This window comes from Peromyscus eremicus, chromosome X, assembly GCF_949786415.1.
Source record: "Peromyscus eremicus chromosome X, PerEre_H2_v1, whole genome shotgun sequence".
Lineage (NCBI taxonomy): Eukaryota > Metazoa > Chordata > Mammalia > Rodentia > Cricetidae > Peromyscus > Peromyscus eremicus.
The window spans coordinates 87,873,616-88,000,354 of NC_081439.1; the positions used below are offsets into that span (position 1 = coordinate 87,873,616).

Genomic DNA, 126,739 nt, shown 5'->3' on the forward strand with positions numbered 1-126,739 from the left:
GCCCCAGCCACCTAAAATAGTTTGGACTTGTAATTGGCACATAATATGGAACGCAGTGTGATGTTTTGATACATATGTACAGTGTGTAGATGCAGTAGATACTTTTTCTAGCTATGACCTTGAAGCACCACCCCTAGGGATGTAGCAGGTAACTGTCCTGCCAACCTGTGACATTGAAGTACCTGCCACTGGAGCATAATGACTCAGGGCTACCCCTAAGACCTCAGACACACGTATACCACTCTCTTCTCTCCCTTGTGGGCTTGGATGCTGAGACAGACCCAGGCAGGAGAACAGCATTGGACTGTACCTCAAACTTCCAGTACCCTAAGATAAATCTTCCATGCTGTAGTGAGTCTTCCTCCCTAATAAATTCATTTACCCTTTAAGCAGACTCCGTAGATTTCTCAAGTTATGTAATGATTACATCAGGATAACTGATGCAACACTAACTCCAGAGAAGTCTTTAAAATTCCTTTGTATTTTATTATTTCATGTGTATGGATGTATTTCTGTGCACATGTGTATAGTGCCCTCAGAGGCTGGAAGGAGGCATTGGATCCCCTGTTACTGGAGTTACAGATGGTTGTAAGCAGCCATGTGTATGCTGGGAATCAAACCGAGGTCCTGTGGAAGAGCAGTCAGTGCTTTTAACAGCCAAGACACCTCCCCTGCCCCAGCTCAAATAATACTTATTTCCTTGTATGGGAAGCATTCACGATCCTCTTCACTAGCTATTTTGAAACATTAAACATTAATTGTTGTCAACCATAAGTAACCTATGATGACATGGCACATTAGAAGCTCTCTGCCCTATACAATTGCACCAATGTGCCCATTAACCATTGACTCCCCATTGCCCTCGTTCCATGTCCTTCTGAGGCTCTGGTAATCATTATTCTACTCTCTACTTTTATGAAACACCAATCCTTATTGTCTGACAGAGGAGAAAGAGCCAAGGAAAAAGGAGTTCAAGAAGTAGAGTGAGAAACCATAGGAGCTCTGTGTCAGCAGCCAAGAGGGGTCTCTCACGGGGCACTTATGGAGGGTATAGAAAGCTGTATGGAAAGGACAGAAGCTAAGGTCTCAAAAGTAGCCATTGGACTTGGTGGCATGGGGCCAATGGTGACAAGTATGTCTTGGTCTGGTGGAATGGTCAGGTAGCAATCTCCTGAATCTCTCCCCTGCCCCACACCCCCAACTCTTCCCAGAGTCCTTTCCTCCTTATTTTTGTCTCAAGTTGCTGTTGTTTCTCCTTCTAGACAACTTTTGTTTCCTTCTTGTTGTTCTGTTCATTATTATTATTTGAGACATAATCCCATTTTGTAGTTCAGGTTAGCTTGAAACTCACCATGTACCTTAGGTTAGTCCTGAACCCATGGCAATTCTGCTTCAGCCTCTGGTTGTATAAGCATATAGGCATAAACCATTGGCCAGCTTTGTGCCATGCTGCATAGACCCCCAGGCTTCCTGCATGTTGGGCAAACATTCTACCTGGTTTTGTTTTGTTTTGTTTTGTTTTTTGAGACAGGGTTTCTCTGTGTAGTTTTGGTGCCTATCCTGAATCTTGCTCTGTAGACCAGGCTGGACTTGAACTCACAGAGATCCACCTGCCTCTGCCTTCCGAGTGCTGGGATTAAAGGCATGCGCCACTGCCGCCTGGCTAACATTCTGCCTCTTAAGCTATATCCTCAACTCCAGACTTCTCTTTTCATCACATGGTCTCTTCTCTCTCCTTCAAGACCTTGCTTTATCTACATGACTTACATTCTCTTCCTCAGACTGCTCTCTCCTCTCTTCCACTCTCTTCTCCTCATCACTTTTCAGACCTTTAGTTTCCTCCTTTGTTCTCACACTACACACTCTTCTCCTTAACCAGATACTCCTCTCCCCAAACGGCTGCTCTCCTCTTTTCCTTTGCATTCTACTCCATCCTCTACCTCGGTAGGTTCGCTGGATCTCAGCTGGGGGTCTCAGCAGAACGATTACTAAGATCCCTCCCAACCTCGAAACCCAGGGCTTATACACTTTGGCGTGGGGCCACCAGGATCTGTCAGTGCCGACCTGTATGAAGCATTGTTAGAACCTAGTCCTTGAATGCTTGCCAACGCAGTAACCACATCCTTCGAACACAGTGCCCTCATCCGCCCTGGCACCTGTCCCTAAGATTCTGCCTTTCCCTAGTTGCACAGTATCACTGAGAGCTGATAAGCTGCCCCACCACCACAAAGTCAAACACCTTGCCTTCAATCAGCGTTTTCTAAGTGTCAAAACACTTTCAGATTCATTAGTTCAGGCTTGAAGAGTCAGCTGTGGGGAGCCTGGAAAAAAGAGGATGGAAAGATTTGCTCAAGGTCACAGAGCTGGTTAGAGGATTAGCATGTTATCCTTCTTGCCCCTACAGCCTTGCCTGCTTTCATGCTGAGTCCCCAGGCCTGACTTCAGGCCTCACTGACCTTAGCTTGTCCCAGCCTGCCAAGGGGGACAATCCTGAAGAGCCTCTTGTGCAGGACTACTGTTAGGGGGATCAGTGACCAGTTCATACCTGCTAGGCAGGGATGGGCCATCTTAGGAAGGAGGATGAATTCTGATTTGCTTCGCTGAATTCTCCCTAGGCAACAAATCTGTTTGCTTTGATATTACTTTAAAAAAAAAACACACACACCTAAAGTACACTGATTAAGAGTCCAAGTCCAGAGTGGGCCAGGGTTAGTACTCAGGAGTGCTTTTGCTCTGTATTAGCTCAGTGAGAGATGCGTGGGAAAAGCCCCCCCGCCACACACACACAAAGTACTAGCACAGGGCCTAGTACCACCAACTGCATAGTGGCCCCTGACCCGACCCGGCCCATTTCTATACAGGACTCCCTAGGGGTCACAGTGTGTTCACCTGAAAGTTGACTCAACTAGACACCTAGATACCAGGTCCAACCCACCTTGAGTTGCTGGGTAGTTTGTTCTCTCACCTCATGGGGCTTAAGTTTCTTCATTGGAAACAGCAGCAGGCATCTTAGTTTTGTAACACAGTGTATTAGCCTTTAAAAGTAAATCGTCTCTAATCAAGCAATTATAGGCCCAGGAATTTGTTAGGAAAGATGTGGAAAGATGAGATTTTGTACTAACAAAAGTGGTATATGACAAAATATCTGTTTATGATTAAAGACATCATTTTACATGATGGAATGCAATGTAGGTATTGGAGATTTAAAAAGCTCTGGTTTTTAATTGATATGGGAACAGCTCCATGATACAGTCTTTAGAAATGATAGGTTACAGAATCATAGATATAGTGGGATTCTGTTTTGCAAAATGTATTTCCATTAATGGTTTCAAAATGTTAGCAGTGATTCTCACTGGCCAGTGGCATTATGGGAACATTTCAGTCTCTGAATTCTTTTCAACAGCATCAGACATGATGATTCATGTGTGTAAATCCCAGTACTTAGGAGATAAAAGGATTGCTACAAGTTCTAGGCCAGGGGGTACATAGTGAATATGAGGCTAGCCTGGGCTACATAGACAGCCTATCACAATTAGAAAAAAAAAAGGAAAATTTTTGTTCCACTTGGTGAGGAACCCTAATCATACAGAACTTTTGAGGGGGCTCCAATGGCAATTTAGTATTTCTGTGTTTGGTGGGGGGGGGGAGAGGCCTATTATTATGGTAGCTTCATCAGGCTCACTGTGCAGGACCTGCTCTGAACCCACAGAGACTGCATCTGTAATCTCTCTTGGTAGGAGAAAAGAGATTCTTTTTCTGGGAGAGATAGAGGAAGGAAGAGAAGAAGGAAAAAGGGCGAGAGAGAGGGAGACTACACTCATACATTCAGCTTAATTGTTTTAGGTCAGGTCTCACATAGCTCAACTGGTCTCAAACTTACCTTGAACTTCTGAACTTCCTGCCTCCACCTCCCATCCCAGGTTACGGGCCTGGGCTCCATGCCCAGTTTTATGGGTGCTGAGAATCAAACCAAGCTCTCTACCAGGCTGACCTAAATTCCCTAGCCCAGAGAGAATATGTTTGAAAAAGAGATGCCTATGTCTCTTCCTTTGACTATCAGACCATTGAAAAAATCAAGCAGAAAGAACAAAAATTTCCCCAGGGGTCTCATGCTGGAGGAAGGGCAAAATTGAAATCTGATGGGAGATGGCAAGGCTGAGGCCTGATGGGGAAGAAGCCTTTGCTAGGCAAAGGAGGAACTTGTTACCCAGGAAGAGATTTCACAGGGGTTATCAGACCACCTTGCAGGACAGAGAGGAGCTAGAGACCACAGACAATCAATGATGGATAGGACTGCCCCATGCCCGGGATTGCTCAATCATGCACACGTTTCTTCTACAGAAACCTAATCCTCATGTCAACACCCTGAAGATGGACTTGCAGGATCCCTGAGCTCCCTTATTTCTTCTTCTTCCCAGAGTTACCCTACTGAATAAATCTCCTTTCTCTGCCTTTTGCTCCAACTTGTGTCTTTAATTGGTGTAGTAGAGACAGTGGCCAAACCTAGTTTGTGGGGCCTGCGAGAGCCCAGGTTTTCACCGGAAAAATTCAGATCTATGGCACACATGCTTTCTCTTGGGAAGTTGGCTTTGGAGGGGGAGTAGGGCTGGGGACCTTACCAAAGAACCCCAGTGAGCTAAAGAGTTCCTGGAGGCCTGGCAGCACAGCACTGCAGTTCCAGGCCACACCGCTTACTTCCTGCTGAGCCTTGGGGCTGCAAGCCAGGGACACCTACTGGGCATAACAGAACACCCTTCTCTCCCCTCCCCCCAAAGCAGGAATGTTCTAAATTCCTCCTTGGCCCAAATCCCCCTCCCCACAGAGGTCCACCACACAAAAGCCCAGCTGGAGTTTTTGACAGGGTAAACATAAAACCCACCAAACATTTCTTCAAGAGTACCTCAATCTGTTCCGGCCTCCAGGGGTTTAATTCCCATCTGTAAGAAGGCTCAGATTGACAGGTGGATTTTTGAAAAGCTGTGGCTAACAATTAGAAATCCCTTATCACCGCAGCCTGTGGCCCCTTGGAAGCAAGCGGCTTGCCTTTCTCAGGACCCAGTCCTCTGTCCCCAGGAGCATCTCTTCAGCAGGAGCTCTTCCAAAGAACAGCGGCTCTGTAAGTATCCTGATGCAGTTGCCATCCTTCAGGCTCGCTTAGGTGGGTGGTTTCAAACCTAGCTGCAGTCACCAGAGCCCATGACATGACGGAGTCAGGGTGGGCTCCCTTGGGATGCTGAGAGAAGGCTATGGAAGTGGGCACATGGGTTGGGACTATGTGTTTTCTTCAAGTTGTAACAAGGTTTGCCGTCTTTTAAGGTGAAGGGCCAGAAGATCCGTTCTTCAGATGAGAAATGAAGGAACTCGGGAGAATACGAGAGGAGGAGGGCTGGAGCTTTCCCTTTTGCTGGACCACAGGGGGCTAAGCAGGATGGGAAGCTCCAATGTCCTCCTGGGCATGAGAGCTTATGGGGCAGCAGAAAGTGGGGTCCCCGTGACTCTCCTTTCAAACTCCTCAGCTGCTCTCCATGAATGCCCCCATCTCAGGCACTGTTCTTTTCAAGTGCTCTTCAAAAATGGAGTTGGAGCCAAAACACTCATAGCACTGATAGGTAGGGAGACAGTGGCAGGTTTTTGCCCCACAAATCCTTCCTTTCTGTGTTTCCCAGTGCTTCAAAGTATGCTCACTTTGACTTTGGTGATCTGGACAAAAAGAAACTTCTTTTTAAAGACAATTATGAAATCCCTCACTTTGGGTGCAATCCCCGTAGCTGTCATCCATCCACTGGTGCAGAGAGGTGGACTGCAAAGAGATGGCTTCCACACCCACTCGAGCCCTTAGGATGTGGCAGTGGGGGACAGGGGAGGGTTCGACAGTCTCGGATTCCTCCGAGTGTTTCTAAACTCAAGGGATGGGAACATGAGGATGACCGGCAAACAGGATCTGATGGCTTCCGTTCTTAACAGAAGGCTACACCAGGTCCTTCCTTGAGCCAGAGACTCTTTATGGTCCTGTCACACTCTTGTTTTTAAGAGCATCTTCCATAGAGACATACCAGGCATCACAGATGGGGAAACTATCAGGAGACTGCCCTGGTGAGAAGGAGTTAAGTCAGACTTGACCCTCTTAATCCTCCCCTGCACTTCCAATCCCTCCCCTAAGGAAGATTAGGTAAGGGTCCAGAGGGAAGCTTTCTTGGCCAGCTTTTGGCCATGGAGGATGCTGGCTTCACTCCCAGGAGACGAATTCAACTAGCAAGGCCTGGAGTCTCTGGCACCCGGCTTTCAGGAGGACCCCTGAAAGAAAGGTTTCTTGTAAAGCCCTCTGCTTCAAATAGCAGCTTTCTAGTCCTCTGCATTTGTAAAAAAAAAAAAAAAAAAAAAAAAAAAAAAGACCTCCTCTCTCCACTATCTAATTCGAGGCAAAGAAAACCTTACTGATGAACAAAGTCAGGCATAAAGAACTCGGGACTTCTTCAACAAGTTGTAGGTACAACTGAGACAAGAAACAAGAGCTTTGGCCACTCAGGCAAGACCGTTTATCTTCACAGTGTCTGCCCTCAGTGCTCACCAAAGATGAATCCGGCCTAGCCCACCCCATCACCCAGTCACTGGCTAGTTTATCAACCTTGTCTTCCTGACCCTACGGGAGAATTAACTCCCAGGGAGCCACTTTTCCCATTTGAGTAAACTCTAGTAGTGCCCCTTCCTGCTGCTCAGCTATGGCACCTCCCTTTCTGAAGATTCCAGCCACCAGGTAAGGTCTTTTCTTGACTGCACTCACAGATACTTTCCTCTCACAACTACTAAGTCAGGCCTCTCAGGAGAGGTTTTCCCCTTGGAGAACCTTTGATTTTCTTGGGGAAACTGAGGGTTGCTGGCTTGGTTTTGTTGTTGTTGTTGAAGACAGAGTTTCTCTGTGTTGTTTTGGTGACTGTCCTGGATCTCACTCTGTAGGGCAGGCTGGCCTCGAACTCACAGAGATCCGCCTGGCTCTGCCTCCTGAGTGCTGGGATTAAAGGCATGTGCCACCACTGCCCGTCTGCTGTTTTGGTTTTGCTTGCTTGTTTTTGAGACAGAGTCTTGCTATGGTAACTGACACTGACCTAGAACTCCCTGTGTAGCCCAAGTGGGCCTCTAACTCACCACACTTCTTTCTCTACCTCCTGAGTGCTGGAATGACAGGTATGTGCTACCAAGCTGCTTCTCTGAGAGCCAGGAGTCCTTTCCTATCTTTAAGGTAGTTCTCCACCCTTCTGCGTGTTTGAAGGGAAGGTATTCAACTCAGCCTGGACAAGAAATGGAGGAGGGTCCAAGAACAGTTCTCAAAACTGGATGATTATAACACTAAAGGACGACCAGCAAGTCTGCGGGCAAATGGCGGATGGCAAGGCTTGAATACAAAGGCAGATGGAGAGAACTGCAGCTGCTCAGATACAGCTGAAATGGTGTGCATGTGTGTGACCATGCATGGGGGGAGGTTAGTCTAAAGGCATACGGCATGAAATGGGAGGTTAATGGTTAGAGATGAAGCTCAGAAGAAAAGTATGAGGTCAGACAACAGAAAACGTTCCCTGGTTTCCTAGGAGAGCAAACCTTATCTTGAAAGGAATCAAAAGTCTTTTAAGCACGGCAAGGGGTAGCATGACAGTTATGACTGGATTTACACTTTAGAAAGATCCTTTGTGACTAGCCTGATGATAGATTGCAGGGGCAGAGCTGAAGTGGAATTAGCGAGACCAATCTGAGGGGCCTACGTGATTTCCTGTAGACAAGAGATGTTGGCTGTGTGGTCTAAACTAAGGGTTGGGCAGTGCAGAGGGAGAGAAACAGATACATTTGTGTTTTATTTTGAAGGTATATCTGGCATGACTTCATTATGATTATATGTCAAGGAATGTGAAGAAGTCAACTGTGGGGTGGCACATTCTTATAACCCCAGAATTCAGAGACTGAAGTGGAAGGGTTGCCACAAGTTCAAGGTCAGCCTGGGCTATATAGCAAGACCTTATCTCAAAATAAAAACCCCAGAAAACTGAAGAATCAAGGCTCACTGGCTTGGGTTCCTGGATGGCTGATGACACTAGAGATAGGACATACTGCATGAGAAGCAGTCTGAGGATGGGAAAAGACGAGCGAGCAGGGAGTCTTCAGCTTTGTATGTGTTAAGTTTGAGGTGCCATTAATACACTAATACATTCATAGATGGTCATTCCAAATGCAGTGGACTACGCAAACCTTGAGTTCCAAAGAGAGATCTACGGAAGAGGTACGGAATTAACAGCCATTGTCAAACTAAGGCAAGAGGATTTGCTAGGAGTGAGTACCACACCAGCCACAGCGACATTTGGAAGTCCTGTCTTCCAAAAGAGAGAAAGAGGAATGACAACATGGGAAGCACTAGAGAAAACAATGGAGAAGTCAGCTTTCTGAAGACGAGGGGCAAAGCAAGGTGGCAGATATATGAGTATTAGACGTTAGAATGAGGAAATGGCTGACTTTGACCAGAGCATTCTGAGTGAGGGCAAAAGCGGAAGAAGCAAGGCCCCAGCAGAGAAGTGTGTGCGAAAGAGAAGTGGAGATAGCAGTATTGAAAGGGTTAAGAAGGTTGGCTGAAAAGAGAAAGGTCCAGACTGACAGGAATAGCTGCATAATGAGGTGGGAGGAGGGGAAGGGCCCTAAAATGTATTGGAAATGTGAACTATTCACCAGGACAGTGTCCGTAACGGAGAAGCAGGGTTGCCGAAGGCCTTGCTGAGATGTGCATCTGAGACCTGGATAGGCACAGTTGTGACCAGAATAGCAGAAGAAAACCGGTGCCAGGAAAGAACTTGCCGCTTGTCATAGCTGTTAATGGCCGAGTTTGCTAAATGTGCACTGGGATCTGCCTTGCTTTGCATAGATACTGCTATCACAGCAGTGCAGACGAACAGGGCTAACCATGTGTCCTAGGCTGTGAGCGCAAGACACAAGTTTAGCATGCTTTTCACCTTCAACTACACAGGCAACATAGTCAGTAAATGGAGAGAGAGAGAGAGAGAGAGAGAGAGAGAGAGAGAGAGAGAGAGAGAGAGAAAAGAGTGTAACTATTTCTTCATCTTGTGCTCCTTTTCTTCTGATCCCCTTCATTCTCTGCACGGGTAACACTTTGGTAATCCTTTCTCAGCAATGTTCACTGACTCATTATAGTCTCCTGGGGGCCCTTCACACCTGTTCAGTGCTTTTAGTCTTTCGTTAAGATGATGTGTTCGAAGCTAGGGGAGTTGGTGCCTGCTTGTAGTCCCAGCATTTAGGAGATAGAGGTAGGAGTTCAAGGGCAGGCTGGATTACATAGCAAGTACCAGACCAGCCAGGGCTACATAGAAAGACCCCACCTCCATTTTTTTTTAAGCAAAAGGTATGTTTAAAGAGTTATTTGGGGGGTAGGGCATTGTGTAAGGCACATAAAATACAGACATAAAAGACATCATTGATGCCATCAAGTAGCCTCCATACCAGCAGAGAGGAATGAGTTTAGATAGGAACTTACAATATAACACAAGTATGTCACGACCTTAGTTTTCTCACCTATTATACAGCAGAGAGTATTGGTATATCTATCATGAAATAGTTGATAATTACATGAATTAACACATATAAAGTACTTACAAGAGTCTCACGAGAAACACTATATATCTGGGCACAATGGTGCATGCCTGTATTCCTAGCACTTGCATGACTGAGGAAGGAAGATCACAAGTTTGAGGCTGGTTCGGGCTACACAGTGGGTTCCAGGCAGGCCTGCCCTACATAGTGAAATGCTTTCTCGAAAGAAACAAAACAGAAAACGACAGAAAGCACGCACCAGGCAGTATGTGTGTTGCTCTTATTATTGTTACTATGGTGATGATGGAAGTGCATGAACATAAGGCACTATAAGAATAGAGAAGAGTGTCCCGGAGAGATGGCTCAGTGGTTAACAGCACTGAAAGCTCTTCCAGAGGACCCAGGTTCAAATCTCTGCACCTACACATTGGCTCATAAACATCTATAACTCCAGTTCCAGGATATCCAATGCCTTCTTTTGGTACCCAAGAGCCCTGTACATATGGGCACACAGACATCCACACAGGCAAAACATTTACACACATAAAAATAGATAAATCTTGCTGGGTGGTGGTGGTGCACACCTTTAATCCAAGCACTTGGAAGGCAGAGCCAGGCAGATCTCTGTGAGTTCAAACCCAGCCTGGTCTACAGAGTGAGATCCAGGACAGGCACCAAAACTACACAGAGAAACCCTGTCTCGAAAAACCAAAAATAAATAAATAAATGAAATGAAATGAAATGAAAATAAATAAATAAATAAATCTTCAGGAAAAAAAATACAGAGGAGGGGCACTGGACCATGTCTAGAACGGAAGATATCCAAGCTAAGTCCTCCAGATGTTCCTTTCAGTACAGCCTGTACTCAGACGTGGGAGCAAAACATCGCATGACATGATTGAAGAGCTGAGAATAACTTAGTTCAGCCACAATATGGAGTATGAGCAGGTGGATAGCAAGAGGTGACTCTTGGGAGGTCATGGAGTTTAAACAAATCTGCATTTTATCCTTTGAATTCTATCCTTTGGTCAACAGTGGCCCATCGGAATGTCTTAAGAGTAGTGACTTATTGTGAAAGCATGACAACTTGAGTTCAGATCCCAAGAAGAATGTAAAAAAATAAATCCGGGTGTGGAGATTTGTACACTCAGAATAGGTGAGGAGGAGGCTGATCACAAGGTTTCACTTGCCAGCCAAAACAACAAGCTCCAGGTTCAGTGAGAGACCATCTCAAAAAAAAAAAAAAAAAAAAAAAAGACAGAGGTTGACGATACAGCTTAGTGAGTAAAGGCACTTGCTGCCAAGTCTAACAACCTCCATTTGATCATCAGAACTCACATGATGGAAGAAGAGGACCAACTTCCCACAAGCTGTCCTTTGACCACATGCACACACATGTATGCATAGGTGCATGACAAAATAAATTATCAAAAACTCAAAACATGCCAGGTGGTGGCGGTGGTGGAAAGCCTTTAATCCCAGTACTCGGAAGTCAGAGGTGGGTGGATCTCTGTGAGTTCAAGAACAGCCTGATCTACAGAGCAAGTTCCAGGACAGCCAGGGCTACACAGAGAGACCCTGTCTCGAAAAACAAACAAACAACAACAAAAAACCATAAGATGGAGAAAAATCAAGGAAGATACCCGAAGTCAAGGTCTAGTCTCTACAGGTTTATGCATCAAGTGGCATCCCTCCCCGTCAACCCTGTGAATATTTGTGTGTGTATCCACACACCTACATGTAGGCACATGTAGGCACACATGCAAACGACCTCTTCAGATTAATGTGTTGAAGGACCATCCTGGCAACCATACGGAGACTGGATTTGAAGAGACAGGACTGGAAGGAAAAGCAGTTACAAAACTGGTGTTTCCCCAGGCCAGGAAGGGAGAATGACGAAACCGTGCATTAGAAAGCGGTGGTGGAAATGAGAGATGAGAGTCCCCCACTTTGAGTAACCCAGAAGACAGGACTAGTGTAACTTCCTAGTTACAAGATGCAGGGATAAACAGGAGCAGGGCGGCAAGGATCAATCCTGGGATACTGGTCTGAAGAGGGTTACCATTTGGTGACAACATGGGACCCAGGCAAGAATTGGTCAGGAGGTACAGAGGGAGAGGTGCTGTGTTCTTTTGAAAATGTCAAAGGAGGTTGTCATGAAATTTTCCATGCTACCACTGAGCTAAACCCCAATCTCCTCCTCCCAGAATTTTTTGTTAGATCCCTTTGCCTCTGTTGACTATTAGGAGAGTTACCACCGAAAATTTAGATTTGGATAGGGAACAGATTAGGTAATAGAGTAGGTGTGCTTGTTCATCTTTAGAGTTTTAATTCAGGAAAGAATGGATCCCTGAGCAATGGGAAATAGAAATTTAAAAACATTTATGTTTTATTTTATGCATATGAGTGTTATGTCTGAATGCATGCTTATGCATCACTAGTGTGCCAGGTGCCCGCAGAGGCCAGAAAAAGGAATCAGAATTGGAGCTGGAGTAACTGACAGTTCTGAGCCCCCATGTAGATGCTGGGAACTTAACCTAGGTCCTCTGGAAGAGCAACTAGTGCTCTTAACCACTGAGCTATCTCTCTAGGCCCCCCAACTTTTTTTGATGAAGGTGAAGATGGAGTAACAATGTCGTATTGGGTTGAAAATTTGTGGGCTGAACAGTCCTGCAGAAGGTAGGGGGAGGTGTGTAACTTTGACCTTTGTATCTCGAGCCTTGAAAAAGAGTGAGGAATCTCCTAACACTGCAAAGTCTCATATATCACCGAATGCCTGCCTACCTCTTGCAAAGCCCTCTAACACTGGATGGAGCAGCTTCCCTTCCCTTCCCTCCACCTATTCTGCCGTCTCCAAGAAGCCAGGGACCTTGAGGACTCCTGGGACCTGGAACAGCTTTTTCTCTAGAGTCCTCCCATGTCATTTGAGAGGCTGGTCATGGGATCATCTGTTAGGAGAGGAAACAGGAAATACCCGGTGTGTGTGTGTGCTACACCTTTAGGGGCCCTTATGCTACCTTGCACGGGAGGATGTGAGCAAAGCTAGAAAGACCTGATCTCTCAGAGAACGGAGAGAAAGCTTTGTTACCCACCCTGATCTGCCCTGGAAGGACATTACTGCCATAGGCAAAAAGATTCCTGGCTAAGCCTCTACTCTTTAGTCCCTTGGCAATTCAAGTAGCCTCTGACAAAGTGGAGTCCAAGGCCACATTCTAAGACTTGTTCCACATGATCCAGTCTCCTGGAGTTTGGCCTCAGTCTGCAACTGAGGGGCCCCATGGTGTGGTTGCTTGGCAATATGTTAAATAGCAGGCCTTGGAGACCAGCCGTGGCGGTGTTAACACACCACAACTACTACTGCCATCACTACCTTCTCGGAAAGCAGCCTCCTGTCTTGCCCCGGCCTTTTGTCCGGCTGCCAACCTAAAGCATGTGCCTACGCAGGAGGTGATGACATTTTGGCTCTACTTCCAAAGTTTTTTTTTTTCCTTTCTCATGTGTTATTTTTAAAGATAACAAAGGTCAAAAGGCATCCAGCGTTTTCTGGTTTCTCATAAGCTTCTGGTCAATATTTAATCTGGTTTATGGGTTTTTTTTTTTTTTTTAAGGTTTTCTAGATGCCTTCTTGAGCCTGCTTGTGGCCACCCACAGATACTTGTAAGGAGGAAAGAAGTCAGCTGGCCAGAGACACTGTGAAATGAGGGATTAGAGTCCGGGATCCAAGAAACAAGAGCAACAGCCAAAAGACAAGCGAAGGGGCTCCGAAGGGACTTCTGTTGAGAGGTCTGCCATGGCCTCCCTTGGCGTCCAACTGGTGGGCTACATCCTAGGCCTTTTGGGGCTTTTAGGCACATCGATTGCCATGCTGCTTCCCAACTGGCGAACGAGTTCTTATGTTGGTGCCAGCATTGTGACAGCGGTTGGCTTTTCCAAGGGCCTCTGGATGGAGTGTGCTACACACAGCACAGGCATCACCCAGTGTGATATCTACAGTACACTTCTAGGACTTCCTGCTGACATCCAGGCTGCCCAGGCCATGATGGTGACATCCAGCGCAATGTCCTCACTGGCCTGCATTATCTCTGTGGTGGGCATGAGATGCACAGTGTTCTGCCAGGATTCTCGAGCTAAGGACAGAGTGGCTGTAGTGGGTGGAGTTTTCTTCATCCTTGGTGGCATCCTGGGTTTTATCCCAGTTGCCTGGAATCTTCATGGCATCCTTCGGGACTTCTACTCACCACTGGTTCCTGACAGCATGAAATTTGAGATCGGAGAGGCCCTTTACTTGGGCATTATTTCAGCCCTCTTCTCGCTGGTAGCTGGAGTCATCCTCTGCTTTTCCTGCTCACCTCAGGGAAATCGTACCAACTACTATGACGGCTACCAGGCCCAGCCTCTTACCACAAGGAGCTCTCCAAGGCCTGGGCAACAGCCCAAAGCCAAGAATGAGTTCAACTCCTACAGCCTGACTGGGTACGTGTGAAGAACCAGGGGCCAGAGCTGGGGGTGGGGTGGGGTGGTGGCTGGGACTGTAAAGAAAAAGTAGCAGACAATGCCCTGAGGGTCACAGGCAAGGTATGTTGCCACTGAATCATGTGTAAGGTGCTGCTGAGGCTAGACTGACTTTGGCCATCGGATGGAGTGAAGGCAGAGATGGAGACGGGTGTGGCAGCATGTAGGTCCAATTGCCAAGGGCCCTCACCAAGTCAGCTTTTCTATGTTCCTTACCCTGCCCCACCAAGGCACCTCCTGTACTTTGACTGCTCAACCCCAAACTCCAAATCCCATCCCTGCCACTTTTGGCTAAGCCCAGAGGTGCTCCTCTGACCTGGAAATCTGTGCCCCCGACCTACTAATCATATCCTACTGACTGACCATCTGTGAGCAGAAGACCCTCTCCCTCTGGCTGAGGTTGGCTCTTAACACTTGCTGGGGGACAGAAAGAAGGAGCGGTGGCTTCTGTGAGCATGGCTCTAGCTCCCTTCTCAAAGCTCCATCCAAAGACATGGATTGATCTGTAGCAGGCCTAAGCCTCTCTCCCACTTTTGTTATGAATGCAGCGTGTCCAGACTGGGCTGTGAATGAACTGAAGGAAAGACACCTCGTGGCATCCAGCAGAAAGCAACTGGGTGAGGGATGGAAGGCAATCTGGGACCCGCAAACCGTCAGAATCACTTCTCAGGGCATGTCCTCTCATCCCCATACCCTTGGGGAAGCATAGCTGCAGAAAAGCCCAGGAAGAGAATGGGAAAGCGCAAGGCTGCAGCACTCTGGACTCCACCGAGGAATTGCCAAGAAGCTGCAGTTAACAACTGCTACTGAGGCCTCTGCCTCCCTCTGGGGTGTCTGACCTAGCCTCCTGGCTAAACCACAGGACTTGGAGCTCTAGACAGAGGTTTCCTTGGGAACAACAAACCAGTTTTTCTAGAACTGCCCTTCAACATGCAAACTGCAGAGGACTAAGAAAGATACTGCTCTTTAACCCTAGCCAAGAAAGTATAAGGACTTTGGTATCCGAGAAGCTGGGTGAACATGTATGGTGGCTGTGTGTGCCCCTACTGTTTCAGAGAGGCAGCCCTACCAGAACCTTCAGACTTAATGGAAAAACAACATCTTGGGTCTATACTCAGAGCCCTACAGTGCCTCCGAAAGACCACAGCACCAGATAGGTCATTGGTCACTTTGAATCCTCTGTCATCGCCCTTCAGAAGATATTTTGGCCGGTATGCAAGATCTCCAGTGCGGAACATCTGCTTATGACCCGAGTGATAGGCAGACTGCTGCCTGGGATTGTGCTCTAAGTGGGAGAGCAGAGAATGGTTCTCAGCCAAACAGTTTCACTATCAAGGTCTTAAAATGCTCCGTTTCCTCTGTGATGCGTGGGGATCAGAAACAAGAGACTTTTTTTTTCCCCACCAGCCTAATATCACCAGCTGCAGAAGATGTCCGTCACACCTCGTCAAAACTTCAGTGCCAGCAAGGGAGGCCTGTACGTGAGGTTTCCTCTAACATGCCTTTCCTATTTCCACCATGTTCAAGCTGGTTTACCGACCTGGAAGCCATTTCCTCTTTACTAAGTCATTCCCATGCTTGGAGAACTTGCTCATCATCACCTCCTTCGAGACTTCTCAGACCACTCCTTTCTGCTCTTACCTCTCCCTCCTCCAACTCCCAATATATAAATCACTTAATGCTTATTAGTCATAATTTTGATTGATAGTTCTCGTATGTGCACGTGTGTGTGTGTGTGTGTGTGTGTGTGTGTGTGTCTGTGTGTGTGTGTGTCTGTCTGTCTGTCTGTGTGATCTCAAAAGTTCACTGTAAGTACTTGGAGGGCAGTTGTCATATCTTATACCTGTCTGTACATATACCCAAGACTGTAAAAGTGCCGGGCACACACAAGATGATCAATAAATGCTTGTTGATTGAGCAATTGTTTTATTGATTAAAAGGGGGCTAAGACAGGGCACATGTGATAGAAAGGAATTGGATTAGGAAGGACAGGTGGGAGCCTGTCTTTGTGTATACAAAGGTGCACAGAAAATTCCAGGTTTTGTGAATACAATCAGAATACATGACAATATCCCTCACAAAAGAAATGAAGTCCTTCATCTTGCCCAGCGTTTGTTCTTTTTCAGAAAAGTAAAAATGTACTTGAAAATCACTTAATTGGGGTTGGCTATTCAAGGGTTATGTGCGTATTCCTCTCATCCTCCAACCCACTAACATGAGGAAGCTGAGCCTGACCTGATCATCTCCATTTGGCATACAGGAAAATGAAGATCCACCCAAATAAAGGTTTTCCCAGGGCTACATGGCTGGAGTTAGTGCCCTAGTCTCTTGACTCCGAAAATAGGACCCTGCTGATCCAACAGTTTTCTCAGCCAATAAGAATAGCCTTCCAGAAGTTCCTATGCAGTCTAAAGAAATTTACTTAGGACCTGCAAAATAACAATGAAATATACAGGCTCCCCCGCTTACCCATGAAGGTGATCTGGGGGAGTGGGAATTCATCAAGCTTTACTTCTGCCAGCTCCTACCATGCTATCTGTCTGACCAGGGGGGTGCCAGGTTGTCATCTAAGATCCAACATCTCAGTTCTAAGTTCTCTAACTCTGGGGAAGTTTGGAATCTCAATGACTTGACTTCCTGAGGAGATAACAACGCCTAGTAATAAGTTTATTAATATAATACTAACAAGAATGGGGCCCTGTGAGTTCAGCTCAACCAGCCCTTGAACTTCGGGGGCATCAGCATACAGGAGCTGGTTATTACAAGCGGCAGCCTTGCACTTCTGAAGCGGACCTTCTTTGGTGCACAGGGTTGAAGACAGCAGCCAAGTCCATTTAGAGGGAAGGGCCGGGGGGAGGAGGACCCACTCACTGCGTAGTAAGAAGTCATCTCTTGTCTAGTACCAGAATTCCCAGTGCTTGACCCAGGACAAATGGGGGCTGAAAGGCGGGTTAGCTTTGACGACTACACCTTGATGAATCCTGAGTATGGTTCTGACTACCCACCGTCTGGCAGGCAAGGCATTTTCATCCTCTAAATATCTCAGGGAAGTAGGTTTTTCACAGGAAAGCCCAAGGTGGTGAGTGAAGTCTCTAAGGTTACAGAGTGTCAAAATCTGGATATAAGCTTGGCAACTCCTCCCATGGTAACACGGATCTGTGATTCTAATCCGAGAAGGTATGTGAGGGCACTGCTCTGCAAATTTGAGGACTCTCACTCTGTTTGCCACAGACTAGAACGGCTTATGAAGGAAGGGAAACAATAACTGCCTTTTGTTTTAGGCTGAAGCTATCCTGGTGCCTCCTACAGCTCTCTCTCTCTCTCTCTCTCTCTCTCTCTCTCTCTCTCTCTCTCTCTCTCTCAAGACAGGGTTTCTTTGTGTAGCCGTGGCTGTCCTGGAACTTGCTCTGTAGACCAGAGTAGCCTCGAATTCGGAGATCCACCAGCCTCTGCCTCCTGAGTGCTGGCTGGCATCAAGGGCGTGAGCTACCATCACTGGCCCTACGGCTTTTCTTTTTTTTTTTCTTTTTTTTTTCTTTTTTTTTTTTTTGGTTTTTCGAGACAGGGTTTCTCTTTGTAGCTTTGCGCCTTTCCTGGGACTCACTGTATAGCCCAGGCTGGCCTCGAATTCACAGAGATCCGCCTGGCTCTGCCTCCCGAGTGCTGGGATTAAATGCGTGCGCCACCACCGCCCGGCGGCTTTTCTTAATCAAGAAAATTTCAATGGAAGGAGTTAAACGTTCATCTTCGGCTAGAAAAATCACAGCACACCTGATAAAAAGCCATGTTTCCCCTTGATTGGTTCAGCAAGAAAAGCCTTGCTCTGAATGGCTTCCTAGAAATTTCCTGAGTCCTGGTCCAAACTGAACCGTTTCCAACTCCTTCATTGCCTTTCCATCATAAAGTAATTTAGATTAACCGTAGACTGCGGGCATATATAGTAAAGGCCATTGTGTTAATGCCCCCACCTCATGGCTCTGACCCTTGTACAAAGGGAGATGTTTTTGGCCTCTTTCTTTCCTCTGATACTAGCATGACTCATGTTTTCCCCTCCTGGGGCCCTAGTGACCCATTATTATGTGATCATTAATGGAGGTGGGGAGACCGAAACTGCCTTCTTAGTGCAAAGGCAAGCCCCATTCTAAGCCTTTTATCCAATCAAATAGTCACTCAACTGTCCAGCCTCTGAGCCAGCCAGTCAGGCAGGCCACACTGCCTGAACTCTTACTCAGGGTAAGATGTGCCAAGTAAGGGCTCTGAGGGCAACAGGAGCGAACACTGTAAAGTCTGTGCCTGGAGGAAGTTGACAGTTAAGGAGGGAAGAAAAGCCATGTACACGGAACTACAGCACAAAGCAGAACGGACGACTGCCCCTCAAGAGATGGTGGGGTACCTAAGATTACAGGTGTCAGGGGCAAATATGTATGTAAATCCCTTTAAATCCCAATCCATTTGAAATCAGGACCCAGCACTATTGGAGCTTGGGAAGGTTGGAGGATGATTGAAAACACAACCCTATTTCTTCCAGCTGAAAGTTCTACTGGAGCTTGGGAAACAGAATAAAGAGAGGGCTTGGCTGCGTAGGTAAGCCATTATCCCTTCAGAGTTGTTCTCACCAGACCCTCTTTGGGGCTCCAGAAGAGAGAGTGACCCTGGGGCTCAGCCTGCTCTCCCTTATCTCCTTCCTTTGGATAGTTCTTTGTAAATCACTTGGGCAGCAGAAACAGAGCCAATCCAGGTATCCCGGGACCTCTTGGTTTTGGGCTAGAGTATAAACAGTGTGTGAGGGGGAGTGAGTGTTATAGGTGTTATAGGAAGGTGAGTGAGGCCTTGCAGGGTCAACTGCTGCCTCTCTCTGGGTGAACTGAGGATCTCTTCATGCATATACTAGCTTCCTGCTCTGGCCACAGAGGCCAGACTGTGAAGTGTGTATCTTCCTCCTCAGCTGGTTGAAGCCTGGCCCTCACCCAGCCTGGTCTCCCTAACCAAGCGGCTCCCTGGCTTTGATGAGAAATACTGTTATCTCAAGAAGGAATTAAACTTCATACAGGAAGTCCAGCAGGTTATCGCTCTCTTCTGCCCTAAGTGGTAGCTCACTGAATGTTGCGGTGTGATCCCCGATAAAAGATTAGCAGGTGGCTATCAGGCAGAGTGACACAGAGACTATGATCTGACCACACCTTCTCCCACCCACAGCTCACCACCCTTCTGGGAACCATAACTCTCGCTCACAATTTTCTACTCTAGAGTCAGTGCTCTGGATGGCAGGCAGGACTTGACAAAGCAGGAAACCCTGTACAAGGGTGCATCCTCCAGTCCCTTTTAGGAGAGAGTTGCTGCGTTCTTGCCATCCCTGAAGTTCCGTTTCTTCAGAATGACCCTCTCACCACTTCACAAGTCACCCAGGAGGGCCTTGAAGAATTCTGCAAACACTCATGATCTTGTAGAGAGATAACACTGAGAACATTTGTATACTTTAAAAAAAAGATCGTAGGTAGCAAGGTGCGACATTAAGTGGCAAATGAGCGGTGTGGTAAGCACACCATCTCTATACACTTATTACTCTGAGATATTTGAGAGCGTTCAGAGAGAGTGGCTGGAGACGAAGGGCAGGGGCAAGGAGAAGATGCTTCTTCTAACTTCTTTGCCTGAGTTTGCTTGGGGAATTACCCAGTGGGAAGACAGAGAATGGAGTAGCAGCTCCCACAAAGGACTATTGGATGATACTGTGAAAACCCCAGTTCCTTGATTTAAAGGCACTGAAGAGTTTGCTTTAAAAATAAAGCACATTTTCTGGGAAGAGAAACACATCTAGCCACAGATGAGCTACTGACAACAGAAACTGCACTAGTTTCTTGGTTTAGCGTTGAAAGGAGCCAGAAAAGTCCAATTCAAAACAAAACAAAACTACAACAGTAATTGGGAAACACTGGGGAGCAGGAGCTTTTTTTTTTTTTTTTTGAATAATTCATGCATCCTTCAAATAGATGATTCAGCAGCTTCAGAGATGAGGACAGCAGAGAAGTAAGAAAAAGGCAGACAGAGTAAGCAAGGGGGTGCTAGCATCCTGCTGGCATTCCAGGACATCGCGTGTGGTGAATTTTCCTCTTCTTTGTGTAATAATAAACCAGGATGTTCTCAGGTGTCACTTTTTCACTCCCGAGACATGCCCAACTCAGCACAGTCTGGGAAGGGGGTTCACAGGAGCCAGAGAGAACACTCCAGGCAGAGGCCAACAAGTCCAAGACCTCCCGGAGTGTAGGAATAGGATCCCAATGACTGTTTTGATATCAGGAAAGCTGCCAAGGAACAGCCTGAGTGAAAAACCCAGTCAAGAGGAAATGAATTTCCAGGTTGTTAGGAGAGATATTCGTTACACAAGCGAACGATTTCCGATCATGAGGGCAGTTAAACATTGTGTGTGAGTGGGGACCACTCCTATCAGTGCGGGCTGCCTTTGAGCGTTTTCTGACTGAAAGGAGAAAGGCTAGACTGGTTATATGGAGCAACTGTCAAATAGCTAGGATTCTGGAGTCAGGCAAACCTCGATTTAGAGTTTTTTCCTTAGCATTTTGGGAAAGCCATGTCAATTCTTTACACTTGGTTTTCTTGTCTATAAAGTAGGGATAATTCCGCATTTTTGTAATAGTCTTGGTTAACTCATATCTAAACACATTGGTGACCTAAAAGGTTGTATCTGGATCAGTGCTGCATGGGGACACACACACACACACACACACACACACACACACACACACACACACAGAATCTCTTGTCTATGCTGGCTTCAACTCTCTATCTCCTTATGCAGCAGAGGATAGCCTTGAACTTCTGATCCTTCTGCCTCTACCTCCAAGTGTTTGAGTCAAAGAATGGCAGATGCTACCATTCCTGTTTTATACCGTGCTGGGAATCAGTGAAGACCTTTGCTGCATGCCAGGCAAGCGCTTGACCAACTGGGTTACATCTTAATCCCCAAAGTGCGTTTTCTCTTAAAAAATGTATTATTTCAATTTATTCTCCCCTGCCTCCCCCTCCCCCACCATTTGGGTTCTGGGAAATAAAAAGTTTCTGGGATTTGTGGCAAGTGCCTTTACCCACTAAGCCACCCAAGTGCATTTTCTACCATGGATCTGAATTTAATTTAGACAGGTAGTTGTCTTTTCCAGGTCAAAACTTTTCAAGATTCTTTCCTGAAGTTGAAACTGCCTGAAAGAGCTTGGATAAGTTTCTATTTGTAAGGTTCTAGCAACAGAATAAGCTGGGAAAGAAATTGACAGTGATAGCTTTTACCTTCACCTGAAAGAATCTGGGGTGGAAGAAAACTAATCATTCACCAGGTCTCACTGCTAGAGAAGACTTCAGCCCAAGGGCACCGCACACTAGGGGCTAGCTTCCTGAACTCAGTGATTGTTTAGAAGATTTCAACAGCAACTTTTCTAATTCAGAGCCTCCCAAAGTTCTTTGTACTTCAGCTTGGATATTCACTTTAACCCTTGTGCTTAACCCCTGTTTTCCTATATTTCTGCTACCATAATTTATACTATTCCCAATAACTGGAAAGTGTTCTCCTCATACTGCACCTTCCAATGCTTTAGGATTTCAGGGCCCATCTGGATGAGTACTTGGGGAGCTGGGCACTTTTTCTCATTCTTCCCTTAAGTTATCTTCTATGTCTTTCAGAACACAATGGGCAGATGTGTGGAATGTGTTTGACATGCAGAAAGCAACCAAAGCAACATTTGTACTACCTTATCGAAAAGTAGGTTGGGGGTTTATGGCAATTCACACCAAAATGCTGAGCAACAAAATTTTCGTCTTCAGATTTTTATTTTTCATTACAAAACTGGATGGGGGTTATAGTTCACTAGTATCACGTATATTTAGCATGCACAAACCTCTACCTCAATATTCAGGACCAATAAATAAAATAAATTGCTATTCGTGTCTCACTTATGAACTAATTTTTGTATGCCCAAGACTTTCAGGTCAGTTCGTACAATTATTTCGTTTATTATCCAAAAATGTGCCTTGACTTTTGAGACATGCTCTCACTGTGCAGCCAACATTGGCCTTGACTCTGAATCTTTGTGCCCCGGCCTCTTGAATGCTGAGCTTACAAACCACCTCACTCTGACTTTGTAAAAGATCTATTTCATTTCCACTTATGCGCATGTATCACATGTACATGCAGGTGTCTGTGGAGCCAGAAGAGGGTTCAGATCCCCTGGGGCTAAAGTTGTAGGCAGTTGTGAGCTCCCCTGTATGAGTGCTGGGAACTGAAGCTCTGCAAGAGCAGCAAGCTTTCTTACTCACTGAGCCCATCTCTCCAGCCCACACTGACTTCTGAATCAGAGCACATTGTTCCTGATAGAAATCATGAGGTAGGGTGGTCCTCATGAAATATGCCTGTTTTCTTGGAAATCGTACTTGCCTTGGCCTGACCTCACACAGAGAGGATTGTTAGTTTCACTCCCAATGTAGTGCTACAGAAATGGGTTTTAATTCACAGTACAGGATTCTAAAGCATGTTTTATCTTGAGATTGCCCTTGGGAACTAAGACTAGAGCCGCTTCTTCTAAATTGTTAGGCCAGACAACGTGCAAGCCTCAGCCGTGGGCAAACAAACCTTCCCAAACTCTGGCGCCGCCACCAGATCACTGGTCTGGTCATCATCCAGGTATCCATTCGTTCATACAACAGGCATGTACTGACCTAACACACGCCTGGAACTGGTCTCCTTGAAACTTGCTCTGTTCTTAGCTTGTGAATGACTCTTCTTTTTACAGCTGAAATGAACCACCCTCACCCTTGAAAAGACAGAAGAGGAGTTCTTAGAAATTTTTTCTGTTTAGTTCTTACTCTCAAGATCTGGTCTGTATAGCCATCTCCTGGTTAAATTTTGTCTCTCTCAGTATTTATGTAGATTGTTTGTGTGAAGAACACCCATCTCCCTTTTCTTTGTCATTCTAATTCCTTCCATTGAAGAGTTGCTCAAGAGCAACACCAGGCTCCTCACAGCAACCCCACTCCTATAGCCCGCAGCAGCTACTGTGTGGCCTTTCATTTTCAGAGGTTAATGCCCAGGACGGTTATCTACCTCACTCATACTGATTTATTTACCCTCTTCAATGAATGGGACATTGTTTTAGATCACTGAGATGGAGATATGAACAGAACACAATTCCATCATTAAACCATTCATTAACAACCATTTATTGCTTATTTACTATATCCCAGGTACTATGATAAGCAGTAGGATACAGTGGCTAGCAAACCAAACATGGTCTTATAGAACTTACTGAAACAGGTATATACGAACAATGTGTGTTATATTCACCACTGGGTATCACTCAGCATAGAGTAGGTGCCCCATGAATATTTTTTTGAATGAATGAAAATGACTAAGCATACAAGCTTGCTATGAACCGGAAACAAAACAAGGAAACTGTGGGAAGATAATATGGTAGAAATAGAGAAAAAATGGAAGGCTTATCTAGGAAGAAGATAGACTCAGGAAGAGTGAAGCATGCCAAGACTGGAAACACAGCACTCCAGTTGGACAGAATGGGTAAAGAACGTCTCAGGAGAAGGCACAGTCTGAGGGCTCTGAGCTTAAGTGAGAGCTTGCTATGTTTCAGCCGGAAGCCGAGGATGCAGGGGAAGGGGCCGTATGTGAAGTGGTAAATGATGAAAGATCACTGAGACAAATGTAAGAGGTAGGCAGGGGTCTTGTAAGACACTGTAACGGGGCGGTTTTACTCTAAATGAAATAAGAAGTGAGGTATTGCCTTTAAGCAGAGAGTCACATGATTTGATTTTTATTTTACTTTCTAAAAGTACACCATTTCTAGTGACAAGACAATTGTGAGCGCAAGAGAGGATCCAAGGTCTCTAGTTAGCTGTTAGGATCCAAGGAAAGGAGCGATGGGAGTTTAGACTGAGGCTGTGGGAAAAGCTAGTAGAGTCAAGATTATGCTTTGGAAATAGAAACAACAGACATGTTGACAGACTGGATGTAGGGAATGAGAAAAGGAATTAAGGATGACTTCCAGGTTTCTAGCTTAAGCAACTGAGTGGGAAGAGGTGCCATTTTCTAACATGAAGAAAATTGTGGGGGAGGAAAAGTCCTGGGGTATGTCGCTATTTATTTTTAGCATGATTTACTTGAAATGTCTGTGAGATATGTAAGTGTAAATGTCAAGTAGGCAGTTGAATATCAATCTGGAGCTTTCTAATAGGGAAAGTAGGATCAGGAAGTTTATGATACAAGTCTTAGAAATGACACAAGGCTTAAACATTCAAAGAAAAATTTCATGCTTTCCTGGGTTAGAGGAATTTTCTGAAATAAGTTGGCATTTTAACCAAAGGAAAGATGATTAAGAGAACATTCCAAGAGTGGAATAGCAAAGGCAGAGGACAAAAATCTTAAGATGCATTCAGAAATTGAAAAGGAGTTCAATGTAGGTAGAATAGAGCTTTGTGTTTGGCTTGTTGGAAGATGAGTGTATAGAGGAGAGTACCCCAGACAACACAGGGCTTGAGAACCATGCTAAAGAATTTGTATAACATTTTGTGGGCAAGAGAGAGCAATAATGTCTTTGAGCAGAGACATGACCTGATAAAATTGTTAAGAGCTATTTAGTGATATTAAGAAGTGTGTATTGAGTTATGAGAATAGGAGATGAGGGAGGCCAATTAAGAATTGATTTCAACTGTCAAGGAATGAGATAGTAAGTGCCCACATGCTAACTATGGCCAGTTAAAGGGAAACATTTTTAAGAAGATTTTTGTTAACCTCAGAGGAAGGCCAGGAGGAGGCACCCGTTTTCTTTACTGTTAGTAACTGTTTTCATACTAGAATGGCTTCTGGTAAGGATGGGCAACACTCCAGTCTTTCCACAGTGGTATTTAACATGAGTTCGAGACTCACAGGAATATTTATCTCTGATGGGTCACGTTTCATAGTGTTTTGTCTGTAACTAGAGAATCCTTTTATTGCAGGAAGGTTAAAGAATGTATCAGAGGGCAGAATACCAGTGTAGCCTCTGAGGTTAGTTGACAGCTTGCCATGTTCCCTGTAGACCAAGTGAGCTAGGGTAGTGCAAATGATGAAGGGCTGCTGAAAGGAAGTACAGGCAGGCCAGGCAGGCGGGCTCGGGGGACATCTATAAAAGGTTGGAATTTGAACCTAGGTGTCTGTATGCAGTGTCAGGGTAAATAGGTAACAAAGCAATAGCTCTGTTACTGGAGTGGATAGATTAACACAGGTGAGTGTTGCTGGAAGAAGCAGTGGGGGTTCAAAACCACAGGCTGACAGCACATAAACCAGGGAGTTTGTGCAGACAGGAAGCACTGGTAAAGAAAGATTTCAATCTTTCTTCCCCTTTAGAGCTCAATTATCTGTCTCCCCCACTCATCCAACAAATAGCTATACAGACTAAACTTTCCATTCACTGAAATTCCTCCTTTCCTGGGCTCCCATTCATATTATTCTCATCTGTGCAAAAGTCCCACTGCTCCCAGTTCCCATCTGACAAACAAGTATCACTGAGAAAATAACTGCATGTGTTATCCTTCCCTTGTTAATGACCCCATTTAGACAACTGAGGCCTTGGATAGACTGATGCAAATGTCGAACACGGAAGTTAATCATGCAGCGTGCTAAAGCTGGGGTGAGGTAGAGTGGTAGGAGCAGGGGGATGTTTAAGAACCATTCTAATGGTGAAGCCTGGCTGTGGCCTCCTCATATTCTCCACAGACTCACAGGAATATCTATTTATGATGGGCTTCCTGTCAAAGGAGGTAAAGTATTCTTGGGACAGTCTTCTGAAGTAAATTTACTGAGGAAAACAGAATCACTATCCGAAGTGTTTTGTCTGTACTACAGAATCCTTTTACTGCTGGTGGATTCTACCTCCCTTTTATTATTCCTCTCCTCTACTTCCTAGTTTTCAATGCTGAGACACACATATACAGAGGTATACACAGGCATATATATATATATATATATATATATATATATATATATATATATATATTTACTGTACAGCAACCTTTCAGGAATACCTTTAACTCTTTGGAGACTATATACTACATAAATATAAAAGCAATTGATTCATAAAACATCTTCTTTGCATGAGTATAAGATGTACTATTTCTGTACTCTGAGGTCTACCTCTTATTCTATATAGCCTAGAAAGTATGTAGTTATATTACAAGGGATGGTAACTAAATCTTTCTATTCTAAAATATTTCCCATGATACCTAAAATTTAATAATGTGATGATACATACAAAATTTTGATCCTTATATATTTATTTTCACATATCTGTTATTAAAATAAAAATGCCACGGAGAATTGGTGAGTTGGTTGGTGGGTTCCTTTTACATGAACCTATTACTCTTACCAAACACATTTTTCACATTCTGGATTTTTTTTGCACATTTGTTTATGCTGTCTCCTCAGAGGTAATGTTAAACTCAACATAAATTACAAGTGTAAAATGACTTTATACTTTCATAAACGTCTCATTTGACACCCAAATTCAAGCCTACTTGTTAGCTTTCAAAACAATTTATTTTCCAATGTAAGAAGAATAACAAGAATGCTATAGAAAATTTGAAAAGGGCAAGAAGATAGGAAGGAGAAAAACTATCAACCATAATCCTACCAGTTAAGCAACAAGCATGATTGAGAGTGTTGTCATGCTCACTCTTTGACACTTCGTTTAGGTCCCACTTATGGTGCACTGCCTTCCTTTACATTGCTCTTCTTCATCTTCTCTGTCATCTTTCCACCACGCACACACACTACACCCTTCTTTGGATCGTTAGTTAACTTGCTGTGACTTGTGCTTCCAACTAGATTGTTTCAACCTTGGCAGGGCTGGAAAGCCTGATTTATCCCACCAGGTACATTGGACCCAACATTTGCTGACCGATTTATCCTAAATGAACACGAACCATTACCAGAACATGAAATAGGCCAAGTATCTAGATCATGAAAATTAGAGCTTTCAGGCCACCTAACTTGGTGACTATTGCTTTTTCTTTTCCTGGACTCTTAAACGGCTCTTTAACGGGCCTCTTTCTCCTCACCCACACTGAATGTGAAGCACACTGATTAAGAACCAGGACTTATTTAAAGATTCTCGATATAAGGCATAAAGGTGAAAAAGAAACAAAGGCTGGGGAGGGAAAGAAAGGAGGAGAGAGACAAGGGAGGACATACAGCACACAGGCAGAACAGAGACAAGAAAGCTAGGAGAGGATATATAGTCTGGTGCTCAATCCAGTATGTGGTTTGCCTCCAGCACCGTGTACAGGATCCCATCCACTTGTTCGGAGTCATACCCGATCTCACGAAGCTCCAAGTGAGGGAGGACAGAAGTAAGGAGATAGCTGACGTGGATACGTAGCCGCGTAAGCTTTGCCAAAGCCCTGTATGATGGAGTGAGGGGGCAGGAGAAGAGATGACATGAAGTCATTAGCCAACAGAATAAAATGAAGTCCCTTCAAAATGGGCCTATATTTCTTAATGATTATGTCTCCGTTAGGTAGAAAGAAGACAGAAAGCACCATGCCATCAAACACAGGGAGATTGGCTGCGGCTTTCTAAGAAATAATTACTCAATCCGTGGTGGTCAATGAATTAAGACTTTCTCCCTTGTCTATGACCAGTAACTGGCAGGAGGGGGGTGGGGGTGGGGCCTTATCAGAAACTTCCCATTAGTACTCACAAGCTGATAACTAAACCCTAGTCATTAACCTTTCTAGGTCATCTCCCTCTGGCTTCCGGCAGGAGACCTGGGCCTTCTGCAGTACTTCCAGGTGTGTCTCTGTCTCTTTCAGTTTCTCTTTTAGTTCTTGCTTCTCTTCTTTGGTTCTTTCTAGTTCGGCTTTCAGAACCTGGAATTCAGCTTGGCGATAACCCATATGCTTCTTGCTCCAGTATAAGCCTTCTGTCTCCTGGGTGCTATAGGTCACCAATTCATGTTGAACTTTCTTAAACTCAGATTGCCAGTGATTCTTCTCCTGTTCCAGCTCCTCTACCTGCAGTCCAAGAAAGAGAAAGTCAGTGACCCATACACGAAAAGCTAGAGTATCCCAAACCGTTCCTACAAAATCTACCCTGTGGTCCCATTATTTGTAATGCATTATTATACTTATGCAAATCTCTTGTCAAACCTAAAATACAGAGGGAAAGCCCATTAGGGTCCACACAATCTAGGACATAGTTTAAACCACAGACTGGTTTAATGACATATTTTGTTTAAAAGCTTCAGAGTACAAAAGAAATCACCAACATATCAACACCCCAGTCCAGCGGTTCTCAACCTGTGGGTCGAAAGCCATCAGGATTTCAAATGACCCTTTCACAGGGGTCGTCTAAGACCATTAGAAAACACGGGTCTTTATATTATGATTCATAACGATAGCAAATTTGTAGTTATGAAGTAACAACAAAATAATTTTATAGTTGGAGGTCACCACAACATGAGGAACTGTATTAAAGGGTCACAGCATTAAGAAGGCTGAGAACCACTGCCTTAGTCCCTTGCTTACAATGGCCTTGTCTTATCCCTAGTGGTAATGCATTGCCCAAACCTTTTGCTGGAACAAATTCCTTTCAGCCAAAACACGCTCCAGTTTTTCCGTGGTTCTCTTCAATTCCTCCAATTCTTTCTGGTTCTTGATCTTTGGCATGTTGCGCCCTCCGCTTTCCTGGCAGCCTTTCCCTTTCCCTGCTGCGGCTGCTGGGGCAGGGGCCACAGAAGAATAAGGATTCCGGGATCCTGCTGCCTTTCTTCTCCCTACAAACTCCTCCCTGTTAAAAGGGATTAGCTGGATGGGAGCTCCTGAATCTGTAAGTCCCTTTGCAACACCGACTACAGCTACGAAAGGCCCTTTATTCACTTCTCTGTTTATGTTCTCGCTGCTACTTCTGTTAGATTCTTCTGCTACCAATCTTGGCATCTGATCTTCTAGCTCTTCAGGAAGCAGGGACTCCTGGTCGTGGTCCTGGGCCCCTGGACCAAGTGCTGGAGCTTCCCGGTTCTGCTCTATATTCTTGTTTGCTTCTGGGTATTCTGGTAGGAGGTATGGTGGTGTACTTCTCTCAGAACTGAATTGATCTTGGCTGTTGTCTCCTTCTGGGTAGGCCGCAGCTGCTTCTGCCCTCCTGTAAGGACTGGACATGGAGTAATCTATAGGAGACGGTATCATCTCGCTCTGGAGTCTCCTTCGTTTCTCCACAGGCTCCTCACCGAGCATCAATTTGTACTTACTGCCAAAAGAAGAAATGGAATTGTAAGCTGTCACAGGACAGGTTAAGAATACTCTTATTCTACCAAGTCCCCCCTCAAGGCACATATTCTTTCAGGTTAGGACTGTTACTGCCATGGCTGTGATATGGTTTCTTCCCTGAGAGTGTGCTGAAAGCTGTCTCTAGCATGTCAATGTTAACAGGGAATGCGGGACTTTTAAGAGGAAGCCCCCTTGTGGAAGGTTGTTAGGTCACTGGGGGGTGTTTTCCTCAGAAGGGATTCAAGCAGCACTCATGGGACCCCGAGTTAGTTCTCAGGAAAATCAGAGACTATAAAAGACGTAATGGCTTTCTCTCACACACAACCCTAACACTGTGATCCCACCCACCATAAGGCTTTCACCAGAGCCAAGATGATAGCAGGGCCATGCTGTGCCCTTGAATCTCTGGACCTGTAAGCTGAACAAACATGGTTTCTTGTAAAGTTACCCAGTCTAACGAATTTTGTTAAATTAACAAAGTAGTCCAACAACTCAGCTCCCCCACCCCAAGCCTCGAGCCCTTCACTTGTACAACTGATTAAACTGGCAACTGGTACTAAGGGAGAAATCAACTTGATAGGTGTTAAGGGTCAGCACGAGAATAAAACATGAGGAGGCTGGCCTTGGTAACACGGTTTAAAAATGAATTTGAAACCAGCCTAACTGTGAAGCTTCCTAAAAACAAATAGAGGAAGACACAAAAACTGTGTACACACACGCACACACGCGCGCGTGCACACACACACACACACACACACACACACACACACACACAGAGTCTCTTAACACAGAATGGAATAAAGGGCTATTAAAAAAGCCTAGCACTGTATGTAGAATGTAAAGCCAGCTCGTTAATTTTAAAGTATCACAAACCCTCCGGTATCAAAGACTTAACACATTTTTATACTGCAATAGAACTCCATACAATTCCTTGCCAGCCCAGTGGATTATGGCTGTTGCCCATTATTCACTTGTAAAAGTTAATTAAAACACAAGGCCCTAGTTAGAAACAAAGAAAGTAAACCTGTCAGTTCAAGTCATTTCCCCATTATGACCAACAACTTCACTGGGTCAGGCACAAACTGGAGCTCCCTTTGTTCTTCAGAGAAACCCAGGATCATGGTCTCAAATCCCCTTCCTTTTTTGGCTGCTACAAGCACTAATGGGTGAAGAACCTATCAAAATAGCTGGTGCCAGAGAAATCCGTAGTGATTTTTCAATAGGCAGAAGGACTGGAATGCCATTTTCATTCTTGTAATTGCCCTCTTCAGGTGACCAAGAGATGCCAAGGTAAAAATCAGCTGTTGAACTTTTAGCGAGAAACGATCAGGCATGTAATTAGCCCCCTCGGAGGACCTCAAGGCCGCCCCTATCTCTGTGGTTTCGGAGAACAGCTGTGAGACATCTCAATCTTAACTTCTCATAATGCTCTATGAGTTTTTCAGAACCCAAACTGGCCTGCCATCTCAACAGCTCTTGTGTTATCCTTTAGCAGTTTGTATAAAATACTACACAGAAAGAAAAGCTGGACATATTGGTGCATGCCTGTAATCTCGACACTTGGGAAGCCGAGGCAGGAAGACTGATACAACTTGAAAGCCAGCCTGGGCTACAGGCCTGTCAGGGAGGGCTACAGACTGAAGCTGTCTAAAACAAACAAACAGACAGACAGACAAACAGACAGACAGACAAAGACAAAACAAGTTTTATGAAAGGTAAATTAAGTTGTATTATGTGCCTGATCTTCATTTGCCCAACTCTAAGGGCTCTGTTCGTAACTATTTCCACTTTTGACTATGATGCTTCCTTTTAGCAATTTCAGACATGTTGGCCCCAACCGATGGGAGGGCACACCAATCCACGTTCTCCTAAGTCCTAACCCCAATGCCGACTTTAGAACTGCTTAGCACACCTTTCTTCCTGGAGGTCCCAATGGTATCTCTAACTCGGTGTGTAAAAAACTGACTGTTTCCTTCGAACATGTTTCTTTTCTCCCGCTTCTTACTGGTGTCAACATCATCAAACTGTCGGCAATTTTTACGGTTCTACACGGTGACTTACACTACCAACATACTGGCTGAGGCTATCGTTACCCCTCTGGATTGTTGCCATGGCTTCCTGTGACCTGTTGTCCCTCCAGCTCATCCACTAAGTTAATCTCCTAAAGCCCAGCTTCAGCTTATGCAATTCCTTTTTAAAATTTTTATGTGTTGCTCCCTATAACATAAAAATTTAAATGTGTTAACTGGACAATCAAGCCTTCTCATGCCAAAACACAAGGAATCTCTTTGCTAGGCAGTGTGTGAAGCCTTATCTGATTCTCTCAATTGGAGGGCAGATGGTAATATTATCTTAACTGCTTTTAAGGGCCGATCAGGAAGAGGTTATAATCGACTGCCTGCAGTTGCTAAGTAGACCTGGGGTATATAATTTGGCCCTAACTTTATCTTCCATTACTTCCTTCATAAACACTAAACAAACTGAATTGCTGGGTGATTTCTTATTGTGACCCATTTGACCACAACAACCTTCTCTTTTCTGACATTGCACACTGAAATCCTGCTTGAGAGCTACTTCGTATGTTTGTAGCACTGTGTGTGTGTGTGTGTGTGTGTGTGTGTGTGTGTGTGTGTGCACATGTGTATGTGGAGGCCAGCAGTTAACATCAGGGATAGTTCCGTATGAGTTATCTACCTTGCTTTTTTGAGAAAGGGTCTCTCACTGGGGCCTGGGGCAAGGTTAGCTGGAGAACGGGTCCCCAGGGACTCTTCTGTCTGTTTCCACAGTGATGGGATTACAAGCATGCATTGCTGAATCTGGCTTGTTATGTGGGTGCTATGGATGGAACTTGGGTCTCTGTGCTTGGGTAGTAAGCACTTTTTATCAACTGAGCTGTCTCCCCAGGACCTCTTATAACAATTTTAATATTCTTTTATAACATATACTACCATCTATGGAATATGTGTGTACATGTATGTGTGCACACCCTACTTGAGTACAGAATTGGAACCTCCTTGACAGAGAGCACTTAATTGTGGTAGAAACAGATGGACAAAACTTTCGTGCAAGTGTAAATAAAAATATGACTATCATGCCAGGTGGTGGTAACACAGGCCTTTAACCCCGACACTCAGGAGGCAGAGGCAGGTAGATCTCTGAGTTTGAGGCCAGCCTGGTCTACAGAGTGAGTTTCAGGACAGCCAGGGCTACACAGAAAAAAAAAAATACAACTTTTGTTTGTTCTATATTTCTCCAGAAACTCTGGTTCTTTTCTCTAGGAATCGATCCTCATAATGGGACCTATATCCACTCCTTTGGTAAAGATTACCAAAATTTGTAGGCTTTATATGCTAGGAATTCAACGACATTGTTTTCTTCTCATTTTTTCTTTTTGTCACATTATTTGTTGTTACTTTACATTTCACATTATCTTCTAAGTAGTTTACATTTTCTGACAATACCTTCCTTCTGCTACTTCCAAACGCTTCCTGAAGCACTTTTCGCTATTTGACTGTGAGTTGAGCATTTCACAAACAACACGCCGAAGACTATATTGAAACAAAAATATTTTAGTTTTTCAACATTCATTCTCATGCTTTTGACTCTGTTTAAGACACCATAATAGGCAAAAATATGGATCAAAACCGTGGCTCCTGTACAGTACGTATGTACTTATTGGTGATGACCTCCTTAAAATGCTGTGCATTTACCCAGTTAGAGTACACATGTGCATCAACAGCAGTTCTCTGCGTCAGACTTTGGAGCAGCTGGGATAACAAGCCTGGCTTTTCATAACTGGTCTCTTTTATTTAGCATGTGTCCAACATTTATTCAAGTTGTATCAGCATATTACTGTCTCTCTAGTGTTGAAATGGTTGAGTATCACCCCAATAACTGACATGTAAAAAGCTAATCACCCTTGTGAGATACAAAATATGGAAACTTAATTCAAGTATGCTTAGAGGTAGGTTCTTTGGGAGGTGATTAGGGTTAGATAAAGCCATTAGGGAAAACCCCCAATGATTCCTGATGAGGGTCATCAAAAGGAGAAGGAGAAACAGAAAATCAGGGGAGAGAGAAGAGGAGGACAGTGGAGAGGGAAAGAGACCGACAATGTAGAGAATACAGATGCAGACACAGATGTTTGTTCCCTGTCTCTTGCCATGTGATGCCTTGTACCACCACAGCACTCTGCCAGCAGGAAGGCCTTCCTTCTCCAGAGCTCCTGATGTGCTTCTTATATTTAAAGCTTCCAGAACTAAATTAAATACATCTGATTTTTCATAGAGTTACACAGTCTAGGGCATTTCATTATAGTAACAAAAAGTTTATTATTACAAGTTCTTTATATGGCTGAGCAATATTCCATTGTATGACTTTTTAATTTTAAATATTTTATTTTTTCTTTGAGATTATCATAAAATGTACTTTGATCATATTCCCTCCCCAACTCCTCCCATATCTACTCTATCCATCCTCTCCTCCTTAGCTACCCAATGTTGAGTCTTCTTTTTGTGTTTTGCCCCCACCAAGTCCAGTTAGTGTTACTAGACTAGTCTTAGGAGTGGGCCTACCCTGGAGTTTGGCTGACCTACCAGGGATCATATAATTAAAGAAAACAGGACCATGTCACTAGATACAAAAAAGACCATTGACAAAACCCAACATCCCTTCATGATACAATTCCCAGAGAATTTAGGGATTCAAAGTCCGTATCTCAACATACAAAGGTTCAATCACAAATTTCCTACATCTGATAAATATATTCAGCAAAGTAGCAAGAAACAAAATTAACACTCTCCCTCTTTCTCTCTCTCTCTCTCTCTCTCTCTCTCTCTCTCTCTCTCTCTCTCTCTCTCTCACACACACACACACACACACACACACACACACAGACAGAGAGAAAGAGAAACAAAGAGCAACCTTTCTATATATAAACAACAAACATATTCAGAAGGAAATCAGGGAAACAATCCCATTCACAATAGCCTCAGAAAATTAAAATACCTTGGAATAAGTCTAAGGAAGTGAAAGACATATACTAATAATACAGACTGTCAGGCAGTGAAGAGAAAATGAAGAGGATATTATATATCTTGTAGTATCTACTCAGCTGATGAGACCTTCAGCTTCTTTTACCTGTCTACTGTAAACAATGCTGCTAGGAACATGTGTATAGTTTCTGTATGAAGACACATTTTCACTTTTCTAGAATATATATTTTGAAGTGGAATTACTGGCTCATAAACTATTTGAACAGTCTGTGGCACTTCCAGACTCTTCCACTGAAGCAACTGCAATATTCTGCATTTATATCAATACATGAGGGTTGCGCTTGTGCCACATCATCACCAACATGTGTTATCTACCTTTTGGAGATAGCCATCTTAATGGTAGTGCAGTAAAAGCTCATTTTGATTTTGATTTGCATAGCCTTGATGGTTACTGATACTAAGCTTCCTTTCATTTGCTTATTAGTCATCTGTGGATCTTTGCTGCCCCATTAAGCTGTTTTGTTAGTGAGTTGTAATAGGTTCCAACTCTTCATCACATACAATTTTTTGAAAGTGCTTTTTCTCAATTCTATGGGGAGTTGCTTTTACTTTCCTGGTTGTTGTTGCTGCTGCTATTATTTTTGGAGACAGGGTTTCACTACAACTCAAGCTAGCCTTGAAATTCCAATTCTGCCTCAGTCTCTCATTACCTTATTGTCAAGGTTCTTTGCAGCTCTTTTGCTTGTTTGTTTGTTTTTGAGACAGTGTTTCTTTGTGTAACAACAGCCTTGGCTGCCCTAGAAATCACTTTGTAGAGCAGGCTGGCCTCGAACTCATAGAGATCCACCTGCTTCTGCCTTCCAAGTGCTGGGATTAAAGGTGTGCACCACCATTGTCTGGCTCATTTTATTTTTAAAGATCTATTACTTATTTTTACTCATGTATGATTATTTGCCTGCATCTGTGTATGTACATGCACTGTGTGTGTGCCTAGTACCTGGAAAGGCCACAAGAGGGTTTCAGATCTACAGGAACTGGAGTTGTAGGTGGTTGTGGGTGCCAGGACCTGAACTTGGGTTCTTTGGAAGAACAGCAAATGCTCTTAATCACTGAGCCACCTCTGCAGCTTCTCAAATCTTTTAATTTTTTCTTTTTTCGAGACAGGGTTTCTCTGTGTAGCTTTGCGCCTGTCCTGGAACTTACTCTGTAGCCCAGGCTGGCCTCGAACTCACAGAGATCCGCCTGCCTCTGCCTCCCGAGTGCTGGGATTAAAGGCGTGCGCCACCACCGCCCGGCTAAATCTTTTAATTTTTACACCTATCAACTGAACTATTTCTCATCATTCCTTCTCGTTTTGGTGTTATATCCAAGAAACTATAGTCTACTTCAGGGTTATAAAATCTTACTCCTTCTTTATTTTAAAGGTTTTACACTTAGCTGTTACACTTAGATCTGAAAGCCATTTTGAGTTAAATGTGTATAGTACAGGGTAGGGATTCACCTTCATTTTGTTGCATTCCAATCTATCAAGCATAAATGTAAGGGTATGTTTTTATTTTCTTTTCCATTGATGTGTGTGTCTAATCTTTTACCATTACCACACTGTCTTGACTACTGTGGATTATTAAAGGTGAGTGAGACTCCAACTTCCTTCTCTTTCAAGATTGTTGGACTGATTCTGTTTCTAGCATTTCCATGTGAATTTTAGGATGACACTGTTGATTACTGCAACAGAGACATCTGCTGTTCTGGAAGAGATTATACTGAATCTGTAGACCAGTTTGAGACTACTGCAATTTTTTTTTTAAGTAACAAACAGATGTCTTTCTATTCATTTAGGTTGCCTTTAATCCAACAATATTTTGATTATTTTTGTTTCTTTTCTAGTGTACAGATAATTTGTACCAAGTCTGTTAAATTTATTCTAAATCCTTTTGAAGTTATCATAAATATAATTGCTTTGCTTTTTTCTTAAATTTTGTGGTTCTTTTAAAAACATAAATTTTGGTCTTGTTGATCTTTCTCTATTGTTTTGCTCCATTTCATTTCCACTTTAGTCATTTTTTTCCTTCTGTTTGATTAGGCTTAATGATTTTTTTTTCCTTTTTCAACACAGGGTTTCTCTATGCAGCTTTGCTCCTTTCTTGGAACTCACTTTTGTAGCCCAGGCTGGCCTCGAACTCACAGAGATCCGCGTGCCTGTGCCTCCCGAGTGCTGGGATTAAAGGCGTGCACCACCACTGCCCGGCCCTTAGTGCTTTTCTTACTATGCCTTCCCAGTGGACTTTTTCATTATGAAATGTCTCTTTTTATATCTAGAATATTTTTGTTTTAATGCACATAACTTTAGACTGTCTTGCTTTGTAGCCCAGGTTGACCTCAAAGTGACAGTGATTCTCCTGCCTCATCCTCCTAAGTGCTAGGACTATAGGTATAAGAACACCACATTTGGCATTAAAACATATTTTATCTAGTGTTAGAAATACTTGCTAGCTAGTTGCTGTTTATATGGAATGCCATTTTCTGTCCTTTACTTTTGATTCAGTTGTAGATTTGAATCTAAAGTGTCTCCTGTAGCTTGTATATCTAGACTTTTAAAGGAAATCCAATGTGAGTTCCAGGATAGCCAGGGCTACACAGAGAAAAGCCTGTCTCGAAAAACAGATAAATGTTTTAAGTAATTATTCCTTAAATTGGTCAACAGACTGAAGAGTGATATTATATTGTTTTATAATTCATTACACAATTATCTTTATTAGCATTCAGATTACCGTCTAATTTCATAATAAATTACTGAAAGACAGCCCTTCCCCTGCTAAACATCCTTTAGTATTTCTTATACGGCAAGTCTGCTAGCAGTACATTCCTATAGCTTTGATGTATAAATTTATACACCAAAGAATAATTTATCACATTTAACCTCTTAAAGATAATTTTATTGGAATTAATTTTTTGGTTGACAGTCTTTTTTCTAGTATTTTATTATTGATTGATTGATTGATTGATTGATTGATTGGTTTTTCAAGACAGGGTTTCTCTATGTAGCTTTGCGCCTTTCCTGGAACTCACTCTGTAGTCCAGGCTGGCCTCGAACTCACAGAGATCCGCCTGCCTCTGCTTCCCGAGTACTGGGATTAAAGGCGTGCACCACCACCGCCCGGCTTTTTTCTCGTATTTTAAATACTTCCTTTTTGTTTAGTCTGTTTCATATTGTTATAACAGAATACCCAAGACTAGGTAACTTATAATTATTTTGATTCATAGCTCTGGATGTTGTCAAAATCAGGTGGCTGATTTAGTTGGCTTCTGAAGAAAGTCTCACTGCAGCCTGACTTATGGAAGAAAGCAGAAGAGCACGCAGAAGAGAGAAATCTTCAGAATGCTAACACCTCTTAATGGTCTGATGAATACTGGGACACTGGCAATTAAATGTCAACCCAAATTTTGCTGGGGCCAAACCATATCCAAGTCACAGTAACATCCTAGTACCTTCTGATTTCCATGGATTTTTATGGGAAACTATTAATCTTAATGAGACCTGCTAGCACAAGGCCATTCACTTTTACTCTCTGCTTTAGAGATTTTTCCCTCTGCCTCTGGCTTTTAGTATTTTCTTTATTATGTGACTAGACACATATATTATTTTGAGTTTATTGCACTTATATGTCCAGGCTAATGCCATTCATCTAATCTGGAAAGTTTTCAGCCATTATTTTAAAATACCTTTATCTATGTCTCTTCTTCATGTGATATTATGGATAGTTAGTTTATGTTTCTCTGAAGCTTTCTCCATTTTCACTTTTGTCTATGTTCTTCTGATTGAATAATATACAATTGAACTTTTCAATTTTCATAATTTGTATTCTTCTTACTCTTAATGTATGTTGTTGAGTCGTTTTAGAGTAATTTTCATGCCTGTTCTTGTACTTTTTACATACAGAATTTCCATGTGGTTATTTTAAAAATAGTCTCTGTTCTTTTATTGCTATCTTGTACTTGATGAAACACTGTCTCTATTCCTGCCTAAATGCTTTATCCATAGTTTCCTTTAGGTCTTTGAATATATTTGTAGTAGGAAGGTTTCTCCAGCCCTGCCTGGCTCCACAGTCCCTCAGCTGCTTATAAGATAATCATTCAGCGGCTTATATTAATTATAACTGCTCAACCGTTAGCTCAGGCTTATTACTGACTAGCTCTTACACTTAAATTAACCCATAATTCTTATCTAAAGTTAGCCATGTGGCTTGGTACCTTTTCTCAGTTCTGCCTTGTCATCTTGCTTCCTCTATGTCTGGCTGGCGACTCCTGACTCAGCCCTTCCTCTTCCCAGAATTCTCCTCATCAGCTTGCCCTGTCTATACTTTCTGTTTGGCTACTGGCCAATCAGTGTTTTATTTATCAACCAATCAGAGCAACACATATTTGCAACACACAGAATGATATCCTACAGCACTTCCCCTTTTCTGTCTAATCAAAAAGGAAGGTTTTAACTGGTTTTTGTTTGTTTGTTTTTTCGAGACAGGGTTTCTCCATGTAGTTTTGGTATCTGTCCTGGATCTCGCTCTGTAGACCAGGCTGTCCTTGAACTCACAGAGATCCGCCTGCCTCTGACTCCTGAGTGCTGGGATTAAAGGCGTGCACTACCGCCGCCTGGGAGAAGGTTTTAACTTTAACATAGTAAAATTACATAAAATAGAAAAGTTAACAAGCAAGAGTTACAGTTACAATATCTAGTCTATTTGTTTGGCAAAATTAAAGAAAATATTCTATCCTATATTTGTGAGTGCCTCCACCCTACAAGTTGGGGAAGATAAAGCTGGATGGGAAAAGAGACCCCCAGTCCTTTTGGGTTTATCTATAATATACCTTCTACAATATAAAACTGGGGTAAATGAAGCAGTCAGAGGCTTGCTCCTCCCAGGTGAAACCAGTTTTCCTAGGCAACAGAAGCATCTTTTAAGAAATTCTTTTAAACTACAAACTCATCAGCTTTTGGCATAATTTATTCAAAATATATAAATAAACTACAATCACTAATTCTTTCCTTTGCTGATAACACTTTTGGCTATTTTAGACCTTAGTTTGTACCATTTGTAAGGAAATTTGTATGCACTGGAGATATTTACATACAACACTGATTATTCCATCATCTTGGATCCCTTATTACTGTAAAAGACTATCTTTCACAGAACACTCAAATTTATGTAGAATGAATGAACAGAAGTAAATTACTTTCTTTTTAGAAACAAGCTGTTTTCCCATAAAAGGCTATGACTAACAGCTTACATTCTAGCTGAATCTATTCTTCATTGTATTGTAATTCCAATCTCCCCTTGTTAGATGTGGAGGACTCATAAAGTCATTCCCAATGACTTTCATGGAGGACCCTTCTATCCTATCCCAGAATGACTTCTTAAATGTTTCCTGAACAAACTAGGCTTTATTTTGCATAGTTAATGGGCAAGACTACAAAACTCAAAGACTCTTATTATATTTTAGGTTTCTGATAATGAAGGAATGCTTTTGTAACTCTTGGTTAAACTTATTACTTCATTAATACTCTTTCATCAGAAACTCTCTCTATTTTATTAAACCTGTGAGCATCCACATTTCCCATTTCCAAATGAAAAACCTGCTAATAATAAAAAAAAATTGAAACAGCATTTTGGTATGTTATCCAGGCTGGTCTCCAACCCCTCGACTCTGCTGGTCTTCTGGTCTTAGTCTCCTAAGTAGCTAGAAATGCTACTGTGCCACAACCAACTTGAATGCTCCTATATGTGCAGCCTTAAATAATGTAATTATTATTATTTGCTAATCTTACATAGATATGTTATTAGCAGCATCGGGATCATTTAGCTCTTGAAAAAGTTTTACTCTCAACAAATCAGAATTATACAAAAATTTTCAAAGCACTTTACTTGCCCTCTACAGTCTTAACCTTGTATTCCACAAAGACCCATACAAAATCTCCAACAAAAGCTGATGAGGTATGCCCCCCAATGGATGTAGTGTGGTACTGCACTCACAAAATATATATTCTAATAGCCCAAATAACATTTGTAAGCCCCCTGCAGTAGCCTTGAACCACTACAGTTGCCAAACAAATGTAGTCAGAAAAAGAAAAGTGATCATTTAAGTGTAAGGATGTGAAAACAATGGCATAAAAGTAGCCAGATGACCACAAAAGAGAAGTCATAATGTCCTTCAGAAACAAACTTATTTACTGTGCACCCCTTCAAACCTGCAATGGATGAGGAAAAACTACTGACAGAAATAGGGCAGAGTTAGGATCAAACTACAGAGACCAGGGTGGACTATAGTTTCTTACCCCCTTGCTACAAAATTCAACTTTCTAAATTGCTCTTTCAATCCGACTTGGATTTAATCACTGCTTACTGAGTATTGATCACATTCCAAGCAAGGCAGTGTTCCAATGCTGTCATATAGATTGCCATTTACTTCTTTCAGTAGTTTTACTCCTAAAAGTTTACTTTCTCTTGAAGCCATCTGCTGTTCAGGGGATCTAAAGGTTCCTGTATTAGCTACACAGATTCACTGTGGAACAGTCACAGTACAGGGCACTCGCAAACCTGTACAAGTCTTTGTTTATAAGGCCAAAAGACTTACCTAAGAAGAAACAAACAGGCAAAGAACCTGTATGACTCGGGGAAGAGGTTAACTGACCTTATGAAATACTATGGCCTCTGTCTTATGATGTGTTAAGAAAAGGGCACGAGAAATCCATGACTATTATGTAAGAAAGACACGAATGATGACTGTAGACATTTCTACTATTTGAGAGCAATTCACTGCTTGCCCTACAAGAACGAAGACAGTGAAGAAGAGAACTGAAAGGTGTGCCAATTAGGAGTACTGTCTTCATTTCTAGTGGCGATGTGGGTGCTCTTGTATCTTTTGGTATCTCAGAGATGCCTAACACCTAAGAAATACATAGTTACCCTTCTTCCTATTCTATGGACTAACAGCATTGATGAGACAGTAGAAAATGAAGTGAGTAAAGCCAGAGAACAAACTGTTTTCCAGACAGGATCTCACTGTGTAAACCTGGCTGGCGGGGAATTCACTATGTAGACAAGGCTGGTCACAAACACACAGGAGCCTCTGCCTCCTGGGTGCTGGGATTAAAGACTTGTACCACCACGTTATACAAGAACAAACTTTCAGTGATGGGTTTTTTGTAGGAAACAATATATGATCATTAGAGACACTAGTTAATTTTACACAGGGCCAGCATATCATAGGACTGTGAATCCTCTGTAAACTTTAACATTCCTAAATTTAAGTATAGAGACAATTTTCTATATAGCATTACCTTATACTTTTCATATATATATAAATATACTTTCATATATGTATACACATTCTATATAGCACTTTATACTTTTTAAAGAGTTAATATGAAGACTTCAGTAGATAACACAAGACAGTGATCACTTCTAAGAAGGAAAAACTAGTGGGTGTATGCAAGACACAGTTCTATCAGTCCCAAACTATATTTTCATGAGTGAAGTTCATGTGTTAAGAAAAACAACTTACCTGGCATGGTGGTATACAATTTTAATGTTAGCACTAAGAAGGCAGAGGGAGGTGGATCTCTTTGTGAGTGTGAGGTCAGCCAATACATGCACACACATACATTACGTATATATTATATATAATAGATAGTGTATATGATATATCAAGTTAATCTACAGGAAAACAGATTCTGAGGCGTATTATTGAAAACAAATGATGGTGTTAGGTACCTGGAAAACTGGAAAACACTGGAATCCGGAGACTTAAGTTGAAGAGGTGATCTGTTTTCTTCCCCACCAGATGAAAGCAGCCTGGGGCTATTGATTTGCTCACAGCCCATCGTCTTGTCAGTTAGTTTACCCATCTCTTGTGTAGTGGGAGTCTTTAGTGGATTGCTGAGGACCTAGCAAAAAAGAAATAGTTCATAAAAATCCCAAGTTTGAACAAAATACCAAAAGCTGTGTCAATTCTTCTGATGCTAGGAAAGAATGCTTGGCCAAATAAAAATAAACTGTTTCCTAAACAGAACAAACAGTGCACCGTAATGTACACTGGAACACTGAACCCAAACACAGTCAGTCACTAACCTTATCAGCTAGACACCACCAGACTGCTCCCAACTCTTGTATTGGTTACTTGACCTAGCCCACCCACAACACAAACCCAGGCCCCAGTCGCGGTCTACTGTGCTCTTGCGACACAGGTGAAGGCTGGGCTTTCATCCTTTCGAGCTCTGTGTTGAAAATATGGGTGGAAAGGAAAAGCATTGCAGCAAGTATCTGCTGGTTTAGGAGAGACACATGCCAGAGGCTACCACATGTTCACAGTGCACACAACAGAGACATGCACCTGGGATCTGGTAGGAGCCAGCAGATAAAGAAAATACGAATAATTAGGGTCAAAGAATAAAGGGAAGGCAAACTGAATGAGGACAGGGCAGTCCTGGAAATCCCAATCTCAGTATAGACATAGGATATGAAACATGGTTGCTCGTAAGCCTCAGTTTGAGCAGGGTACGTGAAGAAGCGTTAGTAGTTAACTGCCTCTCTCCTCACTAGTCTGACCTGCCCGACTGGGGAAGGAAGTGAATCTAACATGCGACTAGCAGATCTCTGGGAAATAGGGTCAAGAGGGAAATCATGCAGAGAGGCAAGGAGGGGTGGGAGAGATATATGGGTGCTATGGTGGCTGTCAGGAAAGGAGTGTCCCTGAAAGGACGGCCAACCTTATTGCACCCTTCAGCGTCCGGAGCTGGGCAACCATGTCCGAGAGACAGTGCTCCTGAAAATTCAAAACAGCAGAGTCTTTATAAAGCCAGCCAGCCTGAAAGCAGGGATGAGGGGGGGCGCGGGGAGGCACAAAGAACCAACCCTTCTTCCCAAGAGAAAAGAGGAAGAAATGATCCCTGAATCCCAAAAGAAAGGAGACAGGAAAACCAGACACTCAAGAGGAGCAGCTTATGAAGATGGCACACAAGTGTTATGTGATACCAAATGTGTCATTCCCACTGCCCAGAATCAGTACGAGTCCAAATCTGGAAAATAAATGACATGACTCTTCTGTTGAGTGATCTGAACATCAACAACAGAAGATCAACACCAACTCCAAAGATCCAATCCAGAGAAAAGAGCATGAGAAGAAACCCTCAGCAATGCTACGCAGTGTCCTTCAACCTAAATCCTGTGTGGAGGAAAACGGTGTGAGAAGAGGAAGAGATGGACCTGTCTCTCACCTGGTGCTTGTCACCTTCCACGGGCTGCTGCTTCTTCTCAACAGTTTCATTGCTAGAAGATAAAAAGTGCTATTTAGATTCTGGAGGCCAATGCAGGAGGATTGCAAGCTCAAAGCAAGCCTGGTCTACAGAGTGAGTTACAGGTCAGTCTATGCTACGTACTGAGACTGTCTCAAAATTACGTGCTATTTAGTTCACTCATGAAGTTCACTGAGAAACTAGGGCTATATTCCTGAATTATGCTACTGGAGAGATTTCAAATTCTCATTCTCATTCTGTGTGTGTGTGTGTGTGTGTGTGTGTGTGTGTGTGTATGTATGTGTGTGTGTATGTGTGTGTGTGTGATGATGCATGTGTGTGTGATGATGCGTGTGTGTGTGTGTGTGTGTGTGTGATGATGCGTGTGTGTGTGTGTGATGATGTGTGTGTGTGTGATGATGCGTGTGTGTGCATGCGTGTGATGGTGCATGTGTGTGTGTGCGTGTGTGTGTGTGTTGTGTGATGGTGTCTGTGTGTGTGATGGTGTGTGTGTGCGCGTGTGTGTGTTGTGTGATGGTGTCTGTGTGTGTGATGGTGTGTGTGTGCGTGTGTGATGGTGTGTGTGTGTGTGTGTGTGTGTGTGTGTGTGTGTGATGGTGTGTGTATGTGTATGAGGAGCGGGGAGGAGAATGAACAAGGAGACAACGACAAGTTGAGGTATTCTGGATTAGGTGACAGTTAGGAGGAGCAAGCACAGAGCCCTCCAAAGAACTCTCTCTTCTCAAATCCCTTGTCTTATGCCAGGGAGAGCGGTTCCTCCACTCTGGGATGTAGAGCATCATCTCACGTATACTCAACTGTTGCTTAGCCTTGCTCAGGTATAAGTCTTCCATGCGTTCTTGTTCCTCTGGAACAGAGCATCTCCTGTAGTGCAGAGAGGAAATCATCTTTCAGAAGCAAAGCATGGTCCTAGCTTTTACTCTTTACTTCCCTTAAGCGCAGCTTAATGATAGAGCAGCTTAACAAGTGGGTAACAGTATACAGTTTGGATCCCATTCACACTCCAAAAGCTAGTTATATGTATAGCACTGAGAAGGGAATCTCGGGAGGAAAAACCAAAAGCACAAACAAATTTATTCGGTGGCCAAAAGTAATCCTAAGAAAATGACAAACAAAAATGAGTATCAACTGGAAATTGCATTATATTCATTTTGCAAGGGAGTAAAGTGGCTTAGAAGGTTCTCTCCTGGCCTAAGTGTGAACAGATAAAAGATAACATATTCAAAGAGGAAAACATGAACAAAGAAACTTCTAGTAGTCAATTTCATAACCTGACCACACAGTCTCATTTCCTTTCCACAGAAAGGTGCTTAGGCATATGTGGAGACTATGAGGGACGCTTACAAATTACAGACCTAGCCTTCATTCATGTCTTTTCTTCCACTTTGGACATTTTCTCTAAAAAGGGTATTCTGTTGGATTACCTTCTTTTCCCAGCATGTGGTCGGCAAAAGGAAGACTATGTAAAAGATCCCAGCTGGATTGAAGCAGACTGACTTACTAGGAACATAACGTAACTATTGAGTAATGTCAGGCACTGTTTAGATGTTGGCACTATAAGGAACATATGGCACATCAGAACACAAACAAGCCAACAAACAGTAGTGAATGTGCGACAGACCCTATTGACGTTGAATCTACAGAGGAGACATAGGAAAGCTATTGACTCCGTGTGGAATGTAAGGGACTGTCTTAAAGAATTTCAAAGCTCTTGTGGAATTAAACAAACTGAACACCACAAAAATGCCCCCAAATAAAAAATGGCATATGAACAAAAGTCAAGAATTAAATGCTGCAGGGGGTCAGAGTAAATCATTGAAAATTGCTATCGAGAGGAAAAGTTGTTACCAAAGAGTTCAGCTCCTGAGACTACTATGATTTGAATAGGAACATGGGACACAGAAAGTCACTTCAATCAAAAGAGACGACACTAGCAAAGAAAGTCACAGAGGAGAGACCAAGCAGGAATATGTAGGGAGCGGTGCCTTGAAGGGCTGTGGTCAAGTACAGTGAAAATAAGGTTAGATGCTGGTTAAGATGGGGCCAGTCAGTAAGGGGCCTGAATACCAGGCTACAGAAGGTAAATATGATCTGAAGTGGTTCTGTGAAACAGGAGGACAAATGAGGAGTGAGGGAAAGAATAATGAGTCCTAGGACCTTACCTGTATTTTGGATGGGGATTATAGTAACAAAACCATCTTGCAGGTAATGTGGATGGATCCACCTTTCCAGGAAGTTTCCTCCACTTGAGGCATTCATCACACTGTACCCATGTCTGGTCAGGAATCTTCCTGGGAGAGGAAAACCAGAAATGTTATTGTATAGATCCTAGCTCTGTGCTTTGTCCTACACTGAAAAGGTATGTCCTAAAAATGAAAACAAGAAATTTATGTGGAAAATAGGCTAGAAATCTTACAACCTCAATGTCTGAAATGTGTATATTTTGAGCAACATAGATAACTATTCCAGATGTGGATATAAAACATATTAATCTGCCATTATCTCTAGAGGTTAATAATATTTATTCTGGAATCCTTTTTTGAGGAAATAATGGGATAATTTTACCGCTGAGATTTATTAACTTGAGAAAAGTATGTGTATCATACATTGCTATAAAGAAATAAAACCCATCAAATTGTTTTATTTCCTTATCCAATCACTGAACAAGTTTTAAATGTATTTATAGGAGGCACAGAAGCACTGTCATCAAAATCTCTCCTCCACTTCCCTGAACACTTCTGATTTCTCTCACTGTCATCAAAATCTGTCCCCCACTTCTCTGCACGCTTCTGATTTCTCTTTTTCCTTTCAAAAACAGTTCTTTGAGTTTAGGGATGTAGTTCAGCGAACAGCTTTGACAAGCACTCACAAGGCTCCAAGTCTGAGCTCCAGCATCACGTCCAAACCATGTATTTAAAATGCTGCAATCACATTACTATGTTGATATTCCCAACATCCATCAGAAAAGGCAATATAATGTGATTAAACTTCCTAACTATAAATGATGGCTCCAACAATTGGTTGAAATTATTAAGATAAACTCATCCATAGTTGAACTCTTCAAATGCATATCCACCCTCATCAGTTCCAGAAGTGTGGAACGCAATGACTGTAGATTAAAGTGAATTCATTTCCCTGTAGAAAGGAGTAGTGAAAAGTTGTACTGGAGAGAACAAAGGCTGATGAAAAGACACAGGAATGAGAGAGGCACCTCTGGCCCAGTTTACCACCAGGGTGAGTTTTATGTTATGTTGTATTTTACTCTTCTTCTACTGGACTATTCAATAAAGTGGTATGGTTCTTTTATGACTTCTTTCAGTAATTTTTCGTTGTTTTAAATCCGGCTTTTTTATTTCTAGTTATAAAAATAACACCATCCCATTATGGAAAACTAGAAAAAAGAGAAATATACAAAGATGGAAATGAACGGTACTTGTGCCACTCAAATACAATGTCCTCTTTTTAAAAAATCCTTTCAGTCACGCTTTCTCAAACGTTTGGACCTCCCCGTTGCTGTACGTTGCTCTAGACTTGCAACCTTGAAGCTCTAAGGTCAGGCCTGACCTTTGCTGTCTGCTGTTTCCACCCAGCTACAGAGCCAGAGCCCTTAGAAAGCAGTTTCAGCAGAAGTGGAAGAGGAAAGGTCGTGTTAGCTTGCGTTTTGATGTGTTTGCACAGAAGAATGTCTTGCAGAAAGATGCCTGTATTATTCGTGAGGACCAGAACACTAAGAGGCAGCAGCTACAAACAGACCACGGTGGATCCTTCAACCCAGGCAGAGAAGGGCTTTAGAGCTTCTGTTTGTAGAAAACAGGAAATTAAAGGCGCTATACTATATTGCCCTTGTTATATCCCTCCAGAAGAGTGTGGCTTCAGGGACCTGGTTGCTTAATTTGAACCTTAGCTCTACTGTGTTCTACTTGTCTAATCCTGTGTAAAGGATACACGTTCTTTGTATACTAAGCTTTGTATCTGCAAAGTAAAAACAGCTGTATACTGAGAGTTTTGTGGGTTGTTAAATAAATTATTACATGAAAGGAACTAAGAACAATTCTGGAACTTAAGTAAATACTCAATAAATAATCTCTGTTATTAAAATTCTGCTGCTAGAGAAACACTTAAAGAAATGTTCAACATCCTTAGCCACCAGGGAAATGCAAATCAAAACTACTTTGAGATTTCATGTTATACCCATCACAATGGCAAAGATCAAAAACACAAATGACAGCTTATGCTGGAGAGAATGTAGAGTAAGGGAACACTCCTCCATTCCTGGTGGGAGTGTAAACTTGTACAGCCACTTTGTAAATCAATAAGGCAGTTTCTCAGAAAACTGGGAATCGATCTACCTCAAGATCCAGCTATACCACTCTTGGGCATATACCCAAAGGATGCTCAATTGTGCCACAGGGACACTTGCTCAACTATATTCATAGCAGCTTTATTCGTAATAGCCAGAACCTAGAAACAACCTAGATGCCCCTCAAATGAAGAATGGAAAGAAAATGTGGTACATTTTTACAATGGTGTATTACTCAGCTGTTCAAAACGACATCAGGAAATTTGAAGGCAAATGGATGGAATTAAAAAAAAAATCATCTTGGTATGTACTAATTCATAAGTGGATATTAGCTGTAAAATAAAGGAAAACCATGATACATCCATAGACCCAGAGAGGCTAGGTAACAAGGAGGGCCCAAGTGGGGACACATGGATCTCTCTAAGAAGGGGAAATAGGAGAGATCTCCTGGGTGAGCTGGGGGCAGGTGGGGATGGGAACTTGAGGGATTTGGTTTGGGTGTGGATGAGGGAGAGTGCTGAAAGAGATGACTGGAAAAGGGGGGGCATTTCAGGGTCAGGTAGAACCCTGGTGCAAGAAAACTCCCAGAAATCTACAAGGGTGACCCCAGCTAAGACTCCTAGCAATAGTGGATACACAGCCTGAACTGACCATCTTCTGTAATCAGATTGATGACTAGCCCAATTGTCATCAGAGAGCCCTCATCCAGTAACTGATGGAAACATGCAAAGACCCACAGCCAAACATTAGGCCAAGCTTGGGAATCCTGAAGAGAGGGAGAAGGATTATAGGAGACAGAGGGGTCAAGGACATCACAAGAAAACCACAAAAACAGCCGGGCGTTGGTGGCGCACGCCTTTAATCTCAGCACTCGGGAGGCAGAGCCAGGCGGATCTCTGTGAGTTCGAGGCCAGCCTGGGCTACCAAGTGAGTTCCAGGAAAAGGCGCAAAGATACACAGAGAAACCCTGTCTCGAAAAACCAAAAAAAAAAAAAAAAAAAAAAAAAGAAAAGAAAACCACAAAAACAACTAACCTGGCTCATAGGAACTCAGAGTCTGAGTCAACAACCAGGGAGCCTGCATGGGCCTGACCTAGGCCCTCTACATGTATGTGACAGTTGCATAGCTTGGTCTACTTTTGGGACTCCTAACAATGAGAGCAGGGGCTGTCCCTAATGCTTTGGCTGGCTCTTGGGAACCTACTCCTCATACTGATTGCCTTGCCCAGTCTTAATTTAATACAAGGGGAGGTGCTTAGTCTAACTGCAACTTGATATGCTATGCTTTGTGGATACCCATGGGAGGCCTGCACCTTTCTGAACAGAAACAGGAGTGAATTGAGGTTGCAGGGGCGAAGGGGAGGTGGGAGGAAAGGAGGGAGGGGAAACTGCTGTCTGGTTGTAAAATAAATAAATATAACAATAATTTTAAAAAGGAAAAATTCTGCTGCTAAATCTTACATGTACTAGCAATATATGAACATCTGTTGTACTACATTAATTACTGCTAATTTGAAAGGCAAAATGGCATCTCATCTTAATTCAAATTTTTGGCAAAAATGGAGAACTGATATGAGCTGAGATATTTAGAATAATGTAGAAACATACACACAGCATTCAGATTGCATTTGAAACAAAATCTTGTACCATACATTGATCTAGTAGTTTCTATTTAAAAAAGTAGAAGCCTCCCCTCATATGAGAGGGGCAGTGTAATCTCTAACACTTTAATTTTAATTTAGTTTGGTGATGTTATAACTAACTGTGTGTATGCTATTATGCAGCCTGCCTTCTGTCCCGATCTTTTTCTCCTCACCTACCTCTACTTTTTTCTGTTTCGTTCTCTATTTCTGCTCTAAAATATCAGCTCAGTCCCAATAAAATTTAGCAAGAATAAAGAGGAAGCAAATTCGTTAACTCTGAACACATACTCTGTAGCATGTACTGCTCTAAAATCAATGGAACCTAATTCAATACAAAAAAGCAAAGTGACTCACTTACCAAAGTGCACACAACTATCAAGAAGCAGGTCTAGACTTTCCACTGAGGAGTGTTTGATTTAAATGGCCACTGTATTAGTCTCTCTTAAACTGCCAGCATTAAATCCCTCACATTTATGAACCAAACCACGTAAGTCTTAAAACAGAATAAAGAGGTAAAATGATGTAATTAGTACCTGTGCTTTCTTGTTGCTAGATAACTAACCTTCCTGATGTGAAAAACATTATTTTATCCTTGTTTCTTCCATTTGATGGAAGGACATTACCCTTAATGTTTCCATATTCTACATTTTATTACTTATGGTACTGGCCTGGATATAGGTAAGTTCTCAAAATTCTCTTGAGATGTTTTTTCCTTCCAATAAGCATTGAGTTTCTGGGCAAGAGCACTCATTGTCAACCTGAAAGAAAATGCAAAGAGTATGTCAAGGTTCAGCACTTGAATAATTTTTATCTCTCAGAAGTTCCTGTTGAACAGAATCCAGCAATTTAGAATAGTCAGCATAATTTTGCATACCTACAACTTAAAAAACTAACATAGGCATCGACTGCCTTTGAAAAATCCTATAATAAAACCATAATGAAAACTGTAACAGAAAAAAACGTACCATAATGTTAACATCATAATGATAGATAGTCACTTTGGCTGTGAAGTTAAAATGGTTGTAAGATCCAAAAAAGTAGAATGGTTTGGATTCTTTTTAAGGCTTATAGAATCATGGAGTGAGTATGTTGTTGTCATTAGAGACTATGATAGAATGAGGACAGAGATAAATACTGATGAATTATTAAATTTTCAGATGATAATAGGAACATCATTCGGGATCAAATAGAAAAATTAGAGGCTCATACATAAAACCTTATCAAAAAATCGATCAAATATTAGCTTCATCTATCTTTCTAGTTCCTCTGCATCCAAACCCTAATCATAGCAGCACAGCACTAACATGGAAAATATCTCATTAACATTTTTCTACAACACTGCTACTAGAAGTGTAATCTGAGTTAGCTTTCTTGTCTAATGAATAATTCCTATTAAATTTTATCCCCCAGGATTGCAATTTAATGCAAATGTACACATACCTGGACCACTACAAACACAAGAGATTGTAAACCTCTCTTCACCCTCGGGATCATTATTGGGTGTTTTTGCAGATTTCTTCCTCAGTATACCTTTTCCTTACTGCCACCTTACTCATTTTAAATTAGATTTTCACTATATCCACGAGATTAAAATAATCATAGACAAGTTCCTGTATTAACCCATCCCTGTCCTACTACCAGGGCTCCCACCTCTCTGTTAATAGCCTTCCCTCCAGCCATACACAGAGCTATATGCTCTGCTCTCTCTTCAAGGTCTACTTGATAAAGACAATTTGATGGGCTCCTGGGAGGATAAGTAGGAGACAAGAGGAATCGGTCTCCTTGCCTAGGTAACAACTGGACTGGCAGAACCTGCCTGATCACAGAGAAATAGGACTAATAAGGAAAATGCTCCTTTGACATTTTCCTGCACAGCTGCTATAGGAGCCTGAATGTAATCCAGTTAATATTTAACGATCAGTATTTCAGAACACTTAGATGGCAAATTGTGGTTAATGTTGGTCCATTTCTGTTCTTAGCTGTACATTCTCCACCTCAAGTGCCATGACAGAGAATCATGCAGGTGTTCCACAAGCCACTTAGAAGAACCATGACAGACAAAAAGGTTACCATCCTTCTCATTGCTACTATTTTTGATCACAGAACGGGCAAGGGGCTTTTTCTGTTATATTCTCCATGATTACAAGTTTCTCCTCTAGCTGAAATGATGTCCAGGACATTCAAAGTGATGGAACTTTATTTTCACCTCTTCATATTTTTTCTGTTTAGGGAGCCAGATGTTAAAAACGAAGATATTCGAAAGCATGAACACGTACATAAATACATAAGCATATGCATACATATATACACATAACCACACATATAGGCACATATAGAAAATTAGAAAGTCACTATTAATTTCCAAAGGAAAATACAGGTTCAGAAAACAAGTGAGAAAACTTAAGTTTGCATACTACCTGGTCCCTGGTACAGAGACAGCTTACAGCAAACCACACCACTGACATCAAATAAACAAAAACAACACAGCAAATCCTGTGAAAGGGGGAAATCTCATTTTCAGAATTATTGTATCATAAAAATCACAGTGCCTACAAAGAAACACGAAAATATGGTATGATCAAAGAAAAATAGAATCCAAAGAAACTGTCTCAGAAAAAATTACTGGGTTAAAGATGCTCAAAAAACCCAAGGAAGGGGTGAGGAAAGTCAAGTTCAAAGGGTTTTTGAACAAAATGGAAATGGCAATAAGGAGACAGAAAACCTGAAAAAAAAGAACTGAAATAAAATGTAGAACCGAGTAGAATAGCTAAAACAGACAATTCACTTGATGGATTCAAAGGCAGGACAGACAGAAGGATCTGGGAACTTAAAGAAATTACTGAAATTGAGGAACAATAAGAAAGAAAATTGAAGAGATAGAAACAAAGCCTGAAGGACGTGTGAGGCACCACCAGTGGTCTGCCATAGGCACTGTAGAGGACTAATTTGAAAAGAGAGACTGAGGCATCTTAAATACAGTCTCTGCGATAACCACATGGAAAATAGCTAGATAATGTATATAAAAGGAAACAAGAAAAGAATTTAAACATTCTACTATAAAACATCACCTAAACATAAAACACAGCAATGTAGGAAATGAGGCTATAAAACATATTGCCAAATGAAAGAAATCTTCCCTTACCAATGATTACTTTAAATATAAATGGATCCAACCCAAATTCACAAATACATGATGCAATATAATGTGACAAAAAGAATACAGGTCACCCAAGATGGTTCAGTGGGTAAAGCTTATCATCAAGCTTCATGTCCTGAGCCTGCATATGCTCACAAGTGTGCGTACATACACACAAATAAATATTTTAAAAAATTCAATATAAAATAATATGGCAGATTGTGGTGCCTATAAACTGAGTACTACTATAAAAAAATACTCTCAAAATGAGAAAGTTGATTTGGAAGTGAAATTTGGCAACCTGGGACATTTCGGGGGATCAGGAGTTCAAGTCAGCTTTGGCTATACAGTGATCTTGAGGCTACACAAGACCATGTCTAAAAACAGAATAAAAGGAAAAGAAAGAAATCTGGCAAAGGTTTGAGAAACATGCCAGAGTCTAAACTGCACTGCGCAGACTGTGAACAGATATATGGATGTTAACTAAACTGGGGAGGGCTCAGAAGGAAGTGGAGAATCATGGTAGAGAAGAAGCTAAAGATTGCCTTAAAGAATGCCTAAATCACTGTAAGCAGAGTGAGAAATACAGATGTTAAAGACACTACTAATCAAGGATCAGGGGAAATGAGCCAACACGTTACTGGAAAATCTGAAATATAATCCTAACTACATAGTCCCAGAAAGCTTATAGCAGAAACATGTCCTGTAGATCCATGGAAAGCACAGCTTGTAAACGAGGAATTTGTACACTTGGCTGAGGAGCTCTCCAGATAAACTGCTGAAGCTGTGTCCTCTGGATGGTCATGTAAAATGCATGAAAGAAAAAATAAATGAAAAGAACTGATAATGGAAAAGGAACCAGAATTTGACAATCTGGAATATTATTCTCAGTCAGTCAAAATCACAAAAGATATTAAAATGTACAGATTCATTGCTAGGACTGTGAGCTCTCTGAATGAAGAGTAGGGTTGGACAATCATTAGCTAGTATCTCAGTCAGATCAAAAGGTCAAAATATTCAGTCACATATAAGGCTCTTTGGGAATACTAAGCATGTGGCTCATAGACCTCCACAACCATCTCAGTTGAGGCCAAGAAGAGAAATAAGATTGTCTAGGGAAGATCAGTCAAGAGCCTCTTGTTAAACGGAATGAATAATCATCACATCCATGGAAGACCTACAAGATTTGGAAATGGCAGGAGCACAAACACTTCCAGGTCCGATTAATGGGGGGGGGGATATATAAAGAAAGAATCCTACTGACCTTTAAAAAATTTGTATGTATTGTCAATATTATACAGATTGAGGAAGCTGTAATTAGGACTATTTATGTACACATGCATACACGTGTGTATATCACAATGACTACTGAAAAAAAAAAGAAGCCATGAATTTGAAAGAGAGCAAGGAGGGGTATATGGGAGGATTTTGAGAGAGGAAAGGGAAGGGGAAAATGATGCAATTATATTATCATCATAAAAATAAATAAAAAGACCCTAGTGAAGATGAAATTGATCAAACTACTCTGCTGTAAAAATATACTAGTCTTGCCGGGCGGTGGTGGCGCACTCGGGAGGCAGAGCCAGGCAGATCTCTGTGAGTTCGAGGCCAGCCTGGGCTATCAAGTGAGTTCCAGGAAAAGGTGCAAAGCTACACAGAGAAACCCTGTCTCAAAAAACCAAATATATATATATATATGTATATGTATATGTATATGTATATGTATATATGTGTATATATGTGTATATATGTATATATGTGTGTGTATGTGTGTGTGTGTGTGTGTGTGTGTGTGTGTGTGTGTATGTTAGTCTTCATGAACAGATAATTTAGAAGAGTTGAACCACAGCCCAGAAGGCAGAGCTTCAGTGACAGGGAGGCAGTGTTGTAAGCCCAAGAAAATCATGGCTGGTCTTTGGTATTTATTGGAATTTGCCTAGCTGGACTTATGAAATTGCTTTGTACCTGTAACTCTTTTTTTCTTCTCAATTTAAATTCACTGGACATAGAACTTTTTGATAATTGGTATCCTGTACATCTTCTGCTATTATATTTCAGCAGTAAAGTGTGTGTGTGTGTGTGTGTGTGTGTGTGTGCGCCACAGATAGAGAAGAATATTATCCCCATGTACACCAGACTCAGAAAAATGTGATTTAAATATGAAATATGGGACTTTTGAGCTGATGACATTTAGCTAAGACTTTAGACTCTGAAACTTTTGATGATGTTGGGATGGGATAGAGCCATCACTTTTTGAATATGAGAAATAAATCTTGGAGCCTCAGAGAACAGACTGACAAATAAAATAATAGTCTTTCAAAGATGTCTAGGTCCCAATCCCTAAAATCTGTGAATATCATAGGTTACACACAATAAGAGAGAAACTGTTACTCATGGGCTGACCTTAAAGTAAGAAAAGGATTCTAAATGATCCAGTGTCAACCACAGGCCTTCAAGTGTGGAAGAGTGAGGCAGAGGAGTCAGAATCAGAGGAGGCAATATGATTCTGAAAGCAAGTTGACTGGAATGATGCAATGTGAGGAGGATGCAACTCATCACTGCTGACTTTGAAGTTGGAGAAGAGGGCCGTGGGCCAGGGAATGCTGGCAGCCTCGAAAGTTGGAAAAGAAAAGGAATCAGATTCTCCCCTAGAGCCTCCAGAAAGGAAGACAGCCTGCCAACACCTTGATTTTAGCCCAGTGAGATCTGAGTCAGACGTCTAACCTAGAGAACTCTAATACAGTCAATTAGTGTTGTATTAAGCCACTAAATTTATGGTAAATTGTTACAATAGAAGATGCTTTCTGCTATTTGTAGACAGAAGTTGAGTACCACTGTTCTTCCCTAAAATGTAAATTACTGCCTGATTCCTCTGAATCCATTAGATATAACTTGGCACATAGTTCAGATATAGAGGTTCTAAGAAAAGGGTGTGCCAACTCTAGCCTGGAAGGTAAATCCTCCTCACTGCCTGTTTTGTGAACAAAATTGTACTGGCACAATATTCGCTCCTTTACTTACTGTCAATATATACTTTCATACTATGACAGAATCAAGTTGGGTAAGAGACTGCATGGCCTACAAAAGCCCAAATAGTTCTCTCTGGCCTTCTCAGAAAAATATTTGCCAATCTTGGCTTTAGGATCTGGTCCTACATTATCATTTTGTTTGATTGTCTTCACTTTAGTACATCACCTTATCTCCATTTTCCCTTCGGAGTTCCTGTCAATACAGCAGTAGCTCCTGCCACAACTGGGTACCAGAATTCCCTTCCTTTTCTACATCCTGTATCCTTTTAATTTGCTCATTATTTATTCATACGTGTGGGTGTTTTCTCTGCACGCATGTCTGTACACCACATGTGTGCCTTGTGTCCATGGACGCCAGAAGTAGCTGTTGCATCCCCAGGAGATGAGAGTTACAAACAGTTGTGAGCCATCATGTGGGTGCTGGGAATTGATTCTGGGTCATTTGGAAGAGCAGCCAGTGCTCTTAAACCTCAAAGCCAACTCTCCACAGCTATTTTAAGGAATATCTCTTTCGTTTGCTTTTTTTCAAGACAGGGTTTCTCTTGGTAGTCTTGACTGTCCTGGAACTCACTCTGTAAATGAAGCTGACCTCAAACTCAGAGAGCCATTTAAGGCATATCTTAAGTTGTGTCATGTACCTAAAACTTTACTTATCTGTCTCATCAGAGCATTTTACCTGGATAGAAGCAAAGAGGTCTATGAGCCATTTTACTGCCATTTAGCTGTTTTCAATGTGTGAGATAATCTATTATTACAAATAGAACGCAAAGCCCTTGAGGTAAGCAACTCTGTTTTGAAATTCTTTGGAAGATTCTACAAAACCTAGTCCATGTCTTATGTGTTAATGGCTTGTTCAGTTAATATGCTTTGGTTGCATTTTTTAAGGTGAAGTTGACTCTAAAATGATTTAAGCCCATGCTATTTATAGCTAAAATCTAATATCCAGCTTGCTCAAAGTGATGTAGTACAGATTATTTCTTTGTAGATATTCTACTAGTGTGACAGCCTGTAACTCTTCTCATCTGCACTTTTGCATTTGTAATAGTCACACGAGGAATTTGTGACAGCGAACAATGTTCTCTAATCCTTCTTCAAATTCCCACTCTTTTAGAGGGACAAGGGGAATGGAGGGCCTTGCTACGTAGATGAGGCTTTCCAAGAACTCATTATGTAGCCCAGGCTGGCTATGAATTCACAACCCCATTGTCATAGCCCCTGGGATTAGTGGTCTATGCCCCCGTATCTGGTTTCAAATTCCCATGCTTTTACCTAAAATCTTTCTCACTATGTATGAAATTTACATAAAGGGCAATAGGGCTGGGGACATAGCTCAGTAGTAGAGTTTGTGCTCACATATGCAAGTACCTGGGTTCAGTCCCCAGCATAAGGATATAGGGCATGGTGATTCATTCTTATCATCATAGCACTTGTGAGATGTAGTTAGAAAGTACAAGAATTCAAACCTACCTTCAGCTACATAGTGAGTTTGAGGCAAGCATGGACTATATGAGATCTTGTCTTTAAAGAGAAAGTGGGGCTAGATAGATGACTCAGTGGTTAAGTGCAGTGGCTGCTCTTGGAGGACCCAGGTTCAGTTCTCAGCACCCACACAGCAACTCACAACTGTCTGTAACTTCAGTTCCAGGGGATCTGATGCCCTTCTGCCATGCCCCAGCAGCAGGCACACATGTGGTACACATATACACATGCAGGAAAATGACTCATATACATAAAACAAAAATAACTAATTTAAAAAGAGATGTCAATGATGCCTGAACTGGGTAATAATTAGCAAATTTATTATGCACAAAACTCTATGTATGTTAGTATTGTCATTCTGTTTTTCATAAAATAAATATACAGTAACTATTAAATTACTTTAGCAGAAATCCTACATGTTTATAGAATGCCTTTATTTGAACTCTCTACAATCTCCTCAAATTCTCTCTACAATTTCCTCAAATTCACACCAAATCTAGGCAACAAAAATCAAAGGTCTAATGTATCCAAAAGAAAAAAATATAGATTTTTATCGTGGTATGTTGGCAACAATAATATGGAAAGCTGTTAAAAGATTTTAATATCTAACATTTGGATTTCACAAGTATTATTTAGGTAATTATCATAAATTTATCACTTTCACTCAAAAGAATGAATATTTTGTTCCATTAAAGCCAATGTTATTTCTAAACTTCCACATTTAGGAGACAAGTCTTGGTCAAAGGTCTTCATTATGGGTCAGACTCCCATTTAAATGATTAATTTATTTGGATCCAGGGCACACCGTTGCCATAACCACTAACAAGCCTGAGTGAGTAAAACCCAACTATGCTGAAATGAATCGGGGACTGCCATTCAAATCACTGTCTCTTTGTCAAACCCTGCATCTAAAGTTCTTATGGTCTCATATAAATGAAGGAACATTTAATTAATTTTGTTGTAGCTTAGAGCACAAAAAAACATTTCTGAGAAATGATTTTTCCTCCCACTCTTAGAAAAAAATACTGCTGAGAATTTAAATAGAATGATACCCAATGTTCTCACATTTTCCCTTTCTTCATATTAAAGAACACTCTTTACATTTCTGTGCCATTACCTGTACTCTGCTTAGAACAGTGGTTCTCAACCTGAGGTCAGGACCCCTTTGACAAACTATCTCCAAATATATTTACATTAAAATTCATAACAGTAGCAAAATTACAGTTCTGAAGTAGCAACAAAATAATTTTATGGTTGGGGGATCACCACGACATGAGGAACTGTATTAAAGGGTCACAGCATCAGGAAGATTGAGAATCACTGGCTTAGAATACCCTTCTCTTTAGTTTACCTAGAAAACATCAACTTTTCCTTTAAGTTTAAGCTAAAATACAATCTGTTTTGTGAAGCTTTCCTTAATTTTCTTTAGTCATATTTAAGTTCTCCTCAGCCAGGCAGTGGTGGTGCACACCTTTAATCTCAGCACTCGGGAGGCAGAGGCAGGCGGATCTCTGTGAGTTTGAGGCTAGCCTGGGCTACAGAGTGAGTTCCAGGATAGCCAGGGGTACACAGAGAAACCCTGTCTCAAAAAAAAAAAAACAAAAAATAAAATAAATAAATAAAGGTTTTTCTCATCTTGCACACACACACATTGATTATTTTATGTGTGTTTAAGTTTCATATTTTCATACAGCACATCTGTTCCTAACAATCAAGGATTCTAATTTTTCATCCTATGTCCTTTACCTAACACATGAGAGGTAACAAATCTAGGGTCTCATGTGTGCTAAGCTAGCATTCTATTACTGACCTGTATCCTAAATCCCAAACCTACTTTCAACCCGATTTAACAACTCCTATTGGTTTAACCTCACTGTCAAGTTCCTTTCTGATTCTGAGCTCTGGAACTTCCCAAGATGCTTCCAGGAGAGCACACATTTCTTCCTTGTTGTTCTAACATTTCCAAACGTGTTCACTGGCTTCAAGAAAATTCATGGGGCCAATTGTGATTTCTCTCTCCAAAGTGTGCTCCATAACTTTAGATTCATTTGCTTCAGGACGAAAAGACAAGGCCCTTCATTTTATCAGAAAAATTTTATCAAAATACTCCTATATTCTGTAATTTCTAAAGTTACAGTGAAAAAGCGCAAACTCCTCTCTATTCCTGGACAACACACTGGAAGTCATTCTCAGTTAACTTGTCTGGCTGGCTTTTAGTGGGGCTTTAGAGACTTCGAGAGCAGAATGGTAGCTGAGCAACTGAGCTAAAACATCTCAGGTTGAGAGTGACTCACCGGTACTCCTTGGTGTACTCAAAGTCTTGTTTGTTGTAGGCAGGTTTTAGGAAATTGCACTCAATGACTCCAATTACTCCCACACCTTCTCCACAAGTTGGCTTAGAAGAAAATGTTAATTTCAACACATTACTATTGATGGCCTAGAGGCATTTCCTTTTGATTCCAAAAAATAATAGAAAAAGTTACAGAGTATTTATGGGTAAGGAAAGACCAGGAAGATGTAGAACACTTAGAATATATTAAAATAGACTGAAACCTGACAAGGTTCTAGAGCAGGAATTTCCTTTCTTTTGTTTCTCGTTTGTTGGAAATAGACTTTTTTCCATATAATCTACCCTGATTGTGGTTGCCCCTGCCTCTACACTTGCCAGTTCCTCAGCTCCTCTCCACCTTCCCTCCCATCTGGATCCACCCTCTTTCTGTCTCTCAGATTGTTCAATGATTCACATATCCCTAGAATTCCCCAACTCTACTAGCTATCTATACTTCAGCCACACAACTCCATTTTCATGGTTTTTATATTCTACGATTGCCCAGAGGTTCACTGGGATAAAGAATTTACACTGCTAAAAAGCAAGATTACATACTAACGTTCTGCAGAACTGAAATGAAACTTCATTTAAAAATTAGAGGTGTGATTTAATCACCACACGAATCTTACAACATAGGCATTTCTACACATATATAGGCCACCAAGGAACGACCAGAGTCAGAGGTGAAGCCCAAGAGATTTGGGGCTTTTAAAGCTTTCTGTACTCCTTACTAGAATCAAGGAGAAATTCAACTGACACATAACCAGGAGTTGTTTAAAGATGATAAAACAAGAAAACCCAAGTGCTCGCAGTTAGCTAGCCTGGGGCTTCTGTCACTGCCCTACTCTTCACTGTGCTTCAACCATCTACTCTTCAAACAGGAACAAAACGGTTACTTGTGGAAATCACTTCTTTAGAGGATCATTAAACATCAAAGACAATGGCAGCATCTGTGTAATTTGGCTTATGAAATATTTCATATCATTTATCACACTTACTATCTTTTAATCCTCTAAATTGAAAGAAAGAGAAAGAAAACGATTTCTACTTTACTAGCATAGAAATCGAACCTCAAAGGAATTACTTGATTTATCCAGGAATATAACTTAAAAATAGAAAACCTAGGGCCCAAGTCTTGATTTTCAACCACTAAATTGTATGACCCTCCCAATATACTTTATTTTCTCCACAAGATAATAATTAGTTATCTGACATGTTAATAAGCTGATACACACGGTGTGGCTGGTATGACTGAACTCTGTTCCTTATGAACAGAGAACTAGTTTTTTTCCACATAGGACACCTGAAATATTGATCCAGAATTTCAGTATCAGAATCTAGCAATTGTCATGAGATGGGGCTGAGAACCATTAATGAATCTATCTTCCCAGCAATTTAAGAGTCTCATGAAAAACCACATTAAGCACTCACCTTTAACTGGCAGCCCACCTTCTCAAAGGCCTTGATAAGGCGGTTGTTATGATACATCATTATTCCAAACTGGTTATGATATTTGCAAGAGAATCCAAATGTGATTTTCACCTGCTTATTCTGAGAAGAAAATCATTAAGGAGACAAACACCAGAGGCTTCAGGAGAAAGATAAGTATTATATTATAGAAAACAAAAAACAAAAAAATGCACCAAGTGTCACTGCATGTGAATGGACAAACTTTCTAGAAGGCATTTAAAAACGCAAGCAATCTCATGCTTCTCTCTCTCTCTCTCTCTCTCTCTCTCTCTCTCTCTCTCTCTCTCTCTCTGTTGGTTTTTTGAGACAGGGTTTCTCTCTGTAGCTTTGGAGCCTTTCCTGGAACTCACTCTGTAGCCTAGGCTGGCCTTGAACTCACAGAGATCCACCTGCCTCTGCCTCTGCCTCCTGAGTGCTGGGATTATGTTTTTTTTTTTTGTTTATTTGTTTGTTTGTTTTGAGACAGGGTTTCTCTGTGAAACTGTCCTGGCTGTCCTGGATCTCACTCTGTAGCCCAGGCTGGCCTCGAACTCACAGAGATCCGCCTGCCTCTGCCTCCCGAGTGCTGGGATTAAAAGCATGCACCACCACTGCTTGCTCTACTTTTTTGGCTGCCACAATGTGAGCTAGCTACTCTGCTCCACCATCTCTTTCTTGCACAATGGACCAAATCTCTGAAAGCATGCGCTAAAATAAATCTTTCTTTCCTTAGTTTCTCTTACTAATGGTCACAGAAATAAAAAAAAAAAACAACTTACTCAGTCTCTATAAACGACAGGCTATGTACATTATACCATATGATAAATGGGTCAGGTACAATGGAAAACATGATACAATTGGTAAGCCAAGTACTCTAATATTTGACTCAGAACATACAAAGTTTTGGGGCTCTAGGAACTCAAGACAAACTTCAAATGAGACCTGATTCCAAAACAACAACAACAAAAGAAATAAGACAAAACTTTCCCAAATCAATCAAAATTCTCACACTATAAAATTGACATTTTAAAGATAGTGACTGTCAAATATTTTGTGCTGTACACATTTTTAAAAATTTCAATGTTGGTATGAGGGTACATTGTGGGAGGAAATGCATGAAATCTGTATGGAGAGCACAGAGAGGAGTAAAGGTGGTTTTTCTGATGACCGAGGAACCAAGAAATCAGTATCGATTACCTTTTTCTGCAGTCATCTCAGGAAAATAATTCCAGTGTTTAGGGGTCTCATTTTAGCCATGCCAACAATGACTCTGTTTAACTAGATTGTCGTATGAGAAGGTAACTGGAGTAATAGAAAGGGGGCTGAGATAAATACAGAATACATTCACTGAAGTTGGCCTGACAGAAACCCACAACAATAAGAAGCCATACTCAGGAAAGGGACACATCGTAAAACAGAAGTTGGAAAACATGCAGTTAGATGGGGCTCTGCTAAATGTACAGCACTACGACCCTAACCTACATAGGTGAAGTTAGAAACAATTTTCTCACTTGCTAGCTCTGACTCTAAGCTGGGCTTGTCTAGGGCTTTAAAAGCAAATTTCCTAGTAGAGAAGGCATGTGTTTCCAAAAGGGAAAAAAAAAATCACTGTGAGCAATAACTACACAGTTTATTTTAAATGAGCAATTTCTAATTGTGGCAGTAGGAAAAAAAAAGATGAAGTAAAATAATGTCTTTGATTTTAAAAATGCAGGGAATGTGTCTATAGAGCCAAGAGTTGTATTTCTGATTACTAGAAAATAAAAAAGCTAGGCCTGGCGGTGGTGGCGCACGCCTTTAATCCCAGCCCTCAGGAGGCAAAGGCAGGCGGATCTCTGTGAGTTAGAGGCCAGCCTGGTCTCCAAAGCGAGTTCCAGGAAAGGTGCAAAGCTACACAGAGAAACCCTGTCTCAAAAAACCAAAAAAGAAAAAAAAAAGAAAAAAAAAAGAAAAGAAAAAAGCAAGTTTTCATAAATACTTGAGTTCTCAGTCTTCTGAAGACTAGTTTTTTTTCCTCAAAACGCCATCAATGAAGATGGTTAATTAGCATAGCTCATCTCCAGATTGTCCCTAGTTTCTGAAATCCACTGACAGCACAATGAGGGGTAGAAAATGAGCAAGTACTCTTCTAGGTGGTTGTCATGAAAAGGTCCCAGGAAATCCATGTTGAGCTTGTTAGTGATTCATCTCCTCCTAGAAACACCTTTCCTTTCCACTCGCTAATTCACATCCAAGTCTAAATCTGGACCTAGTACAACATAAGCTGTAAGATGAACAACTCCAACTAAAAAATTTTAATCAAATGTAATGGGAGTATCTATGGATAGGATTTTCAAATCTGGTTGCTCACTGGCATACACTGAGGATTTAAAAACTAATATCTCCAATAAAAAAGATTTCAAAGCCAGGTGTGGCAGCATATAATTGTAATCTCAGCACTCAGGAAGCTGAGGCAGGAAGATCACCTCAAGTTCAAGGCTAGCCTGTGCTACACAATGCGTTTCAGGCCAGTATGGAATACTGTGAGAGGCTCTGTCTCAAAAGAAGTAAATAAATAAGTAAGACAATAATAGATTTTAAAATTGATTGAGCCAGTCTTCAAAATCACATGACTCTTATTTAGTAGTCTGCAGTCAGTTTCGGATAAAACCAGTGCACCGACACTTAAAACATTCTTCCTTCAAGGGTAGTGTTGCAGCACCCAATTTTGGATGTTTTAGCACACAATTTTGAATTGGAATAAGGCAGGGTTTGGGCTGTGGACCAATAGAGAGATTTACTCCAGAATGAAGTAGTCAGCTGCATGTAAGGATACCGTGAAGGGAGATTTATATATATCATGTTCCACATCAGCAAGGCTCTTAGCAATCATCTGGGTAGTCACCTTCTTTTGCCGCAGAAAAATCTTCATCCGGGGCTTCATATATAGAACACTACAAAATGCCTATAGATTCATGAATGGAAAATTGTTATGCATATTGCCAATTCTACAGATATCTCCCCAAAACATCACTAGCCAACTGAGCCTAGGCTTGGCCAATATTTGGCTCAGTTTCTATACTTTTTCACAATACGTTAACTGCCATTTTGAGAGGAAGTGGCTATATTAACCAAACTGCTTCAGTGTAGATGGTGAACATGAATCCCAGCAGAGTATCATCTCTGCACGCCTGCACTTCAGTTCTGCATACAATGCTTTCATGTTATAGGAAATTGTACTCCCCACTGCTGAAGGACTATTCTTACTCACTCGTAAGGAATACTCTGTTTCTGGCAGCTCGGAGGTAACACCATTGATGTCTTTTTCTTCAGCATCAAAGTCTGATACCAGGATATCATATTGATCTGTATCAAAGTCCAGCTCAGACTTTCCATCTTTGTTTCTAAGTATAAGAGACAAGCACCAATTTAAAAACTGGCTCCAGTGCACATGGAGGGAGAGGGGGTGCATTAGGAACCAAACAGAAATGAAATATAAGCCAATACTCAGGTGTATGCTGCTTCCCCTGTCTACCACTCCAAAGGAACTATGAACTATAAAATTTGAGGATCACACAATATTTAAGTTGTTCCTATTCTAAATCAATCTACCCTGTTTCATAGTGTTGGTGATGCCAGGTTCATAAGGAAAGAAAAGAAGGAATATGAAATATCTGTGCTCTGATGAGTCGAATGGATGTCAGCTACCCTCAAAGCAAGATCTTAAATATCAGCTTTGTGGGTGCTGCTAAAGATGTCACTAAATATCACTTTTTCCAACTGAATGAACGTATTAATCCAAATCAATTTCTGCTGACTTCAGCAGCAAGATATGAACTAATAAGCTACCAGGATTTCTCCAGATGTAGTCCTATGTCTTTTCTCCACTAAGACTTGGTCTCACTATGTATCCCAGACTGACCCAGAACTTACTATATAGACTAGGCTGGCCTCAAACTCAGAGAAATCCACCTACCTCTTCTTCTGAAGTGCTGTGATTAAAGGCATGCACCATACACAGACACACACAGACACACAGACACACACAGACACACACTACTACTATCTACTACTACTACTACTACAGAACATCATCTATTTTCTAGTCCTCTGAAATATGGAATTATAGTGTCCATATAATAACACTGGTATCTCTTTCATATAGATCTTTCTTATTCTCAGTCTTTCTTGACTACTCAGCTTTCGAAATACTTGAAAGGCTACTTCCCTTCACGACCATAGACAACCTCACCATTCAATATCAGTGGGGAAAACCATAAAGGATCACCTTTGTTCCTGGGGAAAAATCCTTAAATTAGTTTTTTAAAAGATGAGTTACAGAGATAATCTCTATATGAGAACAATAGTTTTCAAAAGTTATTCTGTGGAACAGTAGTCCCTAGATATTCTTAAATAAGAAAAAGAGGAATAAAAGTTGTGTGAGCAAATAAAATTGAGAAACTCATAGCCTGTAGAGAGCCACCTCAAGCTCTAATGTCAACCTCCTTCACACTCCAAGCTCAAGTTCAGAGTTGCTATGCTGAAAACTTACCTTCCTTCCCAAAGCTGGCCAGGGGCCATTGTGGCAAGCAGCATGTGTAAAGCCCACCCCACAGTAAACTGTAGCCTGGATTTTTCTTGATAACTGTGATTGTTACTATCCTAGCCTACTCTAGTACAAACACTCTGAAGGAGATCCCTATCTTCCCTACCCCTCACCTTCACCATCCAAGAAAAAAAAAGGTCTGGAAAAGCATTTTTTAAAAACTGGGATCCAGAGAAACCCTGTCTCAAAAAACCAAAAAAAACAAAAAAAAACAAAAAACAAAAAAACAAAACAAAATAAAAAACAAAACCCCCAAAAAAACAACAAACACAAAAAACAAACAAACAAACTGGATACAGTAATACTGTATCACTCTATTAAATATTAGCACATCAATGTGTCTGAAAATTCTTTCAACTAAGCAATATAATAGGCTTTAAGGAAGCTTTATTCAATGTTATTTGACCATTCAAACTTTTAAGTATAGCTGAGAAAAAATACACAAAGGAAAAAGTGTGTTTAATATGTGTAAATCACTGAAAATAACACAGCAAAACAGTCCCTGGTTATACAAATTATATCATTAAGGTTTTCCCAATAGGGCATATGATCCCTCCTTATTTTTTATTTTTAGTTATAATTATAGTGTCTGTATAAACCAGTGTTCTTTTAATATATATACTTCCCCCAGCTAATTAGAAAAGTGCTTGACATATAGAGAAAAACAATGAACATATTCACAACTGCTCTATTAAACAGATAAGTAATCATTCAATGCTATATGAAAAGTTTTTAGAGTTTCTGTGTTAAAGCTTTAATATACTCTTAAATGTATTCTATTTGCCATGTCAAAATTAAAAGATGCATTGTAGACTTTCTCTTGATTGTTGCATTAGCTTTAGCTTTAAAGTTATGATCTTAATACAACTTCATTATAGCTAAAACTGATCTGCTTCAAAGATTTTTGTCTATTCCAAGCTACTCTAAGCTACTCTAAAAGTATGACTACAGAATTTATTTTTAAACTATCATGTGTATTTCACTATAATCTTTCTTATTAACTCATTTTAATTGGCCAATTCATAAAATATCCATCGTCTGCCAATCTTAAAACAATGTCAATGTCCTACAGCCTTGGGCTATGCATATTTTCACCTTATATATGCACGATCTTATCAATGAGAACCACTATTTCAATAGAATCAAGGACTTTACAGAGAGGTAACTTTCTCAGTATCTATCCAATCTAATCTAGAAAAGAGTATCAAAATTCACGCTGTCATACGATGTTGGCTTATTAGAATCTAACACCCCTGGGATACTATACCTGCGGACATTCCAAATGAGAACACGGGTGCCTTTTTTCCCTGGGATAGCATCGAACTGAGACAGCAGGTCTTTTTCACTGTTGAAAATTGAATAGTTCAAGATGGCTTCTAGGCTCGGTAAAGAATCTTCAGTAACAATCATTTTTTGTAAAAAACGTTCAGTCAAAGAAAAATAGCATCTTATGAGGATGGTACCAAGAAGTAAAAGTCATAATGAAACTGGCTGGGTCAAAAAAGGACATGGAAAAAAGGAGGATTAGCTGAGAAGAGGAAGAGGATCAGTGGGAGGAGCCAAGAGAGGGTGGGGTAAATATAATCTAAACACATTACATACACAAGAATGTGACAATGAAAGCCATTATTCTACAGTTATGTAAATTAATAAGTACTATAAAAAGAGTGTCTTTGGGGTTACATGTAGACACAAAATCTACATGCAAAGGATGAGCATTACTGCTACAGAAAAAAAGGAGTTAGAAAGTTGAGAAAGGCTATTTATTCAAACATCAAAGTCAGTCAGTCATACTTGCAGAATGCAGTTGCAAAGATGCAATGTAAACAAAGAAAGTATCATTACAAAAAGATCAAAGGCCAAAATGTTTAACTCTCTGGAGGCAGTCAAGTTCAATTCTTCCTGCCATACTTCTCCCATCAGAAATGAGAGGCCATCCAGGTATATACAAATGAACCATTCTGCTAGCAGATAAACTGGTAAATAGGACATTTTTCTAGGAGCATAAACACAAAGGTAGTTAGCCTTTATGGGGCAAAGGCCCTGAGAACTTTACCACAGAACAGTGTCTAGCAAAAAGATAATTTTATAAATCAAACTGTAACAGTGAAAATTTGAACACAGAAAAAAAATGTAAACTTCTACTAATGGTCCACTATTTTAAAAAATACTTAATATAGGAACATTTCAGTTAATTTTGAGATGTCTGAATACCTCTTTAAACATAAAATCTTATTTGAAATATAAAATATCAAGTAACAGCTGGATTTGACCTGAAGAAGAGGTTCTGCCCAAGTAGTCAGACTAATATTTAATCAATTACTCTCCATTTCTAGGAAGGATATTGCTTTGCTGGCTGAATGGGACAATTGGGACAATGACTGCCTGGGCCTGGATACACTCCAGGTAGGTCTGTGACAGAAGTCCGACAGCGAGAGTATTTCCATTCTTGGTGAAGACAAGAGCATCTTTTCCTAGCCGCATGGAACCCGACTTGAAACCATTACCAAAGACCCCGATGGGACACTGGCTCTTCTTTATTACTTTATCTGTAAAGCCAAAGCTGAAATTACAGAAGAAAAAAGAAATAAGCAAGGTAAAAAGCATCCTAAAACAGTTAGCAGAGAGAATGGTTAGATTATACATGCAGAATAGCAACAAGTTCTGTTTTCACTCTTTTTGGTCCTTCCAGGCAAAACATAGGAAATTACGATTGGGCTATGAGACCAATTTTCCAGTGTGGCTTGTGTGTACTTAACCATTAAATGGTTCTATATGCCAGAGTCACACTTGGTAAATGAAATGCTCCTACTGGCTAACATAACAGTAGGAGCCAGGGAAGGCCTTGCACAGCTGCCTTTCTTGTTTAGCTAAATCAGCCCTGACTGCTATGAGTTGGGGCTTTATGAAAAGAGTTGTTACCTGGAGAGGGTCATACAAGTACTGGTGGTGCTAAGTGAGGTACTTGGACTAAGCACCGTCTCATCTGGTCACATCGCCCTCTAAAAATCTAAGAGATCATTTATCTTGACAATTCCAACTCCCCACCCAAAGGAGAACCCTCCTCATTCTAAGGCTCTGTTCCATCTGCTGGGACTCCACTGGTGTGCTGCCAAGGGATAAAAATAGGTAGTTCTGCCTGTGGATATCTGCAAACAGCTGCAGCATAAAGTCTCTCTTGTTCTATTAAAGGCCTCTCACTGAGTCACCTCAGCAAAGTCTGCAGCCTCTTGTCGTCAGCTTATTCTGAGTCAAAATCCTTCCCTTTCTTACGTTTTCCATTTGGGTACTCAGATACACATCCAAATAACAGGATATAAAAGTATTTAAACATGTGACAAATACAAAATGATCTCCTTCTTGTATCCTCCACCACCACCACCACAAATAACACTAATTTTGAGGATTGTGTATCTCCAGATTGCCCGATTTCACAACGATGTATACTGCCATTAGTTAAACATTTATTGAGGCCCAATGAGTTATGTGTTATGCTAAGCACTGGAGACAAAACTGTTAACATAACTGCTATGATTCTTGCCCTCAAACTGATAGCTGACAGGATTTCATGTATTACAGATTAGCTGCTTCTCCAGTATCAGTGAAAGAGACACTGTCTCCACATGGCACAGCTGAGCAGGTTGGTTCTGGCCTTACTCTTTCCAGTGGGAAGAGGGCTCAACTACCTAGTTTCCATTTCCAGAAGACTCTGGTTTTGTGTTTACCACTCAATAAAAGGGACCAGTTTTCAGTTTTCTGTTATAGGATGTTATGTAACAATGTACTGATGTTCCCTAGGTCTCTGTGCATCCTACCAATAAATCTAATGTGAGATGAAAACAATTTTCAGGGAAGTGGTCCTCTGAAAAGAGAACACTGAGTTAACATCATGTTTGGGCCTTAATGATTCCAGGAAGTAAGGCTTACAAGCTGATAAGATTCTGATATTTTCATTACTCTCATAGAAGAGCTGGCTGGAAAAGACAAGGTCATTAGGAAGATAAAGTTACAGCCTCTGTAAAATACATCAATTATAAAGTAATATTCGATCTTTAATTTTAAACTGACTCTAAGATTCACTCTGAGAACTGGAGTGTACTGTTCCTTATCTGTACTCCAGATCTAATGATATGTCTAAAATTCAGGGCTCTTCATCAACAGGCCTTTTATCTGCCACATGAAATGAATCGGTATGGTCATTGGATTTATTCTTTTCTAATATCACAAAACTTTCAACTGAATAGTCAAGGGAAAGTGGTACAATAGGCAAATTGTCAATCTCTTCTTTTCCAGTCCCCTCTAGCGTCTGTCACTATTTCCCCCTCCATGTGTACAGATCCTTGTATTAGCTACCATAAGGAGATGGGGTGATGCTATAAGGTTGAAAAGGCAAGAAACAGGACAGTCAAAACTAGGGTGGAAAAGGATAAAAGGAAGCAGAAGAGATATGGAAGCTCTAGACTTAGTTCTATTACTAACTCTTCCATGAGCTCTAGTTCGCCAAGGTCCCATGTTAAGTATTCTGTTTAACTGCAAATACCTAATTTAAGAGCGCTCACCATACTTTATAATAGAAACATGCAAGTTTATATAGCTTTCTATAGCTCAAATGATTTCAGAAGAGCTATCTTGGCTTAGATGGTTCATCTTCACTGAGTCAATCTTGTTCTATCCTCTCCTGTAACAGATACCATTATTTATACACCAAGGGACTTGCAGACTGGCACTCCCAATGGACTACAAGAACTCAGCAATTTCCTCTTGAATACCCTTAAGATGTCAGGAATCTAGATTCTGGAGAGAGAAGTTTAAATTGGGTTGCAGACCAATGAAATATACCTTAACAAAACTCCAGGGAAATACATGAGTAGGTATTTGTGTGTTTATTTCCTACATATAGTGGTGGTGTAATATGCACTCTAAGTGGCTGAAAGACTGATAAGCAGGCTGATACTCTCTGGCTGTCTGCTGTTTTGGAGCAGACCTACTATGCTACGTGATTCTGAGCAGAGGCAGTAAAGGCCTTCAATCTGTGGCTTTGTGTTTCTTTTTAATCCTTGTCCTTTTGAAAGAGGCTTTCCACCTTGCTGGGAAAGGCTGCTGAATGGTATATACTGATTCACATACTATCCAAAAAGCCCAAAAGGACAGAACAGTAGGCCTTTAAAAAAACTGAATGAAAGATTTTCTTTGATTTAGTTTTGTTCTTCCCCTTGAGATGCTGGGAGTAAACACAAGGCTTTCACATGCCAGGCAAGTGCTCAGAGGAACTACCTATTCAGTGCAGACTTTCCTTTTTTAGTTTAATTTTCATGGGTTTCTGTGTTTATTAAAGAAACTGCTCCTTCAGTTACACACCCTAGTTTATCAGCCTGAAAACAGGAAGAGTAGCATAGTGAGTCACAAAAACAGGCACAGGATACCAATAAATGTCAGAGGTCAAACAGAACGGCTATAGGCTTAATACTTTCGCATACTTTGCCCAACGACTTCTATTATTTTTTCCAAATACAAAATAAATATGTCACAAAATGAAAAATAGAAAAAATACTTTATACAGTAATAATACTCAAAACTACCTCTAAAGTTTAGAGTGTTTTTTTTTCTTCAAAAATTGGAGTGGGCTAGGGCTATAGAGACCAGATAGAACAGTACTTGCTGGTCGTGTACAAGGCATTGCTAGAAAAACAATTGTGGGAAGTGAAGTCTTGGGTTGTATGGATTAGACTAAACGATCTCTTTTAAATAAATGATCTCTTTTAGCTAATTCACATTTATTCTGAGAGACAATCACAAGTAAAATCCAGAATACACACTACATTAAGTACTCATTAACAGAGTTTTTTAAAATTGTTTTAAATATAAAAAACAAATGCTCTGTGAAAATCAGTGGGAAACATATTTTGTGTGACAAGAAAAAATGCTATGGCTATAGAAGTTTCTGCCTATTTGGCTTCTTTGGGAAGGGCCCAAATTTTGAATGGATGATACTGATCCTTCATGTTTTGTTTCAAATGTCTCAGTTGGCAAAGGCACTTCCACCAAGACTGAAGGCCTGAGTTCAATCCCCAAAACACGTGACAGAGGAGAGCGCCAACTACTGTAAGCTGTCCTCTGCATTCCACACACAAGGACCCCCCCACCACCACACACACACACATAAATGTGTGTAAGTTATTTCTTTGTATAGTTTTTTAAAACATTCATAGGCTAGACTAAATTTCTTCTGTCAACTGTTCTCAAAGAAATTGCACTCTTTTTCCTACCACTTACCTCTGGGTGGAAGAGCCTACTTATCCGTAGCAGTAGCCAACTTCTCTTTTTCACTATACTGTCAACACTTCTAGAGCAAAGATCATATCCGTCTAGATTACCACTGGCTTCCGATTCATTCATTCATTCATTCATCCATTCATTTGGTAAGAATTTACTGAATGAATGAATTTGGAACAAAACTTGTGATTATTCTTTAAAAAAAGATTTTATTGATTTTTATTTTATGTAAATAGGTGTTTTACCTGCATGCATGTCTGCATATCACATGCATACAGTGCCCACAGAGGCAAGAAGAGGGTGTCAGGTCCACTGGAACTGGAGTTACAGACAGTTGTGAGCCACCATGTGGGTGCTAGGAATTGAACCCATGTCCTCTGGAAGAGCAGCCAGTGCTCTTAAACACTGAGCCATCTCTTGGGGCCCTGAAATGATTTTCAAATCATTCTCTTCTTCCTTTCTTTCTTATATCTGCCTCAACTTTCATATATATAGTTGCACAGAACAAAATGGCAGGTGTTTATGTTTGCTGGGCCTACTGTTTGATGCCCATGTAACTGGGATAAGGTGGTGTAGGTGAAGTCAGTAAGGTGATCAGCAGGAGCTAGGGAGGTGACTCAGTGAGTAAGCTGCTTGATGTGTGAGCAAGAGGACCTGAGTTTGGGTCTCCAGCACCCACATGAAACCCTATACTGGACAGAGCATGCCCGTTACCCCATCATCGAGGAGGTGGAAACAGGGATATGTGGGGATTGCTGGCAAGCTAGTCTAGCTAAAGGGAAACCCCAGGTTCAATGGGAGACCCTGTTTGGGACAAAAAGGTGGAGAGTAATTGAGGAAGACATCTGACATCAACCTCTAGCTTTCACACATGGACATGCATATATGTGCACACAGATACACAAAATACAAAAACATGTACATACATATAAAGACACACAAAAACAGGTGACCAGCAATTTTAGAGAAATGTTGTAATACAGAATTAGACATAAATATTATAATTCCATCCTATCTAAATTGTCTTCTTTTTAGTATGTATTATTAAAGTCGGGGTATAAAACTGATGCTGCGGATCATAGAATCAAACCAACTCTCTAGCTGTACATTCACCACATACTGGATATATATTCTAGAGCTTTCCCTGAGTTTTTGTTTGCTCTGTTTTGTTTTGGCAAAGCTTCGTGGCACAGACAATCCTAGAACTCTCAATTCCCCTAGCTTTTTCTCCCAAGTGCTCGGATTATAGGCATGCACTACCATACCTGGCACTCAAAAATTCTTCTAACTAAGAGAGACTAAGCTACTAAGGGCTGGAGAGGTAGCTCACTGGTTAAGCACACCAGCTGTTCTTCCAAAGGACCTAGGTTCAATTTCTAGCACACATACGGCAGCTCACAGCTTTCTGTAGGTCCTGCTCCAGGGTATCTGAGACATATACATGTAGGCAAAACACATATACACATAAAACAAAATATTTTTTTTTAAAAAAGAAAGACTAAAGTAAAAGATACACAGACTTCTGGGTAGTAAAACACAACCATTTACTTTGACCAAACTTCATTTGTTTCTTTGAAGGAACAAAGGGAGTTCCCTATAAACAGCTACTAATTCAGAAAACTTTCCAATAAAACTACAACACAATGAATTTGTTTTCCGTTTCGGGGATTCTGAGCCCTTTCCCTTCTCGTCAGCACTGCTCCATTGTTACCCACGTTTTACATGCTCTAGTTCAGGAAGCACATGGAGAGTTAACAACCCCATCTGCTAAGAAGGAAAAAAAGAAGGAAAGGGTTGAAGAAACACCCAGCTTGCACCAAGTGATATGGGAAGACAATAAAGCACAAACATTCTCAACCACCAACGTTTAAAAATAATTAAATGAACTCGCTATGGCAGTATGAATTTATCTTCAGCTTCGCTGGGTAGAAAATATGCCCGCTTACCTCCATAGTTCTACGGTAAAACCTTCCAAGATTACGTATGGGAATGTCTTCTATTTACCTTTCATAGGGTTTCTCTACGCTCAGGCACCTTCACAGTTCTAACCTATGAGTCATCCCAACTCCAGTACTTGTGACTTAATGAATTAGGTGAGTTATGAACTGGAGAAGGCAGCAGATAAATGAAGACATTTTATTTAGACCATTTTCTCTTCTTGAACGGCCATTCCCTACTCCCTACCCTTTCTTACGTTATTAAATTTGACTCATCCTTTACATCTCAATATGAACAGCATTCTAACTAGGAGACCTTTACAGAGCTCTGAGGTCAGATTGGGCTCTGCCGTGTACTTACCCCATGCATCTCATGTTTTCCTGTTTTTATGTGTAGAGTATTTTATTATGGTTACTTGCTTTAATCATCTGAATTGCCAGCTAGATTCTAAGTTCCATGGAGGCAAAAATACTGTCTGCTTCACAATCAGTGTCTTGACACTAAGATATGCTTAATGAATATCCATAGGGTAAATAGAGGTAAGTTAAAACATTACAGACAAGTTATAGAGCCTTAAATAAAGCTTGTGAAGTAAAGATAACAAAATAGAATAAAGATATTTTTACCTGAGCATCCGGTGGAGTTTGTGAGGTGTCATCCCACATCCATCATCAGTAAAGGTCAAACAAGGTTTATTCTTGACTTCCTCAACATCTATAAAGACAGTCCTGGCAGATACATCTGGATCTACAGCATTATCTGCAAAAGGTAGAAATCTGTGATACCAGAACCCCCCCTTTACAATAATCTATCAAAATCTCCAGTTCAGTACTAACATACCTAAATTTGTCTTGAATTCCTTCCTATGGATATCCCAGAAGATAAGCAAGGAGGCATTAACAGCGGTGCACTTACTGAGTTATGGAGAACAGCGGCCATGATGGCAGATGGAGCCGTGAAGCTGATTTCTAGGTCTCACATAATGGATGATCCTGCAATCTGACTTTCTCCTTACAAAAGTCAGGGTCTATGGGAAAATGTACTATTTGCAAAGCATTTTGCTTTGATTTGGCTTTCCTACCTCTCGCCTCTCAGCCATTTTACAGCTCGTGAACACAGTAAAAGGTGTATAAAGTGAACAAGTTGAAACAGCAGTTTGGGTAAAAAAAAAATGGGTATCTTATGCACATTACTTTTTCTTTGTGAAAAAATTATCTTCTGTTTTTTGATATCTGGTCTCCATAGCAAGTTCTAGGACAGCCAGAGATACATAGTAGAGAGACTCTGTCTCAACACAGACACACACACACACACACACACACACACACACACACACACGCACGCACGCACGCACAGAGAGAGAGAGAGGGGGTGTGTGTTTGCTATCCCTGTTTATAGTGCACGCACGCACGCACGCACGCACGCATGCACGCACAGAGAGAGAGAGAGGGGGGGTGTTTTTGCTATCCCTGTTTATAGTTATAAAGACCTCAAGGAGTCAGAGGTTAAAATTAAAACATTTAATTGCCTGCTTAAATCCCAGCAATGGCAGCAAGCCTGTTTAGAGAGAAATAGTGATTCTGCTGCTTTTCTCTGTTTTAAATGTGAGGCTGTCTAGCCCTTGAAATGGAGAATTGAATTAATGTAGAAAACTTCATAGAAATTTCCATGGTTCCTCCTGAAGTACATCTTCACAAACAGCTAATTATTTTCAAACTTAACCATAGTAAATGTGTCATGTCCTCCATGATAGAGTACCACTATCTGAAAGGCCACATCCATCACCATAGGCACCAGTTTACACAATCATTAACTGATGTGGATTACTAGTCTCATTAGGGTTCACTAGCCCTGTTAGAAGTACATTCTATACAAATGTTGGATAGTACTATTGTTTGGATATGGTTTGTCCCCTAAAGGCTTATGTGCTGGAAACTGTCTCTGGTGTGGTGAAGAGATTGCAGAACCTTTAAGAAGCAAAGTCTAGTACAAGATAATTAGGTCACCAAAGATGCTACCTTGGAAGGGACTAACACTGTTACATCTGAAAGGATTGAATTAGTTTCCACTAAAATGGGCTGTTTCAATCCAAGGCCACCCTGTGTGTTTGGCTCCTTTTGTACATGTCCAGCTCTGTTTTGACTTCTCTGGTACATTATGATGCCTTGTGATGCAGCTAGGGGGCCCTTTCAGGGATGCTGGCATGACGCCATTTGGACGTTCCAGGCACTAGAATCATGATTCAAATAAACTTCTTTATTTACCAGGCATTTATGCTTGGGCATTTTGATATAGTGACATAAAATGGACTCACACAGCTAGGTACCTAAATCATTTCTATTTCTACTAGCTCTTTTTAATCAACAGAGACCTTCCTTTCTATATATCCTTACTTCTCTTTCTGACATTCTATATGGCTTTACTGATACCATATAGGTGGGCTGAGATAGCCACGTGGGGTCCTGATCACATACTTTATATCAATACTGTTGATAAAATCATGTCATTTCTCCATTGGGAACATCTCTTACAATCAAAACAAGTATTACACTGACTCAAAATACACATTTTTTACAATATAATTATCAGTATCAGTTACAACCACTTGGATGTGTGGAATGTCTGCCAAAAAAAATGAGACGCAGATTAATTTCAAGTGACACAACATTGTTGCCAGTCATTGATAAAACTGTCACTGGCTGCAATCTGAAAAAAAATCTGGACAGCTCCAGAAAGGGTTATGAGGCCTACTATAGTCAGTCTATAAAATCCAAGTAGGACATAAGCCCCATATAAATGTGGCAATAGTACTGGGGCTACATTTGAGCAGAAGTTAGAGGCTGGTAAGCAAAGGTAGCACTAACAGAAATGTAGTTCTTTACTTTGTAAGAGGCAGGGTTTTTTTTTCTCCCGTAATCAGAAGGACCTAGCATTTTACATCTGTCAGCATTCAGGAAATTTTACTTGGCATGCAGGCTCTTATCAGTCACTCCTGCTGGTAGACAGCCAAAGCCATTGAGACCAATACAACTTGTCAACCAGCTGGATAGCATTTATACATGGAAAATGATGAATATCAGGGACTTTTTCCTAATACTTTATGGACCTTCACAATTCAAACACACAATACATGCTGACTCCGATTACACACATGTACTGGGACATGAAGTGTATCAGTTTATGGGCCTCTAACAAAATCATTTCTATTTTTCTCTCTAATGAAACTTTGGGCCACACCTGACTAGGTTGTTTTTATTTGTTTGTTTGTTTTATAGGAGTGTACCAAAGAATCTGAAGAGAGGCAGTTCATGAGTTACATAGTGGCTATCTGGGGCAGTCAGACATGAGCTGAGGATTCATGAAGGACAGAGACTAGGGGGCCCAAGAGAGGTCCGAGTCAGACGGAGCATCAGGAAATTGAGATCAGTGGGCATGGACTGGCAAACGGAGCTTTGCACTTACTTTCTGGTTCCATGCGGCCTTTCATGAGGCCTCCACAACTGAAAGTATAGCAACATCATCAGCCCATGGATGAACCTCCACGGTGCGAACAAGACAAGCAGTTTCAACCCTAACCCATGTTGTTCAGCACTGTAAAAATAGGCCAACATGTAGACTGTCCTATCACATCCCAGGGAATCGATCTTCGAGCCCAGTCCAGCCCATTTAGACCGTGAACAGATATAAGAGAACGCTTCCTCCTTTACCTAGTAGCTAGGGGAGAGCTGTCCTATCTTCATTGGTCTACTTTGGATTCACAATTCCATATGCTAACAGTCTTACCTCTCCTGTCTCGGTTCGTGCCATCCCTCAGTGACAGGGTCCTAGCTCCACCTTGCCTTTGGCTACCAAGTTACTTACCAAGGACACGAGAATCCTTATAGCCTAAGCTGTTTCACGCTCACCCTCTACATGATTCCTTGTCTCTTTTTTTTTTTTTTTCTCGAGACAGAGTTTCTCTGTGAAACAGTCCTGGCTGTCCTGGAACTCACTCTGTAGGCCAGGCTGGCCTCGAACTCACAAAGATCTGCCTGGCTCTGCCTCCCGAGTACTGGGATTAAAGGTGTGCACCACCACTGCCCGGCTGATTCCTTGTCTTTTAAAACAAATTCTGTACCTGAAGACACATATCAGAACCTGGCAGTGTCAGTGGCAGTGGCAGAGAAGGAGGAGCCTACCAAATCGGTCAGTGACAAGAGAGATAAAGAATGGGCGACTGCTTTGAAATAGTATTTCACAAGCCTCCTATCTGTTCCTGCTCCAGTACGTGGATGTCTGCAAGGTTGCCAGGGACAGGCTATTGCACTACAAGGCAATTTACAAATAGGTAGAAGTATAAAAGTAAGGCCATCATCTTTGGTTACAATGCTATTCACACACACACACACACACACACACACACACACACACACACACACAGAGTTTCTACACTCAAATGGCAACTATGACTGGAAGTGGAGCTCAGTGGAATACTTGCCTGGCATGTGTGAAACCGTGAGTTTGATTCCTATTTAAAAAGTCATTTTTTATGGGGCTAAAGAGATGGCTCAATGGTTAAGATCAATTGCCACTCTTGCAGAGGATCCTGGCTTGGTTCCCAGTACCCACATGGCGGTTCACAAGTGTCTACAATTCCCGTTCCAGGGGATCTGACACCCTCTTCTAGCCTCTTTGGGCACCGCCCTCATGCATGCGGTACATTTACATACATGGTAAAACACTCATCCACATAAAAAACAAAACTTTTTTTAAAGCTATTTTTAATCTCCCTCTTTCTGCTCTATACACCCTCAGGCTCTGTTACATCCTGCTTTTTCTACTCTCATAGTAATTTCTCCTAACGAACAGGGTTTATTCCCTGTCATCTGTAGTATTGCAATAGCTTCCTAACAATCTTTAAAATCCACATCTCTAATCCCAGCACTCGGGAGGCAGAGCCAGGAGGATCTCTGTGAGTTCGAGGCCAGCCTGGGCTACCAAGCGAGTTCCAGGAAAGGCGCAAAGCTACACAGAGAAACCCTGTCTCGGAAAAAAAAAAACAAAACAAAAAAAAACAAAAAAAACAAAAAACAAAAAAAACAAACACAAACAAACAAAACCAACAAAAAACAAACAAACAAAAAAAAAAAACAAAAAAAAGAATCCACATCTCTCTTCTCCAACTCCATTCCTCCAACTCCATTCCTGTAAGATCAACTACCCCAAAGCAGAGCTCTAACCACGAATTCTCCTTGTCAGGCCAGCAGGTCAAATGTCAAGCCTCCCAGTCACATCCTGGTTCCAGCTCACCTTTCTAACCTCATTTCCTACTTGGAATCTGAAGTAAAATGACCCGTGTTTGTGCCCTGAATCTGCCTCTTACTAGACCTATGACCTTAGAAAGGTACCAAACCTCTGTTTACTCATCTTTGAAAGAAAAAATACTACTAATTTCCAAGGCTAAAGCTACAAGGTTATTTTTGAAAGCGCTTTATAATTTTTTTAAATTTTATTTTATAATTTAATTTAATTTTACATATCAGCCACGGATTCCCTTGTCCTCCTCCCTCCCCCACCCCCCCCACCTCCCCCCAGACCACTCCCCATTCCCACCTCCTCCAAGGCAAGGACTCCCCTGGGGATTGAGATCAACCTGGTAGATTCAGTCCAGGAAGGTCCAGTCCCCTCCTCCCAGGCTGAGCCAAGTGTCTCTGCATAAGCCCCAGATTCCAAACAGCCAGCTCATGCACTGAGGACAGGTCCCGGTCCCACTGCCTGGGGGCCTCCCAAACAGTTCAAGCTAATCAATAAATTCTTTAAAAGTGTATAGTTTCGACTGTTTGTAAACTCCGTGCTCTAATTAAATTCAAGGACCTATAAGATATTTTTCACCCTTTTGTTCATCCACTTGTTCCTTGTGAGTGGGATGTCCCCCCGCTCACCATATCCACGTCTCAACCCTTGAAATCTCTACTCAAAGGTCCCCTCCTCCACAAAGCCTTTTCTGACCCCTCTGTTCCTGATAAACTTAAGTCACTCCTCTTCTGTCTGTACTCCTACAGCACTCATGTACATCTCTGCTCATTCATCACTTTCTACATGGTTGTTACAGAAATTGTAAACCTTTTCACATGGTCTGTCACACCTATTAATAATGTGGATCTGGATTCTATCCATTTTCTACCTATCTCGGTGACTTTGTGCATAATGGGCGTTTAATACATGTTTATCAAATGAGTGATCCCCTAAAAATTAATTCAGAAGTAGAGAAAACCGTTGAAGGAAAAGCCAAAATGGAAGTTTTGGATTACCAGTTAACACTCTGATGTTCCTTTTCCCTATTAATATTTGTGACTTGATTTTTTTTTTTTTTTGGTTTTTCGAGACAGGGTTTCTCTGTGTAGCTTTGCGCCTTTCCTGGAACTCACTTGGTAGCCCAGGCTGGCCTCGAACTCACAGAGATCCTCCTGGCTCTGCCTCCCGAGTGCTGGGATTAAAGGCGTGCGCCACCACCGCCCGGCAACTTGATTTTTTTAAAAAAATCTCTTTGTATATGTATGTATATAAAACACACATATTTGAATTCATGATAGTAATCTTAGGCCAGGTCTATTTTTTTAATTTAATGCCTTAAAAAATCATGTAGTGAGCCGAGTGTAGTGGCACATGACCGTAATCCTAGCATTAGAAGGCGGACACAGACAGATCTCCGTGTGCTGAAGGGTAGCCTGATCTACACAGCAAATTTCAGGTCAGCTTAGCTACGTAGTGAGACCCTGTCTCAAAAAACCAAAAAAAAAGAAAAACAAAAGAAAATCATATAAAGTCGTTGATGTAGCTTAGTGGCAGAGCACTTGCCTAGCATTCATGAGGCTCTGGATTCAATTCCTAGCATCACCAAAAAAAAAAAAAAAAAAAAAAAAAAAAAAAAGGAAAAAGAAGACAAACCATGTATTTCAAAATTCAATTACAAATTGAAAATGCTGTTGTTTTCTCTCCTTTGTCTTTTTCAAATAAGCTACATGCACATAGATCTCATTCCACTATTCGAAGGTTCACTGTAGACATACTGAAAACCCTAAAAGATAGAGTCGCCTCAGCCTGGAAATTCAAACTATATCAATGCCACTTTCCTCCTGAACTTTCTAGATTGCAATCAGTAGCCTACTATATAACATTTTGGGTTATAGCCAAACTAATCATCAAAATTCTCCATCACCTTCCAAATAACTCTTCTGGCTCTTCCCGTCGCTCACCGACATCATTACAAAAACAAGTCTCATGGCATGGCCACAGCGATGGCTTACGTACCCACTGGGGTTCATTCATGTAGCTTTGAAGCCATTTTCAAGATTTTTGTTCTGTGCTAACTAGCCCCATAAATCTGTCTCCCTTTTTCGGGTTTTTGAAATATTTATAATGTGCTTGCTTTGTGTGCTGCTGAATTTTGTGCAGAACTGCTTTTCTTCTTTGCTTTATGAACAGAACGTTACTGCAGAAGCTGATGCAGTCAGCTCCAAGGAATCAACTGAAAATGCTTTTTACGCCAGCACCGGTGCACCCAGAGGTTAAGTCCTTAAGTCCTCCGGATTCATTCCAGCGGTGTGAGGGCGCTCGTGGACTACGGACCCAGCCCTCTGCAGTCTCAGGGAGCCAAATGCACTCGTGTCATCATCTCTTAAGAGATGTCCCATCATTCCTAGACTTTGTCTCTAAAGTTAAAGAAGTCGTTTCCAGATCTTTCCAACGACTCTACACGGTCCTCTGCACTGTTCCTTCGCCGGCTTGGGGCCCTCTGTCGGCCGCCAGCCGCCGTCGAACCCAACCGCCTCGGGGCCCGATATTTTTATGCATTGCTTTTTGATTATTAACTAAGAATCCTAAAGTGACTGGAACATCACGAACCAGACAGAACAACGACTCAGGATCCCTACCAAACTCTTCATACACACCTCGCTTCCTGGGTTTTCTGGGCGAGATCTAGTCCCCCCCACCACCACCACCACCCAACCACCAGCACGAGAGAACACGGTGGCCGAGGCCCCCCAGGCCGCCCCGGGCGGACCCGCCCCACGCGCCTCGTGCATTCCTCTCGCGTCCACCGCACCACGCTGGCACCGCTGCCCGTGGCTTGCGACCCGCGGCCCCGGCCCGCCCTCGCCACTCACCTAGCAGCTCCGCGATGGCACTGAAGGGTCGCGTGTGACTGCTGGAGTTGCTCTGGAGGTAGCGGGGGCTCATCTGGGGGCGAGAGAAGGTCCGGTCCCGCGTGAGGCCTCGGCCCGCCGGGCCCATCCCGCGCGCCCCCCGCAGCCCCGGGGACCCGCGCACGCTCGCGGGAGTCCGTCCCCTCGGGGGCCCCCCAGACCTACCGTGCTCAGGCGGATCCCGAAGGCCTGCGGGACGCTGCCCGGCCGGGCCAGTCCGCCGCCCAGCGCGCCGGGGCCCGCGGGGGCCCCTCGGTACAGGAGCATTTTTTTGGCCGCCAGGATACTGGTTTGCCGCTGCCGGACCCTTCGGCCGGCTGTCCCGCACTAGACCGAGCTGTCCCCCGACTCGCAGCTGGCGGTGGCCGTCCCGGACTGGCCCTCCCTGGTTCTCACTCGCAGCTGGCGGAGGCGGGGCGCGCTGCAGCCACCTGTCCTCAGCGGGAGGGGTAAAGCCGGAGAAGCCCAGCGTCTGCCCCGCCTTGTCAGCACCTCTCCTGACCCAGGGACTGCCGGGGCTGCCCCACGGCCGTACAGAAATATGGCGATCTCCTGACAGACGCTCCTCCATCCCCGCCCCTAATTAATTCTTGGCGTTTGCCATAGGCCAGACGGCCGAGCGGGAAAAGCGCGAGGGGAGGGGGGGGGATGGCGGTGCGTGGGGAGGGGCGGGAATGTGGCAAGAGGAGGGAGAGCGTGCATGGGATTTCTGGAGTCCCACTTAGGCTGCATGACTAACAGGCAGGATAAGACAAGTCTTTCAAGTTTGAAGGACTGCAGTTTTGCTATCTGGGAAGATAGCAGACCGGAGCCAAGGGAAATCATTCCAAAAGCTGCTTCGAAAGTGTATGGAAGCACCCGGAACTTTCTAGAATGCAATTGGCAAACTGCCTACCAATCCTTCAAGCATGCAGGGCGATTTTATAAAAGGAGAAACTGAATTTACTTCCTGCAAAATAGGGGATTGATTAAGTTATAGAATACTTACATTAATATACAATTTTGTGTGTTTGCACACTTGTGGTTGCACAGTGAGCACACCACTTACGTTTTAAGGCCAGACACTGAAATCTGGTGTCTCTGTGGCTGGGGTTACAAGGTCACACTACCATGCTCATGCTTGCACAGCAAACACTTTACCCAATGAGCCATCACCCAAGCCCCCAAGTAATGTGAATTTTTTATTTTAAAAAGTTTTTGTTACTGCACTTAATTATTTTGTGTGTGTTTGTGTGTCTGTGTCTGTGTGCACATGTAGAGATGAGCGCACAATTTTCAGGAGTTGGTTTTCACCTTCCCCCATGTCATGTGGGTTTAGGGATCGAACTCAGGTTGTTAGGCCTTGGTGGCAAGCCCCACTGAGCCATTTCACCTGGCCCAATATTCAACTTTTAAAGGACAAGCCTGTTGTAGATGAATCTACATTTACATATGCTGTGTTGATCAAATGAGGATGGTTAGCATGTTGCCTTCATATACTTATTTTTTTCATGTGGTGTTAGAATCAAACCCAGGTTTGATTAAGGGCACACCAGGCAAGTAACCGGCCACCAAGCTGGATCCCTCATTCCTTTTTCTGCGTGTGTGTATGTGTGTGTGTGTGTGGAGGGGGGGGGCGCGGGGAGTGGAAGCCATACATTATATGTCTTCTTCAGTTACTCTCCACCTTATCTTTTGCATCTGAAGCTCATCAATTTACCTAGACTGCCTAGGCAGTGTGCTCCAGGGATCTACCCCTGACTACCCCTACCACCTCCCCACTGGGCTTACAGACACTTTCATGTGGGTGCTGGGGATCCGAACTCTCGTCCTCAGGCTTGTGTGGGAAGTGCTTTACCAGCTAAGCCATCTCTCCAGCCTCCATTTGCATGTGTTCATGTGGGGAGGTTTCGTGTGTATGAGTGCGTGCATATGTGCGTGCGTGTGTGTGCGCGCGTGCGTGCGGTGTGTGTGTGGTGTGTGTGGTGTGTGTGTGTTTGTGTGTGTGTGTAAGCCAGAGATCAACTTTACCTTGGTTTTTTTTTGTTTTTGTTTTTGTTTTTTTTTTTTTGAGACAGGGCCTTTCAGTGGCCTAGAATTCACTAGGTTTAGGATGACTAGCCCGTGATCTGCCTGTTTGTGTCTCCCCAGTGTCTTGAGGATTACAAGAGGACACCAACCTTGTTTTTTGTTTGTTTGTTTGTTTTTAGAGGATTGAACTTAGGTCCTTCTCCTTGCACAGCAAGCACTTTCTTAACTGAGCTGTTTCGACAGACCCCTTTGTTTTCGCGACAGACTCATTAGTCAGCTCAGGCACTCTCTATCTCTCTATCTTCCTTCCTGAGCCTGTGCTTGGACATAGGGGAGGGCCACCATGCCCAGCACTACATTTATCTCTTGTTTGTGATGAAAACACTTTGAAAAAGTCTAGCTGTTTAGAAATGTATAGTGCTTTATTGCTCACCACAGACTCCTTATTGTTTGGTAGTCTACCGGAACTTACTCCTTCTAACTACATACCTGCTGCCCCATTCCTACCTCCCAGGTACCTGATTTTGGACATTAAGGTTGAATGTAAAATTCAGCCATTGTGACTAGTACTGCAATAAACATGGAAAAGCAGACGTCTCCTCTACAGCGATTTCACTCTGTGGTAATACTGTGTTTAAATTTTTTGAGGAAGCGCCATACACTTTTTCATAATGTGTCTACTAATTTGCATCCCCACCAACAGTTTATAAAGCTTTCCTTTTCTCCACATCCATACCAGCAATTGTTGTGTTTATAATTTTGTCACTCTAACTACAGCGAGGTGTCATCTCACTGTGATTTTTATTTTCATTTTAGTTATACTGAGAGTTTTCTGTACATGTGTACTGAGATTGGACCTGGAGCATCACACCCCATCACACTTCCACCGAACTATCTATCTTCAGCTTCTTTTTTACCTTTTATGTTGAGATAGGCTCTCACTGAGGTGCTCAGGCTGGCCTTGAAATGACTTTGTAGCCCAAAGAGGTTGAATATGCAGTCATCCTTCCTCGGTATTCCAAGTAGCTGGGATTACAGGCCTGTCTGGGCCATCAAGCCCTGATGAGCATTTTAAAATAACTTATGGGCTTTTTTATGGTTTTTTTGGGGAGGGAAATTGACTTCCCCCTATAAGTCTCAGGAAACTGGGTAAGAGTTTATACAGATAGCAAACAGTTGGTGGGGCAGAGGCAATTCTTTCACGGCAGAAGAATGTGCAAGTTGCCCAGGGCACCCCGGTGATGCTGATTTTTGTGAGTAATCACTCATGCCGGGGGGAAGGCTTTTTTGCAAGGCAGCTGCATGAATCACCCAGGTTTCTTTAAGTAGCCCCTCACCCATGCCCCTGTAAGTAACCCCCCAAAATTCACCAAACTGAATTTGAATGGAATTATTTCTTTGATGTGCTCTTGCTCTCTCTATCTGGCACAAATAGAAAGAGACTCCACAAGTAAAGTCATGCAACAGTGTGTAACATGGTACCTTTGATTGGGAAATCAAATATATGTATGCATTAACATATAGATCTCTATACAACACATGTATCCAGTCAACTCAGCATCCACGGGGGACTGGTTTCAGAAGCCCCGAAGACACCAAATTCTGTGTATGCTCAATTTTCTTGCATAAAATGCTGTAGCAATTGCATATAACCTACCCTTATTATCTCATATACTTTAATCTCTAGATTACTTTTAGTATGTAAAGAGTGTAAATGCTATGTAAATCAATGTTGTGCTCTACTGTTTAGAAAAAGTGACAAGAAAAAAATTTGTACCCATTCAGTTCAAAAATATTTTTAATCTGGGGTTGGTTAAATTATAAACTACCTCAATATATGAATATATAAACTAAGTAATATAAATATATGTGTAAGTAATTATAGGTGTATAATAAATACACGTACAAAATGAAATACATGTATATAATAAAATATATAAATATTTGTATAGCTACAGAACCCATAGAAACAAAAAGCTAATTGTAGAGACACAAAAAAATATATAATTCGTTGTGTTTGTCTTTTTAAAACTTATCTTTTTCTTCCAAATACACAAAAGTACAGACAACAAAATAATCTCTGTTCACATATTACTTTGATGCAGAAATGATTAAACTCACACAGCTACACATACATACTCATAAATAAGATAAATAATTCTGTAAAAATGTCTGCTTTCGAGATGTTTTCACAGAAATGCTTCTGTCTGGTGACACATCCAATTCCTTTTTCAGAGCAATCCATTCCATTTCTTCCTCCATCAACACAGCACAGCATTTGGGAAGCCTGGCTCTTCCCTTGATTTTTGTATCAAGCCGTGGCCATCTTTCACCAGGCTCACTAAATGCCTTCTAAGATGTGTGATCCTCCTGTCCTGCTTGCTTCTGGCGGTTGGAATGTTACAGTGGGATCTGGGGTCTGTGGCCTGATAAGCATTTAGCATTCTGATTGGCAGTTGAGGTTCTAAGCGTTAATCAGACCCTCTCCAGCTCTCTCTGTCAGAGGTGATCCCCAGAGGCAAATGAACTGCTAAGAGTCCAGGGCCTGGCCTCCGGTGCTGCTGCCAGTAGGCAGCCCTAAGCAAGAGAGTTAAGTGGATCTATACAGATTCCATCAGTGCTGCTCCACAGGGCAATCAAACGGCCGTGACAGGAAGTTCTACTGTGTCATCCTCAAACAAGGCTTCTGTAGCAGCTGGCACGTGAGTGAAGGAAGATGGATTCCAGAGTACTGAGCTATTGTGAAACCCTGGGGTTTGCTACACAGAACCAGGAAGTGCTTCTGCAGGACGTGGCAGAACCCTGGAGCATCCCTGCTAGTTTCTATCCAGGGTCTTAGCTGTAGGAATTAAGTCCAGTTTCCCTCTGCTCTGGGGCCTTTGGGTCATAAGCTTTGAACCTTCTACGTGCGTGATCTTTGTTATTTCATGCTGTTTGTACACTTTGTCAAGGTTGAATGCCTTGCCCTGCAGGAATCATACACAGAAATACTTGGCGTTGTCACAGTGGGTTCCAGGGAGTGTATGAGTTTCTTCTATCATGTTCTCACCTATTTTCTAAGATCACATACCCTGAGTTCCTGGATGGACATGCTGAAGCCCGAAAGGTATCAGGGTGGAGATCAGCCAGGTGCCTTTGGAAAGCTGAGCATAGGAAGGCACTGGTTCCTGTCCTGACTCCGCCACTGAACTGGCCTGTGATCTTAGAAACAGATAATCTTCCCAAGGAAGCACACTGAACCAGAGCATGTGGGCAGAAGGATGAGGGACAGATACCTGCAGGGAGTGAGAAAACAGTGCTGAACAGAGAAGGAAGTAGAACTAAGATGCAGCTTCCCTGACATTTCAGAAGACTGCATGTGCTCCAAGAGGTCATGATTTGCAACAAAGAGCTAGGCATTTATGGGCCATCTTTGAGCAGTCACTGGATACAGCCTATCACCTGAGGAAGATGCACAACCTTAGGCACATTAGGCCTTCTTCAAACAAAGCCATTCCTGGAATCAGAATCATCTGTGTACTATGACCACCAGCATTCCCTGTAGCTAGTGAGGGTTGAGTGTGTCAATAGTAAAGTCAAGGCAATTGTAAACATGGAGGAGGGGCTTTGGGGCTACATTGCAGTTGGAATCCAGGTCATAAGCTGTATGATATTAGAAAAGTCACTTATGCTCTCTAAAGCTATTTTCATTGAAAGAAATGGAATTGGTGGTCTTCCCCGCATAGCTGTTGGGAGAAGCAAATAGGTAACACTGGGGGAATGCCCCTGTAAAGCTTCTCAGAACTCAGTAACTCTAAGTTCTCTTCTCCCCTGAACCCAAACTTCAGCATCCAAACAAGGTTTGAAGACTAGTTTGCAATGATGAAATGTTGTATGTAAATTGGTATAGTTCTTGCTAACTCATAACTCTTAAAAAAAAATGAAGTCACTTCAAAATCTGTCCCATGGCAACGAAATCCCCAGTACATGTTCAAGCTGCCCCCCTGGTCCGCCCAGGCCCCTCAGTCCTAAGAACACAGATAACTTCGTGCTCTCTCTGTCAAGAAACATCATTTGGGCATTTCAAAGATGTGCATTCTTAACCACCATGTGTGGGGCCAGCAGGCCAAGTAACTGTAGGTATTTCTCAATTGTCAGGGTTCATCATGGGTCACTGACTCTGGGGATGATTAGTGCCTCAGTTCCCTCCACCACTCTCTAAAGTAGGAAGAGCAAGACATGACAGCAGGAGTTTAAAAAAAAAACAACCCAAACAACAACAACAAAAACACCAGAAAGGGCAGGGCTTTTGCCATGAGGTTTTAGATTTAATTTGTATTCTTTGTAACTACTGAGATCCAGGAGTAGGCTGCTGAGTCCTGCCTGTGGTTGCCTAGAACCTCTTTCATGTGATACAGTCCTTGCCTCTGCACAAGTTCCCCCATGTCCAGAGACACTTGACCTTCATGTCTCCTCAGCACAGCACCTAAGACTGTGGTTCTCAACATGTTTACACCAGACCATCAGCACCCGCACCACCTGGGAGAGTATGTCACAAATGCACATTCTCAGACCCTCCCCACACCACTTCAGGTGACTCTGATAGGGGTCCGAGTTCAGGATGTGACACTGGCTTTAGCTGCACAAATCACGTCACAAGCACAGGGTGGCTGTCATTTGCTTGCTTTGAGGGGAGAGAGAGCGGGCCTTTGAGACAATGTCCATGTAGCTCCAGATGGCTTGAACTTGCTGTACAAGCAAGGATGACCCAGAACTCCTGATCCTCCTGCTTCTACCTCCCAGGTGCTAGAACTATAGTTATATACCACCATGCCAGGCTATAATTTGCTTCTTCATCTTCACATTTTCTGGCAATTTTTTCCTTACTACACAGAAGAAATCAAGGGAGACAGAAACACACTGATGGAGAGGGTTTCTAATGCCACACTTCCTAATTAGATGGCACTCCTTTTCCACTTTATTTTGGATTTATGGCCTGACCAGTGATTTTGAATCAGGCTGGTGGATGCTCTAGCTTGATTTGTACTTAACGCTTATTTCTCCAGTGGCTTGTTGCTGCTGGAGAAAGCTTTGGCATCCCAAACAGAACATTTGGAATATAATGCAAATAACCATTTTGAACAGAGATTTAAAACAATTTCATTACAGCCACTAGCACGGCATGTTTTACAGATCTGATTTTAACTCAACTTGTAAAAACGCAGGGAAAGCAAACAAATCACCAGAACAGAAAGAAGATCAAGGGTAGAGGTGGGCAAGATACGCTCTCCAAATGACAGATCAATTCAAGATCTAAATGGATCTAGGGAGCTAAATGAATGCGACTACAGGAAGTCTGTAAAGGGCCACCACACTTGAGCACAATTAAGCTTGGAAGCCTCCCTGGGGAAGGAGGTCACTGGGGCACAGTAGGGCTGGCTAAGAGCCTAGGGAGGAAGCACAAGGGACATGAGGAAATTCTGTGAGAAGCTCGGGAGGGCACATTAGGGCTCTGGCCTAGGGGCTGGTGGTGTGAAATATCAGGGGGATGGCTGCATGGCGAGTGGACTCGGGTCTGCTCTAAAAAAAGACAAAAGACTTGCAGAGGGAGAGGCTGGAGCCTGCGATTTCTCTGTAGCTGCCAATCCCGTGTGAGGATGATACAAAAGTGCTCAATTGTAATGGAATTAGAATTCCCTCCCAGAAATGCCAGGCTGGGAGCCACATGTGATCCAGTCCATAAGTTGTGGCCCCTTAAGCCAGGGGAAAGACTTGTCTACACGGTAGGGAAGTAGGGCTCACAGCTAAATTTCCACATGCATATTTTCTGACTTTTGCTTCATCTTTTCTATAAATTGTAGCACTAATATAGGCAAGAAGTATATGGACTGAGATGTGATTTTTTTCCTTCATTTGACTCAAACTGTAAATTTATTCTCTTATTTAAAACATGTTTAGTTGTTGGAGATCAAACAAAACTTTGCGCATGCTAATAAGCAAGCACTCTCACTGAGCTAGTCCATATCATTTAGTTCTCTCTTTTCCCTTCTGCTTGTTTTTCTAATACAAGGTTTTGTTCTGTAGTTCGAGATGCTCTTGACTGCATGCCAATCTTCTAGTCTCATCTTCTAGAGTGCTAGGATTACAGGCATGGGCCACTGTGACTGGTTAGTTTCCTCTTAATATGGGTGGGATAATAGCCCCCTCTCACAGCCTCTTCCACTTCTTCTCAGTGTCCCCACACCCTAACGAAACCTAGGTGAGGCTCATTTCTTCCTTTCTCACAGTTGGCCTGAAACTACAGAGGGGGCTGAGTTAAAACTGTTCCTTCCTGAAGAATTCTCCTACTTGTGCTGTCTGTGTATTTAAAGTGAGCCCCTCTCTCCCTTCTCTTGGGACTTATTTGGAGACCAAGGACTTGGTCATTGGCTTTGAATAGAACATGTGTGCTTACAAGTTTTTGCATTCCTATCATGACAAATTATGACTGGGGTGTCAAAGCGCTGTAGGGAAAAGCTGAGGGACAATCTCACTACTTCAAGGGACAGGAAAAGGAGTGCCTCTTGCTTCAGACCAGGCAGAAGTACGTTGTTGGTTCAGCAAAATCTTTGTGAAACTTGGTGACTTTTGGTCACCAGCTGGCCATGGGCACCAGTCTTCAGCAGGTAGTCAAGACGATTTTTCTCCTGGCCATGTAACATTCGGAAGGAGAAGGTACACCACTAACTGGTGTACAATGGCATAGATGAGGTGTGTGTTGTATGTGGTGCTTCATCCAGGCAGGCTTGTTCCAGGTGAATGGGTTTGTTTGGGGAGATACACTTAAATGGTAGAATAAGCAGGCTGTGTGCATTGTCAAAAACATCAAAGATTTTTAGATGTTATTATGTGAAATTTTTACCTAAAGGGAACCATGAACAAAGAAACCATCCACAAAACAAAAAGAACTGTAAGCAAACATTGATCTTGAAAGATATGTGTGCTGCAGTGTTGCAAGGGGAATGACCTTGTGTCTGCAACTTTGAAATGCATACAAAAATTAGATGGGCTGATATATGAATAGAAGAACACATAAACAAATGATGAAGCCAGTATAACAAAATAGAGATTTACAAGATATTTTTCTGCTTATCACCTGCATGGTTCTTTTGACTTTTTAAAAGTTTGAAAATGGAGAATTGCACAAATGATACTGTTTTCAGCAGGGAGATGCTGAAATTAGGATCTTTTTTTTTGTTTTGTTTTTCGAGACAGGGTTTCTCTGTGTAGCTTTGTGCCTCTCCTGGAACTCACTTGGTAGCCCAGGCTGGCCTCGAGAACTCACAGAGATCCTCCCTGGCTCTGCCTCCCGAGTGCTGGGATTAAAGGCGTGCGCCACCACCGCCCGGCTTTTTTTTTTTTTTTTTTTTTTTTTTTTGGTTAAGGATCATTCTTAAAGATTGAATGTACAAGAACCCGATCTCATATCTCTGTTGAATTTCTCCATTCTAATTTCTGGAGTGCGGGAAAGGCTTGGGAAGTGACAGATGTTGTAATATCATCACATTAGTGTCCTACTTTCTACTGTGCTAGAGGTGGAGTGTTTGTTGGAGAAGATGAACATATCTTTGGGTATATGGTACGTGGCCAATAAGTCAGTCAAGGTGTTCCCTTCTGTACTATTTAGAAAAGATAATAAGAAAGTTCAGATTCACATAAGTTAGACATGAATATGCATCTGTGGAGTATTTCTTCTGTGTGGTGCCGGGGATCGACTCCAGTGCTTTTATATATGCCATGTAAGCACTCTACCTCTGCGCAGCACCCTCACACAACAGTAGACATTTGTCATTTTGCTACATAGTTCTGTTAACTCTCTAAGATCCTGCTGTATAATAGTGTGAAGAAAACTAGCTACCCCACAGAATGTCACCTTGACCCATTTTATCAATACAAGAAATCACTTTCACATTGATAGCCTGAACAATATACAATCACTCATAACATGGAGGATAACCTCTGTGAAGATTAAAGGCTCCACCACATCCATAATTTTTTAGGTGCTCATGGTTAGGGGACAAAGCAATTACAACCCATGTAAAAGACAGGAAATAAATGATCTGGGTTTTCCATCTGGAGGCCTGACCTGAACCATGTGCTAGATGATACAAATTCCCTGTATCTTTGAGCAGGGACCCAAACAAATAAGCACCCTGCAGCATCCTTACACTACAGTGTCATGCTGTTTGGAGCACACGACAATATACCCTATAGTGGTGAGGGAAAGGCTAAGTGGAATTTATAGCAAGCCTATGGGGATAATCACAATGTAGACATCAATGATGTAAGAAAGAGGGCATGCCACTTTCAAAGAATAATTATAAGCCTTGATAAACAATGTGTATGTTTAGGTGCTGGTACAATTGGAGCAAATGAATGATAGGAAAACGAGTAAGCTTGTGGCTACAGCTGTTCATCATGCCCTGGTCAGTCATTCCCACCAAATACTGTGTCAGATGGACCTAGTAATAAGCTTCCATAATGAAGTGGTAGATCCAGCATGAGAAAGACAAAGGGGCACAAGTATGTGTTATCGCTGGTGGCCCAGACTCAGGTCATCCACTATGGTTTTACCAGCATCTCTTCCTAAGCACACACTTGTGGCATACAAGTATGCTTTACTTCTGACCTGCAGACAAAGGAGGGAAATATCCTGAGCTTGATCCATGGATGGACTGTCATGCTGTACAAGTGTGAGCTGAAAGTGAATGACAGCCACACTATTCAGGGTGGCTTGGAAAGATAGTGATGAGGGACTCTGACTGGCCATTCATATGAGATCATTTTTGAGTCTATATGAGAGACTAGCTTCTCTGTCTATCCACATTTTCCTTTCTCGTTCATTGGTGGTGATTCAAAGAGTATTTCTTAACTATCAGCCTAATCATAAACAGCATCTCAGGATGTTTCTTACTGCAGTAGTGCCTGTTTTAACATCAAGGATATTACTGCATGTGTTACAGATACCTTCTTCTAATCTAGCCTTTATGATTTTATCATTGTTTAAACTATTTTTGGTAAGTCAGAGGATGGGGAGTAGGGCTCTGAAATGCTGTCTCCTAGCCATGCCAGGCCCACTGCGCTCATGAACTCACAGCAGCTGGGGCTGCCTGCACACGACCTGCCCAGGATCGAGCAGCCACAATTCCAGCATAGATGAGGTAGATGACCGCTAAGCCTCACTCCCTACAGAGGAGCTGCTGTAAGTGGATAGTTGCTAGGGGAGGGAGTTTATTAAGGTTATATCCACTGGTACATTCCCCATGATTCAGAAACTCATGCACACATGGGAAGCACCAACTAGACTTAGTGGGCTGTTAAAAAAAAGGATCCATGAAGTCTAGAGGGGGATTGCTGAAGGGTGAATATTAGGACATTTGGAGGGAGAAATAGGGATAGATATAATCACATTTCATTGTATGCATGTATAAAGTTCTCAAAAACAAAGAAAAAATTAAGTATATTTGAAAACCAAATAATTCAATTTTAACTAATTATTTCATTGCCCCCAATACTTATCAAAAAATAATGATTTTTGTTTTTAGGTATGAAAGGGAACATGATATGATATATTAAGGGGTAAAATCGAACTATAAAATAATATATAAAGAACTTTTACCAAACCCTTTTTGATTATAGGATTCACTAAAGTTCTTTGAAAAGTTGATTTTTTTTTTAAACCCTAGGTTGGGGCCCAGGATTCTATAGTTTTTCAAATAAAAGAAGTTGGGGAGGAGCTTTATCTTCTGTCTGTAATTAAACGTGTTATATATCGTAGAGAAAGGTGTGAAGCCACACATCAGATTAACATTGCTTACTCCTGATGGAAGAAACATGGAAGCAAGAGCTCTGTGTCACTATTTATGTAGTTCTGTTATTCTTATGAGAATGGGTTTGAATTACTTATGACTTTCCTTGAATCTGTTGATTTTTAAAGCCATGTCAAAAGCCTTCAGAAACCAGGAGTAACGTAAAGCAGTTACAGAGACATTCAGGAAGGTTGTCCTGGTTCTTGGGCAAGCCTTCCTTCTCAGCCCCGCTCCAGCATGAGGCATTTCCCCCAAATAAAGGCAGCTGGTGCTGGCTAGTGGTAGATGCAGTCTGTACCTATGGGACCATGAAACAGTTAACAGAGTTTCTATGTTGTTAAAAGTTTGGTTCACACCAAAAATAGTTTATACAGGTTGTGTAACAGCTGCTGTTGAAATTCTGTCTAATGGAAGGTTTTGATTCACACCAAAAACACTTACATGTGTTTTGAGTGGCTAAAACTTCTGGTTTCCTAGGAACTAACTATACAAGTCTCCCCTGGGGACTCTGAAATCATCCTTCTTACTTTTTTGCCTGGTTCACTGCCTTGGAAACATTCAAAACAGATTGGCTGATCTGCTTCTAGGCATTGGGATTATGAGACTTACTTGTCTTTTTATTTAGAAAAAATGTTTTTCTGATTATGCAAGTAATTACATGCTTACTGTAGAAAATTTGAAAAAGACAGAAAAGTACAAAAAGAAATAAAATAAGAATCACTCATAACCCTACTTTTCAGAAGCAACCACTGTTAACCTCTTGGCACATTACCTTCCAATATTATTTCCAGGCACTTTTTATAGAGTTGAGCTCATCTTGGATATAGAATTTTGTATACTGTTTTTATTATGTGATGTAATATAAGTAAGCAATGTCTAATAAGTTATGCGTTTATAATGTCTTCTTTAGATGACCTCTGATTTACTTTAGCATTTCCTTTTTAATCACATTAAGTTGTTTCTATTATGAAAATAACATCAAAGCTTATACATCTGGGAATAAAACTACATGTGAGGGGATGAAGTGATGGCTCATCAGTACTGCCTGCTCTTCCAGAGGACTTAGCCTCCTAGCATTCACATCAGGTGGCTCACAGCTGCATGTGACTCTAGCTCCAGGGAATTGCTTGCCTTCTTCTGACCTCTGCAGACACCTGCATACATGTTATATGCACACACAAAAATACACATAAATAAAAATAAGTCATGAAACCTTTTAATTGAAGCCACTACCCATATCTGATGCTGGCGATGGTTGTACTGTAATTAGAGACTTAGAGTTTTTCACCTTGTAGTTAACATAGTACAATTCCTGATATCTTAAATCCCCTAACTAAGGGAGCTGACGTCCAGAAAACAGAGAACAAGGAAACAAATGAAATTATAGTTCCAGTGACAGCAAAAATGAATATGCTATCCTAAAGTCCAAATATAATGAGCTTCCAGAACAGTGACAACAATGATATCTTTATATAAAATGAAAATGTCAATGTATCTATTCTTGTATTGTACTTTGTTCTTACCCGAGGTATTCAGTCAAAAACTTGTACATAATTGTTTATTCTGGCTGAACTCTGCCAAAAACACCTTGTCCAAGTGAGCTGCGAGCTGCTAGATGTCTTAATGCCACATGAGATATCTCATTAAAATATTTTTTTCATTTAAATTGTGTGCTTCTTTACAACTACAGAGTTATGATGGCTAGGAAGATGTATACTTTCTCCTTCTGATTTGACTTTCCTTCAAAACTTTCTAAATAACAAGACCGTAGTTGTTTTTTTATTTATTTCAAGATTAAAATACAATTACATCACTTCTCCCTTCCCTTTCCTCCCTCCCCCTCCATCCACGGCCCTCTGCCTTCAATACCTCTCATATTCCTGCTCTCACTCCCTCTAAGATGGAAGGCTGTGGTTGTTTAAAACAACGTTCTCCCCAAAGGTGTGACTATATAAAGAAAAACATGAAAGAAGGCTAGTAAAACGTTGCTAGTTTTTAAAAGTACAGATTGGCTATAAACTACGCTATTCTGCAATCCTTGAGTGAGTATGCCCGGAATTTTCCATAAGACGAAGAAAGAAATGGAAGGAGAAAGAGAGTGAGAAAGCAAAAGTCGGATTTGGTAAGAGAGAGAGAAAGAGACTGAAGAAACTGAAAAGCATCTACAGATGAAAAGAACAAATTCAAACAATCCATACGACCGCCATAGAAATAACATTTCACTTGATTTTGAGTTAGAATTTTCTCACCTGTAACCTATTTTCTGAAATAGTTAGGTAACTGCCTAGCCAATTTTAAAGGATACACTCAAATATGTGGTTTCTTGACCATAACAATTTAGCTGTGGTAAGCAGAAATCCTACTGACTCCTAAATAATTGACCAACTCATATTGCACCGACTTAGAAACTGTACTGCAATCAATCACCACGGCCTTACAGCCCTTGCAGCAAACAAAGGTAGGTGAACGTGACTGACTTTACAGTTTCACAGAGGCCAACCAGCCTTCCCACAGATAAAAGCACTACATAGAAAAGCAGCTTTTCTAACAGCATACCCCCATCCCCACCCCCTCCGTGCACTGCCGACTTCCTCAGCAGAACCAGTTATTCTAGCCAGTTTTTCCAAGTCTGTCCCAGCCTCTGGCGTGTGATACTGTGATATTTCTCTCTACTGCTCTTTCTCCCCTCTAAAATGACAACTATTTTGAAGTCAAGCTTCTATCTCACCCAGTTTTCTTTTTTTCACAGTACCTAGGACAGTCCCTGGAAAGTTATAGGGAACACAAACACATGGGAAATTAACAAAGGAATAAATATACAAAAGTACTGAAAATGGAGCATGGAAAAGGATGGATAAGATCTGGTCTGGCTTATAGGTTTTTAGCTGTTACAGGCTTAAGAAAGTTCCTTAACCTCTGTGAGTCCCAGCTGCAAATTAAGAACGACAATGCCAAACTTTCCTACTTCACGTTATTATTGCAAAACTACAAATCCACTGGAAGTAATGCATGTGAAAGTATTCTCCAAACCAAAAGGAAAGAAGGCCATCTGTGTTGCCTTGAGAGAGACAGCTAGTGTTTGTGGTTGCTTTTCCTGGGTCGCTGTGAGACTGAAACAACGTGGACAAGCAACCTTTTCAGAAATGGTAGTGAGCCTGAATATTCTCTTGAATGTGAAAGGGCCCATGGAGCTGAGATTATCTATGAGTTGGTATTATGTACTAAAAAGACCATCTGACCTCTGATGTCATGATACTCAATGTCTTCATGATCCACATATAGTCTCTTTACAGCCAGCTGTTGTTTTCCCGGGTCTAAGCATGGTCTTTCCTTGTGTGTATACATGTGTATTGCATATGAGGATATGTATGTGTGCATATATGTACATGCATCTGTGCATAAGTGAATGTGTTTATATGAATGTATTGAGTCGGATGATAGTCCCAACTACAGAATACATATTTCCATGTTTGTCTGTGGAAATATGTGTGACTTGTTATGTTAATATGTACATGCATGTTTGCATGTGTAAACATGCACTGTGTTTATTCATAAATATATATAGTGATATGTATATTTGTGTTTATACTTGTATGTTGATAAGGGGTGATCATCACGGTTCATTGGAATGCAAGGATGAACAGAAGCTGTAGCTCTACTGGGCACAGGGCTAGAGAAAGCCACAGGCCAAAGCCCTGTTAACATGGCTCTGGGGTCGATGGTGTGGCATTGGAATGGAGGTTGGGCAGGCATGGTCAGAAGGGGATGGATCCTCATGGCACAGACAGACAGAGCTGAGGCAGTAGGGCCTGAAGGAGAGGACGAAGATTCGAACATTGGAATGCCAGGAGCTGTGGCTGGTGAGGAGCCTGTGCACAGAAAAACAAAAATAGTTTGCCCTGGGGCCCTCCACTGAAGACTGTGGAGAAAAGGGGAAGAGCAGCAGTGTACAGGGAATAAGGGGTCAAGGGTCAGATCTGCAGCACTTGTTAATTCTTACCGAATTCTCTCAGAGAGGATCACTCTGAGTCAAGACTCAGTGCTAACGAAAACAGACTGGACATTGAAGACGAAAGAAACACCCTGCATTTCACTATGAGGGAATGTCGCACAGAAGTGAAGAATCAGAAGCAACTCGGGCAGAAGCAATATTTCAGGAAGCAGAGATTTAACTAGGCTGGTTCTCCTTTCCCCTAAGTCAGTACATGGATGACTTCACTGTGTGCACGTTATTTCAGAGAACCACAAACACTATCTAAAAGCTGAAGCCTTTATTGAACTGCCAAGTCAAGATTTTGATCTGCTTCACATTAGATTTTCTATGACGCTCACGAGGAAGAGGACTCAGAGGACTGAGCAGTGAGCTAAGAAATCTTGTATTTGCATTTTCTTATTGTCTCACTTTGGATGGTGAAACAGCTGGTGTCTGGGCCCTCTCTGCAAAAGGCTGATTTCTTCATCTCTTTCAAACACCCTTTCCTCAAACAAACCCAGTGTTTGCCTTCTTCATCCCCTGGGACTGGCAAATGGAGACATAGGCAAGTCCATTTCTAACAGAGTCAACTGGATTCTGGGTCCAATGGCTCACAAACTATTTATGCTAGATTATTTCTAAAAGATGACCCCAGTCGACACTATCCTTCAGGTTCATTTTTCAATGTGACTGGGATATTCCCATCCTCAGGTAGAAGGGGCTACTTTCTTTCCTTTCATTTATTTCCCATTTGGTATTTTGTGGAGACAGGGTCTCACCATATAACTCTAGCTGTCCTGGAACTCACCATGTAGGCCAGGCTGGCCATGAGCTTACAGAGATCTGTCTGCCTCTGCCTTCCTAGTGCTGGAATGAAAGTTGTGAACAACCACACCAGGCAGAAGAGGCTATTTTCAGTGCCGGCTAGTCCTGGGATTGGTTTTGACAAATAGGATGCAACAAGTAATGAGCTGAAACTAGATCTAAAAAGACCGCAAGAGTTTCTGGTTTTGAACATTGTGGAAGTTTCCCTATGGAAAGAGAATCTACACAGAGAAAACTGGGACATGCTACCGAAGAACCGGAACCAAGAGGCAAGACACATGAGACGCTACTTTGGCTCCTCTAATCTGTTTAGACCCCTCTGATGACATCTGCGAGGCGCTTGGTTTTTGTTTTTGTTTTTATTGTCTCACTTTAGATGGACAACACAATAAAGCAGGTGGCAGGACACACTCTGAAAGAGTGCGTATGTCTGAGTTCCTGAACCACAAGATGAGCAAATGGACTTTATTTTGTCACTCTCCGTTCTGCAGCCATTGATAACTGACTGAAACAAAGAACCCAGTTTCAACCAGTCGAGCATTAAGTTGACTCCTCCAGGTTACCTACAAGTCACCCACTTTACAACAGATAGCCAGACCGGCCCTGACAACTAAACAGAATGACCTTTGTGCATACTCCCTGTTTTTATTTCTTAAACATTTTTTAGATTCTTCAAACTTCACGTGCTTGAGTGTTTTGCCAGAATGTACGTTTATTCAGCAGGTGCATGCCTGGGGCCTGCATGAGTCAGGGAGGTCACTGGATCATCTGGAATTGGAGTTATAAGTGGTCATGAGTCATCATGAGGGTGCTAGGAACTGAACCTTGATGTACTGCAAGAGAAACAAGTTCTCTTTCTTAACTACTGAGTCATTTCTCCAGCTCACTCTGCTTTCCCAAGTAATCAAAAACAAGTACTTAGCAGTCAAAGATCTCAAAACACCTTTTGAAACACTCAGTTTAGTGAATGAATTGTTGTTTACTCCAAGTTAGGACTACTAAAAACAGTAAGTTACTCTGTTACATATATGAAAGATTCCAAGTCATCTAACCTTCTTCAATAACCCTCCTTAAATAAATAATGCTATTTTTATTATTTTACAGTTGAGAAAATTGTGGTGCAATCCATTAGTCCAGCTATGAGTTATATGGAAAATGTAGGCTGCTGAGGCCATGTATTTGAAGACCATATCTTGTCTCTGGCTCCTTCCTTTCACTCACTATTCCTACTCATCATGAAGTAAGCAACTTTGTCTTCCTCGACCAGCCACAACGCTTCTGCCTACCACAGACTTAAAAGCAGCAGAGGCACTTAAGCATGGATTTCAGTCTTTGAAACAAGGAGCCCAAATCTGTCCTCCATTAGTTTATGGCCTCAGTTACTTGGTCACAGAGACAAAAACGTTTAACACATATATACACACTTTTAACCGGTGCATCATTATCTCTTCTATAATGTAGGAGGCTAATCCAGGTTCTCAGGGTATAAATACTATGTTATGGTGAAGAGGTAGGCAGAGGATAGGGAAGGAAAGGACATAGCAGTCTCATCTCTCAGCCTCTGTTGTCCTTACCTCCACTTCCATTCGTCAATCCAGGTGTCAAATAGAAAATTCCCTATTCTACCTTCTAAATACAAACCATACCTATAGTTACATTGATCCATTTCCTAAATAAGCCAGACATAATTCAAGTGCTTATGTATACTAGGAGACATGTATAAGCACATTCATGACAGCACTGCTTTATTACTGTCAAACACTAAAAACCCTTGGGACGGCCATCACAGTTTAGAAAGGCAAATTGTGCTACATTCATACAATAGAATACTGTGCAGCAGTAAAAATGAACCAAGCACAGATAAATGTCTCAAAATATGGAGGGAAAGAAGGTAGTCATAATAAAATATATGCAACAAATTACAAGTATGTTAAGTTTGAACCTATGGAAATCAAAATTAGATTGCTTAGGGATGCTTATGTGGAAGAGAAACTTACAAAGGAAAACAAAGAAATGGTGTGAGAGAAGTAATGTCAGGAGTAGAACAGAACCGTGAGAGGTGAGGATTATTGAGAGGTTCTTTTCTTGTCCTGGTCAGCCATCACATAGGTGACAGCATTACAAGTATTCTTTTGCCAAGTAGTTGGCTTCTGAATGGTAGTTTCCCTTGGTTGGTTTGTTGTATGTTTGTATGTTTGTTTTTTGAGACAGGGGTTCTCTGTGTAACAACATTGGCTGTCCTGGAACTCACTCTGTAGACCAGGCTGGCCTCGAACTCATTGAGATCTGCCTGCCACTGCCTCCCAAGTGCTGGGTCAAAGGCGTGCGCCACCACCCTCTGGCTTGTAATAGCTATTCTTAACATTTAAAATGTAATGTTATTTAATGTATATGAATGAATTAAAATAGCTGTGTTATCAACTGTAATTAAGACACAATAATTTTGCATTATTTTTTATTTCATCTGGTACTTTAGAAAAGCCGATGCAGGTCATAGGTACACAATAATACACAGAGATCATGTGGAGACTGTACTTTGTCCTTCTCCTTCCCCCCAATATTTTTGTTGTTTTTGGAGACAAGGTCTTGTTATGTAGCATAAGCCGGCCTTGACATCACAGTTTTCCTGCCTCCTGCTCCTTAATATTGAGATTACAGGCTTGGAATGTACACCTGAATCCTCCACTCTAAACTTTTATCCCAAGCATCTTGGTGTTAAATGCTAAGTGCTATCATTATTTAAACAGCTATCCCCGTTTATTACATCTCTGTTTTATTGCAAGTTCTAAAAGTCATTTTTAAAACATCACAGTGTCAGTAGTTTAATTAATCATGCTGATATCACAGCATGCGCTATCAATAATGTAAAAGTACTAGAGAACAATTGCAACCTTAAAGTTCACACAGAAGAATTAAATAGCAAAAGTTGCTATATATACTATACATATTTCTACCATACTTCCTGCATTTTTTTTTATTTTGCAATACAATTCAGTTCTACCTATCAGCCACGGATTCCCTTGTTCTCCCCCCTCCCGCCCCCCTCACCTCCCCCAAAGCCTCCCCCGAGGACTGAGATCAACCTGGTAGACTCAGTCCAGGCAGGTCCAGTCCCCTCCTCCCAGGCCGAGCCAAGCGACCCTGCATAGGCCCCAGGTTTCAGCGGACTTCCTGCATTTTATATGAACCTATTTACAAAAATAACCATTTCAGTCCTGACACATTTTAATTGTAGACCAATGTTCATTATTACAGAATTTCAAGTATCAACCTATGTCATGTAAATTAAAGTTTTCCTGCAGACAAATATTGAAACGGTGTAATTGCCAGGAGTCCTAGCCTAGATCATGCTGCCTGCAAAGTTCGGATGGTGCTGTCTGCAATACCATTTGTGGTCTTGCCACTTAACTGAAAACTGACAGCTTCTCTCAGTGAAAATAGCAGGGTTGGGACTTCTGGAAATTCTTTCTCCCATAAAAGCAATGAGAATTCTATTAAAAGAGGTCAAAATACACATTTTTTTTTAATTTTAGAATTTAATCAGATTTGTAATACTCCAAAGAGCATGTATTCACACAATTGTTGGATTTTGTTAAGAATAGTGAGCAGTGTTGTGCTTTTAGCTTGGCATTATTCTCATCTTCTCTTTCCTCTGCCTCATGGTAGGGTTAAAATCTAAGCATCTCAGCATTATACTCTAACAGCTAGTGGGACAGGGATGAGTTTTCAGTTTCTACAAAGTTCCATATTCAGTTAACTGCCGTGATTACCATCCCTGGAAGTTCCCTGGAAAATTACTTCCTCAAGGCCCATCTTTATTTGACTTGACTCTGAGTTTATTCACTGTGAAAAGCCTTTTCTCTAGAAGCATTGTCAAAAACAATCAGTGGCAATTGCTTAACACAGCAGCAGCCTGGGGCTGAGAGAACACTTGGGACAAAAACAAGTTGTCAAAAATCTTAAAATGAAAAGCCAGAGAATGAGATGTTCAAAGATTTTTTATTTTTTTAAAGTATCAACAATATCCTTGGAATATGGAAGGTCATTTGCATGTGTAGGGCTGTGTGCCTGCTCAGAGCTGTGTATGTGAAATAGATGAAACTCAAAGCAATAGAACTGATGTTAAAAGGAATTTACTAATGGATCTGCTCAGGAGATGTGGAGCCACACAAATGAAACTCAGCTGAAGGAGCATTGCCTTGGGTACACCCCCAGAGATAAGGAGGACTCTAACCAGGCCTGGTGGAGATAAAGGAGACTTCAGGATGCTAAGAGGTAAACGATAGTTCCGCAGAATTGATAACCTTAGGCTCTGTTCCTGTGGGGAAAGAGACAACCAGTCATTAGACCCATCTCCCTATCAAAAAACATGCCTCTATCAGGCAGGATAAAGAACCCAGAGCTCTTCTTGAGATAATTGTCCTTCTGCCAGGTGGGCAAGATGACCCTAGGTAACAACTGTTTGAAAAAAAAAAAAACAATACTGCTGGACTTAAAAGAATTCTGGCAATATGCAGTATCTTTGGTGTGAAAGATTCCTATCTGCCTTAGTGGCCAGACTTCCTGGGACCTGTCTCTGTTTAATTGCTCAAATTGTAACCTGGGGTGGCCAGGACCTGAAAGAGAATTAAGTGTGATGGATGGTGTTTGTGGAACGCATATACCTAAGGTGTATATAAGTTAGCAAAATATATTTTAGGCCAACTCCTCTTTGAGCATTAGCCAAAGCTGGACATATGATATCATTAAAGAGCTTTTCCTTTTATTAATCTCTAAATGTGCAGAGTGATTTCTCGCTTGGAAGGCATATTTTTTTATATATAACACATCTGCCCAGGAAAACCCAGCAAGGGGTCTAACTTCTTAAGCGTAGCTGACCTTGAGACCCTGTACTAGTAGGAAGTGATGCTTAAAACAGAATTAGCAGTTGCCTTGAGTTCCAATGCACATCCCAACCTCCACACACAGCCCCTTGGCAAAGGCTAGGAGAGTTATTGGTTTTAGGTATTTAAGGAAATTGTTCTCCAAAAACTACCTGGCTGCCGGGCAGTGGTGGCACATGCCTTTAATCCCAGCACTCAGGAAGCAGAGGCAGGCTTCTGTGATCTCTGTGAATTCGAGGCCAGCCTGGTCTACAGAGCGAGTTCCAGGACAGGCTCCAAAGCTACAGAGAAACCCTTTCTCGAAAAACAGCAACAAAAACCCTTACCTGGCCAGTAAGTTGAAGGAGCAGATATTTCATTGGCCATACACTACAAAGAAGAAAGACACAATGATTTAGGTTGGAAAAGTCAGTAAGCAAACAATAGATAGCAAAACCCACCAAGCCTTTTGGAGGTTATCACAATATATTACTTCCAAAGTTGTAAATTATATTGATTAAAACATTCACTTTTGAGCAAAAAATTATGATACATAAAAATAGCCCACATAGAAACCATGACTAATAATACAGAGGCCAAAAAGGAAAAAAATGTAGTGAAGTGATGCTATCTTCAAAGAAGCCCAGACCATCAGAGTTAGACAAGAACCCTAAATATGCCATTGGAAATACATTAAGGGAACTAATAACTGGACATCTGTGTCAACTGAAAGGGAAGAAGGAGCTGATTTTGTGCTGAATTACAAACAATTTAAACCTGTATGGGAGGTACTATGTATACAGAAAAATGAAGTATATGACAGAATGTAGCAGGACTGCCAGCCTGCAAATAATGACACAGAGACTTATTAATTATGAAAGCTCGGCCTTAGCTTAGGCTTGTCCCCAACTAGCTCCTATAACTTAAATGAACTCATTTCTATTAATCTGCGCTCTATCACGTGGTGTTATTTCTCTTCCATCTTGCACCTCCTCTTTCCTCTCCAAGTCTCCTGGCTTCACTTACACCTAGATACTTCCTTCTTTTCCTTTCTCTCCCTGAAAGTCTCACCTATACCTCCTGCCTAGCTATTGGCCATTCAGCTTTTTATAAAACCAATCACAGCAATATATTTTCACCCAGTGTACAAGTACCTCACAACAACAGAATTCACTGATTGCAGCTCAGGACATGATTTTATTCTGTGAGTGTGGTAGCCCAATTAGTCTAAGTCCTGTCAATATTTGTGTGGTCTGTTTGTGAATCAAGTAGACATTAGCTAAGGCATTCTGAAACAGCTCTCAATTCCTTTATGTAAACAATGTCAAAGATATTTTCAGTTACCAGGAACTTGGGCACAGTGTACATTAGAATTCATGGAACTTCTTGCTTTGTATATGAAAAAAAATTAAAGTTTCCCTCAGAAAAGTAGAGCTTGTGGTGCAGTATTTGTTTGTGTTGAACTCATCATAAGAGACTTAAAGTTAAATTGGCTATTCAGAAAGAGGCAATGAATGGTGCTATCCTTCAGTATTTGTGCTGGATTATGTTGTTTAGTTCCAAATGTGCTAGAGATTGCCATAGAGCAAAAACTAAGGGTTTCTGGAAGGCTCTGATTGAGGTCAGGCAAAAGATGGTAAAAAAAAAAAAAAAAAAGACCTTGTGCTATCTGGAACAGATGATTCTGAATTTGGAATGCATTAAAACACACTTCATATCAAAGAAATTCATGATGGACTGGATTGTTATTATTCCTTAAAACAATGTGTTCTAAAGATAGAATTTCTCCAGTGTACAGTTCTCTCTACATACAAAACATCACAAAGACTGATCTCTGAAGATATCCATAGTAACACATACAATTCCAAAACACTTTTTTCTCCTCTGGAAACTGTACTAACATGCAAGGATAATGTCTGTCTGTCTGTATTCAAACTGGTACACACACACACACACACACACACACACACACACACACATACACACACAAAAAAACCAACAACAACGACAACGACAACAACAACAACAAAAAAAACCCCCCAAACAAACAAACAAAACTCTGGTACCAAGCCTGGGAAATGAGAACTAGATGTGTACGAGCATCCAAGTTACCATCTATCTTATAGATGCCAAGACGTTGCAGATATTGATATGAGTACTTTCTGGAGTCATCTTTTTGATATTCTATGCTATCCCAAACAGCCGGAAGAGTTTATTGTGATGGGGTGCAGCACAGTCCAAGATCTAAAATGTAGTGCATGTTTGGGGATGATATGCTTTGGAAGTGTAACATGGAGGAAGTCTGGGTACAATAAGCATCTGAAATGAATATACATTTTTGAAGCCTTCTACACCCTGGAGACCTGTTGCTGGGGTTTGATTTGGTGAACTGTAATTTTAATGGTGAGTCTGTCAGTAAAATGAATTCACACTTTCAGATATAGTATTAATAAAAAAAGAGGTAGAACTATACTGTATCAACATAGTATAAAGTAAAAACTAAGAGTTTGCAATACATAAAGAAAACATAGATACAGATGAAAAGAGATGCACCAAGGTTTCCTTGAGAATCTTGAAGATGAGGCAATTAGGAAAAAAATTGTCAGTACTTATAGAGATTCAGCTGTCCCTGAGGAAAGCGACACAGAACATGAAGAAGTGCCTAAGAACCTTCAGATTTCCTAAGATGCCACCGGTATATCAATGATAACATAATGAAATCATGCTAGACTCTTGTTTAGTTGTGGCTTAGGAAGTTGGAATAAAATAACCGTTACCACGTTCCATGTGTTCCTCCATATTTTGAGAAGAGAAACTTTAGTTTGAAACCTGAATAAATATGACTATTTTGACTACTCAGATATTACTATTTGTTTATTCAAATCACTGAAAACATTTCATAAGTTTGAAATTATAAATAGCAAAAGGTTAGACCATGCATTACTAATACTTAGGCAATTTTATGTATTTAGTTTTCTGCTTTGATTATCAATATATAAAATACTAAAGTATTTTGATTTGCTGTGGTGCTGGAAAATGCTTAAAAGTTGTGATTCCTAGAGCACTAACTGAAATCAAGCATAAAAAACCAAAGCTTTTACATTTGTTTCACATTGATTGCTTTATGAGCATATGAGAAGTATGCATAAAAAATGATTTTTAATATAAACTTGTTACACACATCTACTTTAGATCAATTTTATGTCCTTGGGGTAGGGAAATTATGTTTCATCTATCATTGGATATTTGTGAAGAGTGTCAATTCTTTGTTTGTTTGTTTTTGTTGGTGGGGGGTTAAGACAGGGTTTCATCTATCATTGGATATTTGTGAAGAGTGTCAATTCTTTGTTTGTTTGTTTTTGTTGGTGGGGGGTTAAGACAGGGTTTCTCTGTGTAGTCCTGACTATCCTGGAACTCATTCTATAGACCAGGCTGGCCTTGAACTCACAGAGAGCTGTCTACCTCTGTTTCCCAAGTGCTGGTATTAAAGGTGTGGGCCACCACCACCGGCAAGTGTTAATATCTTCCAAAAAAGAAACAAATGGAAGTTGTTTCCAGAACTAAAGAGAAGTACTAGAATGATGTTTCGTTCTATACCGACATGAATTATATCGGTGAAGAGAGAGAAAATATGAAAGATAGACGAAGTAGAAATTACAAAATTGAAAAATGTAAAACATGAACAGAAGACTTCCATGTAGATTTGAGCAAACAGAAGACAGACGAGTCAGTGAACTTGAATCTGGAACAATTGAGATTATGACATGTGAAGGTCAAAGAAATAAAAGAATGAAGAAAATCTAACAGCACCTCAGGGGAGTGGGCTATGTTAAAGTTTGTTAGGCATGAAAGGATATGCACAATGCAAGTCCAAAAAGGGGAAAGAAAAGGGCAAAATAGTGCATGAAAAATAGTGTCTCAAAATTCCCAAGTGTGATAGAAAATCTTAATCTGCACATTGAAGAAACCCAATTCAAAGTAGAATGAATTCAGATGAAGCCACATGTCATAACGAAATTATTAGTAGCCAATGCCAAAGATAGACTTTTGAAAGCCAAAAGAGAATAGTGATATTTCATTCCTTAACAGAAATCATAGAGGGCAGAAGGCATTAGAATGCCAGATCAAATCACTGATAGAACAAAGCTGAAATAAACAATTATATATCCAACAAAAAGTGTCCTTAAAAATAAAGAAGAAATGAACACATTTTTAGATTAACAAAAAGTGAGATAATTCTTGACTGGCAAATCTGCCCTATAAGAAATGCTAAGGTGAACTGGAGAGACAGCTCAGTGGTTAAGAGCACATGCTTCTCTTGCAGATGACCTGTTTTGGTTCACAGTGTCCACACAATGACCAACAACCATGTGTGACTCCAGTTCTAGAGGACCCAGCACCCTCTTCTGGCCAGTGTGAGCACTGCATATAATCCAGGCAAAACACATTAAATATTTTTTAAATTGTTTCTTTTTAAAAATTTTTTTTTATGTATACAGTGTTCTGCCTGTATGTATGCCTGCAGGCCAGAAGAGGGGACCAGATCAAATTACAGATGGTTGTGAGCCACCATGTGGTTACTGGGAATTGAACTCAGGACCTCTGGAAGAGCAGCCAGTGCTCTTAACCTCTGAGCCATCTCTCCAGCCTCAGAAAAAAATGTTTTAAAACAATTTTTAAAGAAATGCTGAGGGAATCCTTCAAACTAAAATGAAAAAAAAAACACTAAACAGTAATTTGAATAGATTTATTTTTGGTTTTGGCTTTCTTTTCTCCCATTTATTTAAAATACATTTGTATAAACCAGTAAGTAAAAAATACACATTGGTAAGAATACCATTAATTAAAGTATATTTTGTATGACAAATAGTAGAATGAAAAAGAGGAAGAAAATGGAGCTTTATAGAGGCATTTTTAAAAATAAACTATGAATTGATAGTAATACAAATGAGTTTGTTACAAATTAAAATTTTAATTTTCATTCCTTAAACAAAGGTCACTATCAATAAAGTGAAAGGAATCCACAAAATGGGAGAAAAATTGAAAACTACATTTTTGATTAAAAAAGTCTAGTATCTATGATATATTAAGCCTTTATTAATTAAATTTTAATTTTTTTAGAATCATACATGATTACTGTGTTGCATCATTTTTACCACTTCCCCTCTCCCCTGAAACTAATCTCGTGTCTCCTCCATTCCTTCCCTCTCAAATATATGACTCCTTTTCTTTAACTATTTGCTATATATATAGTATAGTATATAGTATATAGTATATGAATAGTATACATATTGAGTCCATTTAATGTTCCTTGTATATAGACATCTTAAAGTGGCAATGAAAAGACAAATAACTTGATTTTAAAATTGAACAAAAAAGGCTTGAAAAGAAATTCTATAGTTGTTTGTTATTCACTCTTTTGGCTCTTTGTTCTTTGTGGGGCTTGCCTCCCAGCTCCCAAATAAATTCACACACAAAGGCTTATTATTACTTATGAATGCCCGGCCTTAGCTTGACTTATTTCTAGCCAGCTTTCCTTAATTTAAATTATCCCATCTACCTTTTGCCTCTGGGCTTTTTCCTTTTCTTACTTTTGCATATCTTACTTTCACTCTTATTCTACAGCTGGCTGGGTTGCTGGATGGCTGGCCCCTAGCATCCTCCTTTCCTTTTTCTCTTGCTCTTTCTTCTTTTCTCCCAGATTTCTTTTATTTATTCTCTCTGCCTGCCAGCCCCACCTATCCTTTCTCCTGACTTGCTATTGGCCATTCAGCTCTTTATTAGACCATCAGGTGTTTTAGACAGGCAAAGTAACACAACTTCACAGAATTAAACAAATGCAACATAAAAGAATGTAACACATCTTTGCATCATTAAAACAAATGTTCCACAGCACAAACAAATGTCATATATCTTAAAATAATATTCTACAACAACATTCCTCAATAGAAAATACACAAATGAGCCATAAACACATGAAAAACACTCACTATTTCGTTGCTAATTAATCAGTATGGAATGGAAATCCAAACCACAGTGAAATAGCACTCCACACCAACTAGGATGACTACAATTAAAGAGGTCATACCAAACGCTGGTGAGGATGTGGAAAAACTAGAACCTTCATACGCTGTTGGCAAGATTGTAAAATGGTGCAGCCACTCTGATAAAATAATTTTTTCAGTTTCTTAAAAGGTTGGATACAGAGCAGCCATATGGTCCAGTAATTCGAGTCCTAAATATGTGTACTAAGAGAAATTAAAATATTTGTTGACACTAAAACTTATACGTGAATATCCATAGCAGATTGATTTATAATAGACATAGTCTAATGTCTATATACTAATCAAGAAACAAACCAAACATGTAATACCCACATGATGGAATAATATTTAGCCACTGAAGGTATGGACACACACAACAAGGATAAACCCATTAAACTAAGCACTATGGGATCTTTAAGGTTCACAAGACCAACCAAGCCATTTACCAAGTAAAGTATAGTCAGCCTCATTTTACCAGTGGGGCTAAGGCTCAAAGGCTGGTGTGCCAGGATTATCTGTGTGTCATGGCATGGAGGACATCAGGGTTCATCTCAGCCCAGCATGAGCTACGATTTAGATCTCAGTTCTCCCTGGATTACTGCTAGGACTGCTCAAGTGGTCAAGAACCTAAGACTAGATAGGCTGAGGGCCAAAAGGAAAACCACATACTTTTGTTCTGCTGAAAGAATATAATAATAAAATGGTTTCTAATGACATTCTGCTATACCCATAGGTCAGTGCCTTGCTCAGCCATCACCAGAGAAGCACCCTTCTACAATAGATAATAAGAAATGCAGAGACCCACAGCTGTACAGTGTGTGCAAAGTGAGAGACTTTGGGACACTCAGCCCTAAATGGGATGTCTCCATAAAATCCCCGCCCCCCAGGGCTCAGGGAAGCCTGCAGAAGAGACAGAAAGGTTGTCACTTTCTGACAGAGAAAGAGCCAGTGAGGATGGAAGATACGAAGGAAACAATGCCTTCTAGACACAACAAGACTCACATATATGTAAACTCCCACAGACTGTGGCAGCATGCACAAGGCCTGCACAGATCCAAACCAGAAGGGATCCCGGCACTGAGAGAAAGAAGTGGACATAATCTCTCATCCCTAAGCCAGAAGCTGGCTCCAATTGTCATCCACTTGCAATGGACCAATGAGTTTTCTCCAACAGAGTCTCACTGGGAACACAAACCACATTTAAGGTCAGGCTCCAGGCCCAGCAGTAGAAGGCCAATTTAAAACGAAGTCAATGGTATTTTTGGAGGGTTTTTTTTTTCCTTACTGCTATTTTGATTAAATATTATGGTTTCTGATATTTTAAAAAATACTCCTACGTAAGTTCTCCGGGAAATGAGAGGAAGCTTTTAAGCCAGAATCTATGGGATCAGAAAGAAGAAAATACTTCAATTTGTTTTACTAGGAAAGACCCTGAGAGCTGGGAGACCAGAGAGTCTATGCAGCCATGCACTCTCGAAAACCCTGGTACATTTCTTAATCTGATTGCGTATAATAAGTAAAGGAGATGGTCTGAAGAGATGAGAGCAATTTTTCCCCGTTGAGTTTCAGGAAATTCTAGGTTATTGCTATGGACTAAACTTTGTCTTCCTTGAACTCATTTCAAGCCCTCAGCCACAATGTGACTACTGAGTTTGGAAATAGGACCTATAATTATGTTGACGATAAAGGTAAGATCCAGTCTGAGATTGGAGCCTTAGTAACACAAGGTTTGTGTCCTTAATTACAAAAGGAATGTGATGTGTTGTCCCTCTTCGTATCTGCTCAGAGGAAAAGCCATGTGAGCACACAGTAAGAAGGTGGCCATATGTAAGCCAGGAAGAAGGCCCTAACCAGAAATGAATCATAAGAACACCTTGATCTCGGATTTCTAGCTTCCATAATTTGAGAAATCAATTTTAGTTCATACCCAATCTGTAATATTTTGTTATGGCAGCCCTGGCAGGCTAATATAAGTGTAGTAGAAATACCAGTCTGTAAACTTTTATTCCACTTAATTTTTAAGTTTAAAAGCTCTAATAAAAGTCATGGGTCTATTTATATGTGTCATATGAAAGAAGTGTTAAAGACCAGTGATGTGTGAAATTCTACTGCCAGATAAGTTCATTTTCCAAAATATTACTGAATAAAGAAGTCTCTTTTCCTATCAGCTTAAATGAAGAGCAAAGTCTATTTCAAGGTAAGCTGTTTTAAATGAACAAATAACCAAGCTTATATTCAAGGAGTATAAAACCAGACCCTATTTAGCAATAGGAGGCATATGAATTTGTATACCTGTTCCTCAATTTTTCTTGTACTGACACATATCTGACATAATTTAGCATTTCTAGCATTTTCTGTATACCGTTTAGTGGTGTTAAAAACATAAAAATTGTTGTGCAGCATTACCAACCACCTGTCGTGGTAACTTTTCATCTGGTAAGGCAAGATTTCTATACCTATTAAACAATATCTTTCCATTCCTCCACCCCATCTGCCTAGCCCCTGACATCTACTTTCTGTTGCTGTGGCTTTGACTAGTCTAAGCACTTTAGGAATAACACACTACTACCTTTTTGTTTTGTTTTGTTTTTTCAAGACAGGGTTTCTCTGTGTAGTTTTGGTGCCTGTCCTGGATCTTGCTCTGTAGACCAGGCTGGCCTCGAACTCACAGAGATCTGCCTGGCTCGGCCTCCTGAGTGCTGGGATTAAAGGTGTGTGCCACCACCACCTGCCACCACTACCTTTTTTTGTAACTAGGTTAGTTCACTTAATATAATGTCTTCAAAGTTCATCCATACTGTAGTCTATTGTAGGTTTCTCATTTTTAATTGTTGAATTATATATTATACTATGACATATCACATTTTTAGAAGTCTGCTCATTCATCTATGAAAACTTGGACTGTTCCACAATTTTAGCTATTGGAAATAATGCATCAATGAATATGAGAGTGAAGATGTCACTAAAGATTCTGATTGCAGTTTTTTTAGGTACATACCCAGAAATGGAATTACTGGATTGTATGGTAACTCTATGCTTACTATTTTAAATTCCTACCAACAATTTGTCAGGGTTCCTCTTTGTCTCACATTCTCATAAGGGGCATACTTGTTATCTTTTGTCATTTTGCTAATTGATGTTCTTACAGGGGTGATGGAATATTGTATTGTGTCTTTAATTTGCATTTCTTGATGATTAGTGACATTGAGCTTTTTGTTGTTGTTTTCATATTCCTTTCAGTAGCTTGTATGTCTTCTGAGAAATGTCTACTTAGGTCTACTGCCCATTCTAAAATTAAGTTATTGTTCTTTTTCTCTTTTAATTTATTCTTTTCTCATACAATACATCCCGACCACAGTTTCCCCTCCCTCCACTCCTCCCAGCCTCCACCCTCCAGATCCACTCCCCTTTCATTTCCCTTCAGAAATGAGCAGGTCTCCCAGGAATATCCACTGAATATGGCATAACATGATTGGATAAGACTAGGCACAAATCCACATATCAAGGCTGCACAAGGCAACCCAGTAGGAAGAAAAGGGTCCCAAGAGCAGGCAAAAGAGTTATACACACCCCACACTCCCACTGTTAGGAGTCCCACACGAATACCAAGCTATACAACCATAAGGTATACTCAGAGGACCTAGCGCAGACCCTTTGCAGGCTCCATGAGTGCCACTTGAGTCTCTGTGAGCCACTATGAGCCCTGCTTAGTTGATTCTGTGGGGCGTGGTCTCCTGGAGCCCTGTCAATGCAGTAGTTACTGTGTCTGTCTCATATTACTTTACTGTTGCAGGCTTTATGTTGTGAGTTCCCTACGCATTTATTAGTCTCTTACCAGAAGTGCAGCTTGAAAATACTTTACCTTTCTGCATCTGTCTTTTCACTTTTTCTTTTCTTTGTTCTGTAGAAGCTTTTCACTTTGACGTGACCCTGAATCATTTTTTGCTTTTGTTTCCTGTGTTTTTGGAGTCCCCCCTCCACAAATTCTCACTCATTTCATGTCTACTTGTTTCATAATTTCAGGCCATAACTAAGTCTTTAGTTCATTTTGAATTGATTTTTGTGTAATATATAGGCCGACTTTCCTTCTGCATGGGGATATCCAGTTGTCCCAGCACCACATGCTGTATATTCTTGTCATCGTTCTCAAAAATCCATTCACGGTATATGTGTGGGTTTGTTTTGAAAGTCCCTATTCTGTGCCATTGCAGACAATTCCATGCTTACTTTGAATTTATTCTGTGTCCCAAGAATCAAGGATGAGAAGATAAGAATGTTCCTTGTGGGGCTAGAGAGATGGCTCAGAGGTTAAGAACACTAACTGCTCTTCCAGAGGTCCTGAGTTCAATTCCCAGCACCCACATGGTGGCTCACAACCATCTGCAATGAGTTCTGGTGCCCTCTTCTGTCACACAGGCATACATGCAAATGGAGCACTCATACGCATAAATAAATAACTTAAAAAAGAATATTCCTTGGGTACGAGAGTATAGATTAGTGATGACAGCATATACTTAGCTTTGTGAGGTCCTGGGTTTAATATTCACACACACACACACACACACACACACACACACACACACACACACTTTACTAGTACCCTGAACCTTTAATTTCTTATAACTCACATTCAAACTGCTTTCTCATTTATTGCTTTTAAATGCTTGTGGATCAATGCTCATTGAAACTGAATACTGATTAGCAAATGACAATTCACATGAATGATTCAAAATAAACTATAAATATTAAAGGCAATATGTATAGACAGACTAAAGATTTTAAAATTATAGACTAGATTTATACACAGATTATATAAAGAATGACAACAAATCAGCGTGGCAAGCAGCCATTGCGATAGAAAAGTGATCCAAGGATGTAACTGGTACTTTACAAGGGAAAACCAGCTGGACAAGAATCAGTGAAAAATACTCAACTTCACTAGTAATCAGGTAAATGCATATCAGAATGATTGCTCATTTTACTATCATCTCTCTCTATATATTAATATATATATATATATTAAAAAATCAATGCCTGATTACATCAATTGTTGAGACAATGTTGAGAAGTAGAAAATCACACACTTGTAGTGAAAGAGCAAATTGGTTCAATCACTTTGGAGAGCCATTTGGAAACACCTGATAAGCACTCCCTAAGACTCACAATTACACTTGTAGGGGTAAGCACTCCCTGTGGCTTAGTAATTACACTTCTAAGTATGTGCCCTAGAGAAAAATCTCTAGCACATATAATCTCCATGGAGACTCCTCTTAAGGATGTTCACTGAAGCATATTTTAATAGTAAAAACATATGGGGGAAAGAACGCACTACAAATAAGAATCTGTGGAACAAACTCTCCCTCTTCCAACAGCTATCAATTACCAATAATTTGTTTAGTATCCAGCCGTACCAGAGCTCAAATGAGTAGACTAGATCTAAACATATAATAATGAATGAGTCCCCAAAACATTATATGGAGTGTAAAGAGAAAATTAATAGCACGCACAAGGTCATGGCTTTGCTGAGTTCACAGTAGTACACCAAAATGTCCAGCTTTTAGACATACTGGATCGGGATTGAACTCAGGTCCTCACACCTGTGTTGCAAACACTTTATAGACCAAGCTATTTATCCATCCCTCATAGCTTCTGTCATGTCATTTTTGTACTTTATGTGTTACACAATTAAAATAACCTTTAATTTAAATATCATATTATTAAAAATATCCTTTTAATAATGATATTATACTGAACGAAGTAAAATGCATTTCAACTTTACAAGTATACTGGTCTCATTTGATCTTCCATTATTTTCACTTACTGTATTTTCTGTCCCTGATTTGTTCCATGTTTCATTCACTTTACCCTCTCACCCTCTTGCCTTCATTGAATATGCTAGGATAAATTTCCTTTTCATGCCTTTACTTCAGGGTTCTAGATGTTAGTCAATTTAGAATTGTTGAGACCAAGATAGATGTTAGTCAATATATAGATTAGATTTGCATCACTTTTACCTAACATCCTTTTTATTAGTTCTTTGAGAATTTAATACAATGTATCTTTATATTATTCACCCCTTTCTCCCAACTCCTCTGACCATGTTCCTTTTTAGTAGATTTTAATTTTTAAATTTTTTTTTAATTATGTGTGTTTGTGTGTGGGTTTGTGCATGGGAGAGCAGGTGCCCACGGAAGCCAGAAGAGGGCACAGATCTCCTGGAGCTGGAGTTACCAGAGCTTGTGAGCCATGCAGTGTGGTTACTGGGACCCCAAACTGGGTTTTCCGAGAGAACAAGGTGTGCTCTTACTCCTCAAACAATCTCTCTAGCACCCCAAATATCTTCCTTTTTCCTGATTGTGCAGTGTTTTACAGGTCAATGAATTAAAGCTAAATATTTATGTAGTCTTTACAACATGGTAAGCACTTTTCCTAATGCTGAGGATGGTGCTGTGAAAAAATTATGGGTGCTCGTTAATTATTGAGGAACATGAGTAATTCAACAGATAGTGAGATCAATGTTAAGGCAAAGGCAGCACAAGATACATTAGCCATTTCCAAGAGAGAAAACTAGGTCCATTTTATTAAACTAGATCCATTTTATAGATGGGAAAACTGAAAGTTAAGCTTAAGGTCACAGTAGTAAGGACAAAGTGATTCTACTCCACTTTTCTTACCCCAGCTGTTCCATACACTTAAACAGCAGGCATATTGACACCCATTCACAAGGACCCTTAATATTTAAAATTGACCTATATAACCTTACTTTTTTCTAGACTACTCAAGTATAAATGTGCTAGAGTCTTATGACTGAACTTTGTTAGTCTGAGAGGTTTTATTTGCTGTTCTTGGTGCATTCAAAAGCTTTCCATACTGAGAATCTCAAGATACCACAGTATCTACTGTATATGGCAGCAAATTTACAGAAGTATCATGACTATGGCAGGTATTATAGGAAATATAGTTGACTTTCACTTCTGGGATCTGACATGGGGTTCTTTACGGAACAATGGAGTTTTCTATATTGAGAGATTATACTTTCCAACAAAATATGCAGTGTAGGGAGGCATATGATAGACAAATAGCAGTTGTGGTGGCTTGAATGTAGTTGACCCCCATAGGTTCATAAGGAGTGGCACTATTAGGAGGTGTGGCTTTGTTGGAGTGGGTATTGCCTTGTTGGAGAAAGCATGTCACTGTCGAGGTGGGCTTTAAGGTCTCCTATGCTCAAGCTTCCCTCAGTGTGACACTCGGACCACTTTTTGTTGCTTGCATGATGTAGGACTCTCAGCTCTTTCTCCGGCACCATGTCTACCTGCACACCACCATGTTGCACCATGATGATAATGGGCTAAACCTCTGAAAATGTAAGCCACCCCAATTAAATGTTTTTCCTTTAGAAGAGTTGTTGTAGTCATTTCTCTTCACAGCAATAGAAACCCTAAATAAGACTTGCCACTGACTAGCCACTGAAGGCAAGTTAACCTTGTTGATCAATTAGAGAGACCTGACAATTACCAAATCACCTCAAAATTTATTGGTCTAGAATAGGTTTTCATTTCTAACTGATATGACCTTAATAAAGTCACGTTCAGGTACCCTTTATGACCCATTTCTGCAGTTGTGTGATTCCCTTCACATTGATCTGGACAGCTTGGGTTATTTTGTAAGTTCTTTCTCCTAATTTCTTTCTTAATTTCTCTTTTATGAGGGGAAGGGGGGGTGGATGAACAAGAGCAAAGTAAGGACCAAAAATGACATAATGAAAGACATTCCTTTGAATGCCAATTTTAAAATATGAATAAAAAAGCACATGAATGATGAGTTCATTAACTGCAGTTATAACTTCCTTCCTGTGTGTCATTTCTCTACAAGTTTAATGGATGGAGTACCTGTGGGTGTTGCATTACTGAAATTTGTCCTTAAACTTTTATTGATTTAAAGGATACAGTCATGCTGGATTCTATCTCTTCTGGTGAGGGGACTACTGCCAATGTACCTAAGTATTGTTCTGTGGTAGGAATTTGGGGGAGGCCACCAAGGGTGGTTGACCCACGACATAGTTGCAGCTGTGGCTTCAGGTAAAAGGGAACTAAAGTTCGATTGCTTCCTTTCTGGAACTGATAATTCATATTGGTGTCATTTTCAGTTCTGTTGATTGGCTTTAGTATGGCTATGGGTACCTTTAGAGACAGGAGTTTCAGAGAGCTATGGACTCCTTAAGGAATATGCACAGCAGACTCAACACTTGAACTGTGAAGTGCATTGTCTATGCAAACCTTTGTTTGAAACCTAAAAACCGAGGCTGAGACTGGTGGTGGAAGGAAGTGGCCAGTTCTTGGCATACATACACGGGACCATGGGATTCAAACCAAATCTTCGGGGCGGGGCCGGGGGGGGGGTAAGCTTGAGGCCCAGGAACTAGAAATTTTGTTCTTGAGTTTCATGTAACTACCTCAGATCCAAACCTGCTATTTGTTTATGGCATACACGGTGCCTGGACCCCCTTCACCCCCAGAGCAGTTGTTATCCATCAGTTGCCCCCAGCCCTTCGTGAGCCTCCGCCTTAGCTTGCTTTCTGCTCCCAAAAGGAGCTGACCTTTACATAGAAGTTGGCTGTGTTCTCAATGCAGCTGTGCAGGCCTCCTGAAAGGAGCACAGCCAGTTTCCCAAAGGGAATGTCTTCCTTCGCTGTCCAAATTCCAACAAATACTAGCAATCCCATGCAATGCTCACGAGCTGCTGATCGACTAGGCCAGCAGGCAGGAACCCATGGCAGTGGTTTGGGGAAAAGCTTAGGGACATTTCTCTTGTCCAGTTTTGGTTCTTCTTGATCTCTTTTAGACTGAGTCTCAGCATATTATGAAAACAATAACAATATTTTCTCATATATACCAAAAGTCAAAGCACATTCCCTAGGGTCCAACTTGTAAAAAATTTCCAGAACTGGGGATGTGTACTAATTCGCTTTCTGTTGCTGTGATAAACACCATGACCAAAAGCAACTTGGGAAGGAAAGGGTTGATTTGGCTTATATATCCCATTCACAGTCCATCACTGAGGGCAGTCAGGGCAGGAACTCAAGCAGGAGCAGAGGCAGGAACCATGGAGGAGTGCCCATTACTGACTTGTTCCCTATGGCTGGTTCAGTTTGTTTTCTTACATACTTCAGGACCACCTGATTAGGGGTGGCGGCAGCTACAGTGGGCTGGGCCCTTCCACATCAGTCATTAATCAAGAAGATGTTCCACAGCCAGGCCCATGTAGTGAAGGCAACTTTTCAACTGAGGCTCCATTCTCCCAGGTAGCCCTAATCTGTGTCAGGTTGACAAAAGCTAACCAACACATGGTGTACCAGTTCATGCTCCTGCACAACTGTGGCCACAGATCAAGAGAATCTTATGTAGGTCTTGTGGTTTGAAGAAATTCAAGCTAATCAACTGTCCCGCTTATCCAGAGGGCCTGATCCAGTTCCATGGGGGCTCCTCAGCTATTGGTTCATAGTTCATGTGTTTCCACTAGTTTGGCTATTTGTCCCTGTGCTTTTTCTAATGATGGTCTCGATATCTCTTGCTCATACAATCCCTCCTCTGTCACCGATTGGACTCCTGGAGCTCCACCTGGGGTTTGGCCGTGGATCTCTGCATCTGCTTCCATCAGTCACTGGATGAGAGTTTTGTCATGACGGTTAGGGTGTTCGGCCATCCAATCATCAGAGTAGGTCAGCTCAGGCACCCTCTCAACCATTGCCAATAGTCTATACTGGAGGTATCTTTGTGGATTTCTGGGGACCTCTCTAGCACTCTGCTTCTTCCTATTCCCATGGGGTCTTCATTTATCACGGTATCTCTTTCCTTGTTCTCCCACACTGTTCCTGATCCAGCTGGGAACTCCTGTTCCCGTAAGCTCGCTTCCCCCCCCCCCCCCCCGACCCTTGCTCTCCATTACCCCTCCCCCCACGTCCAGTTTGCTCATGTAGATCTCATCCATTTCTCTGTCGCTGGGCGATCCCTGTGTCTTTCTTGGGGTCTTTGAACTGTTTAGGACGTCCCCAGGCAGTGGGACCAGGACCTGTCCTTGGTGCACGAGCTGGCTTTTTGGAACCTAGGGCCTATGCTGAGACATTTTGCTCAGCCTTGGTGCAGGGAGGAGGGGACTGGACCTACCTCAACTGAATCTACCAGGCTGGGCCAAATCCTCATGGGAGACCTTGCCTTGGAGGGAGGTGGATTGGAGGGGGCAAAGGCTGGGGGTTGGGAGAAGGGAGGACAGGGGAATCCGTGGCTGATATGTAAAATTAAATTAATTATAAAATAAAAATATTTATTAAAAAATAAAAAAGAAATTCAAGATGGATTTTCTTCTTTAACAGAGCACAAAGCTGGTTGGCCTTTCACTTCTTTGACACACATGTCCAGTGACTTCCCAACTCATCCACTTGACCTTAGTTCTCTGTGACAAGAGATAACTGTGTCAGCTTATCTGTGGTTCAAATCAGCTATTATGAGCCACATGGAATCCTCTCTTCTACATATCAATGTCAGAGTTAACATTCTGACCCAATGTCCTTTATTACTACAGCTTTAGTAGGTATTCTGAAGTTGATCATATCTCTAAAGCTAAATTTGGTAAGAGCATGGAGAGACTGTGGAGGCTCCTTAAACTTTATATGTACACATATACAATTATAATTTAAGAGTCAAATAATATACAATGTAGTTTTTAGCACATTTGCCATGCTGTGTGATCATCACCACTAAAGCCAGAGCATTCCTGCCCTTTACCTGTTAATAGTCACTCCCAGCCCTTCTCTCACACCCCGAAAACCATTAACCTACTTTCTGTCCCTATAGCCATTTAATATAAATAATATATGTGGCTTCTTTCATATGGTATGAAATATTAAAAGTTCACCTGTGTTGTAGCATATATTAATACTTCATTCTCATTTGTGGCTGAATCATATGCCATTGGGTGCATGTATCACTCACTGTTGCTTATCAGTTTTTTTGATTGGTAGAAATTTGGGTTGTTAATACTATTTAGCTATGTAATAATGCCTCTATTAACTTCATGCACAAGCTTATTTATATGTTTGTTTGTTTGTTCTCTTGAGACAGGGTCTCACTATGTAGCTCTGGCTGTCCTAGAACTCACTATGTAGACCAGGCTGGCCTCGAACTCACAGAGATCCTTTGCCTGCCTCTGCCTCCCAAGTGCTGGGATTAAAGACATGAGCCACCACTGCCTGGCCATGTGAAAGCTTTTGTATTAACACATGCTTCCAGTTTTCTTGATGTCTTGGGTCACAAAGGAAATCTCATTTAATTTTAAGGGAACTGCCAAACTATTTCACATAGTGGCTGCGCTATTTTTATCCTTACCAGGAATGGATAGGTTCTCAGTTTCTCTTTGTCCACACCCAACCTTGTCATTCTTTGACTTTTATGTTATGGTACAACCACCCTATTGGATGGAAAGCAGCACGGCCTTGTCATTTTGATTTGCATTTCTCTAATGATAGACGGCATCGGCTCTATTTTTACAAGGTTTGTACATCCTTTAGAAAAACCTCTATCTCATCTCCATGGCATGTCTGCAGCTTTGTCTCCCGGTCCTAGTGCGGGCTCTGTGGATTTTGACTGCTTCATTATTCTCTTGTGGACTCTCGGCTTTGCTGGTGTGTGGAGTTTTCTTGACTCTGCTCTGCGGGCTGTGGGTAGTTTAGGCAAATTCCACCCAGCTGGGTTGCTGGGTTGCTGTGTGCCCACAGGGTCAAAAGTGGCCGGTGGCTATGAAGTGCCTGAAGCTCTGTTTCCAGTTGGAGCAGCTTCACTTTTCCATATTGAGACACTGAAAATGCTCCCACCAGTTGATGATTTGGGGGAGAGGGAAAGTTAGTTTTCTTTAAGGATGTAGTTCCTGGTAAACCTATCACACTCCAGTGGGAGACCCCACACCCTAAATGTAGGGGTAGTACAAGCTGGACTCGGTAGGTTATTTAAAAAAGGAAAGACACAAAGTTAGGAAGGGGGTCGAGAAGTGGGGAGGTGGATCTGAGAGGATTTAGGAGGGATTAGTGAGGGGTGAACATGATCAAAATACATTGTAAGACATTATTAAACAGTTAATAAAATATTATAAAAGAAAAGCGTCTATTCAAATACTCAGGCCATATTTGATTGAGTTTTCTTATTTTCATTTTTAGTTCTAAACATTATTTACATTTTGAATACCATGCCTTGCCAGATAAAAAATATGTATGTATTTTCTCCTATTACATGAATTTAGCTCTTATTGTCTTTTTGTTTGTTTATTTGTGACAGGGTCTCACTATGTAGCCTTGGCTGGCCTGGAGCTCTTTACATAGACCAGACTGGCCTTGAACTCACAGATAGTCACTTGCCTTGGCCACCTAAGCGCTGGGATTGAAGGCATGTACTGCCACTCCTGGTCTACTTTCAGTTTCTTAATGGTGTCCTTTGAAGCACACACATCAAAATTAAATGGATTAAATCTAACTGACGTAGTTTTTGCTCATGTCAGTTTGCTTTTGCAAGAAGTGATTTGCTAATACAAGGCCACAAATATTTACACCAATCCACCACCTAATATAATATCATAAAGACCTAGAGATAATTTTTCTTCCATGTAGAATTTGCTCTGTAGACCAGGCTGGCCTTAAACTCACAGATATTCACCTGCCTCTGCCTCCTGAGTGCTAGGATTAAAAGCATGTGCCACCACTGCCTGGCCCACTGTTTTATCTTTAGTTTTAGTTTTAGTTTTTTGACACAAGGTCTTACTATGTAGCTCTGACTTGTCTGGAACTCACTCTGTAGACCAGACTGACCTCGAACTCACAGAGATCCAACTACCTCTGCCTCCCAGTGCTGAGATTAAATGCATGTACTACCATACTCTGCTCCATTGTTTTTAATTTTGATCTATACACTTTCAGTCATTTTCCCAATAGGTGATCTATGGATTATAATTAGAATCTTATTTTATACAAAATAGTTCACATTACTCTTATTTTCAATATCGTACAAAATTTGCTTCTATGTAGCTGTTTCTTCTTTTATTGTCGTTATTATCATGAATTATATATTTATATAGTTTGAGTCTATTGCTCTAAAGTTATAATTATTGCTTTGTGTAGTTGTACTATAATTGATATTTTTAAAAATAAATATAAACTACGTTTGTACAGTTTTTTAATAGTCACCCACATAATTATCTTTCCTGGTGTTCCTTCTTTATTGTATGGATTTGAGTCACCATCTGGTGTCCTTTCATCCCATCCCAATTATTCCTACTGGCAACTTTTTTTCCGCTTAAAGTATTTAAATGAATTGACTTCACTTTTTGTGATTTCTTTGAGGTATAATGTGATGTTTTCATTAGGGTAATATTGAGCAATCATTTTGTTGTATATAGAATGCTTGTGTGATAATTGTTGCTTTTTCATGTTGACTGTGTTAGCCTACTGCCTTCTAGTTTTTTACGAAAATCAACTGTTGGTTACACTGAGGATCACTTCTTTTTGATTAGTCACATTTCTCTTGCTTTTTGTTTTTGCCCCCGTGACAGCTTGATTATAATGAGTATAGATGCTGATCTCTTGAGTTTATTCTGACTGGGTTTTAGGGAGCTCCTTGAGTATATAGTTTAAGTTTGACACTGTATTTGGGGAAATTTTCTGCCATTATTTCTTCAAATATTTTTTCCTTATCCCTTCTCGCTTCTCTTTCTGAAACTTCTACTGGGCAATATCTTGGCATGCTTAATAATATTCCATGTTTTTCTGAGACTTTATTTCTCCCTAAATCAGGATGCCAGTTGATCTATTTTGAAACGTGTGGATTGTTACTTTTACCTCATTAATTTGTTATTAAGTTCCATAGTGATGTTTAACTTTTGGTTATTACTCTTTTTAAATTCAGTTTCCTTGGTTCTTTTAATTAATTTATGCCTGCTGATAGTCTCTCTAGTGAGTTAGTTTTCTTATTTTCATAAAAATTTCTTTCTTTTATATATTCGAGAATTTTTTAAATAATTGATATAAACTCATTCTCCAGTAAGCCTAGCCTCTTCCTCTGGGAGAATTTCTATTGATTTTGTTGTTGTTCATGCATATAAGTATGCATATAAGTGATACTTTGCTTTGCTTTTCATGCTTCATACGTTTTTGGTAAAAACTAGACATATTAAATATTTATGTGTGGATTTGTTGTTTCTGTTCCTTGTTTGTTTTTAGTAGTGTTTTTTCTTCAGCTAATTCAATAGTATCTACATTTGTTGTTGTGTTTGGCAACTAACATTTCTATTCCATTAACTTAGTGCCCAATTAATAAACAGACAGGCATTTCACTCAAAGCTTGGGACAACACCACCACCATAAAACAAAACTAATATTTCATAGGGTCTTTTCAGTGTCTGCTATAGTTTCAACTCTGTTTTTTTGTACAGCTTCAAAGCCAACTACAGGGTAAGTGCCTGTACTTGGGTACGGAGAATGCACAGCGCTGAGTATGTCTGCCTGCTCCTCTAGACAAGCAAGCCCTTCTGTACATCTTCTTCGTAAGCCTTTCCTTCCAAGATTCTTGATTAGTCTATTGTCTTTCTGAACCGCTGCCTATTGCCTCGAGCAGCAGTGACTAAAGCACAAAAGCTTTGGACAAATTTCTCTCAGGAATTTTAGCGCTGGGTTCAATCCAAGCAGCAAAATAAAGACAAGCTTTTTCAGTGGGTCTTCCAGACAGCCACCAGACAGATCAAATAAGGACAATTCTTTGTGTATGCAATCCATTCAGCTCCCTCTGGTACCAAAACTATGGGTTATTTTCAAGGATAGCATGAGCTGAAGGGTGTAAGATGGAACTGGAGGAAAATACCACAAAGCTTGCTGTTCTTACTCAGATTCAGCTGCTTTTCTTGAATAAATATTTCTCGTATTGCTGAACATCTTTGATTAGCCTCCAACTTTCTGAAAATATTAATTCTAACAATATTTTGCCAGTTTCTGAAACAGAGGCACCAAATTCTAAAGTATAAATTCTGCTGACATGCCTCTTAGAAGGTTAAAATGAAATAATCTTCATCTACCTAGGAAAGATTTGATTACTGGACAAGTCAAAGCAATCAAGTTCATATTTTGTTCTAAGGTTGCGGGTGTCCCAGGTATCATACTCATTTTTAATATGGCTATGTAAGTAAATCAAATGGACAAGGTTATACAGTGATGTTGATCCTTCTGTCTCAGTCTTCAAGTGGCTGGGATTGCAGGCATGCACTCAGCTTTTGGGTCTTGTTCTCTGAATGTAAGAATTAACTTAGACAAAGAATAGAAAAGTTGGTCAGGCATGGTGGTACGCATCTTTAATCAAATAGCTTGGAAGGCAGAGGCAGACAAGTCTCTGTGAGTTCAATGCCAGCCTGATCTACATAGTGAGTTCCAGGAAAGCCAGGGCTAAATAGTAAGACTGTCTCAAAAAATAAAAATGAAAATGTGCTGGATAGTAGTTTTATGTCAACATGACACAAGCTAAAGTCATCTGAGAGGAGGGAGCCTCAATTAAGAAAATGCCTCCATAACATCAGGCTGTAGGCAAGCCTGTAGAGTATTTTCTTAATTAGTAATCAATAGGGGATGGCCCAGCCCATTGTAGGTGGTGCCATCCCTGGGCTGCTGGTCCTGGGGTCTGTAATAAAGCAGGCTCAGGAGGCCATGAGGAGCAAGCCAGTAAGCAGCACCCCTCCATGGCTTCTGCAACAGCTCCTGCCTCCAGGATCCTGTCCTGTTTGAGTTCTTGTCCAGACTTCCTTCAATAACAAACAGAAATATGGAAGTGTAAGCCAACCCTTTCTTCCCCAACTTGCTTTTTTGGTCATGGTGTTTTATTGCAGCAATACAAACCCTAACTAAGACAGTTACTAATTTTCAGTACAATAGGTGGAGAGTTGTACCAAGGGAACGCCTATATGAAAATATTCTCATTTCACAGAGTGGGAGTTAAGAGATAATATTAAAAATAATGAGATCATTTTCTAACCTCTGTGCGTATTCCAAGGGAAACAAATGTATCTACAGATTCAAGGCTAACATCCACAGATGAAGGAATACATGTAGCATTTCTATTTCTGGGTCTGGGTTACCTCATTCATAATGATTGTTTGCATCTGCATGCATTTACCTTCAAATTTCATATTTCTTAACAGCTGAATAATATTCCAATGTGTAAATACACCATATTTTCATTATCTATTTATTGGTTGGTCATTTTATCATTTTTCTAGGCTGTTCCTATGTCTTGGCTATCGTGAATAGAAAGCAGCCATGACCAAGGATAAGAAAGTTTTTCTATAATAGGATATAGAGTCCTTTGGATTTATACCCAAGAGTTCTATGGCTGGATCCTGAGGTGGATCTACTACTCCTTCACACTGGTTTCCTTAGTGGCTGCACCAATTTACACTTCTGTTGTTTGTTTTTTACTCTTTTTTTGGGGGGGGGCTGCCACCCAGCTCCCAAATAAATCACACACGGAGGCTTGTTCTTTAAAAAAAAAAAAAAAAAGATTTATTTATTATGTATACAGTATTCTGCTTGCATGTATGCCTGCATGCCAGAAGAGGGCACCAGATCTCATTATAGATGATTGTGAGCCACCACGTGGTTGCTGGGAACTGAACTCAGGACCTCTGGAAGAACAGTCAGTACTCTTAACCTCTGAGCTATCTCTCCAGCCCTACAGAGGCTTTTTTTTGATTATGAATGCCTGGCCTTAGCATGGCTTGTTTCTTGCCAGCTTTTCTTAAACCAATCTGTCTGTTTTTTGCCTCTGGGCTTTTACCTTTCTCTATTTTTGTATACCTTCCTTTCTTACTCCATTGCTGGTTGTGTAGCTGGGTGACTGGCCCCTGAAGTCCTCCTCCTTCCTTTCTTGTTCCTTGCTCTTTCTTCTTCCCCAGATTTCTCCTTCTATATATCCTCTCTGCCTGCCAGCCTTGCATATCCTTTCTCCTGCCTCACTATTGGCTGCTCAGGTCTTTAGATCATCCGATGTTTTAGACAGACACAGTAACACAGCTTCACAGAGTTAAACAAATGTAACATAAACAAAAGTAATGCAGCTTAAAATAATA

General features: G+C 41.2%; 2 protein-coding genes and 1 pseudogene across 4 annotated transcripts; 2 read left to right on the plus strand and 1 right to left on the minus strand.

The window, feature by feature from the left end:
* The first annotated feature begins 13,204 nt into the window (after window positions 1-13,204).
* On the plus strand, window positions 13,205-16,011 carry Cldn2 (claudin 2). 3 transcript variants are annotated; one of them, XM_059250646.1, is made up of 2 exons: window positions 13,205-14,055; window positions 14,643-16,011. In XM_059250646.1, the coding sequence occupies exons 1-2, from the start codon at window positions 13,373-13,375 to the stop codon at window positions 14,665-14,667; spliced, it is 708 nt and encodes a 235-aa protein (XP_059106629.1). In that variant the 5' UTR covers window positions 13,205-13,372; the 3' UTR covers window positions 14,668-16,011. The 3 variants fall into 3 exon arrangements, with proteins under 3 accessions (XP_059106629.1, XP_059106631.1, XP_059106628.1); XM_059250645.1 differs by having other exon boundaries at window positions 13,206-14,055; window positions 15,502-16,011; XM_059250648.1 differs by having other exon boundaries at window positions 13,205-16,011.
* A 10,641-nt stretch (window positions 16,012-26,652) lies between these two features.
* Morc4 (MORC family CW-type zinc finger 4) lies at window positions 26,653-82,589 on the minus strand. Its single transcript, XM_059251108.1, has 17 exons — window positions 82,219-82,589; window positions 82,015-82,087; window positions 74,494-74,626; window positions 68,002-68,219; window positions 66,924-67,071; window positions 64,322-64,454; window positions 63,887-64,015; window positions 61,054-61,173; window positions 59,588-59,688; window positions 50,318-50,407; window positions 45,870-45,998; window positions 44,506-44,571; window positions 43,669-43,720; window positions 42,167-42,339; window positions 28,705-29,383; window positions 27,866-28,149; window positions 26,653-27,537 (listed from the first exon to the last, which is right to left on the minus strand). Exons 1-17 carry the CDS (start codon window positions 82,318-82,320, stop codon window positions 27,384-27,386), a joined length of 2,784 nt encoding a protein of 927 aa, XP_059107091.1. The 5' UTR covers window positions 82,321-82,589; the 3' UTR covers window positions 26,653-27,383.
* Window positions 82,590-104,750: 22,161 nt separating this feature from the next.
* LOC131900133 (60S ribosomal export protein NMD3-like) lies at window positions 104,751-106,235 on the plus strand (annotated as a pseudogene).
* The last annotated feature ends 20,504 nt before the right edge of the window (window positions 106,236-126,739 follow it).

Coding starts and splice junctions, on each gene's coding strand:
- Cldn2 (XM_059250645.1), top strand. CDS start 13,373: ATGGCCTCCCTTGGCGTCCAACTGGTGGGCTACATCCTAGGCCTTTTG. Junction 14,056..15,501: donor AACTCCTACAGCCTGACTGG/GTACGTGTGAAG, acceptor TTTCCCCACCAG/CCTAATATCACCAGCTGCAG.
- Morc4 (XM_059251108.1), bottom strand. CDS start 82,320: ATGCTCCTGTACCGAGGGGCCCCCGCGGGCCCCGGCGCGCTGGGCGGC. Junction 67,072..68,001: donor CCCATTCAGCCAGCAAAGCA/ATATCCTTCCTA, acceptor AACGTTTTTTAC/AAAAAATGATTGTTACTGAA. Junction 28,150..28,704: donor GGAATTTGTTCCAGCAAAAG/GTTTGGGCAATG, acceptor CTTGGACTGCAG/GTAGAGGAGCTGGAACAGGA.